The sequence below is a fragment of the Spinacia oleracea genome, chromosome 1 (genome assembly GCF_020520425.1).
Source record: "Spinacia oleracea cultivar Varoflay chromosome 1, BTI_SOV_V1, whole genome shotgun sequence".
NCBI lineage: Eukaryota > Viridiplantae > Streptophyta > Magnoliopsida > Caryophyllales > Amaranthaceae > Spinacia > Spinacia oleracea.
Window position 1 is genome coordinate 74,355,358 of NC_079487.1, and position 142,959 is coordinate 74,498,316.

General features: G+C 40.4%; 2 protein-coding genes and 1 non-coding gene across 10 annotated transcripts in view; 2 read left to right on the forward strand and 1 right to left on the reverse strand.

Moving 5' to 3' along the window:
* Positions 1 to 4,129, forward strand: part of LOC110778378 (putative clathrin assembly protein At4g25940) — an 8,694-nt gene extending 4,565 nt beyond the window's left edge. For 3 of the 6 annotated variants that reach the window (XR_008925675.1, XR_008925671.1, XR_008925674.1), the window contains 4 exons: positions 2,292 to 2,466; positions 2,584 to 2,742; positions 2,833 to 2,953; positions 3,639 to 4,129. Coding sequence is in view for 1 of the 6 variants with exons in the window: in XM_056834414.1 (XP_056690392.1) it covers positions 2,292 to 2,376 (85 nt within the window). In the remaining 5 variants the exon portion in view is untranslated. Of the gene's footprint in view, positions 1 to 2,291; positions 2,473 to 2,583; positions 2,743 to 2,832; positions 2,954 to 3,638 lie in introns of those variants that run through there. The other 3 variants (XR_008925672.1, XR_008925673.1, XM_056834414.1) reach the window with 3 other exon arrangements.
* Positions 4,130 to 25,905: 21,776 nt separating this feature from the next.
* Positions 25,906 to 63,984, reverse strand: LOC130465597 (zinc finger BED domain-containing protein RICESLEEPER 2-like). 3 transcript variants are annotated; one of them, XM_056834426.1, is made up of 7 exons: positions 63,503 to 63,984; positions 28,979 to 29,005; positions 28,412 to 28,557; positions 27,301 to 27,437; positions 26,424 to 27,184; positions 26,264 to 26,332; positions 25,906 to 26,172 (listed from the first exon to the last, which is right to left on the reverse strand). In XM_056834426.1, the coding sequence occupies exons 3-6, from the start codon at positions 28,528 to 28,530 to the stop codon at positions 26,294 to 26,296; spliced, it is 1,056 nt and encodes a 351-aa protein (XP_056690404.1). In that variant the 5' UTR covers positions 28,531 to 28,557; positions 28,979 to 29,005; positions 63,503 to 63,984; the 3' UTR covers positions 25,906 to 26,172; positions 26,264 to 26,293. The 3 variants fall into 3 exon arrangements, with proteins under 3 accessions (XP_056690404.1, XP_056690406.1, XP_056690401.1); XM_056834428.1 differs by lacking the exon at positions 63,503 to 63,984 and having other exon boundaries at positions 26,427 to 27,184; positions 28,979 to 29,270; XM_056834423.1 differs by lacking the exon at positions 63,503 to 63,984 and having other exon boundaries at positions 28,979 to 29,267.
* A 6,946-nt stretch (positions 63,985 to 70,930) lies between these two features.
* On the forward strand, positions 70,931 to 71,037 carry LOC130466598 (small nucleolar RNA R71). Its single transcript, XR_008926783.1, has one exon. It is a non-coding gene; the product is annotated as a small nucleolar RNA R71 (small nucleolar RNA).
* The last annotated feature ends 71,922 nt before the right edge of the window (positions 71,038 to 142,959 follow it).

Below are 142,959 nucleotides of genomic sequence, written 5' to 3' on the forward strand. Positions count from 1 at the left end.
ACTTGTCTTAATCTCCCACAAAGGACCTTTGTTATGCACTTATAAATGGTGTTACAACATGAAATTGGTCTGAATTCACTCACATCTTTTGGACATTTAGTCTTGGGGATGAGAGTGATGACAGTATGATTCACCTCCTTCAAGAGCTTCCCATTCTGTAACATATCCAAAATAGCTGCTATAACCTCATCTCCAACAATATGCCAAGCATCTTTGTAGAAATAAGACCCAAAACCATCTGGACCTGGAGCTTTGACTCCTGGAATAGAGAATAAAGCAGATTTAACCTCATCAGCAGTGTAAGGGGCATTGAGAATACTTTTGTGATGATCCTGACACACAGGACCCTGCTGAACTATTTGTTTAATAACATGAGTTCTGTGGTCATGAGTGGTGCCTAATAACATTCTGTAATAAGCTAAAAAGGCTTCAGAAACCTCATCAGCTGTGTCTTTCCAATTTCCAGTCATATCACAAATACTGTAAACTTGATTTTGAACTCTTCTAGCTTTGATGCTTTGATGAAATAGAGCAGTATTTTCATCTCCTTCTTTAAGCCAATTAACTTTAGCTTTTTGACTTAAGAATGCCAAGTATGCCTTATGCTTTTCTTTATAATCTTGTATAGCTTTCAGCTCAGCATCAGCTACACTTGCATCAATAGGATTGCTATTTAATGCACTTTGAGCATTCACCATTTCCTGGTAGGCCTTTAGATCTGCAGCTTGAACATCAGTAAAGCCAACTTTATTCAATTCTCTCAAGGCTTGCTTAACTTTCTTAAGTTTACAAACCAATCTGAACATTTTACTTCCATCTATGTGACTACTCCAAGCCTTCTTGACAGTTTCAGAAAACACAGGAGAACTCTTCCACATTGTAAAATACTTGAATGGCTTCCTCCCTCCATCACTCCTAGGACACATTGTCAAAAGACCAGGTGAGTGATCAAAATGACCTTCAGGCATGAAGCACACTTCAGCAGCTGGAAAGATACCTTGCCATGCTTGATTGGCCATGAATCTGTCTATTTTTGAGAAAACCCTATTAGTGCCTTGCTGCTTGTTATTCCATGTGAAGAAATTCCCCACACTTTTGATATCCTCCATTCCACAGTTGTGAAAGCAATTACTTATATCAACAATATCACTCTGTCTGATAGGGGCCCCAATTCTTTCATCAACTGCCATCACACTATTAAAATCACCACACAGAATCCATGGATCCTGAGTGTTAAGTAATCCTAAATCCCTCCACAACTCCTGTCTCAAATTAGGATTATTAAAAGCATAAACAAAAGTGCAATAAAAGCTATGCATGCCACTAACTGGAGTAACATGGCAGTGCACAAATTGACTAGAATCAGCCACTATATTCACATTAAAACATCCAGACTTCCATGCAATCACAATTCTTCCTCCATCATGATAGCTAGAGTTACTAGAAAAACACCAATTTGCAAAAACTCTTTGATAAAGCCTCCCAAGGTTTGAGAGCTTTACCTTATGTTCTAGGAGCCCAACTAAACCCACATCATACTTCTGAATGAAATGCTTGACCTCATCCTGTTTCTGTGTGGAGTTCAGACCCCTAACATTCCAAGCTAACACTCTATCCATAAGATTCAGAAGAGTCCCCTCTTCCAGTTGGATCACCCCCCTGTCATGTTGTATTTGAATGATCTTTGTTGTTCTGTTTTGTATTACTTGATTCTCTTACAATTATTAGGAAGTCTTAATAAAATGGCTTCATTGTATTGCGCGTGAGTGTTAATTATGCGATTCTTTTGTGTAGTTTTTGTTTTTTCTATTGCCTATCTTAATTTGTTAGGGTCATTGCTAAATATGTATACGGTACATCATCCCCCGTATGTTGCAGTTGTTGAAGGCCTAGTTTGTAGAAAGGTAAAGCCTATAAGCGGTAAATGTTGATAAATCAAAAGCCTGTCAACAGTAAATTTTGATTAATTGAAAGCCTATATTAGCAGCTTGTCAAAAATGAAAATACTTCTGGAGCTTGATTCAAGAGCTTGTTTTCTAAAATAGGACTTCATTGTTGTAAGTATTTTAGCCAAGAGAGGAGGGGTAATAGTGGTTCAGTTAATGAGTGTGTGGATGGTAGTTCACTCATTCTTTTGTTGTAAAAACTTCTCATGCTTTTCATTCTTCCTCTTGTTTTTCTAAAATCATAATATTCCTATATCCTACTGTAAGCGAGTATGTTGATACATACATTTGTAGTTCATTCCCTAATTTACTATGCATAATTTGTGGTATCCCTTTGAACTGCAGTGCATCAAGGAGGCGTGCAGAATGCAGGGCAGCAAGATTTTTGGGTTGCTGCAGGGTCTGCATCTACTGCTATGAATGGCCGTAGTAGTCTTGTGTGGGTGTGCGTGAGCTCATAATGACTTTCCAGAAGATCAATTATGCTCCTGAGGTTGATAAAGTCTGCAAAGCTCTTAAGGTTGGTTTATCCCTACTCATAAAGGCGAAATGCCTATTACCTTCAATCTCCTTTTTCTTGCTCCTTGCTCCATGTTTTGGTCTAGCAGTGTCGAATGTGATTTTGGTTTGAATACAGATCCTTGCTCCTATGCTCGTATGTTTGGGTTAACTGGCAGTTTTGCTATCTGTTTAAGGAGTAAGCACATGGGGGATGATGATTATGTTCTTGAGTTCTTCCTCCCTCTAAACTTAAGAGATAGTTTAGAATAGCTTAAATTGTTCCATTTATCTCCAGGTTAATGTCTATCTCCTTATATGTATCACAAAGTTTTGTTCTTCTTCCAGAATTATAGAACTACATAATTTACACTCTCTGTTTGTGCAGTTGGGTAACAAATTATCGACGACCTTGGTGCATCAAGAAGCCAAGAGTTGTTAGGTGTAACCATCCTGAGCGCGGAAACTGTATCAGAGGTTTACTAGATAACACAAGATTGATGTAATTGGTAAGCATGCTCATTTTACTGACAAGCAATGTGAATGGTTTCACTTTTTCAGAACAAACATTAATTATAGATTATACATTAACTACAAACACCAGACATAACAAACAAGAACAAACTAAAGGTATATTTCCTCTTTCATGTTCAGATTTGCTGCCCGGGGTGCTTGTCTAAACAATGTTTCTATAATCTATCACTTAATTATAGATTATAGAGTTAAATAATTATGATTTTTGTTTTACATGTGAATTCCTTCATGTTAAGTACACCATACTCAGTAAAACTAAGGACAGTGGCTACCGAAAAGCTTTTGATATAAGTTATTCACACGTCATTAATCAAACCTAAGAACAGTAACCCAGAAGAAGGGACACGAGTTTCACACTTTCACTAATTACTTTTATTAACCTTTTTTTAGAACAAATTTATTTACACTAGACTACGGAGAAATTAAGAGGTACAGAATGCCGATCAATCGAGCTCGAATGTAATCATGGAAAATTGCAAGATTTAGATTTTATTCTCTGGAGTTGTTAGTAGTTTAAACCTCAATTTTTCAACATTTATCTTTAAATTTATTTTCCTGAAAAGATGTTAAAGGTTCTGCCTTGCAATCTTTATATGGTTGCATATTTTCTTGTTGGAAGATGTTGGTAGTTAAGATGATTTATTTGATTTCGCTCTGCAGGATGGGTCAGAAGATGTTGAAGTTTCTGAAGGAACTGTTTCATCTGGTTTTGTAGATATCAGTACCAGATCACCATTTCTTTTCGTTGTGATTGCTTGGTGCTTTTCGGTTATGCTGTACAAACTTATGTCAGTCTAGTTTATCGATGTGCTGGTGGTTCTCTTTTGCATTGGTGGTGCGGAGGTGAGCTCAGTCCATAAGTAGAACAACTATAGCTAAATTCACTTTTAATCTCCCGAAATAATTCTCTATTATCCTATACTTTTGCAGTTGATCAGAGAGGCATCTCAACCATATGTAATAAATTATTGTCATGTTTAATTATAATAGCTTTTAGAGCCATGAGTTCATCAATTTTACTGGCTCCTAGTTTTTTTACTATTATTTTATGTTGAATGTTTGTGCAAAAAAGGTTATGGAGGCTAGTACCTAGTAACAATGTATTATTACTGTAGTGATTTTTTTTATAAATAAATATACTATTTACAGCACGCATTGTTAAGTGAATGATGTGAATAGTGTCAGAAATGTGGCTTTGAAATCTCTTTTTACAGCCTGCGTACTGCAAAAGGCTGCAAAAAATAGACTTTTTACAACTCGTGTGGGACACTGTGCGCTGCAAATAATGGCTTTTTGCAGCGTTTTTGTTCGCTGCAAATAAAAGTCCATTATTTGCAGCCATCACAATTGCATCGCTCAAAAACGATACAAAAAGCCCCTTTTAGCTCTTGATAGTAGTAGTAGTTGGAGCGCTGAAGTGGATGCGCTGGAGTTAGCTCTTGAAGGTGAGGAGCTTGAACCTGAAGAGAGCACCAAATTGAAGAGGTTAGTTTGACCCGTGTGTTCTGCAAAAGAGGTAAAGAAACACGAACTCAAACCGCCTCCCTGTAATCTGAAATATGCATATCTGGATGATGAGGAGCTTTACCCTATGATTGTTAGTACTGCACTTGATGATGGCCAAATATCTCAAATTCTATCTGTGTTGAAAAAGCACAATAAATCCATTGGGTACAATATTCATGATATAAAGGGTATTAGCCTGGAATTTTGCATGCATAGGATACATTTAGATGAAAAAAAAAACCATGCATTAAACCCCAACGTCGTCTGAACACCATTATGCAAGACGTTGTAAAAGCTGAAAATTGCTAGATGCAAGTATTGTGTATGCTGCGTCAGATTCTAAGTGGGTGATTCCTGTTCAGGTAGTCCCAAAGAAAAGGGGGACAACTATGGTGCAAAATGAAAAGAATGAGTTGATCCTAACTAGGGTAGTTACAGGATGACGTATGTGTATTGACTATAGGCGTCTGAATGTTGCTACTAAAAAGGACCACTTTCCCCTTCCCTTTATTGATCAGATGTTAGAGAGACTAGCCAGTCACAAGTGTTTTTGCTATCTGGATGGTTATTCTGGTTTTTTTCCAAATCCCTATACATCTAGATGAATCACTGTAATCAAAGCAGACTAAAAGCTAAAAGTATACCATGAGAAACTTTATTCCGATCCAAAATCATCTTGTAATGAATCATTAGGATGCTAATCGTAGTCTTAGTATATAAATTAAGAAAAAGAGATAAGAAAAACAATAAGAAAACCAACCAAATCTAAAAATTCATGTAATTTTTGTAGTGTTGCTGAAAAAGTAATGTGCAACAACATAGCCATATGGCCCATATTCGTATCAATAAAAAAGCTATAGTCTACTCGCTGTGATCTAAAAGCCAAAATAAATAATTAATTAATTTCTATAACATAATAAGTTTGCAGTTCCTAATACACAGTAAACCCATAATCATTATATGAAAACCTTGGAAATTTTCAAAGCAAAGTCCATAATTCCAATTGAAATTTCTACCAAATACGACAGAAAAAAAAAATTCTACAAATTAAACATCTAATAAAGAGTATATGTTAAAAAATAATAATATCTAAAGAAATTACAACTAGAACTAGCTAAACAAATTGTAGATTATCTTTAAATGAGTTAGTGTTGTCAATTTTGAGGATACTAATAATTAAACTAGGGGAACGTTTTCTTTAGATATTGATGTTGATTTCAGATGTTCATTTATAAATATAGAATGAGGGGAACGTTTTCTATTCATATGAATTTTAATTACAAAACTATAAAGGTTCAGTTATATTGGCTAATAATTAAGAACATCTAATCGCTACCAAAGAATGACACAAACCATACATGTCAACCATACCTTCGATTTCATCCGAATCCAAGCCTGGCAAACTCTTCAATAAATTGTTCTTTATCCAAATAGATTAATTCTCAAACCCCAAAATCTACCATGTTTTGAGGCGGGCATTTGATAAAAAATATAGCAGTGTAATATGCATGTATAATCCTCTATGATAAGCTCATTGTTTCTAGTCGGGTTACTGTTAAGCTACTGCATGCTTTCTTATCTTATCAACACTTTGCTTGTTTGTTAACTTTCTACATGAAATCAGCTGAAATGGTTAGTGTTGATACCCAATAGATTGGGTATGCTTACCCGATTTTTTTGAGTGTGCTCCAACTGAACAAGTTCTAATTGTCTTGCGTAAAAGTATTCATGAAATGGTCTTGTTTAACACCACACATACTCATATCTAACCTTTCTAGTCGAATCTGAGTAATCCTAGGTAAAGAACAAAGAAGACTTGCATAAGACTTAGTATCTCTGCTATCATGCAATTATTGCATGTAGAATAATTGCAAAAAGAAGTTTTAACTCATACCTGTAAATCACTGTACATTGTACAGGCTTCAGTACCAAGGCCATGAAACAGAACCGGTAGAGACTTGTTCCATGTGATTTGTAATTGAACAGAAATTCTCCGAGTTTGTTCTGTAACAATTATCAGTGTGAATGCGAGAGATTCTTGTCCTATTTTCAGACCAATTGATCTAATATCAGGTTTATGGATTGAAAAACTTCCCTACACCGTCTGTTCTTGCATTATATCTTTTAGGCATGTTGAACTATATTGTAATAGTAAGAGATCTTTTCCTAAGTTATTTGCAGTTGTGAGGGGGTCGAAAAACACGACGGGGCGCCTCTAGAAGAGTATACGTCAAGCACGACTTTTCCCCTCTGGATGTGGCAAGCATATTAAGTAAATAGGAACTAACTGTGGGCGTTAGCCTCTTTTTACTAGTCTATAGGAGTCGCCATTCAATTTAAGAAAACTGACAAAACTCGATTATCGTGATATGCCTGGAGTGAAAACATATTTGACTCACAACGGCCATAGGTTCCCTTGTGATCCCTGGTGTGGAGATCCTCGATGTACATCCAGCGGATCGACCAGAGATTGAGAGTTTGGGGGGACGTTTACTAATACGAGGAGTGCCCAGCATTAGCCCACGCGGCGCGGTCCATACTAGTTCAATTGTGCCAACGATGGGACATGCGTTATGCTACATTACTACTCTGGATTGATTTTAATGCACAAATATTACTAAAAAGATGTCAAAACGCTGATTTAGGTTGATTCAAGGTGCTTAGCAATAACCCGATTTGTCCAAGAGTTATCTGATTTATTCGTGAGTAATATAACGGATTAAAGTTAACAGATTTATATGGTGACGATAGCTGTGAAATATAGATTCAGGTTATAACAAAGCGTAGGCTTTACTGCGGTTCTCAAGAACACCTACCACTTGACTTTACTAGCTTTCCATTTGGCTTTAGAACTTTCTAATGACTGACTGACTGCGGGATGAGATTCTTCCAAAGTTTTTGTATGTTTTAGGCTTAAGAATCGGGTTGGGATTTTAGCAGCACTTCGGCAGTATTCAGACTAATTCAGGCGATCGTGCGGGCAGGGTCTGCTTAACAGAATGTTAAATGCGGCAGACACACGAATACGGGACAGAGAAAAGCTTCGGTCAATACTCAAGCTTAGGGTTTAGGGTTAGGAATGTGTGTTCTTTTCCGGAATTTAGAGCCCATATTTATAGTAAAATAGGCCAGAATAAGATAAATCTTTGAAATGTGAGTTTTTCGATTGATATCTGTGCAGCGCTAGAAATTTCCAGCGCTTGGATCAAGAGCGTTGTTTATTTCTAGCGCTTGACATCTCAGCTCCAGATATGTTCTGGTGACAGCTTGATTAACTCTATCTTTGCGTGACTGTGTGTGAAACAAACTGCAGCGTCGGAATATAATGAAGCTTTTGATTCGTGCGCTGGAAAATTGTGGCACTAAGATTGCTAGCGCTAGAATTTTCTAGCGCTGGTGTTTTACTTCACTTTTCCAGTCTTATCGGTTTTTACCCGAATCTCACTCACGGTTTCTATCCTTTGGAAAACGAGTTGGAATGCAACTCTTACCCTTTATCCAGCGATAAATCGTAATGTGACTTAAACACTCGGATATTTTATCTTATACAGTTGTCATTCTGGGCAACGTTTAGGCATAGAAGTTACTATAAATAGTAGTTTCTAAAAATGGAAATATGGTTTACGGGATCATCAGTCAGTCATGGATCGTTCGTGGCATATTCAGAAAAGCTTAGTCAAGCGGTGTTTGGTTTCATCATCAAACACACCGTGGCGGGCCTAAGGACAAATGTAGGCGTCTACAGTTTGTAGACACCTACTTTTGTCCCCATTCCCGAAAGGGAAGGTTCGATGATGAGAACATAAAATCTCCACCTGGCAACGCATCTCCTATAAAATAACGAATCTCAATCACCCTTTTCATTTCACCCGAAACCTGCTATTTATGGAAACCTGCTAAAAATAGTAACTGTCGTAAAGGGTAGTTGCTAAAAGTAGTAAGCATAAAAAGATAGAAACCTGTCAGAATTAGGTGTTGCACTCCAACATAAATCCTAAAAGAGATAGAAATTGTAAAAGGAATTCTATTTCTATCGCAGTTCGATAAAAGAGTTAACGTATTAATTAAACTCATAACGAACCTAGAGTTCGTTAAGGGCCCGGACGCATTCCGTCGTAAATTGATACGCACCAAATAACTCAGATTAAGTCTCTTAATGAACTCCGTAATCTAGAGTCCAATCTGACAAAGAATTCTGCCAGACCCTATTTTCAACGCCCAGCCCTGGGCGCCGAAATCTTTGACGCCCAGAGCTGGGCGCCGAAAATACCTGGGACGGATTCTTTTCCTAATCCGTTTCGTATTCAAATTCCTGAAAATCTATCTTTCTACACACTCCCTCCTATAAATAGACCCCTAAAGCCGACGTGAAGAGAAGAACACAACACAACACACAATTCATATTCTGAGTATTGACTCCAACCCCTAGCCTAAGCCTCACGCTGCGAAATTGTTCACGCGTTCTGTAGCAATCGATCCATAAATCGAACAGAACGTATCCTGTCCCATAATTTGAGATTTGTTAAATAAAAAGGAGAAATAGCAAAGTCAAAGTGGTTAGTTTTCTGAGAACCATGACGCACCTCTCAAGGGTGCGTCGTAATGTGTCCCTTTTCGATGATTTAATTGCTTTCCTCGCCCTTTTTATGAACTGTTAAACTAACTAAATCAGATTGTCCTACCACGCCTAACAAATATAATATTTTTGGGAAATTGGATTATCATGCTAGGTCCCTTAATGCTATTTAAATCAGATAATCGCGATCGATCTAGTATTATATGTTGCATATTGCTAAAATCAACTCAGATTAGTTTAATAGTTAACGCATGTCCCTTCAATTATTTATGCTGAGCTAGTAAGGATATCCTGCCTCTGGAGTTATCGACGAGCGAGTACTCCTCTCGGTAGTTACAGTCCCCCGAACCCTCAATCTCTACCTTGCGGGTGTATGTTGAGAGATCCCCACACCAGGGATCACAAGGGAACCTACGACCGTCGTGGTCAAACATAATTGCACTCCCTTTATGTCACGATAACCGGGTTTTGCCAGTTTTTCTCATTGTCGTTAAAAACTGAATGGCGACTCCTATATTACTAGTCAATTGGGTGTAAACTCACAGGAAATCCAATTACACTTGATTTGACAAAAAGAAGCGTCACACCCACGAGGGACGAGGTCACGCATTAGCCTCGTGCTTTTTCGACCCCCTCACAGTCGCGACTCCGCTGGGGAAGGTGAAGGAAATACTCGTGCTTGTAGGTAATCAAAATAGCCGAAGGGTGAAACGATCCTACCCCGCGTTTATTTCCCAATCAAGTTGGGACGACCTGAAAATCAGCGTATTAATGTGAACGGACAGAACCACATAACGAATCTTGGCTCCCTTGGTGTTTCATCTTGGGAGTTGGGACTAAGGATACCCATAGCCAACCGGGGGGTGCATACACTTCGAATGTTGTCCACTCGGCACTTTCGCTAGTAGTACGCCCGTCCCAAACCCAATCGCTCGCCCATTAGGTCCCTCTCGTCTGCATGCCCCCTTGGCTTGCACTTGCGGGTTTGCCTCTTGAGCGAAATTCGTCTGCTGAAGACACTACCTCGACCGGGGCATGTGTTAGATCTACGATAGAAGCGGTACCAAGCCAGGCGCAAATAACTACCCATAGAAGCCTATCATAAACTACGTGACATATTATTATTGCCTCATGATGAAATGTTAGTTATGTGTAGCGAAATATATGATTGTGTGTGACAAACCATCCTAGAAAAACCAACGACCTTAAAAATTTCCCAAACATTCATAAACCAATTTGCCAAAGAGTTATACCGAAACACGTGTTCCGCAAACCCGAACGATCGCCACAAAAATAAGCGACGCTCGGGATGGCCTGTAACGAATCCCACAAACGCTGCACAACGCGTAAAGGACGTTATTAGGCAAGCATGCAAAATCGAAGTCGCATAAAAAAGTAGACGCGAACAGAAAACGAGAACCAGCCAGGGACGCATTTTCAACGCCCCTGGCTGGGCGCCAGAATTTCTCACGCCCGACGTTGGGCGCCGAAGTTGCTGTTTGGCCTTCTGGTCAGGCGCAGCAGCCTCGGTGCCCGCGAAAAAGGAAACACGTAGCAAAAAAAACTGTTCGTAAAAAAATTGCTGCGAGGGCGTAAGAAAAGCACTCGATTCTAAAAGCGACTCATAAAAAAGAATAACTCTTTGCGTCGTTGTTAGGCCTCCTACGACGACAATGCTCAGCACCAAAACCGAACATGCTAATAATTATGAATGTCACACGGGCAAGTGTTTCGAAAATCCAAAAGAATGACCAAAAGAAAGAACTAAAAAGTGTACCAACAAAAGAAAGAGCGAAAAACCAATAGAGAGAGTCAAAGTCTAGACTAAGTAATGCTTGAAACTTTGGGGCCTAAACTTTAGCTTATCTTATGCATAGGACTGGTCCTACCACTTGGTGCCGATCGGGAAACCAAAGGTTAGTACGTCTCGAAGATATATTGCCAACACCAGGTTTAGTGACTCCAAGCTCCGTCCGTCATTCCCCATTTCAAGGATCTCCGCTCCCCCAAACTCGATTCGCACCCTCAAACATGTCTATAGAAGAGCTACAGAACCAAATAACCCAAATGACCCTGCTCGTGAACCAACTAAAAATGGAAAACGAATCCCTAGCGGCTACGCAAGCCAAACATTTTGCATTACTGGTCATTTGGCCGCCTGAAACCGAATTAGCCCAAAAATTCATTGACAATCTGGACCCAACTTACAAACAACATCTTAGATACTTGAGCCTTGATACCTTCAAGAGGATTTATAATATGGGAATAAAGATCGAGGATGACCCCACAAAAACAGTACAAAGCAAACCTGCATACAAGAGTAGCACCTACCGCAAGGTGCCCCATGCCCCAAGCCCAAAAGGTCCATGTTGTAACCCGAAGGAGCCCGGGAAGGTGGACCCGAAATCGAAAGTTTTCCCCACTCATGTCAACTTTGGTACAAGCCTTCGAAAGACTAACCAATCAAGGAAAGTTGTGTTAGGTTATGATACATATGACAATTCATAAATCATGCGGAAAAACCATAAAGCCAGGAAAGCATATTATTTACACATAATCATTTAGCATAGTATAGATGCATACATGTTGTAGCGTGCCTTCCCTAGCTGCGCCCGAACCGAACAAGAACAAGTCTTTAGGACTCCAAATGTCGTCCCTCCGTAGATAGTCCATAGTACGTTCGGATCCGCCTCAAGTTAGACCAACTAGAATCGCCCTTAAGGTTACTAGGAATTTCGGCTATGTGTTTGCAAGTGTATGGCTGATTTTTCTTTCAAAAACTTACCCTTTGAATACTTCAATCGTACCTGCAAATAATGACCCTAGGCCCTTATTTATAGAGGTATGGAAAAGGAACTGGAATCCTATTAGGATACTAATTAGTTAAACTAGAATCCTAGTAGGACTCTAACTAATTAATTTTATCCTTTTAGGATTAGGAATTTAATCATCAAACAAATCCTATACAATTTAGGTTTCGTATGTGAACACAAACTCTAGACGAGCATGACCCACGAGCGTGCAGGCCATGCCCGCGCACAGCCCACACGGCCGCTCGGCCCACGCGAGCTGCAAGCCCACGAGAGCAGCAGCACAGCTCGCAGGCCATTGCTGCGCGCGCTGCCATGGCCTGCTGGGCCTGGCCTTGCGCTGGGCCTGGCGTGGCCTTGGCTGTTCGTGTGGCGCGCTTGGCTTGCTGGGCGATGGCCTGGTTTCGTGCTGGGCCCTCGTCCGGCAGGCCTCGTCCGATGCTTATTCGTACGATACGCTTCCGATTAAATTCTCGGTTCCGGAATTCATTTCCGATACGAACAATATTTAATATTTCCGATTCCGGAATTAATTTCCGTTTCGAACAAATATTTAATATTTCCGTTTCCGGAATTATTTTCCGATTCCGATAATATTTCCGATTCTGTCAATATTTCCGTTTCCGGCAATATTTCCGATTCCGGCAATATTTCCATTTCCGATAATATTTTCTGATACGTACCATGTTTCCGTTTCCGGCAACATCTACGACTTGGATAATATTTATATTTCCGATACGATCCATATTTCCGTTTCCAGCAATATCATCGTTTCCGGAGTATTCATTTCTTGCTTGTGACGATCTCAGCTCCCACTGAAACCAAGATCCGTCGATTCCGAATATCCATAAATAGAGTATTTAATGCCATTAAATACTTGATCCGTTTACGTACTATTTGTGTGACCCTACGGGTTCAGTCAAGAGTAAGCTGTGGATTAATATCATTAATTCCACTTGAACTGAAGCGGCCTCTAGCTAGGCATTCAACTCACTTGATCTCACTGAATTATTAACTTGTTAATTAATACTGAACCGCATTTATTAGACTTAACATAGAATGCATACTTGGACCAAGGGCATTATGTCCTCCAGTCTCCCACTTGTCCTTAGGGACAAGTGTGCATTTCCTAATTCCTTTGTCGCTCGATGCTTGCTCTTGAACATAAGGTAAGAGTTGTCATCCTTATTATGTCTAGAGGTGTTCCTCGGTTTCAGAGTTCAACTGATCAAATAAACAGATAATCATAGCCTATGATTCATCCGAGCACGGCCATGCATTTCACAGTTTCTAGCTCTCCGAGTGGCCTTGTACAAATTTAAGCATCTCATCCCGATTTATGGGAGGACAATCCCAATCTTGCGATCTTGAGATTAGACTTCGTTTGATAGGTGATTACCTGAGCGTTGCCTTTATAGCCTCCTTTTACGGTGCGACGGTTGGTCAACGTCAAAGCAACCAGTTCTCAAACAAGTAATCTTAAATCACTCAGGTATTGAGGATTTAGTGTCTAATAATTTTAATGAAATTTACTTATGACAGATTTTCATCTCTTATAGTAAAGTTTCATATGTCTTGTCCGATACTAGTTTTCCCAAAGTAAGTATCTATGCAAATGATTATGACATTGCCATGTCCACATAGTTCAAGAAACAGAACTACTAGTCATCTTGCATTCTAGTCGTCTAACGTTTTCTATGCGTCCAATTTTATAGAAAACTCCGACCAGGGACCATTTTCAACCTTTGACATTCAAGTTCACTTGATAAACATTTCTTAGTCACAGGACTGGTCCTGACAGTCTATCTTGAATATATCGTCAAATTGAAGGGACTCATCATTTAATAAACCACAAATTAAATGGAAAAATGAATTCTCTTCATTTATTGTGAATGATTAACCAATAATGTTTTACAAAGATTTAAACTCTAAAACTTTAAAACATTAAACAAGGATATCAAAGCCATTCTCCAATATGCTTGATTCCCATAGCTGCAGTGTGCGAGTTGTGCTTCGCCTGCGGCAGAGGTTTAGTTAATGGATCTGATATGTTGTCATCAGTTCCAATCTTGCTTATCTCGACTTCTTTTCTTTCAACGAACTCTCGTAGAAGGTGAAATCTTCGAAGTATATGCTTGACTCTCTGGTGGTGTCTAGGCTCCTTTGCCTGTGCAATAGCTCCGTTATTATCACAATACAGGGCTATTGGTCCTTTAATGGAGGGGACTACACCAAGTTCACCTATGAACTTCCTTAGCCATATAGCTTCCTTTGCTGCTTCATGTGCAGCAATGTACTCCGCTTCAGTTGTAGAATCCGCAATGGTGCTTTGCTTAGCACTTTTCCAGCTTACTGCACCTCCGTTGAGGCAGAAGACAAACCCAGACTGTGATCTGAAATCATCTTTGTCGGTTTGGAAACTTGCGTCCGTATAGCCTTTAACAATTAATTCATCATCTCCACCATAGACCAGGAAGTCATCTTTGTGCCTTTTCAGGTACTTCAGAATATTCTTGGCAGCAGTCCAATGCGCCTCTCCTGGGTCTGACTGGTATCTGCTCGTAGCACTGAGTGCGTACGCGACATCCGGGCGTGTACATATCATAGAATACATTATTGAACCAATCAATGATGCATATGGAATCCCATTCATTCGTCTACGCTCATCAAGTGTTTTTGGGCACTGAGTCTTGCTTAGAGTTATTCCATGAGACATGGGTAGGTAGCCTCGCTTGGAGTCTGCCATCTTGAACCTATCAAGTACCTTATTGATATAAGTGCCTTGACTAAGTCCAATCATCCTTTTAGATCTATCTCTGTAAATCTTGATGCCCAATATGTACTGTGCTTCTCCTAGATCCTTCATTGAAAAACATTTCCCAAGCCAAATCTTGACAGAGTTCAACATAGGAATGTCATTTCCGATAAGTAATATGTCGTCGACATATAATACTAGGAAAGCAATTTTGCTCCCACTGACCTTCTTGTATACACAAGATTCGTCTGCGTTCTTGATGAAACCAAAATGACTGACTGCTTCATCAAAACGTATATTCCAGCTCCTGGATGCCTGCTTCAATCCATAGATTGATTTCTTTAGCTTGCATACCTTTTTAGCATTCTTTGGATCCTCAAAACCTTCAGGCTGTGTCATAAACACAGTTTCTGTTAAAACGCCGTTTAAGAAAGCAGTTTTGACATCCATCTGCCATATTTCGTAATCGTAATATGCAGCGATTACTAACATTATCCGAATAGACTTCAGCATTGCAACTGGTGAAAAGGTTTCATCGTAATCCACGCCGTGGACTTGCCTGTAACCTTTTGCAACCAATCTAGCTTTGAAAACTTCAAGTTTCCCATCCTTGTCCTTTTTCAGTTTGAAAACCCATTTGCTTCCAATGGCTTGGTAGCCATCTGGCAAATCGACCAAATCCCATACTTGGTTTTCAGACATGGAGTCTAATTCAGATTGCATGGCTTCTTGCCATTGCTTGGAGCTAGGGCTCGTCATAGCTTGTTTTTAAGTCGCAGGTTCATCACTTTCAAGTAATAGAACGTCATAGCTCTCGTTCGTCAAAATACCTAAGTACCTTTCCGGTTGAGATCTATATCTTTGCGATCTATGCGGGGTAACATTTCTAGATTGACCATGATTCTCACCAGATTCTTCTAAAGATCTCTGAGTTTCATCCTGAATGTCATCTTGAGCATTCTCTAGAGTTTGTTGTTCGACTCGAATTTCTTCGAGGTCTACTTTTCTCCCACTTGTCATTTTGGAAATGTGATCTTTCTCCAAAAACACACCATCTCGAGCAACAAACACCTTGTTCTCAGATGTATTGTAGAAGTAATACCCTTTTGTTTCCTTTGGATAGCCCACAAGGATACATTTGTCAGATTTTGGATGAAGTTTGTCTGAAATTAATCGTTTGACATATACTTCACATCCCCAAATCTTAAGAAAAGACACTTTTGGAGGCTTTCCAAACCATAACTCATATGGAGTCTTTTCGACAGCTTTAGACGGAGCTCTATTTATAGTGAGTGCAGTTGTATTTAGTGCATGTCCCCAAAATTCTAATGGAAGTTCGGCCTGACCCATCATTGACCTGACCATGTCTAGCAAGGTTCTGTTCCTCTGTTCCGACACACCGTTCCATTGTGGTGTTCCAGGAGGAGTCAATTCTGATAGAATTCCACATTCTTTCAGATGGTCATCAAATTCATAGTTCAGATATTCACCGCCTCTATCAGACCGCAGTGCCTTAATCTTCTTGCCTAATTGATTCTCTACTTCACTCTGAAATTCTTTGAATTTGTCAAAGGATTCAGGCTTATGCTTCATTAGGTAGACATAACCATATCTACTGAAGTCATCAGTGAAAGTGATAAAGTAGCTGAAACCACCTCTAGCATTTGTACTCATTGGTCCACATACATCTGTATGGATTAAACCCAATAGTTTCATTTGCTCTTTCTCCAACTTTAGAGAAAGGTTGCTTTGTCATTTTGCCAAGTAAACATGATTCGCATTTACCATAATCCTCTAAGTCAAATGGTTCTAGAATTCCTTCCTTTTGAAGTCTTTTTAAGCGTTTCAAGTTTATATGGCCCAATCGACAATGCCACAGATAGGTGAGATCTGAATCATCCTTTTTGGCCTTTTTGGTATTTATGTTATAAACTTGTTTGTCGTGATCTAATAAATAAAGTCCATTGACTAATCTAGCAGATCCATAAAACATCTCTTTAAAATAAAACGAACAACTATTGTCTTTTATTAAAAAGGAAAATCCCTTAGCATCTAAGCAAGAAACTGAAATGATGTTTTTAGTAAGACTTGGAACATGGAAACATTCTTCCAGTTCCAAAACTAGCCCGGAGGGCAACGACAAATAATAAGTTCCTACAGCTAATGCAGCAATCTGTGCTCCATTTCCCACTCGTAGGTCGACTTCACCCTTGCTTAACTTTCTACTTCTTCTTAGTCCCTGTGGATTGGAACATAAGTGTGAGCCACAACCTGTATCTAATACCCAAGAAGTTGAATTAGCAAGTATACAGTCTATAACGAAAATACCTGAAGATGGAACGACTGTTCCGTTCTTCTGATCTTCCTTTAGCTTCAAGCAATCTCTCTTCCAATGCCCCTTTTTCTTGCAGTAGAAGCATTCAGATTCAGAAGTGGGTTGACTGACCTTCCTCTTTTCAGATTTGGCGCCAGTTTGCTTAGTTGGGCTGGCCTTGTTGCCACCTTTCTTAGCATTCCTCTTCTTTCCAGATTTCTTGAACTTGCCCCCACGCACCATAAGCACATCTTGCTTATCACTTTTGAGCGTCTTTTCAGCGGTTTTCAGCATACCGTGAAGCTCAGTGAGCGTTTTGTCCAGACTATTCATACTGTAGTTCAGGTTAAACTGATCATACCCGTTATGAAGAGAATGGAGGATGATGTCTACAGCCATTTCTTGAGAGAAATGCTGATCCAGCCGACTCATATTCTCAATGAGTCCAATCATTTTGAGAACATGTGGACTTACGGGCTCGCCTTTCTTAAGCTTGGTCTCAAGAATTTTCCTATGAGTCTCGAATCTTTCGACTCGAGCCAGATCTTGGAACATGTTCTTCAACTCACTGATGATTGTGAAAGCATCTGAGTTGATGAACGTTTTCTGCAGATCTGCACTCATGGTGGCGAGCATTAGACATTTCACATCCTTGTTGGCATCAATCCAACGATTGAGGGCTGCCTGAGTGACCCCGTCGCCTGCGGCTTCGGGCATCGCCTCTTCCAGGACATACTCCTTTTCTTCCTGCATAAGAACTATTTGCAAGTTCCTTTGCCAGTCAAGGAAGTTTTGCCCGTTCAACTTCTCCTTTTAGAGAATTGACCGAATGTTAAATGAATTGTTGTTTGCCATAATTAAAACTACAATTGAAAAGAATAAACAAATAAATAATCATTCACAGTTTCTCTTAATAAACTTAAATTCTAGCATACATGCATAATTCAATGTTCATTAAGCATTTTATTCAAGTTATGTGTTCCGGCAGGTGTGAATAAAATGATTCCAAGATCCTAAAATCATTGAAGAACTAAGCACAGTTTGTCGACTTAATCCTAAAACATCTTAGGTAAGCAAAAGCCTTTTGCTAATAGTCTAGAAACTATTCTTGGTTGATAGGTACGTCTAAGAACTTATTAGGTAAACCTATCGATTTTGCCACGACATAAAAGGACTCCTTACTTATATCGTTGAGTTTCACCAAAACTAACATGTACTCACAATTATTTGTGTACCTTGCCCCTTTAGGACCAATAAGTAACACCTCGCTGAGCGAAAACTATTACTAGATTGATGTAAAGGATATCCAAGCAAGTGTATATTTTGGCATGGCACCTTTTAACTCAATTTTTAAGTTTGGAACTTAAGGCTCTTACTATGTTGGTTAGATTTTAAGTGAACTAAAATCCTTAATCATGCAACATAATCAAGCTTTGATCTCATGCATTTTAAGACATATTTAAAAGCAATAAATAACTTAAAACATGTATAAGATAAATGTGATCTAGTATGGCCCGACTTCATCTTGAAGCTTTAACTTCAAAGTCAGTCTTGAAAATCTCCGTGGGAGGCACCATTTTCTTCAAATAGAATAAGCTATAATTAAAACTAATTACAACTATTTGATGGTACGCAGACCATATTTGAATTGAAAAACTACTTTGGTACTTTAGACCAATTACATTCAAATTAATGGTACGCAGACCATATTTTCTATCCTATTTGGGCCATACTAGTCACTTCATAACCTGCAAAACAGTACATATACAATATATACCATTCACCCATTCATTATCATGAATGACCCACATAGCTGGTTAGTAAAACACATTATGCATCACATAAACATTTGCAGCAATTAATCAAGGGCACCAATAATCTACAAATTATTCAGTCCTTATTAATTCTAATCAAGTTGTTTTAACCTTAAGGATTTGTAGACCTAATCAAGAGTTTATGACTAAAAAGGACTCCCACTTACACCAATAAATGCATATGCTTTACTAATTTTAAACATAAAAATGTATTTCTAGTCTAACCGGAAACATAAAAATTTAATTAAAATTTAAAGCTCATATAAATTTATAATTGAATCCATAAATTTAATTTAATTTCAGTCTTATTTAAATTAATTCATGATTTTAATTTTAGTAAAATAATTAGAATAAATAAAATTTATTATAATTACAATATTCAAAATTAAAATCCAAGAAAATAATTTAAATCATTAATTTTAAAATTAATTAAAATTACGTAAACTGAAAATTTCAAATTAAAATTTCAAAACGATCTAATCGCAACGCAACAACCCCACGCAACGCACGCCCATGGGCCACACGCACACAGCCATCGCTGGCCATGTGCGCGCAACCCATGCGCTGCGTCGCATCGCTGCTGCTCCCCATCACAAGGCGCGCGCCAGCGCTCGTCGCAACAAGCATGCTGCTGACCATCGCTGGGGGCAGCGCTCGTCGCACGTCGCAACAAGCATGCTGCACGCCATCGCTGGGCGCAACGCTCGTCGCACGCACACTAGCGCTCGTTGCGCGCGAGGCTCCGCACGCTTGCGCGAGGCAGTGCGCGCTGTGGTGCAGCATGCTTGCTGCCCACACGCGACTGCTCGCTCCTTGCTCTCGCCCTTGCCCATGCGCCTATTGCTCACAGCCCACGACACAAGGCAGGGCTGCTGCCTTGTGCTCGTGCACCATGCCCTTGCTCGCTGCATTCGTACCGCATGGGCGACGAGCTCCCTTGCTCGTCGTCGCATGCCCGCACTATACAACACCCCTTAAGGGTAACACGTAGCGTCCATTGCTTTGTGCGTGCAAGTTATATGAGCGAATCGCATAAAAATTAAAAATTTATATTCAAAATTAATGACAAATTAATAAATAATATTAATTTCATAATTTTAGGGCGAAAAAATCGAAAATTTATTATTTAATTGATTTCCGATTAACATGGATTCAAGTCTAGGTCATAAAAATTTAAAATTTAACATAAATTTACAATTTTTATGGTGGTTTTTAATCATAGGTATCTAATTAAATTATAACTAATTATGAAAATCAAATTAATTCTAAATTATTCCAATTTTCAACAAATTAATCATAATTACAAATCAGATTGCATAATTAACAAGGCTAGGCATTCAAACTTGTTAAACATATACAGTAGGTCAATCAAAAATTCAAGATTTATCAACAAGAATCGCAAATATTTAATTTAACATCTTAAATTTACGAAATTTTGCATTCGAAAAACTAAAACCTCCGAAAAGTCATATTTAGGCTTCGAATTTGAGAATTCTGGGTTCGGCCGAAAAATACTGTTTTTGTCAAAATTTTAGAATGCCTTTTACATGCGGAATTGACACAAAAATCATTCGATTTGGATGATTAAGGAAGAAACTGCCGAAAAACTGCGTACGTATAATTAAATAAACGCAATTTGCAATTAATTAACAGGTACGAAAATTAATCACCCCTTTTAATTCTTGCAAATTTGTAATATTTAACCATGTTCATGCAATTTAGATTATGAAAATAATAAGAGGCTCGTGATACCACTGTTAGGTTATGATACATATGACAATTCATAAATCATGCGGAAAAACCATAAAGCCGGGAAAGCATATTATTTACACATAATCATTTAGCATAGTATAGATGCATACATGTTGTAGCGTGCCTTCCCTAGCTGCGCCCGAACCGAACAAGAACAAGTCTTTAGGACTCCAAATGTCGTCCCTCCGTAGATAGTCCACAGTACGTCCGGATCCGCCTCAAGTTAGACCAACTAGAATCGCCCTTAAGGTTACTAGGAATTTCGGCTATGTGTTTGCAAGTGTATGGCTGATTTTTCTTTCAAAAACTTACCCTTTGAATACTTCAATCGTACCTGCAAATAATGACCCTAGGCCCTTATTTATAGAGGTATGGAAAAGGAACTGGAATCCTATTAGGATACTAATTAGTTAAACTAGATTCCTAGTAGGACTCTAAGTAATTAATTTTATCCTTTTAGGATTAGGAATTTAATCATCAAACAAATCCTATACAATTTAGGTTTCGTATGTGAACACAAACTCTAGACGAGCATGACCCACGAGCGTGCAGGCCATGCCCGCGCACAGCCCACACGGCCGCTCGGCCCACGCGAGCTGCAAGCCCACGCGAGCAGCAGCACAGCTCGCAGCCCATTGCTGCGCGCGCTGCCATGGCCTGCTGGGCCTGGCCTTGCGCTGGGCCTGGCGTGGCCTTGGCTGTTCGTGTGGCGCGCTTGGCTTGCTGGGCGATGTCCTGGCTTCGTGCTGGGCCCTCGTCCGGCAGGCCTCGTCCGATGCTTATTCGTACGATACGCTTCCGATTAAATTCCCGGTTCCGGAATTCATTTCCGATACGAACAATATTTAATATTTCCGATTCCGGAATTAATTTCCGTTTCGAACAAATATTTAATATTTCCGTTTCCGGAATTATTTTCCGATTCCGATAATATTTCCGATTCTGACAATATTTCCGTTTCCGGCAATATTTCCGATTCCGCCAATATTTCCATTTCCGATAATATTTTCCGATACATACCATGTTTCCGTTTCCGGCAACATCTACGACTTGGATAATATTTATATTTCCGATACGATCCATATTTCCGTTTCCGGCAATATCATTGTTTCCGGAGTATTCATTTCTTGCTTGTGACGATCTCAGCTCCCACTGAAACCAAGATCCGTCGATTCCGAATATCCATAAATAGAGTATTTAGTGCCATTAAATACTTGATCCGTTTACGTACTATTTGTGTGACCCTACGGGTTCAGTCAAGAGTAAGCTGTGCATTAATATCATTAATTCCACTTGAACTGAAGCGGCCTCTAGCTAGGCATTCAGCTCACTTGATCTCACTGAATTATTAACTTGTTAATTAATACTGAACCGCATTTATTAGACTTAACATAGAATGCATACTTGGACCAAGGGCATTATTTCCTTCAATTTGAGACCTATAGGCCCCACCCGTGACCCTCCTGTCAAGAACAAATATTGGGTCGAAGGTACTTATTGCAAGTTCCATCAAGGAAATGGGCATGACACCGAAAACTGCTGGAACCTAAAAAACACAATCCAGGATATGATAGAGGAAATAAAACCTCTCCCCAACGTTGGCAAACCCAACAACAACAAGAGCCCACTCGACTCTTGTCACATCTCTCTCGACCTACCAGAAAATGAGAACTTTGACCCTACGGTGTACATTACACCTCAAGGTGCACCACTCGCTGTGGTCCCTATGGATCGAATCGAGAGAGAAGTATGCGGTGTGTGGGATGATGATGCTGAAGATATCTACCTGTCTCAAGAATCGGGCCAGGACCTCTTTACTGTAACTTGGCCCAGATTTGAAGTTTCCCATGACTGCCACACCTTGGAAGAGGCACCCCACCTCACCAAGACTAAAACAGCTGAAATATTGGACAACCAAGCTTTATGGACATTGTTTAACGAATCGAGGCCTATGGAGGACGAGACTGTGATGACTACCCTAGCTTTACAAGATGAAGGTTTCGATCCAACCCGGTTAATCGCTCCTGCATCAACACTAGAAGAGATCGAGAACGGATGGGTGAAGACATATCAGTGGGTCAATGCAAAGGGAATAAAATTCAAGATGAGTACCGGTGAAGGACCAAAGTTTTACAAGACTAAACCCAAGGCTTGAGCCACATAGAGCACCTTGATAAAAAGCGCCTAGTAGTTCTTTAGATTGGTAGAAAAATAATAAAGACTTTAGATGGTCCTAAGACCCCTTAGAATATAGGTCAAGTTTATTTCAGTGTGTTTTCCTTACTTTCCAAATTAATAAAGGCGTAATATTCCTCCTAAAAAAAAACTTTATTTCTAACACTAAAAGAGCACCAAACGTACTTGCAAAGAGGCGGCCCACTATAGGCCCAATAAAACAAGGCCCACTCGGTCTTGAATCGTGGCATCGAAATTCATCAAACCCCAAAAGAGAACCACATTATCATATTACCAAAACATGAGGGTCTAACCCACGCAACCCAAAGAAATCAAAAGGAAATCAAATTCAAACAATACAAAGGTTGCTCAAGAAAAAAATCATAAAAAATAGACACCGCCCCCCGCATCAACACGCACCTCAGCCCATCCAAAAGCCTATACAAGAATCTTCATATCTTCCACACACTGTAGACACCTACTTTTGTCCCCATTCCCGAAAGGGAAGGTTCGATGATGAAAACATAAATCTCCACTTGACAACGCATCTCCTATAAAATAACGAATCTCAATCACCCTTCTCGTTTCACCCGAAACCTGCTATTTATAGAAACCTGTTATTTATGGAAACCTGCTAAAAATAGTAACTGCCGTAAAGGGTAGCTTCTAAAAGTGGCAAGTCATAAAAGATAGAAACCTTTCAGAATTAGGTGTTGCACTCCAACATAAATCCTAAATGAGATAGAAAACTGCGAGAATCCTATTCCTAATATGGTTCGGAAATAAGAGTTACGTATTAATTAAAATCCTAACGAGCCTAGAGTTCGTAACGGGCCCAGACGCATTCCGTCATGAAATTGATAAACACTAAAAGACTCGATTAAGTCTCAAACACTACGGATTTCAGGAATCCGAATCTGACTAAGAAAACAGCCCAAACATCAATTTGAACGCCCAGCCCTGGGCGCTGAAATTGCATGGGTCCTATTTTCAACGCCCAGAGCTGGGCGCCGAAATCTTTGACGCCCAGAGCTGGGCGCTGGAATTACCTGGGTACGTGTTTTTTCCTAATTCTTTGTGGATTAGAGCTCTGCAATTCTATCTTTCCAAGAACTCTTTTCTATAAATATAGCCCATGTTCGATGTGAAAACGGCACACACAATTCATATTCTGAGTATTGACTCCAACCCCTAGCCTAAGCCTCACGCTGCGAAATTGTTCACGCGTTCTGTCGCAATCGATCCATAAATCGAACAGAACGTATCCTGTCCCATAATTGAGATTCGTTAAATAAAAAGGAGAAATAGCAAAGTCAAAGTGGTTAGTTTTCTGAGAACCGTGACGCACCTCTCAAGGGTGCGTCGTAATGTGTCCCTTTTCGATGATTTAATTGCTTTCCTCGCCCTTTTTATGAACTGTTAAACTAACTAAATCTGATTGTTCTATCACGCCTAACAAATATAATATTTTTGGGAAGTTGGATTATCATGCTAGGTCCCTTAATGCTATCTAAATCAGATAATCGCGATCGATCTAGTATTATATGTTGCATATTGCTAAAATCAACTCAGATTAGTTTAATAGTTAACGCATGTCCCTTCAATTATTTATGCTGAGCTAGTAAGGATATCCTGCCTCTGGAGTTATCGACGAGCGAAGTACTCCTCTCGGTAGTTACAGTCCCCCGAACCCTCAATCTCTACCTTGCGGGTGTATGTTGAGAGATCCCCACACCAGGGATCACAAGGGAACCTACGGCCGTCGTGGTCAAACATAATTGCACTCCCTTTATGTCACGATAACCGGGTTTTGTCAGTTTTTCTCATTGTTGTTAAAAACTGAATGGCGACTCCTATATTACTAGTCAATTGGGTGTAAACTCACAGGATATCCAATTACACTTGATTGAATAAAAAAGAATCGTCACACCCACGAGGGATGAGGTCACGCATTAGCCTCGTGCTTTTTCGACCCCCTCACAGTGGCGACTCCACTGGGGATAGTGAAGGAAATACTCGTGCTTGTAGGTAATCAAAATAGCCGAAGGGTGAAACGATCCTACCCCTCGTTTATTTCCCCATCAAGTTGGGACGACCTGAAAATCAGCATATTAATGTGAACGGGCAGAACAGCATAACGAATCTCGTCTCCCTCGGGAGTTGGGACTAAGGATACCTTTTTTTGCCAACAGGGGGTTGCATACGCCGCGCATGTTTCCCACTCGGTACTTGTGCAGGTAGTACACCTATCCCGAACCCAATCGCTCGCTCATTAGGTCCCTCTCGCCTGCATGCCCCCTTAGCTTACACTTGCGGGTTGGCCTCTTGAGCGAAATTCGTCTGTTGAAGACACTACCTCGACCGGAGCATGTGTTGGATCTACGATAGAAGCGGTACCAAGCCAGGCGCAAATAACTACCCATAGAAGCCTATCATAAACTACATGACATGTTATTATCGCCTCATGATGAATGTTAGTTATGTGTAGCGAAATATGGGATTGTGTGTGACAAAGTATCCTAGAAAACCAACGACCTTAAAAATTGCCCAAACATTCATAGACTAATTTGCCAAAGAGTTATACCGAAATACGTGTTCCGCAAACCCGAATGATCGCCACAAAAATAAGCGACGCTCGGGATGGCCTGTAACGAATCCCACAAACGCTGCACAACGCGTAAAGGACGTTATTAGGCAAGCACGAAATCGAAGTCGCATAAACAAAAGTAGACGCAAACAGAAAACGAGAACCAGCCAGGGACGCATTTTCAACGCCCCTGGCTGGGCGCCATTATTTCTCACGCCCTACCCTGGGCGCTGAAGTTGCTGCCTGGCCTTTTGGTCAGGCACAGCAGCCTCGCTGCCCACGCGTGAAGAAAATACGTAGCAAAAAAAAAACTTTTCGAAAAAATTGCTGCGAGGGCGTATGAAAAGACACTCGATTCTAAAAGCGACTAAAAAATAAAAATAAATAACTCTTTGTGTCGTTGTTAGGCCTCCTTAGGGATGTCAACGAGCCGAGCCGAGCCGAGTATTTGGCTGTTCGAGCTAGGCTTGATAAGAAATTTCCGAGCTTTCATTTTCCCTGTTCGAGCTTGGCTCAGTTAAGTTTTTCGCTGTTCGAGCTTGGCTCACGAGTAGCTTGTTTAAGTTCAAGCTCGAGCCGAGCCAAGCTATTAACAAACGAGCCTTAATAAACAAGCTTTTAACAAACGAGCCTTAACATTATGAAATATTATTTTTTAAGAAATTATAATTTATAAAACATAAAAACATAACCAAACCCAAATAAAAAGTTAACATCTTATACTTTTTAATACTATTTTATTAATTAGAATCTCAAATAAAAATACTCTAAAAATCAAAATCTAACAAACTAATTGCAATTAGTTCTAATCTTTTCACATCAACATTCTGATCTTTAATTCATCTCTTCTATCCTCCATCAGACTTGAGTTATATCTTCTAATCTTCTACCTTATTATGTCCTTCCTGCAAGAGGTTAAAAAATCAAAGATTAGTGTTAAAACAAACTCAACCAAAATAATTTTACTACACGTATGTAAACTAATTAACATTTTACCTGGTGGTGTCATTTATCAATCTTCAAAGTTCAAACAAGGTTTACTTCCGTCACTCCATCAATTTTTGCCTATATTATAAAGTTATTACAAAGTAATTAAAAGCATTGAAAGTGAATAAACCATTACTTACGTAGTACTAGTTTATGATATAGAACATACCTTCTTCTTCCTTTTAATCCCATAAAAGCTCCTTAACCAGTCTTCCCCACACAACAACATTTGAACGGTTTCAGCACCGATATTAGCTCTATGTGGCTCAATAACACGACCGCCGGCACTAAAAGTAGCTTCTGAAGCAACAGATGTGATTGGAATTGCAAGGATATCACAAGCCATCCTCGATAAAATTCGGTACTTCAAGTTGTTTGCTCTCCACCAATTTAAGGGGTCAAAATGCTCAGTCTCAGTCTCATTACAAATGTAGACGCCCTCTTCCAAATAAATATCAAGCTCAGTTTTTAGAGACTCAACAACATCAACATTTCTAATAAAATTATCAAATTTCTTTCTTCCTTTAGTAGTTCCTTTTGCACCCACATTGGAATTATAAGGGTCATCTGCATCTTTTTCACCATCAACTTGGTAGCCTCTTACAAAATTCTCATTAGAAAAGGCTTCCATATACTCTTTGTAAATATCATGTAAGGCTGTCTTCACAATATATATGTGTTCACTAGCTTCAAAATTATCATAAAGAGAACGAAAGAAAAATTCAACTAACTTCAATTTGTTCCTAGGATCCATAACAGCAGCTACAGAAATCAACAAATTAAGATCACCCCAATACTTGTCAAATTTTGTTTTCATTATGAGCGCCATTCTCCTCATATCAACATCATCAGATTTAGATTTTTCGTCTAAAGACTCCTTAATCATTGTAAGCTCCGGAAGAAACAAATTTGAAGTAGGATAGTCAGAGCCTATGTTCAAAACCTATTAATTAAACATTATTAGAACAAATAACACAGTATTAGAAAAAACCAAAAAATAAACTGTAAAAAGAAACAGCAAACAACAAACAGTCATATTAAAGTACCTGAAATTATATGAGTGACTTCGTAGAATATCTCAAGAAATGAGCAGACTTTTTGAACCATCTCCCAGTCATCGCTCGAAAGGATTATTTTTGTAAGATGAATCACTCTCTTGGTAGAGAGGGAAAGCATCTTTGACCTCCAAGGGACATTGCAACATCTCAAATGTCGAATTCCATCGAGTACAACAATCCAATATTAACTTTTTACATGGCAATTGCATTTGTTTCACGGTTTCACTAAACATTTGAATTCTTATGGGTGCAGCAGAAATATGTTTTACCGTCTCACGCACATTATGAATCACACCCTCAATTTCAGATAACCCATCTTAGACCAATATATTCAATATATGAGCGCAACAACGCACATGAAATAATTTCCCCTCAAAAGGCAACTTCCCAAGGTAAGAAAGGTTTTGATTCAACCTTTTCACAGCAACATTATTATAAGCAGCATTATCCATTGTAACACTTGCCAGGTTTCTCTCTAAACCCCATTCCTCTAAACATTTTTAAAGGGCATCAGAAACTGCAACTCCATTATGTGGCGGAGGTATTCTAACAAAGTTTAAGACTCTCTTATATAATGTCCAGTCATGCACAAAATGACACGTGACAACCATGTACTCAAGTTTTTGACCAGACCTCCAAATATCAGTAGTTATTGAAACTCTTTTGGGATACTTTAACAAGGCAGAAACTCTTTTTTTCTCAATATCATAACTAGATTCACAATCACCTTTTAAAGTATTACGTGTTATCTTTTGAAAACTAGGAGCAGCCTCTTTCATTAAGATATTGAACACCTCATATTCAGCAAATATAAAGGGAAATTCATGAACCATTATCATGTGAGACATTAGTTCTCTAATTCTAGCTTGATCATACTTCCAAGGCCGTAGGGTGCTTAAATTTCCAGACATAGGGTGACTACATGAATGCCTAATTGAGATTGTCCAGGGATTGACACACTACGTTTAGGACATTTTAATAGGTGTCTTTTGTATTGTGTAGTTGCTACTGCACCATTTAATTTAAAGAGGCTCTTACAATGTTTGCATTTCACCTTCTTTTCGGAACCAATTTGCACTATACTGAATTCATCCCATACCTTAGATATTTTCCTCCTTGATCTTTTTCCATAATGACCACCATCATTCTGATTCTGGTCCTCCTCCATATTTTCTGCATTTTCATTTGGACCCTCATCGCCTTTATTACCTGAATCATGGTCCTCTTCGGAAATGTCTATCGTCTCTGAAAAAATAAATCAAATTAATTAATTAAATCCCAAAATACAACTAGTATCCCAAAACCATATACTTATCCCAAAAACATCGAATACCATAAAACAGCTAATACCCCAAAAACAACTAATACCCTAAAAATAACTTTTACAAGGAAATTGACAATGAAAATAAACTGATAAATACAAAATCAATCGCCCAAAAAACTGAATATAAAAAACATCTTAAATTCACCATCAATCACCCAAAAAATGAATGTAAAAATATCTAAAATTTACAATCAATCACCAAAAATGATAAGAAGATGATAACAATCCTCAAAGCAGGCGAGTGAAAAATAGATGATTAGTCCTTACAAGATTTCTGAATTCAAATAGAAAGAAAACAGGTAAGTGTTCAAATCAAATTAAAAAGTTGATAGTAAATTATACCTCTTGCATGCGACATAGGAAGATTTGATTGCTCTCAATTCTCAAAGAGTCAAAGTCTCAAATTAATGAATTATTTTACAATTAGAAGTTAAGAAATTTGGACTTTGCAAAGAAGAAGTGAAAAACGTATACTTCTATGGTCTATGGATGATTGAGAGGCATAGAGTGACAGAAGTAGAGTGAGAGAGGTAGAGAGTCGTATTGGGTATTTCTAGTTTTTAGGGGTTTCGGCCTTTTGACGATTAAGTCTTAAGAATTTTGATATATCCTTTGATTGAAGATTTAAAGTATATGAGTATATCCTTGATTCCTTGATTGAAGAAATAAGATTATAAGAATAGTAAACACTTGATAATTTCGGTAGTATATTTATATATAATTGATTTCTTAGCCATAATTTTAGCATAATTATATGAATAATATCCTTTAATATATTATTTGTTAATATTTTATTATATTTACTATAAATATATTTTTAGACATTTAATATAAACGAGCTTGAACGAGCTTTTAAATGAGCTTATAAACGAACACGAGCGAGCTTGGAAACGAACATGAACGAGTTGTTCGCGAGCCTAAACGAGTCGAACAATAGGTTGTTCGAGCTAGTATCATTTATTAAACGAGCTTAAAATTTTTGTTCAAGCTCGTTTATTTATTTATTGAACGAGCTTTGACCGAGCTTGTTCACGAGCTGTTCACGAGTGTAGCAGCTCATTGACATCCCTAGGCCTCCTACGACGACAATGCTCGGCACCAAAAACCGAACATGCTAATTAAATAACCTTGAATGTCACATGGGCAAAGTATTCAAAAAATAATGTTCAAATAGAGTCTTCAAGGAAAAATAATGTTCGAATAAAAAAAATAAATCCGAGTCTAGACTAGGCTATGCCAAAGTACAATCCAAATCCTAAGTCTTAGTTTTCTTATCCATAGAATCGGTCCTAATGCTTGGTGTCGTTCTGCAAGTTAAAAGGTTAAACCATATTGAGTCTCCCTTCCTAACATTTAAATCAATAAGCACCCATATGTAATTGTCATCCCTTGCTAAGAATCCACGGCCTCAATACTCTCTCTCACCAATAAAAATAATATGTTATAGTATTTGCAAAATGGAAACAGTCACATTCTGGAAATCATTCCCCCATAGTCGCACAACCCCCAAAGTGAACCTAAGGTGTCAATACCATTAGCAAGAATTAATAGCCTCAAGGATTATGATCACATTGGGTCACGACTATCATAGTCCTCTTGAGTCACTCACACCTTGAAATACTACTAAGTACGGACTAAAAGATTTTCCATGAATGCAACATGACCAACCATGAAAATACCCAAATCGGCATACCATAAGGCTACCATTGGGGTAAAGCAATACACACTAAGAGAGAAGCCGCACTAATGATTCTAGTCTTGCAAAAATAAAAAATTCGATCTCCCCAATTAACTACCTTGCCAACATTAAGCAAAATGGCGCATGACAAATGAACACCCAAGGGTTAAAATCTAAAGTGTCAACCAACGAAAGTTATGGTCCAATTAACCTAAGTCTAAGAGTCGCTTGGTCAAGTATTATAGGCTTACGCCACGTCATCATTTTGAGTCTAGGCCACCTCCTTGTATTCATAAACGGGTTATAATCAGAAAGATTAATGAAAGTTCGAGTCTAAATCACAACTTCCAATTAAATCCCGTAAACCCGGAATCTGGAAAGAAACAAAAAATTATTCTCGATGTAATTCTTTCGTCAAATTTCAATAAGGTAAAAACAACATTTTGAATCTACACTATTTGCACATTTTAAGAAACGACTAAATACGCTTGCAAAGTAAGACAATTTAAAAGGTCCACCCTAGGCCCACTAAAGCTAAAGGTCCACCCTAGGCCTACTAAAGTTAAAGGTCCACTAGAGGCCTACCAAACGAGGCTCACTCAGTCTCGCCTCGTGACTCAAAGACCACAACCATCTGCCTTTTAGCCCAAACAAATAAATTGATTGAAGGATTTATGTTGGGGAGAAATCCCAAGCAAAAAGAAAAAAGAGAAAGAGAAAAGGGAGAGCGAAAAGAGCCATGAAATACTTAGCCCGTACCTCCCAAAGTGCAACATTTACCCAAGTACACGAAGGAAAAGAATTGAGTCAACCAATCCAAATCATAAAATTCTACGATGTCTACCCTTTCCAATCCTTATGCTCTTAGACGCCTTCGCTCTGGGGTCCCTGTTCAGCTCATTTAACCCATCCATGCTCTCATTGCCATAACCCAAGAAACCACTACCTCGACTCTTGTTCTTGAACTTGTTGTCAACTGCAAACCACGCACGACCATTGACACGTGCGTCATACCCATTATTTCCAAAACCTGCTCTTACGCCACCATTAGCGTAATAACCATATAACTTGTTTGGATACATCCTGTTGATATACCCTTGAGCCGTCCCCATGCTACTCATTGGCCTTGGTTGATGTAAACTTGTGACACTAGCTTGAGGCTGCAAATTGTGAGTCCTAGTAGATGTGATCCTCATGCTTGACCAATACCCATACAAATTATCCTATCTCATTCAACCCATTTTTTAAACCGTCTTGAGTCACGAGTAAAAAAAAGAAGACAAATGAAAAGTACAAAACAATAATGAATAATAAAAAAAGCAAACTTTGCAAAGCGCGTTTAAAAGTTCGTCTAAAAAGAAAAAGAAGCATTTAGCGCACCAAAAAAGATCCGCCCAGAAAACATTTTCAGCGCCCACCGCTGGGCGCCGAAATATTTATCTCCCTGCTTGCTAAATTTTGTCCAGAAGTGCTCGTCATTTTATCCGCACATGCACGGAAAAATAACGAACACTTGGAGGGGTACAGACGTATTCAGACATACGTACCACCAAAAAATACATGTACTAAAAAAAAAATATAAAACAAATTTTTGGCTTACGGTAAGGCAGCAGATTAAAATAATAATAAACTTCACTTATTCTACCGTTTCAAATAATATGTTTCCACCTCAGAACGTACTTGTTTAAAATCGGCATTCTAAGAAACTATTTTCTAGGCTAAGAACTACGCAAGACCTGATTCCAAATTAAATCTATTTAAGGCGGATACGTAGGCAATCCAAGATTCGGTCCAACCAATTTGCAAAAATGTTAGAGCCTATAGAATAACAAGAATAAGAAATAAAGTTCCTTATTGAAATTTAATTACTTGCAATCCAAGTCGAAAGAAAAATTTACGTCAAAGGAAGAATCCAAGTCATCCAGATACCAAAATTAACGAGCATACATCGAAAAATAATAAGGGCACGTACCCTTTCCAGAAGGAGCACTCACACTCCTAGGCACTTAGCCAAGACTCAAAAAGATCGCTTTGCCTCAATTGAATGGGGCCATGGGGGCTAGCGCAAGCGTCCATGTCCTCTAAAATACTCGACTTGACCCTCCCTAAAGCGAACTAACTCACTTAAAGACTTTCTTTCACCACTAGACATGGTCGTTCGCTTAAAGACCTTCTTTCACCACTAGACACAGTCATAATCGCCGACAAGTAGTAAAAGCAGTAAGCTTGCAATAAAGAGGATTGTTCTACGGCGTCGCCCCATCGTTCCTTCGAACTCAGGGCACCCGTTCATGGTAATTCAAATGTTTGCGAATCCCCTTTGGAAAAAAAAAATCAGACATTGTCAATAGGACTTGGCACTTAACCAAGGCTCACCCTACTCAGACATATGACACGGGCATCTAAAATCGAAATCTGAAAGCATCATTAATGGAAGACATAATAGCAGCTGGGGGCTAAAAATTGAAATGAAAGAGCTAGGGAAAGAACTAAGTATACCTTGACCTTTTGTGCAGACATACACCAAGTAAATCTAAGTCAATTTGAAAACGGTTTATATTCCCACAATTCTGGAAAAGATGGCCCTAAAAGCCTAAAGCATATGCCAAACGGGCACAAGTATATCTTGACGCCTGCACCCTGGCTCCCAGCAAATCCTTAGACAGCATTCCAAAAATCGTAACAGTATTTTGATTCACTCATGTAATCCTGTACGAACCCTTCTATAAGTTAACCTACTTAGGACACCTCGGATTGTACACAGTAGGACTCGGATTTTAAATAATTTTCAAATGATTTTTAAAAGACTTCTTTGAACATAATAAAGTGTCATTGATTTAAAGCTAAGTATGTGTTTATCTCGATATTGCAAGTGAGTCAAAAAGATTTCTAAATATGATTATGGGTAAAGAAAGGCACCTAGCTTTTGGTCAAGGCATACTTCAACATGTGACTACCTTGACCATGGCAATGTCGCATAATACGACATTTACAAGAGAAGTAGCAGATCACTACTCGAACGTACCTCGCATTAAACGAGTCTGGTTCAAACTATTCATGATCTGTGTCACCATGAATGCATAAAAACGTATGCAAAGCATTATAGCACCAAGCCAATCCCGTAGCTACAATTGGGGCTTGAGAAAAACACTCTAAAAATGCTCGAAATGACGATTTCATCGCAAATTCTCGACGCTAATGCTATACATATGTCATAGGGGCACAATCCTAAGCTTTAATCGCGTAAAACGAACCTTAGAGTGGCTACAACCCCTCCCAAATTCTAAGCGCTACTTAGAATATATAAAGTCACCCCACTAAAAAGGGTAACTGAAAATCGCGAGTCACCAAAACTCCGATCAAACTACTGCACATAACGCTCGCCCTACAAGCGCCCGTTACACAGTCTGCCTCGTTCCAAAGCAAAAGCGAAAGAAAAAAAAAATCAAGGATAAGAACTGTCAAAATATACTCAGAAATCGTTTTCAACGCCCAGAGCTAGGCGCCGATATCTTTAACGCCCCAGCCTGGGCGCTGAATCTTTCTGCTAGCCAAGTTTTGCCCAGATAAAAAAAGAGAGGAAGAAACACCTATGAATCCTCGCATCGAACGAAGTAATAAGCCGTGCACACCCACGCAGAAGGTGCTACACTTGTTCGAGGACCTGAACGAGGCGTGATGAAGTGCTCCAATGCAAAAAATAATAATGATATCCCAACGCCTAGAAGAATGTTCTAAAACACGCCGTTAGGCCACACAAGCCTACGTCACACCATAAGTTTAACCATCCCACAGTACAAGTCTTAAAAAAAGAGAATAGGGCATATTGCGCTAATGCGGGCACAACCAAGAACATGTTAAAAGAGGCAAAAACTACTTATCGCCCAATTTCAAAATGCAAGCCACACGACTTCTACATTAAGGATTAAAGGTAGCAAAACATTACCTACCACGAAAGGGATAGCTCGCACCTACACGAGCGGAACCCCAAGGCATCTTTCTCGAAAGAACCTACAAAAATCGTACGCCAAAAGGAAGCATCCCAACATGCATACTTGGGGGCTCCAAGCTACGAAACAACCATAGCAAAATAAAAATCTCGAAGCAAATGTTTGAACAATCAAAAGGGCATGATGTTTGAGCCCACCTCGTAAATGGGCCTGAACCCTATCAAGCTTCTAAGCAAACTATTCAAAATCAGTCATTGCTCAAAAAAAATGATTCAAGCAAACTGATGGACCGCACACAACGGCCATTCTATGAACGCTCGTTCAATTCGCACATACATATCATCTTTTCTAAGTACCGAACATTTACGAACGCAATCAAAAGAAAAATAGGGGAAAACGAACGAACAAGAGGACAACTGTGTCCTCAAGAAACCTCGCCAGAAATTATTTTCAGCGCCCAGCGCTGGGCGCCGAAATCTTTAACGCCCAGGCATGGGCGCCGAAAATGATCCCAGACCCAAAAAAATAGCTATGACCTCTATAGGGCCCTGCCATGTTCATTCGACTTGAAAATTGCCGATTTCTTTACTGCAAGTTGCACCTCACGGCTTTGTTAAGAGTAACACACCACTACGAAGATCGCTCGCACTTACGAGCACGATCCCAAACACAATCAAGGACATTACAAAATGCGTATCCCCAAAGAACCTCTTTGACAAGAACTGACCGCCAAGCACGAGTACTTGGTGGCTCGAAAGAAAAAATATATCTAAAAAAAAAGGGTATGCAAAGTTAAAACAATATTCCCAGACTACGCTGTACAAAGTCCCGTGTTTGGATAATCTCAAAAGAAAAAGAACCGGTTTACGACCTTAAGACAAAGGTCGCCGTTGATACTTATACATGGTCCCCCAATCAAGGACCCAGGTAGTGGCAAAATTGAGCCGTAAGGACTAGCTCAAAACCATGAAGGAAGATGACCACAAGACAATGGTCCGCCTAAGCACGTTGTCAACCCACATTCAGGTTGTAACTAAATCCGAGCATCCCTCGAAAGAAAGAAAAATTCTTTAAAACACAAAATCAGGCTCGCCCACCTTCAGCGGGCGGGGTCTGCGTCACTAGCCGCGCAGGTCCTCAGTTTTCGAAAAATAGAATCTTCAAAAAAACAAAATGAAACAGGTTCGCCATCTTTAGCCGGCGGGGTCTACGTCACAAGCCGCGTAGGTCCTTATTTTCAAATTTCAAAAACAAGATTCGTCCACCCTTAGCGGACAGGCTCGCCATCTTTAGCCGGCGGGGTCTACGTCACAAGCCGCGTAGGTCCTTATTTTCAAATTTCAAAAACAAGATTCGTCCACTTTTCCGGACGGGGAGTACACCCTTAGCGGACAGGCTCGCCATCTTTAGCCGGCGGGGTCTACGTCACAAGCCGCGTAGGTCCTTATTTTCAAATTTCAAAAACAAGATTCGTCCACTTTTTCGGACGGGGCGTCCACCCTTAGCGGACAGACTCGCCATCTTTAGCCGGCGGGGTCTGCGTCACTAACCGCGCAGGTCCTTAGTCGCTGCAGCGATAACTTTTTTGGTTTTCCGTTTTTCCCAAAAACGATGTGAGTAGCCTTTGGTTTTCCGGTTTTCCCAAAAACGATGTGAGTAGCCTTTGGTTTTCCGTTTTTCCCAAAAACGATGTAAGTAGCTTTTGGTTTTCCGTTTTTTCAAAAAAAAAAAGAGCGATGTGAGTAGCTTTCCTTTTTCCACAAAAAATTCAAAGATTGGTTTTCCGTTTTTTCCAAAAAAGAACGATGTGCTGGATTTTCCTTCGTTTTACGTCCCATAAAAACAAGGGGGTTTTCTCGTTTAGCTAACCCTAAAAATGAGAATCTTTAAAAACATTTTTTTAGCTCGTGATTGGGCTTGGCCAGGCCCAATTACACTTTACAGCTTTGATTTCGAAAACATCTGTAGCTACTCCCAATGACAAAGTGAGGGAGTTTCTACGCACCTTTAGATCCTTCCAATGACAAAGTGAGGAAGTTTCTATACTATCAGTTGACAAATCCCAATGACACGTGAGGGATATGTCGACACTTCAAAGTGATGACCCTTAAGTCCAATGTTATCACTCGGGGGCTCGTGAGACCCTCGCAAAAAAACAGGTCACCATGGCTTGCGTGACGCACTCCGTCTAATACTTTGACCATCGTCTTACTCCAAGACTCAGTCAAAGTGGGGGCTAACTATAGACACCTAATTTTGTCCCCATTCCCGAAAAGGAAGGTTCGATGATGAAAACATAAATCTCCACTTAACAACGCATCTCCTATAAAATAACGAATCTCAATCACCCTTCTCGTTTCACCCGAAACCTGCTATTTATAGAAACCTGCTATTTATGGAAACATGCTAAAAATAGTAACTGCCGTAAAGGGTAGCTTCTAAAAGTGGCAAGTCATAAAAGATAGAAACCTGTCAGAATTAGGTGTTGCACTCCAACATAAATCCTAAATGAGATAGAAAACTCCGAGAATCCTATTCCTAATATGATTCGGAAATAAGAGTTACGTATTAATTAAAATCCTAACGAGCCTAGAGTTCGTAACGGGCCCAGACGCATTCCGTCATGAAATTGATACGCACTAAAAGACTCGATTATGTCTCAAACACTACGGATTTCAGGAATCCAAATCTGACTAAGAAAACAGCCCAAACATCAATTTCAACGCCCAGCCTTGGGCGCTGAAATTGCATGGGTCCTATTTTCAACGCCCAGAGCTGGGCGCCGAAATCTTTGACGCCCAGAGCCGGGCGCTGGAATTACCTGGGTACGTGTTTTTTCCTAATTCTTTGTGGATTAGAGCTCTGCAATTCTATCTTTCCACGAACTCTTTTCTATAAATATAGCCCATGTTCGACGTGAAAACGACACACACAATTCATATTCTGAGTATTGACTCCAACCCCTAGCCTAAGCCTCACGCTGCGAAATTGTTCACGCGTTCTGTCGCAATCGATCCATAAATCGAACAGAACGTATCCTGTCCCATAATTGAGATTCGTTAAATAAAAAGGAGAAATAGCAAAGTCAAAGTGGTTAGTTTTCTGAGAACCGTGACGCACCTCTCAAGGGTGCGTCGTAATGTGCCCCTTTTCGATGATTTAATTGCTTTCCTCGCCCTTTTTATGAACTGTTAAACTAACTAAATCTGATTGTTCTATCACGCCTAACAAATATAATATTTTTGGGAAGTTGGATTATCATGCTAGGTCCCTTAATGCTATCTAAATCAGATAATCGCGATCGATCTAGTATTATATGTTGCATATTGCTAAAATCAACTCAGATTAGTTTAATAGTTAACGCATGTCCCTTCAATTATTTATGCTGAGCTAGTAAGGATATCCTGCCTCTGGAGTTATCGACGAGCGAAGTACTCCTCTCGGTAGTTACAGTCCCCCGAACCCTCAATCTCTACCTTGCGGGTGTATGTTGAGAGATCCCCACACCAGGGATCACAAGGGAACCTAGGGCCGTCGTGGTCAAACATAATTGCACTCCCTTTATGTCACGATAACCGGGTTTTGTCAGTTTTTCTCATTGTTGTTAAAAACTGAATGGCGACTCTTATATTACTAGTCAATTGGGTGTAAACTCACAGGAAATCCAATTACACTTGATTGAATAAAAAAGAATCGTCACACCCACGAGGGACGAGGTCACGCATTAGCCTCGTGCTTTTTCGACCCCCTCACACACACTAACCCCATTCTCAAAACTGTTTCGAGTCACGAATAGAAAAAATAATCCCGGACAAAAATGCATCTCACTCTAACAGTCAAAAAAGTCTGCGAAGTAGCCTCAAAATTGATTTTAAATACTAGCAAAAATCAAAGCACTAAAACAAAAAAAAGAGAGAAAAAAGAAATGCAAGAACACGTGAAGCAAAGCGTCAAAATTGACCGCCCAAATCATTTTCAGCGCCCAGGGCTGGGCTCCGAAATCTTTGACGCCCCAGCCTGGGCGTTGAAACTCTCTGCCTGCCTAATTTTTAGAAGTGCTCGTCATTTTATCCGCACACAACGGAAAAATAACGAACACTTGGGGGGTACAGCACGTATCCAAACAGGCTTACAAAAAAATATAGCCATACAAAAAAGTAGTCGAATTTCATGTTTTACGCGACTTACGGCAAACAAAAAAGGGCAATAATGATAATACTTCACTCATTTGACCGATTAAGTAATATGCTACCACCCCAGGGCATATCCATTAAAACCCGGCATCCTAGAACTTATTCTATCTAGAACTACGCGCGACCTAATTCTGACAAGATACGTAGGCAATCCTTACCAAGGATTCGGTCCAATAAAAAAAAATATATATAAAATGTGCAAAAAGTGTTAGACATATAAAAATATAAAAAAAAGGGGGAGAAACAAAAAATGAAAAATAAAATACGCCTTTATTGAAAAATAATAAGAAGGAAAACAAAGTGCTAAGAAATGAAAAAAACAAACACAACTGAAATAAATAAAGGGGCACCTACACCCTAGCAAGAACTACACTACTCTAGTTCTTCCGGATCATCAAATAAAGTCTTATAGAGGGCAATGTTCGCAGGATCCACCCCCACAGTCTTCTGCGCTGCCCCCATATCAGTCTCCATAAGAACCGGCTCCTGGACACTAACCTCCAAAGATGCCAAGGCTTCAGAAACATTCTCAGTTATAGCCCGCTCAGCCTCAAGGGCACACACAATCGTAGGGGAAAGGTTATTAATATCAACTGGATTAGTCACTATTTCTACAGGCGGTTGAGCCTTCCTGACCCATACATTGTTCCGGCGACGATCTCCGCGAGAGCCTGCACTTCTTTTAACAACAGCAGGCCCCTTCATGTTAGGCATCTTCTTAGGCCTAGAACTGGAACGGGGAGGAACTTCCTTTCGCTTTCGATCAGGGCGAGCTTTCACAGTCTTAAAACTACGGGTGCGAGGATTGGCAGAATCACGACCCTCATATCTAACCCGAATGCGAGGTATCAAAATCTCAGCCGGCTCCCCTTTTCGAGCCTCGGTCCTCACAGCCTTATCATCGAAACTCATCCACAACTTGTAGTTTTCAGAAAGACCCACAAAACCATTTGTAGCCACGGCCCAAAGCGGGAGACCATCATAATACTTAGCCCATGCTTGAACCGGTGCTTGTGAAAGGGCCACTACTGTAGGTGGTACCATATCAGAAAAGGGGATAGTCTGCCTTAAGCCATATTGACGCATGACTCGGTAAGGGAAAATGTAAATGGGCCGAGATAGCCCCAACAAGGAAACATAAACCGATACATCAGAACCCCCGTCATAGTAGTCAAACCCCACCATGGTACCACCCACTTAATGGAACAGATACCATGAGTAAAAAAGGAGGCCCATTCGGCCTCGTCCTGGCCTCGGTGCAAATATTTTCGGTTACCCAAGGCTATAGGGCGATAATGTTTAGGATCGGCAGGAGTTTCCAAGAGCCTAAGTCGTTCCATGAGCCAAATCTGCAAAAACGGGTACGATCAGGTAAAAAAAAAAGGGAAAAAAAGAAATAATAAGAAAACAGTTCCTGGGGTGCAGTTTCAACGCCCAGGACCAGGCGCCAAAAATTCTAGCGCCCAGCCCTGGGCGCTGAAACTCAGCTCCCAGGCAGGGCGAATAACAAATTATGCAAAAAAAACGTATATGTGCGCAAAGAAAAGATCGATTACCTGCAGCAATAGGGGGCTTCCCTTAAAAAATTTCAGATTTGGCATCCTTCTTCAGCTCATCCGCACTCAGCAAAGTCTCGGCAACAACCAACGGCAGAATGGAATAGCAACTTTCCATCTGGCTAATCAAGGGGATCAACCTTATGTCACCGAACTCACCATTGTTGTTCGACAGCAAATAATGATTCAACAAGCAAAATACAAGGGCTCGAATGTTCAATTTTTGTTCGGTCATATTCTTACTAGGCCTAAAGTGATATTTTACAAGTTTTGCCAAATTAACCTTATCACCTACAACAATTTCGGCAAGCATGTCAGCATCTAGTCCTAGGAAAGCCCCTATGGTTGTTTTACCCTCTTCAATAGTACCAGGAGTGGCAGGAGTAGCATTAGTAGGATAGCCAAGGATCGCGGCAAATTCATCTGGCAAAGGACATATTTCGTTGCCCCGAAAGAGAAAAACATGATGATCGAAATCCCAAAAGCTCAGGGCTGCATGTAGAAAGTTATAATCAATATTAATTTGTTGTAAGCCTAAAAGTGCCTCTAAATGGTATCCTTTCAATAAAGCCTTTTCTGTAGGAGTAAGGGCTCGTAGCCAACGCCTGACAGCTCGTTGGAGTGAGGAAGGAGGAATCGACATGATGAAAGCAAGGAGTATTTAAAAACGCAACAATTATTAGAGAAAAGGAAGTTGAGAGTGATAGGAAGTTGAGAGTGATGGAATAGGGACGTATCTAGCCCCTATATATAGCCGAGAACATCAAGTGACATCCTGATCCCATTCGGAAAAGCGTTAAGAAATCCGAAAATCAAAATTCGCCAGGAAAAGACTTTCAGCGCCCATAGCTGGGCGCCAAAATAATTCACGCCCAGTCTTGGGCGCCGGAAATGTAGCCCAAGGCCCAGATTTCACAAAACGCGGAACAGGAAAGGACTTAAAACCGTGTTACCAGACACGAGGCCCCATTGCAATTAAGATTAAGCCCAGAAGCACCTTTAACTCTTAAATAGCAAAAATGAATGTTAGAACTTGGTCGAAACTTAGACTTGTCTCAAGGAATATGTGTACAGTTTTCAAACCAAATATGAACAAAATAAATATCAAGGTCATTCTTTGAAACACCAAAAAAATATTGTTAAGTCGTTGGTTTCTCAAAAAGAAAAATGTTTGTCTGTCAAAAGATTAATCCGGGCCAAGCTAAACCGAATGTTATTTGAAAATAAAGTTTGTCGCCCGAAAACTGAAGTCGCACTCCACGACTTCGCCAAAATAGCACACCACTGTAAAGGCCGCTCGCACGTACGAGCGCGACCCCAAATATGATTAAAAAACGTTATAAACGTCCCCCTCTTGGCGAAAAGTAACCGACAAGCCCAAGTGCTTGGGGGCTCGCGGAAAAAATATATACTCCAACAAAGAGTGTGCGGAGTCAAAATCATATTTCCGGACTTGGGGGCTCGCGGAAAAAATATATACTCCAACAAAGAGTGTGAGGAGTCAAAATCATATTTCCGGACTACGTTATACGCAGTCCCATGTTTGGGTAAGCTCAAAAGAACGGGTTTCGACCTCAAGGAAAGGTCGCCGTTGACACTCTTACATAGTCTCCTAATCAAGGACCCAGGTAGTGGCAAAATCGAGCCATAAAGACTAGCTCAAAACCACGAAAGAAGATGACCACAATACAATGGCCCGTCTAAGCACGTTGTCGACCCACGTTCAGCTTACAACTAAATCCGAGCATCCCTCGAAAGAATTCGCTCCTGCGAGAATGAATAAGAAAAGAAATTCTCAAAAGAAATCACGATGAACAAAAGCAATAGGAACTTGCCCATCTTCAGCGGGCAAGACTGCGTCACTAACCGCGCAGGTCCTTAGTCGCTGCAGCGATAACTTTTTTTGGTTTTCCGTTTTTTCCAAAAACGATGTGAGTAGCCTTTGGTATTCCGTTTTTCCCAAAAACGATGTGAGTAGCCTTTGGTTTTCCGTTTTTCCCAAAAACGATGTGAGTAGCCTTTGGTTTTCCGTTTTTCCCAAAAACGATGTGAGTAGCCTTTGGTTTTCCGTTTATCCCAAAAACGATGTGAGTAGCTTTTGGTTTTCCGTTTTTCCCAAAAACGATGTGAGTAGCCTTTGGTTTTCCGTTTTCCCCAAAAATGATGTGAGTAGCTTTTGGTTTTCCGTTTTTTCCAAAAAAGAGCGATGTGAGTAGTTATTGGTTTTCCGTTTTTCCAAAAAAAGAGCGATGTGAGTAGTTTTTCCTTTTTTCCAAAAATTAAAGTGCTGGATTTTCCTTCGTTTTACAAGGGGGTTTTCTCGTTTAGCTAACCCTGAAAATGAGAATCTTTAAAAATATTTTTACCTCGTGATTGGGCTTGGCCAGGCCCAATTACACTTTATAGCTTTGATTTCAAAAACATCTGTAGCTACTCCCAATGACAAAGTGAGGGAGTTTCTACGCATCTTTAGATACTTCCAATGACAAAGTGAGGGAGTTTCTATACTATCAGTTGACAAATCCTAATGACACGTGAGGGATATGTCGACACTACAAGTGATGACCCTTAAGTCAAATGTTATCACTCAGGGGCTCGTGAGACCTTCGCAAAACACGTCACATACACCATGGCTTGTGTGACGCACTCCGTCCAGTACTTTGACCATCGTCTCATCCCGAGACTCAGTCAAAGTGGGGGCTAACTGTAGACACCTACTTTTGTCCCCATTCCCGAAAGGGAAGGTTCGATGATGAGAACATAAAATCTCCACTTGGCAACGCATCTCCTATAAAATAACGAATCTCAATCACCCTTTTCATTTCACCCGAAACCTGCTATTTATGGAAACCTGCTACAAATAGTAACTGTCGTAAAGGGTACTTGCTAAAAGTAGTAAGAATAAAAAGATAGAAACCTGTCAGAATTAGGTGTTGCACTCCAACATAAATCCTAAAAGAGATAGAAATTGTAAAAGGAATTCTATTCCTATCGCAGTTCGATAAAAGAGTTAACGTATTAATTAAACTCATAACGAACCTAAAGTTCGTAAAAGGCCCAGACGCATTCCGTCGTAAATTGATACGCACCAAATAACTCGGATTAAGTCTCTTAATGAACTCCGTACTCTAGAGTCCAATCTGACAAAGAATTCTGCCAAACCCTATTTTCAACGCCCAGCCGTGGGAGCCGAAATCTTTGACGCCCAGAGCTGGGCGCCGAAAACACCTGGGACGGATTCTTTTCCTAATCCGTTTCGTATTCAAATTCCTGTAAATCTATCTTTCTACGCCACTCTCTCCTATAAATAGACCCCTAAAGCCGACGTGAAGAGAAGAACACAACACAACACACAATTCATATTCTGAGTATTGACTCCAACCCCTAGCCTAAGCCTCACGCTGCGAAATTGTTCACGCGTTATGTCGCAATCGATCCATAAATCAAACAGAACGTATTCTGTCCCATAATTGAGATTCGTTAAATAAAAAGGAGAAATAGCAAAGTCAAAGTGGTTAGTTTTCTGAGAACCGTGACGCACCTCTCAAGGGTGCGTCGTAATGTGTCCCTTTTCGATGATTTAATTGCTTTCCTCGCCCTTTTTATGAACTGTTAAACTAACTAAATCAGATTGTCCTACCATGCCTAACAAATATAATATTTTTGGGAAATTGGATTATCATGCTAGGTCCCTTAATGCTATTTAAATCAGATAATCGCGATCGATCTAGTATTATATGTTGCATATTGCTAAAATCAACTCAGATTAGTTTAATATTTAACGCATGTCCCTTCAATTATTTATGCTGAGCTAGTAAGGATATCCTGCCTCTGGAGTTATCGACGAGCGAGTACTCCTCTCGGTAGTTACAGTCCCCCGAACCCTCAATCTCTACCTTGCGGGTGTATGTTGAGAGATCCCCACACCAGGGATCACAAGGGAACCTACGGCCGTCGTGGTCAAACATAATTGCACTCCCTTTATGTCACGATAACCGGGTTTTGTCAGTTTTTCTCATTGTCGTTAAAAACTGAATGGCGACTCCTATATTACTAGTCAATCGGGTGTAAACTCACAGGAAGTCCAATTACACATGATTGAATAAAAAGAATCGTCACACCCACGAGGGACGAGGTCACGCATTAGCCTCGTGCTTTTTTGACCCCCTCACACAGTTAGCCCCCACTTTGATTGATTCTGAGCAAGACAATAATCAAAGTATTGGTAGAAGGAATGCGTCTGGGACCTAGCCTGGTTAACCAAGTCCGAACGAGGGTCTCACGAGCCTGCGAGTGATAACATTTGACTTAAGGGTCATCACTAGAAATGCCAATAGTTCTCTCACGAGTCATCGGGAATCTACTGACTTGAACAGACTTCTCACAGAGTCATTGAAGACGTTCAACTGGTGGAGCAGAGTTTTTCGAAAACAACTACGTAACTTGATTTTTTTGAGAACGGAATACAGGAAATGGAATGATAACAAGATACAGGACGATGACAGGACACGGATACGGAATGACAACGGAACACTGACCATAGAATACAGAATATGGGATACAAAGTACAGAATATAGAATACTGAATACAAAATATGGAATATGGAATACGGAATATGGAATACAGAAATACGGAATACGGAATACAGAATAATGACATTTTTATTAGCGATGAATGAATAAACCTCGAAACGGAATACGTAATACGGAATACAAAATAATGACATTTTTATTAGCGAGGAATGAATAAACCTCGAAACGGAATACGGAATAATGAAATTTTTATTAACAAGGAATGAATAAACCTCGAAACGAAATACGGAATACGGAATAATGACATTTTTATTAACGAGGAATGAATAAACCTCGAAACAGATTACGGAATATGAAATACGGAATAATGAAATTTTTTTTTAACGAAGAATGAATAAACCTCGAAACGGAATACAGAATACGGAATAATTACATTTTTATTAACGAGGAATGAATAAACCTCGAAACGGAATACGGAATACAGAATAATGACATTTTTATTAACGAGGAGTGAATAAACCTCGAAAGGGAATACAGAATTTTTCAGAATACAGATTTTTTGGAAATGAGTATCGAAGTTTTTTTCAAAATAAAAAAAACCGTCACCTAAATGGGTTACGGTGATTCCGAAACGCATTTTCCTGTTAGTGGGCCGCCAGAATAAATTTTTAAAATACCATTGCTTTTTCGTGGGAAGAAATGGAATAAAGCTAAGAGGTTATTTGGCAAGAAATGGGGTGATGTGGCTCGACATTTGGTCTTAAATGGAACAATTGTGCGCTGGAAAATTCCAGCGCGTGCTTTTTAGCGCTGGAAAATTCCAGCGCACATCTTCTTTAAATACGAATAGCGTAGTGGCATTTCGCCATTTTTGTTGCTGATTTGTTCAATTTTTGCGTTTTCTCTAAATCATTTTTCATCAATTCTGCTCGGTTTTGCACGATTTCTTCACCAAAATTGCTCCCAAGTCGATCTAAATCATATATATGTAAGTAATTTCGAGTTTAACTTGAGTTCTGGCTTAGTTTTGAGTAGAAATTCGTATGACATTTCATGCCCAAATTGGATTGGAGTTTTTTATTCTTGCCCCAATTTCTTGCAATTGTTTGCTTGTATGTATGTTAATTTTGGAAAATTTTAAATTTGTTCAAAATTAGCCCCCAAGTGTGCCTACGAATGTGTATTGGGGACATCATGTAGGTGTTCTTGGTGCATTGCTTGCTGTTTACATGGTCTATGGATGATAGAAAATGCATGATGTTGATGTTTGGAATAGTTTTTGGTCGATTTCGCATGTATGAACCTTATTACTAATTGTGAACTTAGCAACATGCTCTTACTTAGGGACCGAAATTGTTTAATGCCACTAGCTTGTTGTGTTTGGAATTTTAGAAAATAATTGCTTGCATTACTAGGCTCAAGGTGTGATGCCTTATACTTTTTCTTAATTTTGAAAAATGTAGTATGTCAGGTGGCAGTTCATCCTCCACTGAGGGGGAGGCTTCGGATTACGTTATGCAGCTACGGGTGATCCCTTCTCGTCCGATGAGGCGAGAGGGCACTTACCTACCCATTCGGGGCTCTCGGAGGGCGAGGAATGACTCTTTGTCTCCTCCATTAGAGTTTGGAGGGGATCCTAACCCCGGGGATGAGCCCTCTTTTTTGGGCCCGATGGAGTATGACGAGGTCGACCTTCACCATGACTTAGAGCATCATGTAGTGTCCCGGTTTTGTGCCGATGGGGCCGAGTTGGACACGGCTTGTCGACCTTACGGTGGTCGGTCTTTGTGGAGCGTTTGGGGAAACTGGATGAGCGGAATCGTGCAGTGGTGGAGGCATTCCCCTTGCATCCGACGGTGTGCGTTTTTAGGGAGGTCGTGGGCCCTAATGCGTCTAGGCCGTTCTTGCGCTTGCTTCTGGAGTGGTGGTGGGATACCACCAACACTTTTCACTTCTCGTGGGGGGATATGACCATTACTCCTGAGGACTACACTACCCTTACGGGTCTGTCCTTTACGGGCACCTCGATTTACAGCGTCAGAGACGGAGCTATGCCATCACAAAGAATGGCTAGAGAGTGCATGTATCGAGGAGGAGTTGGCCGTAGAGGTGGCCAAGTATAAAGGGAAGGGGATGCCTTACTCCTTGCTGGTGGATGTTTTGGCAGAGGGTCGCCCTTCTGGTGCTTCGGCGAGGATGTATGCTCGCATCTTTTACTTACTGTTTTTGAGTTCGACGATCTTGTCGAACCGTTCTGAAAGAGTGGATCCTTGGCTGATTCTGTTGGTGCGGGGGTTATCTGAGTTAGGTTCGTTCTATTGGGGCGAGGCAACCTATGTGAACATGATTAGCCATATGAGCGTGGTTGCGCGGGTTCTTAATGGCCCGGATTGGCCCATGAGGCCTATTTCTTTGTGCGTCGTACCGCGACTCATTGAGATACGTGTTCGGCATTATCATTTAGGACTGCTAAATGAGCTGTGCACTTACTTATCCTGTTGTTACTGTTTTTTTCTGCAGTTATGGGTTTTTGAGCGCTTACCGTTCTTTACCCCTCGGTCTGGTAGGGTGGCCGGGGGTTACCCTGTGGCCTACTGCTGGGGTAGCGCCATGAAATTTGAAGAGACGCCCTCCCATGAAGAAGTTCAGGGACATGATTGCAGCTGGGCGCCCTAACTTAGTAAGCATTATTAGTTTCTTTTTCTTATTTTATCTCGTTTTATGCGAGTTACTTGACCCGTTGGTTTTGCAAACAGGTGAGTTGGTCCTGCTGGGCCGGACTAGAGGATATAGAGGTGTTGGCGGAGGCTCGGCGCCAGTCTCGGTGTCGTATTCTGTACCAGAGTCCTATGGCCCTGTCTGGTTCTTGGTGGAGCGGGTACTCCGGCAGACCACTGAGCTCACACTGGTTCCCTAGTCGCCGCCTTCTAGTATGTTGCGCCCCACGGACATCCGTGCTAGCCGTAGGGCGGTGCTGCAATGGGGTATGCCTGCGGGTGAGCTGGTGATGTTTGACCACATCTATCCTGAATTTGTGCGGCTCCGGATCCTGCTCCCTCCGGTCGTTGAGGTACGTGTAATCTTTAGGACTTTATTAAAATGCACGTGTATTTTTTACTCTTTTTGTTGCGTTCTGACTTGTTGTTTGTCTGTGTTGCAGCCTGAGCCTACTGATCTCGGCGGTTGGGTGCCGCCTGATTAATCCCAATTCTACCTATTGAAACAAGCCTAAACATCAAATTTCATCTCTCGAATCTTAACTTGATATTGCTAGACTAATACAATTAGACCTGCGCAAATCTAATCGCAAAGTAAATGGAAGCAATCAATAGGAATTAACAGATAATACCAACAATCAACAATAATTAATCATCCCTTCATATTGCTTCATGGATTCCCAAAACCCTTGAATGGAACTACTCACACATATTTGAAATAACTAATCCAAACAAATAAATTGGAAACATGATTAAACCAAAATAATAAGCAAAGTAAGAAATAATACCTAAGGGAATGAAGAACGAATAATGAAAGCTTGAATTTTTGATTGAAAATAAAACTAAGTGTTTTGCAACAATTGAAAATAAAACTAAGTAATGAAATAAACTAAGTGTTTAAAACTAGGAAAATAAGATGATTCAAACAAATAGCTTAGGGCTATATTTATAGTCTTGCCCATAAAGCCAAACAAAACCGGAAATAAACTAAGCGAAAACGCGCCAAGGGTTGTCGTCGCCCGGCCGGGAAGAGGCTCGCCCAACCGGGCATCCAGCTCGTAAACGGCCCGACCGAGCCAGAATCCGCCCGCCCGGGCGGATGGAAATCTCCTGATACTGCTGTTGAGTATTTGCCCGATGGGCACCGGGCGCGTGCTGAAGGAATTATGTTGCTTTTTCCTTGCTCGGCTAATCTCCATTCGCCCTCCAAGTCTCCATTCGCCCTCCCATCGCAGGGCGATTAGAAAACTCACCGTTCTTTTCTTGTAGCATCGAGTCTAATCTTTAAGGCTCAATCAAAGACATCCTAGGCTCCCAAGGGTCGACCATGATAGTCCCGAACATACTCGGGAATCGTGTAGTGGCCCATATCATCATGAAACGAGCCTAAAAAGGCCAATTTCTCATTAAACGAACCTGAAACTCAAGGCACACTCATAACAAAAAATAGTACTAAAATGGCTCCTAAGAGCTCATTTAACGCAGAAAAGTACTGAGGGACGGGGGTAAAAACTCTATATAAAATGCACATATCAAACTCCCCCAAGCTAAACCTTTCCTTGTTCCTAAGCAAAGAGCTTCAATGAGACATAGACAATTAACTCACCCCAAAATCAATGTAAAAAGATGGACGATAAAACAAGGATCAAATCAAGGCAAGAAAATATCATGATCGAAATCTCTAGTCTCCACAGTCACGTACAAAGTTCAAGCAAGGATCACAGGGCATACGTATAAAATCAAGATTGGGCCTCACCAAATGAATCACTCCTCTCGTTATGTGGCGGGCTAAGAGAACCAAATGTGGCCCGTTCACTCCCTTCCCATTATGAACATGCATACTATCAAATGAGTAGTAGCCCCTCCCAACTCACAATACTAGTGTGTTTGAAGGTTCTCCTAAACACTCAACCTACATCGGAGTCGTCTCGAAATGCGCATATACTCTTTGGCCCTTGATAAACGACTATTTTCAACCTATTGTTATACACACATTGCACGATGATAAAAAAAAGGTCTCTATGTAGGCAGCTATTGTTGGCCGGATAAAAACAAGGGGTAAGGAAAATTTCTGGATATGTGAGGGTATAAAGTCTAACTCGGGGAGCAAAACAACCAATGATACCAATGAAACCATCTCCAAAGACTAAACTCATCAATAGCCGAAATATGACCGTAAGGGAAGAAGTAATCAACAATGTGAAATATGAACCAACTTCTACCCTTTTCCTTGCTTTTCTTAAACTATGAAGATAAATGACATTTTTTTTTTCTTTTGATTTTTTTCGTTTTTTTTAATAGTAACGACGAAAAAGAAGAACTAGATATGTACAAACTATAAAACCCGTAACCACAAACTTTAGGTGCCAACTAATGATTACACCCTTCCTTGCTAACTTCCCATATAACACAGATGCACAACCTTGAGTAACATAATCCTTTAAAGCCAACCATCTTAACAAAAAGAACCGATACCAACAAATGATAGCTCCCCCAAGCTAGACTTGGGACAAGTAACCTACGGGGCTAATAAGGGCTATTTTGTGGAGTTTAAACAAAATAATGGTCAAGGCTAAGCATGGGAAAGAAAAAGCAGGAACAAATGTATCTAAGATCGTCTAAAAGCTTCCTAAAGAATGGCCTTTCATCATGCGCAAAGTATAAGTGTGTTAAGCATTCTAGTAGTAAAATCAAATACTCAGATCAATGCAACACCAGGAATTAAGCACTCAGAAGAATTAAGGCTCAAAACCTCACAGCTAACCACAATCCAACAATATACATATGACAAGTGGGACAAAGTTGACCTTTAACAAGACTCAATGCAACTGTAGTTCATATAAAAAACAATCAATCCATGCTGCTCACCTGTCTTATCACCTTGAATCATCAAAAGAATTTTTAACCAAAGGGGCACAGGGAATTAATTGTCTCAATCTCATTGATCAACACGTATTTTTGTAGATTTTTTTTCAAAGCGGTAAATATAACCTATAAAAAACAGTAAACACAGCAAAGCAATAAACACACAAAAGTGGTAAATAGAAAATAGAAAGGAAGAAAAGAAAGCATATCTAATATATATAGGGAAATGAAACACCCCTCAAGCTAAATAAGACAATGTCCTCATCATCATCATCATCATCATCATCACGTCCACCGTGACTGCTAGGGCCCTCTCCATACGCACCATAGTAGTGAGTGGGTGTGAAGGTACCCGTGGCACCAGGGACACCATATCCCTCTGGAGGATAGCCAAACCACGACGGATGCTGAGCCATTTGAGGCACGACGTCGACACCCTGCCTAGCAAAGTGATCGTAAATGGGGAACATGGCTCGCTGGTAATCACTCTCAAAATGATCAAATTTGATCTCGAGCCTACTCAAACGCTCCTTAATAGAGCGTTGCTCCCCTTGGGATCTGGGTCATCCTGCTGCCCACCCTCTCTCTCACGACGCCCTCTACGAAAGTAGACTTGAGGCTCAGGCTCGGGCTGCTGAGGCTCTTGTAGCTGGGCCAATGGGTCAATTTTCTCACCCACATAAAGGTAATGCTCTTAGCCTGGTCGGAAGCGGGTGCGGCCCTTGGGGTCAGGCAAAATAAAAAGCATGTCCCTCCCGAACATCCAATGTATGGAACCAGGACGAAGTGACTGATGTTCCCTTGTAGTCGGCACAAAGCTAAACTAAAGTATGCCAAATCTAGTAAGTTACTTCCCCTAAACGACACATGATCCGCCTCAACAAAATTCACTATGGCCATAGAAATCTAGGTGATTAACCCACCAAAAACAATGCGCGTTTTGTAACTTTGAATGGCCACTGCCTTGAAATGCTTAGCCATATGGTGGGCTAAATTCATCCTATAGAGCTCCTCACCCTCAAGCACATAGCCACCCAGAATTTCCAACTCTGTACTTCGAATATTACTGGATTAATCCCTCCCAAAGATGGTGAATCCTAGGAACCGGAAAAAGGCAATAGGAACTGGGTGTTGAACATTTGAAGCATGTAAATACTGCAAACTAGCAGGTGCGGTTAACCTAGTCAATTTCCCCTATATTGTAGCATTATTATGGGCTTGCCCGGGGAATCTCCTATACATCAGTTGACAACCCAAAAATTCTACCAAAATCTCTAATGGTTAAATGGACATCTTGATTCATTAACCGAAAATACACATGAGTTATGTCCTTATTACCATTGGATTCTACTTCAAACGAACTCAAAAAATCCAATGTTAACCTCTTAAAGGTCAATCTTAACATGTTATACATAGATTTCATGCCAACACCATAAAATAAAATTTTCACATAATTTTCAATTCCCATGTCATTTAAGGATTTTTGACAAATAAATCTAGTGGGAATTACCTCCCTCAATTTGAGGTGGGCGAGTCGATCACGCTGAGCCTCGCTCGTGAGGACGATCTCCGGAAAATCTGGGTCGGATGCGATTTGTGGTGGTGGTGGTGGATGATGAATCATATTTATATAGGGTATTTTAGGCTCATTTAGGTTGCATTTCTAGGCATTTATCTCATATTAGTTGCATTTAAAGTCATAATTGCATAAGTCGTCGTTATCGTACTCTATTACGCTCCGTTTGTGTTTTCTTTGATATTTCAGGTGATTTTACAATAATTTGGATGTTTCCGGAGATTTGGAGGTGGGTCGAATGACTATCCGATGGTTCGTATTGAAAACGTCGTGTTTGATCGGAAAATGGAGTTTTCGGAAATGATTTGCGGAAGTTCCTGTTCACTTAGCTTGATTTATTCGGCCATCTAGGCAATTCATTATTTTGGATGACACGGGGCTAGTTTCCGATGCTCGTCATAAAATCTTGGTAGTGTGGGAAGCATCGTCACAACAACGTACCTGAATCGTGCAATGTGCCCACAGCGAAGCGCTTTATGCCCACATCTAGCGCGCTGTGGCCTCACCCAGCCCGCAGCACCCCGTCGCTTCACTAAGCAACGTCTGCCATGCTCACAACGATGTGCTGCGACCACATCGCACACTTTCTTCTTCGATGCGCCCACAGCCCGTGCACTACGCCCACAGCAAGTTCGCTGCACCCACATCGCACTCACGCCTTGCATAATCAACTGCTGGCCTGCTCACAGCGCAAGGCTGCGCCCATAGCGCGCCCAAGCCGACGAAGTACCATATTGCATACGTCTCTCTCGCCGTCGGTTTTTCATCGCCACGTCATCACGCCATCGACCAATCATTGACGACTTCTATTTTTATTTTCTCATTTATTTATTTATTTATTATTATTTCAGAAAATAGGAAGCCTATAAATATTGAAGGGAATTATTTTCCTAGGGCTCTCCTTTATGTTATTTTTCTTCCTTAGAATTCTTTTTCACGTATTTTTCTATTCTTTCTTTTCCATTGTTGAACGCTATTTTTCTGATTTCTTTCATTCATCAATCTAAGGTAATTTCATAATTTCTCTTGCTTTAATTCAAATTTATTATTTTCGTTCCTTAGATGTTTCATGATTGTTAAATTAATTATGAGCGAGTAGTCATTTTCTAGGGCTAAGTAAGGGAAGCCATGTTTATACCATAATCGTTATGCATCAAAGTTTGTTAATTTATAGATTATGATTGAGTAATTCCAATTGATTTGTTCTTAATCGTTGATTCATGTTATCGGCCAATTTCATGGATTGATTATCTAGCTAATAGGAATTAGAATCGAAAGATCGAATTTTTAGAGGTTTGGTACAATTGGCGATTCTGATTATGTTAGCGATCGTACTGCATATGTTGAATTGAAAGTGTTAAGACCCGACCGTAGGATTAGCATGTACTTTAATTACTCAACTTAGTTTATTCATTTCCGAATTGATTTGTGTTCTTGGATTGGTATAAGCATGGTGAACCGAACAGACGCCCTAGACCTTTAATTCATCGATAAATTCTCATTTACATTATTGTTTTAGTTTCTTTAGTTTATCAACTTTCGTTTATTGAAATAGTTCGTATAATTGGACAAAAACTAATAGAACTTGTCTCCCTGTGGGATCGACCCGTATTTGCTAAGTATCTGCTAACAACAGACACCGTGCACTTGCGGTATCACTTTTTAATCTATCAGTGGAGGTGTTGGAGCTCGAGCATGAATTGTGGTTGCCGCATGTTGGTTCCTTGGAACCTTGGTAAAAGTTCTCTTTGGTCTATTAGCCATTGAAGAGGAGAAATCTGAGTTTTTAGGTTTTGGGGTTTTTGCGGAGAGTGGAAAATGGTGGAATGAATTGGGTGGAGGTTGTACCGGAAATGTCGTGGGAGCAAGTCCCGCAAAGAACCGTAATAACGAACGAACTCACCAATAAGAATAGCCGGACATGGAAAAGATGGATGCAAATATTCCCACATCAAGAAAGCTTGAGGCACAAAAAACTTCAAAAATCAAGAAAATTTAGTATACATGGGCCAAATGGCCAACACCCACGGGTTGCCTCCCGAGAAGCGCTCTTTTTACGTCATTAGCTTGACGCCTTTTACCTCTAGTAAGTACCCCGACAACGATCGCAATAGTTTGTCATATGCAATGGCAAACATATCCAAGAGTAACAAGTAGGCAAGAGTCAAAAGAGAAGCAAGCACAAAGTAGAATGCAACTCTATGCCTACGGGGTGTGGGGAACCAAAAATAAGAAAAATCAAAATGAAAAACAAAAGAAATACTCCCTTCTTTTTGCACCTTTGAGGAAGGAGAATCATTAGGATCAATAGAGGAAAAAGAATCCTCAAGCGGTGGGAGTTGGGATAAAAAGGGAAAACATATGGGAAATGAAGGATAAATGTTGAGTTTCTTCTTTTGGAATGGGGAATGAGGGAAGGGGGTGGGAACAAAAGATTCACAAACAACTTCACTCACATCACAAAGAGCACAAGAAACCTAAACATAAGATCCTTCATTCACTTTTAAATTTTTTTGGTTGGCACATTCACTCTTTTCCTCAATTTGAATCGACTTGAGCACTTCAAGGCAAAAAGGAGCAAATAGATTTTCATCACCATCATCAAGGCATTCACTCAAAGAGGAACGAGTAGGAACAAACACTCCAATACTCAACTCCTCAATGTCATGCATCGTCGGTGGCAATGTAGCCTCAAACTCATCTCTTCTCCACGAAACATCCTTAATAGATTCTTGCATTAGGTTAGAGATTCCCAAAAAGCCTTTTACAACTCGTTGGGACATGACCTCAAATGAATTCAAACTAGAATCTATTCTTTGCTCTTCTTGAATTTCAAGATACTTCATGAAAAGGAGCCTCTCAAACAATGATTTTGTAGATTCAAATTTCAAAGAGCTTAGGAAATTATCATGGAGAAAGAGAAGATCATCAAGTGTAATCGATTCATCATTTTGAGAAACAAATGAATTTTCCATTTTTTTGGGTTTCAAAGAAAAAGAAAATGAAAAATGAACTAGACTAGAGAACTATAATGAAAAATCAAACAATGATGCCATTCCCCAGCAACGGCGCCATTTTGGTAAGGTGTTTTTCCGTCGTTGAAAAGAAAACCACCCGACCAAACAAAATTTATAAAACTCCTAACTAATAGGCTATATTGCTATAGCGGCAAGTATAGGGATCGTCCCATAGAAACGGTGTGCATTGAGTCAAGGCGTTAAGCTAGTTTAGACAAGAGTTGGTTTGAATTAATTTCTAAGAAAACTAAGCTAATCAATCAAGGAATTAAACAATATAGGGAAATTCTAGGGAGTCGGCGATAGCCTAGGGAATTGGGGGAAACGATCTAAACAATCAAGCAATCATGACGATGCAACGACTTAGTGTACAGGGGAATGGAATCGAATGACGTGCTCACCACCTCTCGGATGGAGCACGCGAAGCATCTAATCTATGGAAGAGGTTTCACCTAATTCTAAACTAGATAAAATTGCATATAGGAACCACCATTCACTTGCACAAAATAGGCTCACAATGTCTTGCCAAACCTAAGCTATGCAATCCAATCAATTCCAATCAACTAGTATTTGCAACTACTACTCAATTAGTCATGGATATCCTATCACTAAATCAAATTTAATTACATCAATCAATCAACATTCAACCATCAATTTCCCCTAATTAAGCCCCTAGATTCTCCCCTTTCCCTAACCTAAATCTACTCACTACACATACTTGAAACTAGGAAATTCATGAATTCTAGGCAAGCAATCATGTAATTGAAGGAGTAGAAGGAAAGAATCAAGAAGTTGAGCATTCAATTGCAAAATCAATTAAAGAATTGAGAATCAATGAAACTAAAATCAAAGCAAAGAGGAATTCAAGAAGTTGAAGAACAATCAAAGAACAATAACAAAATAGCATGAACAAAGAACTAAGAACTTGAATTAAAATTGCAAGGAATTGAGAAGAGTTGAAGAAATTACAACTTGAAGCTTCAAAGCAATGGAGTTTCTCTCTCTAGAAAACTAAGCTTGAAGAGCAAACTTTCTAAAACTTTCTAAAACTTCCTAAAATTCTAATTCTGAAATTAATTGTTAATAATAAAAGTGAAAAATCTATTTATACAACCCCCTAAAAAATAGAAATTTAAACTCGAAAAACCAGCCCGCGCAGCGATGCAATCGCGGAGACCCAGGTGCGAACGTGCTCCAGATCCGTACGATCTTTCTCAGCGACGATTCTCTTCTTCGCAAGGTGCGAACGGGCTCCAAATTCGTGCGATCGCACAGTCTTGAGTTAGCCAAAATATTCAAAATTCTTCATGTGCTCGCACGGAAATTCTGTGCGAGCACACAAAAAATCAGTGCGAGCGGGATAAATCCTGGTGCGAGCGCACGAAATTCTGAAAAGTTCCTGCATCGTTCTTGCGATTTCGTGCGACCACACACTTCTGGAACTCGATCGCACGGCTAGATTGACTTTAAGGCCAAGTCTGCAGACCCGTGTGAACACACAGAATTCCTGTGCGATCGCACGGGCCTGATTCGAGCATATTTCCACTCATTTCCCATCATTCTCCAATATTTACCTGAAAAGTGCAAAGATGGTATAAGGGCATAAAAATGTAACAAAAGCTATACAAAACTACCAAAAAGCATAATAAAATTCTATAAAATCCTAAGTTTAGAGCGACATAAATGCCGCTCATCAGAAGAATCCCGTGTTTAATTGCTGATTCTGCACTTAGCCCGGTCGGGCAACTTAAAAGATTTTCCTTGCTTTCCACACGCGCCCGGTCGGGCGATCTGATAATTCTGCAAATCCTCCGTCCTCTCTCGCCCGGTCGGGAAGTTTGACAACCGGTCAGGTATTAGGCTCGCAACCATCTCGACCAGGCGGGATTTCGCCCGGCCGGGCGAAATTCTGCAACAAGTTTTCTTTCCACACGCGTCCGATCGGGCCACTTTCGCCCGGTCGGGCGAATAGATAAATGTTCCGGTTTGCAAATTTTTTGCATCTTTCGAACTTTGAGCCTTAAACCTGCACACCACTAAACGTCCAAGGAGTAAAATGCCCTCCTCTCACCTCTCTAATGGTAAAGGCTAAACTAAAAACACACAAAAAGCAATAAAAAACAATAAAAAAAACTACACTACTAAAAGCTATAAAATACGGGTTGCCTCCCGCAAAGCGCTGGTTTATTTTCAGGTCCCGCTCGACCTCTTTACCTCAAATATGAATATCAAGGGGCGGAAGGGTGGAGGTGTTGGACCTCAACCACTCCTGCAGTAGCCCCTTCGTGGTACAACTTTAGACGTTGCCCATTGACCTTGAATCTCTCACCCATGTTGTTCTCTACTTCAACAGATCCAAACTTGCTAACCATGGTGAACGGCCCAGACCACCTAGACTTTAGTTTTCCGAGGAATAACGTAAGCCTAGAATTGAACAATAGGACCTTGTCGCCCACTGTAAACTCTCTCTGAAGAATGTGACTGTCGTGCCATCACTTATTCTTTTCCTTGTAGATACGGGCACTGTCATAGGCTTGCAATCTAAACTCATCTAGCTCATTCAACTGCAGTAGCCGCTTTTCATAGGCTAACTTAAAATCCATGTTGAGTTGTATGATCGCCCAATAAGCCTTATACTCCATTTCTATCGGCAAATGACATGCCTTACCATACACCAACCGATACGGGGAAGTACTAGTAGGTGTCTTGAAAGCGGTTCTATACACCCATAGAGTATCATTAAGCTTGTCGCTCCAATCCTTCCTAGATTTCGCCACCACCTTCTCAAGTATAGATTTGATCTCCCGATTAGAGACCTCAATTTGCCAATTCATCTGAGGGTGGTAGGCTAGTCCGGTGCGGTGGTAGACCTCATATTTGTGCAGGAGCGCATCTAGATGCTTCTCATGGAAGTGTGACCCTCCATCACTGATCAATGCCTTCGATACTCCAAATCTGGGGAAGATGATGTTTTTTAACATGAAGATGATGGTCTTAGCATCATTAGTAGGTGAAGCAATGGCTTCCACCCACTTAGACACATAATCTACAACAACAAGGATATATAGATTACCCTTTGACGATGGGAATAATCCCATGTAGTCTATCCCCCACACATCAAAAACCTCAACCTCAAGTATTCCGTTCTATGGCATCTCATGCCTCCTCGAGATAGTGTCGGCCCTCTAGCACGCATCACAAGACATAATAAAAGCTTGTGCATCCTTGAACATCGTAGGCATGTAAAACCCGCATTGTGACAGTTTAGCATGAGTTATCAAGGGTCCATGGTGCCCTCCATATGGCGAAGAATTAATTCTGTTAATTATACCATGTGCCTCCCATTCCGGAACACGCCGCTTATACAAACCATCTGCAGTCTCACGGAACAGATGGGGATCATCCCAAAAGTAGAACCGAACATCGTGCAGGAACTTCTTGATTTGTTGATATGTAAGATCGGTGGAAGAGTACCCCCCAAAATGTAGTTCGCATAGTCTGCGAACCATGGTGACTGGCTGGCAAGTGCAAGTAGGTGATCATCTGGAAATTAATCATCGATCGGTGTAGACACTTTACCATCATCATATCTCAGTCTAGACAGGTGGTCTGCAACCACATTCTTAGCCCCCTTCTTGTCGCGGATCTCCAGATCAAACTCCTATAGCAGTATTATCCCTTGAATAAGTCTAGGCTTGATTTCTTTCTTAGAGAGAAAATACTTAAAGGTCGCGTGGTCAGTGTAGACTATCACCTTGGACCCAATCAGATAAGTGCGGAACTTGTCCAAGGCATAGACTATGGCTAGAAGCTCCTTCTCAGTAGTAGCATAATTAACCGGAGCTTCATTTAAGGTCTTACTAGCATAGTAGATAGCATGCAAGACCTTTTCCTTTCTCTAACCCAAAACTGCCCCAACTGCGTAGTCACTTGCATCACACATTATCTCGAACGGGAGATCCCACTCAGGAGAACGGATGATAGGAGCCGAAATCAGTGCTTGTTTAATCCTGTCAAAAGCCTCAAGACAAGCATCAATAAACATAAATGGGCAGTCCTTGAGGAGGAGTTGGGTTAGTGGTTTAACAATTTTAGAAAAATCCTTGATAAAGCGGCGATAAAACCCGCATGACCAAGAAAACTTCTAACACCCTTCACATTAGCTGGAGGGGGAAATTGTTCAATCACTTGGACCTTATCTCGATCCACCTGGATGCCCTTATCAGATATCAAATGTTCCAAGATCACCCTTCAGTAACCATGAAATGACACTTTTCCCAATTTAAGACCAAGTTACATTCTTCACACCTTTTCAACACTTTAGTTAAATTAACCAAACAAGAACCAAAAGAAGTACCATAGATACTAAAATCATCCATAAACACTTCCATGATAGGCTCAATAAACTCAGAAAAGATGCTCATCATACAACATTGAAATGTAGCAGGGGCATTATACAGACCAAAGGGCATCCTACGATATGCAAAAGTACCATTGGGACAGGTAAATGTGGTCTTTTCCTGGCCGTCTGGATATATGGGGATTTGGAAAAAAACCAGAATAACCATCCAGAAAACAGAAAAACTTGTGACAGGCTAGCCTTTCCAACATTTGATCGATAAAGGGGAGGGGAAAGTGGTCTTTTTTAGTAGCAACATTCAGACGCCTATAGTCAATACACATGCGCCACCCTGTAACTACTCTAGTTGGGATCAACTCATTTTTTTCATTTCTAACCACAGTCGTCCCCCCCTTTCTTTGGGACTACCTGAACAGGACTCACCCACTTAGAGTTAGACATAGCATAAACGATACGCGCATTAAGCAATTTAACAACTTCAGCTTTCACAACATCTTGCATAATGGGGTTCAAACGATGTTGGGGTTGAATGCATGGCTTTTGATTATCATCTAGATGTATCCGATTCATGCAAAAATCTGGGCTAATACCCTTTAAATCTCAATACTTACCCAATGGCCTTGTTGTGCTTTTTCAACACATTAAGAAGTTGGGATAACTGGTCTGCATCAAGTGCAGTACTGACGATCACAGGGCAAAGTTGTTCATCATCCAAAAATGCATATTTCAGGTTGGCAGGAAGAGGTTTAAGTTCGGGTTTCTTTACCTATTTTACATAACAGACAGGCCAAACTAACCTCCTCACCTTGGTTCTCTCCTTGGGTTCAAGCTCTCCACCATCAAGAGCCAACTCTAGAGTATCCACTTCAGCACTCCAAGAACTGCTATCACCTGCAGAAGATTCACAATAAAGCACTGCCTCCAAGGGAACCCTTTCGAGGACTTGGGAGATGTTATCTCGCATAATAAAATCAACTACATCAATACGATAGCAATGCTCTTCCTCTAGCATGGGACTCTTTAAGGCACTATTCAGAATAAAAGTAACCTTGTCATCCCCAACAGAAAAAAACAATTTCCCACTTTTAACATTAATAACCACCCCCGCCGTGTGAAGGAAGGGTCTACCTAAAATAATGGAAATTTGAGAATCCTCTTGCATGTCTAGCACCACAAAATCCACAGGAATATAAAATTTACCTACTTTAACGGGAACGTCCTCTAAAACACCTAAGGGGTATTTAACAGAATGGTCATCCATTTGTAGTGTAATATTAGTGACCTTAAGCTCACCCATGTTTAATTTAGTGCAGATAGACAAGGGCATAACAGACACACTAGCACCTAGATCACATAAAGCCTTACCAATAAAAATGGTGCCAATGTTACTCTTTAAGTTTGAGTGGATACTTGTTTTGCAATAAAGCACTACACTCCTCGGTAAAAGCTACAGTCTCTACCTCACAAAAAGCATGTTTCCTGGTCAAAATATATTTCATAAACTTAGCATATGCAGGAACCTGTAAAATTAATTCAGTAAAAGGAACCGTTACCTGCAAGTTTTTGGCCACATCCAAGAATTTATCAAACTGTTTGTAATACCCCGAAATTTTTAAACGTGATTTATTAAAATTAAAAAGATTTATTAGCTTGATTTTGTTTTAAATAATTAAGAATAATCGATTTCGTTATTTTAAATATTTTTACGATTTATTTTAAACGATAAATTTATAAACGAAAATTTATTTATTTTTCGTTAACGATATTTTAAATAGAGAATTATTTTAAACATTTCTATTTTTAGTAGTTTCCAAAAATAGCAACGAATTTCAGAAATTTTAGCCTAATCTTGTGAAATTACGAAAAAGCCCTTAGAAGAGCCAAAATTCCAATCTCTCTTTCTCTCCTTGCTCTCCACGTACAAATGGAGTGAAGGATTTCTCTTCCTTCTCCTTTTCCCTAAAACCCAGTCCACATTCATTGAAAAATTCAAGTTGGATTCTTTCTCTTCTTCCTTTTACAAACTCAACATTCATAGATCATTTTCAGATATCAAAAATCAAAACAAATTTCAATTCTTCTCCCTTTGTTTCTCTGATTCGGACCATCACCCACCACCACCACCACAACAACCACCATTCAGCTCCACCTCAAGCAGCCCAACACCACTCGGCCATCACTCGACCACCTCCACAACCCCTGCCTCTCCTGCTCCCACGCAACCCTGGTCTCTCCCCTGCTACCTCTTTCCCTTCCTCTGTCTTCTCTCCTTTCTTGCTCGCTGCGCCACCAGCACCACGTCGCCACCACACCGCAACCACCTCACCACCTCAGGAGTAAATCCCGCCTCCACCTTCGCCTTGAACCACCCTGCCTCCGCCCAAAATCACCCCCGTTTACTCCTCCCTTGTTCGTAATTCCCCCTCCCTTTTTTCCACTTTTCGCCCCGCCTCAGCCACCATCTCCGTCGCGGCCCTGCTGTGCGGAACCACCGGCGCAACCCTGCCGCACCGCCCAGCCAGCCGCCACCTCCCTTCCTCCCTCCTCCCTTTCCCATGCTCCTCTCCGTCACTCCCTTCCCTGTTCCAGACAAACCCAAAGCAAAGTTTTATTTTAAAACATTGATTCCCTTCCAACCCATATTAAAAATTGGGCCATATTTCTTTTGGGCTTTTGGGTGAGTTACAAACTTAATTGTATTTTCAGATTTCTAATTATTAATTTGCATGCTTTAATAAATTTTGATAATGTAGTTATTTACTATTAAAAATTGTTTAATATTTTTCAGGTTTAATTATCGATTTTACGAAAATAAATTACTAGCTTTATTTAACAAAAACGGAATTTATAAATATTTTCATGAAAATCGGTTTATGAATATAAATATATATTTCGATTGAAATTCGATTAATAATATTTTCAGTAAATTTCGAAATTATATTTTATTAAATTCGTTATTTATAAATTCATCACTTATAAAATTTATTATTTATAAAATATAGATTTTAGATTATTTATCGTTTTAATACTAATTCAATAATTTATTATTTTGAAAGAAATTGGACTCGGAGCTCAGGACGAACGAACCAAGGAAAATCCTTAGCAAAATCGTGGAAGTGAGGTAACGGCTATTGCTAGTACCCGCAATTCCCTTATAAATGCGATTATGAAATTACAACGTTATGATTGATTTATTAAATGAATGTTTTGACATGTTTTATGAATTGCGGGAAATGAAATATGATTTTATTGAATTATTTATTATAATATGATTTGATGGAATTATTCCTTATATTATGATTGATTGAATGTTCTTATAAAATAATGTTGATAAGAAACCATGACAGGAATGATGATTTATTTTGGTCACATGATCTAAAGGAAATATGTTACTTCAATCGAAGTAAAAAGGCTAAAATGTAAAATTAAACGAAACATGATAAATGAAAGTGAAAGACCTAGTCCGTTTGGCAGTATATGTTCACAGGTTACTATTCTCGGTCATGCATGTACCCATGGGGCATCCGCCCATTAAGCCAAGGCTCTCATGTTTTTCGGGCCAAGGCCCCATGTTTTATGGACAGCGGTCCATCGTGGAAGACGTTCCACCATGTCATTCTTGCCACGGCTAGCATGTGCACCCTAAAGTTATGAATGAATTAAATAAAGGACTTTATAAAATGTTTTACATTATTCTATTCTCCCTGTGTTATTAAATAAAATGAATTGAAATGAATTTACGCTGCTAGAATAGTTCGTTATTGAGTCTTCGGCTCACCGTTTTTGTTTTCTGTTTTAGGTACTGCGGGGAACGATGGAAACGAGTAGTGGCGAGGAATTTCACTTTAATATTATTCACCTAGTTTATGTTTAAAGTTTTAATAGTTTAATTAAAGACTTTTAGTAAGTGAAGTACCTAAATTTTGGGAATATAAAGGATTATTATGTTAATTTGGAGATTTAATGGCTTAGAATATGATGGTTGCCTTGTAATTCCCAAGAGGGAGTTACGGCAGGTAATGTCCCGACCAAATTAGGTTAATTCCGCTGCTAAGTATGCTTTAATAGTTGAATTAGAGGTCGGGGTGTTACAGTCTGGTATCAGATCCAAGGTTTTGGGCCATAAGCGCTAAAACTCGTGGATTTTGCACATAATAGAATTCATTAGGCTTTAAGCAAAGAGTTTTAAAGAATAAGTTGAAAATGGAATACTCTTAAAATTTTGTTAGGTTAAAATGAATATGAGTGTGAGTGAAGGAACGGGATGAACGAGTTTATTTTCTATGATTTATTTGTGTCCATTTGTTGAGACATGTTATGTTGAATGTTGTCTATCGAGGCTATGAATGATGTCACCAAGGGCTCGTAACGAGCAACCTGTTAACAATGATAACCACATTACCCACGAGTATTATGCCCATATTGATGCGTTTATGAATGTTTTCTTTCCTAATAGAGAAATTGTGACATAGAAATTGTCCTACGATGTTAGAGAAATTTGAGTTTTATTATCCTTTGACCTATCTAGATTTGATGTAATTTTGGGAATAAATTGGTTGGCTGAATATACAGCTAACATCAATTGTTTGGGGAATAGTGTAACCAAAGTAGCAAATGAGGGTAGGATTTCGTCCCAAAAGTTAGTGAAGAAAACTAATGATTCAAAATGTCTTTGCTTTGAAAACCCCTATTGACCGATGGTGAGTTTTCTGGTTATCCTTGGACTGTTGTCGATCACCCATCACCGATACATCTATCGTTTGAGAATAGGCAAATGTTTTCCAGAAAAGAAACCTAGTATGCCCCCACCAGAGAATTAAACTTTAGCATAAAAGTCCACTTCTATTCCTAAAGCACCTATAGAATGATACCAACTGAGTTGCAAAGAATTGAAGAAACAATTAGATGATTTACTTGGATAAGGGTATATTCAACTAAGTGCTTCACTTTTGGGAGCCATGTCATATCTGTGAGGAAAAATTATGAAACTTTGAGGTTATGCATAGAATATAGAGAGTTGGACAAGAATAAATATCCTTTATCCCGCATTGATGATTTGTTTGACTAACTTCGAGGTGCAAAAGTGTTTCCAAAGATAGATTTGAGGTACGTATACCATCAACTTTACAATAAACTTGAGGATATTCCAAGTACGACCTTTAGAACCAACGATAGTTACCATGAGTTTGTTGTAATGTCTTTTTGGGTTAACTAATACACCAGCTGTATTTATGGACTTAACGAACCGCATTTTTAAACCACACCTTGATAAGTTTGTAGTTGTTTTCATTGATGATATTTTGGTATATTCTAAGAATAATGAGGAACATGAGGAGCATTTGAGAAAAGTGTTAGATACATTAATTGAAAACCAGTTGTATGCCAAGTTGTCAAAATGTGAATCTTGATTTAAGTAAATGTCATTTTAGGTCAGAGTATGTCAGATAAAGGTGTACCTATTGATCTTGTGGAATGACCTAGACCAACCAATGTCCCTAAAGCATGAAGTTTTATTGGGTTTAGATGGATATTATTAAAGGTCAAGACTTTTCTAAGATTGCCTTACCTATGACCCGACTAGTTAGAAAGAATATCAAATTTATGGGGAATGATGATTGTGAATCTGAAATTCGAGAACTTAAGAGTCGTATCACAATTTCCTATATCCTTGCCTTCCATCCGGAACTGAGAGATTTGTTATTTATAGTAGTGCTTCTAAGCATGGAATATGATGTGACAAAATGGAAAAAGAAGGTCATAGATGATGCTTCTCGCCAACTCCAAGTCCCTGAAAAGAACTACCTTACTTATGATCTTGATATACAATACCCTACTAGAAAAGCTAATGTTATTGTAGATGCTTTGAGTCAAAGTCTTACCTAAATTCGATCCTACCTTTCCACGAGCCAACCAAGAGGATATGTAAAACATAGAAGTCAAGTTCCTTAAGGATAAAGGGAATGTTTGCCTAAAAGTGAGGCCAACTTTGAATTATAGGATTAGGAAAGTACGAATTAAGGATTTGCGCTACGAACAAATGATCGTTGTGGAAGTCATGACCATTAGGTTCGGGATTATTCCGAGTTATCACCGTCAGTCATATGTACTAAAAGATTGTCTATTGACAACGACCATAGAACCAATGACATTGTTAGCATGCCTCAGAAACCCATGATTGGAGTAGATTCTATGACAAAACCACATGAAAAGGAAGAAATGTTATCAATGGTCCTTGTAATTCTCTTTTCTAATTATTATGTATGATACTCGTTGATATTCCTTCATTTATTATTTCTCATACATGATTAAAGTTTATACCAAATAGGTTGACATGTGTATGATAGTGAGTACTGGGTAACCTGAGAGTTCAGGCATATTGAGATGATGTAATGAAAGGATGATAGGTTGGAGATTATGACGAATATTGACATTTATGCGTATGAGAGAATAAGAGTAAATTACTCCAATGACTAAGAGACAAAAGGGTCGAAATGAAAGGTTATCAGACAACTAGGGAAGAGAGAAACTTTTAGTTGCCTATAATAAGTGCCCGAATAAATTTCGAGAAGGAACCATGATAGACCTTTAATAAGAGAACAAGATTTTAGTTTTCAATGAGATGAGAAGAGTTGATTTGCGGAAATCATTTTAAGAATGATAACATGAAAATGTTACCTTGGGAACCCCAATCTTACGTGCAAAGAAACGATAATGTATGAGTATAATTGAGGATTAAGGTAAGTTATCATTATGCGTCATATATCCGGAATCAATGGAATTGGTGCAAAAGTATTTTTGAAGGTTCGTTGAGCTATTAAGAATATACTAGAGGTTGTAAACGAAATACCATCAATTTAGCGGAAATTATTTTGGGATTATCAATTATATGGGAAATCTTGACGAATCACAATTAATTAAGACCTGTGCTTTGATACATTTAGTAAACCTGCCTATGGATAATTTAAGAATTATGGAGGACCATAAGAAACAAATTTAAGGAAAATACAGGAGTTCATGAAGTTTTGAAATATGTCAAGTTGGCAAGAAAGTAGTTTCGAAGGCTATGAAATAGCAATCTAGAGTGAACAACCTAGACTAATCTATGCTAAAGTATCTACCGTATATTTTGAGTATATGTAGAAATCTCAACCAGGCTATGTTAAAGGATCGAGTCACGTAATTTGAACTGAGCCTTCCATTGTTTTTTTTTACTTAGGAGAGAAAATGTTGAATACCATTATTTTGAAGTGAAATCAAGGAAACACATGTTGAAGGACTAAAGGATGATTGAAATGCCTCTATTAAGGAAGCCAAGAAGTTATCAAGAATTTGTCTATCAATAAGGTTGAATGATAAAGTACCGAAAGGACACGATTTTGTATTTTATAAGTGGCGAATCACAAATTAAATCAAGGTTATTCAAGGTTTCAAAGCGTTCAAGTTATGGTTTACTTTCGAGTTACCTTCCCGCACCATTCATAATGATTGTTTTTTTTGGTTGTAAGTACCTAAGTGTATATTCAGATATATTAGGGAACCTAAGTTAGAAATTTTAAAGGTATGCAAGAATATTATGCGGAACCCAACATGATTTATGGTGAAAAGATGGAGTTGAGTTTACACATGAGGCTTTGAGGATCTTACCAAAATAAGTTATCGAGAATTAGTATGTCTATCAGGTTGATGATATCAGTGAATGTTATGAAGTTCGAAAAGAATTATGAATGATTGAGGAATGCAATGGAATTAAGAATGGAATATCGACAAAATGACCTGTCAGTCAAACCAGGTAGTCTGAACTAAGTTTTCTGCGAGCTAGATTGTTTATGGTAAAGGCACGCTTGATGGCTTGGCATTATCCGCAAAATCCGAGGTTTGTCGACTTAGAATATAAAGGATAAGTAACAAAGTCGTATGTCTAACGACGTATTCCTAGTCGCATGATTGGACTCGAACCCCTGCAACGAACGTAGTCAACAAAGTTATTTAGCGTAGAAGAAAAGATCGAAGTTCGAAATCAAAACGAATCAAGTAATGAAGGTTAACGACAAGATTCCTGCAGCAAAGGGACCCAATAGCAAATGAAAGCGAAGTATCTTCAAATAGTTGCCTAAGAACTATATGATGTACGAATCTCCATGTTTTCTGTGAATGTATGTATCAACAATGCTTATGCGTGAGATCAAATGATTGGTTATGACATGTATGTTTTCAATGAATGACGAATAGAACGATTAAGTATGAATTGTATGATTTATAAGAGTGGCAAGTTCGACTGAGCTCCAGTTTCGAGGACGAAACTTTTTTCTAAGGGGGTAAGGATGTAATACCCCGAAATTTTTAAACGTGATTTATTAAAATTAAAAATATTTATTAGCTTGATTTTGTTTTAAATAATTACGAATAATCGATTTCGTTATTTTAAATGTTTTTACGATTTATTTTAAACGATAAATTTATAAACGAAAATTTATTTATTTTTCGTTAACGATATTTTAAATAAAGAATTATTTTAAACATTTCTATTTTTAGTAGTTTCCAAAAATAGCAACGAATTTCAGAAATTTTAGCCTAATCTTGTGAAATTACGAAAAAGCCCTTAGAAGAGCCAAAATTCCAATCTCTCTTTCTCTCCTTGCTCTCCACGTACAAATGGAGTGAAGGATTTCTCTTCCTTCTCCTTTTCCCTAAAAACCAGTCCACATTCATTGAAAAATTCAAGTTGGATTCTTTCTCTTCTTCCTTTTACAAACTCAACATTCATAGATCATTTTCAGATATCAAAAATCAAAACAAATTTCAATTCTTCTCCCTTTGTTTCTCTGATTCGGACCATCACCCACCACCACCACCACAACAACCACCATTCAGCTCCACCTCAAGCAGCCCAACACCACTCGGCCATCACTCGACCACCTCCGCAACCCCTGCCTATCCTCCTCCCACGCAACCCCTGTCTCTCCCCTGCTCCCTCTTTCCCTTCCTCTGTCTTCTCTTCTTTCTTGCTCGCTGCGCCACCAGCACCACGTCGCCACCACACTGCAACCACCTCAACACCTCAGGAGTAAATCCCGCCTCCACCTTCGCCTTGAACCACCCTGCCTCCGCCCAAAATCACCCCCGTTTACTCCTCCCCTGTTCGTAATTCCCCCTCCCTTTTTTCCACTTTTCGCCCCGCCTCAGCCACCATCTCCGTCGCGGCCGTGCTGTGCGGAACCACCGGCGCAACCCTGCCGCACCGCCCAGCCAGCCGCCACCTCCCTTCCTCCCTCCTCCCTTTCCCATGCTCCTCTCCGTCACTCCCTTCCCTGTTCCAGACAAACCCAAAATCAAAGTTTTATTTTAAAACTTTGATTCCCTTCCAACCCATATTAAAAATTGGGCCATATTTCTTTTGGGCTTTTGGGTGAGTTACAAACTTAATTGTATTTTCAGATTTCTAATTATTAATTTGCATGCTTTAATAAATTTTGATAATGTAGTTATTTACTAATAAAAATTGTTTAATATTTTTCAGGTTTAATTATCGATTTTACGAAAATAAATTACTAGCTTTATTTAACAAAAACGGAATTTATAAATATTTTCATGAAAATCGGTTTATGAATATAAATATATATTTTGATTGAAATTCGATTAAAAATATTTTCAGTAAATTTCGAAATTATATTTTATTAAAATTCGTTATTTATAAATTCATCACTTATAAAATTTATTATTTATAAAATATAGATTTTAGATTATTTATCGTTTTAATACTAATTCAATAATTTATTATTTTGAAAGAAATTGGACTCGGAGCTCAGGACGAACGAACCAAGGAAAATCCTTAGCAAAATCGTGGAAGTGAGGTAACGGCTATTGCTAGTACCCGCAATTCCCTTATAAATGCGATTATGAAATTACAACGTTATGATTGATTTATTAAATGAATGTTTTGACATGTTTTATGATTTGCGGGAAATGAAATATGATTTTATTGAATTATTTATTATAATATGATTTGATGGAATTATTCCTTATATTATGATTGATTGAATGTTCTTATAAAATAATGTTTATAAGAAACCATGACAGGAATGATGATTTATTTTAATGTAAAATTAAACGAAACATGATAAATGAAAGTGAAAGACCTAGTCCGTTTGGCAGTATATGTTCACAGGTTATTATTCTCGGTCATGCATGTACCCATGGGGCATCCGCCCATTGAGCCAAGGCTCTCATGTTTTTCGGGCCAAGGCCCCATGTTTTATGGACAGCGGTCCATCGTGGAAGACGTTCCAGCATGTCATACTTGCCACGGCTAGCATGTGCACCCTAAAGTTATGAATGAATTAAATAAAGGACTTTATAAAATGTTTTACATTATTCTATTCTCCCTGTGTTATTAAATAAAATGAATTGAAATGAATTTACGCTGCTAGAATAGTTCGTTATTGAGTCTTCGGCTCACCGTTTTTGTTTTCTGTTTTAGGTACCGCGGGGAACGATGGAAACGAGTAGTGGCGAGGAATTTCACTTTAATATTATTCACCTAGTTTGTGTTTAAAGTTTTAATAGTTTAATTAAAGACTTTTAGTAAGTGATGTACCTATATTTTGGGAATATAAAGGATTATTATGTTAATTTGGAGATTTAATGGCTTAGAATATGATGGTTGCCTTGTAATTCCCAAGAGGGAGTTACGGCAGGTAATGTCCCGACCAAATTAGGTTAATTCCGCTGCTAAGTATGCTTTAATAGTTTAATTAGAGGTCGGGGTGTTACACTGTTTGTCTAGCTTATTCTTGAGTTGCCGGTTTGGGAAGGGGAGTGCAATAGGTGGTACTTTAATATCTGTCCCCTTCTTAACCTCATTGTAACCTCTTTCTCACAAACTACTTTTTCAGCTTGAATCTCCTCCATAACTACCTTTTCAACTCCCTTATCAACCAGACCACTAGTAGACACCCTAGAATCAACCTCAATAGGCATAGAAGGGCCATCATACCCTTTTTCACTCCGCAAGGTAATAGCATTAGCAGTCTCTCTATTCTTAGGCTGTGAAGGAATTTGTCCCTGGGGTCTCCCCGCAAGACTAGTAGCCATCTGTGTCAACTGTGTATCAATAATCTTGTTGTGAGCGGCAAGAGCATCAATTTTAACATCCTTTTCATTTAGAGACTTATGCATCTGGAGCATCATGTTACGCATCTCTACTAGCATAAGATCAGACAGTGGTATGAGGCTGTGTTTGTGGAGGTTGCATGTATTGTCTAGAGAACCCAGGTGGTCCACTAGACTGTTGGTTATAGTTACTCCGTGGTTGGTATTGTTGCTGTGGTAGTGGGGGATGTTGAACCTTGTGTGGGTTCTAAATATTAGTACTCCTATAGGACAGTAGGGGATTATTTTTATACCCCTCATTGTAGGAATTAGAGTACGGATTATTCTGCTTGTAGGCCTGAAATGCATTACATTGTTCAATGGAGCTCCTACACTCCTGTGCATAATGACCAGATATCCCACAACTATCACAGACATTAACAGATTGAAATTTTATTGCAGCTACACTAAGAGCTTGAGCAGATTGAGAAGTTGATGCTTGCATACTATCGAACTTATAATGTAAAGCAGTCAATTGGGCAGTCAGTTGTTCTATGGAATTTAGCTTGTTCTTGCCACCCTTGTTAGTTAGACCCCTAGGATTCCCATACTGGCCATTGTGAATGGCCATCTCCTCGATCACCTCCATAGCTCTAGTCACCTCAAGTTGCATGGATCTCCCACTAGCAGCAGAATCCAAAATAAGCCTAGAATCATTACCCAAACCATTATAGAATTGTTGAATCAAGAACCACGGTTGCAGACCATGGTGTGGGTACTCTCTCTACAAATCCTTGAACCTTTCCCAGACCTCGAACAAACTCTCATTTGCCTGTTGAGTAATAGAAATGATCTAGCTCCTCAGACGAGTTGTTTTCTCAGGTGGGAAGTATTTCACATAGAATGCAAGGGCTAAAGACTCCCAGTTAGTAATTTTTATTGTCGCTCGATTCAACCCATTGATCCACAACTTTGCTTTTCCACTCAGAGAAAATGGGTAAAGCATCTGCATAGTTTGTTTCGGAGTCACATTCTTCTGCTTGATGGTAGAGCAATATTGGATGAAGGAATAAATGTGAAGATTAGGGTCTTCACCTTTTTCCCCACCAAAATGGTGCCTCTCGATCATATTTATCAATGCATGCTCAATCTTGAAACTCTCAGCTGCAATAGAAGGCATGATTACCTTAGGTAGCACAGACAGACTTGGCTTAGAATAGTCTGTAAGCCTCGATTCAACTATTTCGTCACCCATCTCTATCTCTAAAATTGTATATGTATTTGAAGGAAAAAGACCGCCAATAATATGATCAGAATCAGAGTTAGAGTAATTCCACACTCTACGATAAAATTTCTTCGTCTGCGAAAGTTTCTTTCAGGCTCAGGATCGAACGAAGTAAGATTACTAGTAACTACGGTCCTGGGCATAGACAAAGAAACTACAAACGTTTGTGAAGTCCGGTCTCAAGGAAAGGGAGTTCCTTGAGAAGTAACAAACAATAATCTAGAACAAACAATTAATAACATAATATAAACTGTTTCCCCGGCAACGGCGCCAAAATTTGACAGGCCAAAGTCGTATCACCTAATCAAATATAAACCTAAATCTACTAACAAGATAGTAAGGGAAGTAGGGATCATATCCACAGGGAAACAAGCGTTATTTCTATTACTAAAACTAAGGTCTAGACTATTGGGAAACAAGAAAGTTAGTTGATTTGTAAATTAAAACTACGACGATAATTAAACAAAGAGGAAGTCAGATATTAAAAGGTTTAGGGCATAGGTTCACTAATAAACAACAATCCAGGATGATAAACAATCAATAATAATCAATAAAGTAGTTAATTAGACTAGCGTGCTCTCTTGAATCGATACTAATCTTATACTTAGAATTAATGGGCTCTTGCTACGTATTAATCCCAATTCTACGTATTGAAACAAGCCTAAACATCAAATTGCATCTCTCGAATCTTGACTTGGTATTGCTACACTAATACAATTGGACCTGCGCAAATCTAATCGCAAAGTAAATGGAAGCAATCAATAGGTCTTTGAGATCAGTTGCTTTTGGTTTAATATGGTATCGAGGTCTCATTAGCCAAAGAAGACCCTGGCCAATCCACAGATAATACCAACAATCAACAATAATTAATCATCCCTTCATATTGGTTCATGGATTCCCAAAACCCTAGAATGGAACTACTCACACATATTTGAAATAACTAATCCAAACAAATAAATTGGAAACATGATTAAACCAAAATAATAAAGCAAAGTAAGAAATAATACCTAAGGGAATGAAGAACGAATAACGAAACCTTGAATTTTTGATTGAAAAAACCTAAGTGTTTTGCAACAATTGAGAGAATAAAACTAAGTACTGAAATAAACTAAGTGTTTAAAACTAGGAAAATAAGGTGATTCAAACAAATAGCTAAGGGCTATATTTATAGTCTTGCCCATAAAGCCAAACAAAACTGGAAATAAACTAAGCGAAAACGCGCCAGGGGTTGTCGTCGCCCGACCGGGCAGAGGCTCGCCCAATCGGGCATCCAACTCGTAAACGACCTGACCGGGCCAGAATCCGCCCGGTCAGGCGGATGGAAATCTCCTGATACTGCTGCTGGCTATTCGCCCGATTAGAACCGGGCGGTTGGCGCCCGGCCGGGCGCGTGCTGAAGGAATTATATTCCTTTTTGCTTGCACGCGCGACTAATCTCCATTCGCCCTCCAAGTCTCCATTCGCCCTCCCATCGCAGAGCGATTAGCAGAACGCACCGTTCTTCTCTTGTAGCATCGAGTCTAACTTTTGGGGCTCAACAAAGACATCCTAGGCTCCCAAGGGTCGACCATGATCGTCTCGAACATACTCGGGAATCGTGTAATGGCCCATATCATCATGAAACGTGCCTAAAAACAAAAATTTCTCATTAAACGAACCTGAAACTCAAGGCACACTTATAACACCAATTAGTACTAAAAATGGATCCTAAGAGCTCATTTAACGCAGAAAAGTACTAAGGGACGGGGGTAAATACTCTATATAAAATGCACATATCATCTTGGTGGGGATAGAACATGAGGGCTAATCAGATATTCCTTGATTTTATCGAAAGCCTTTTGACACTGTTCATCCCATTCATCTTTGTCCTCTTTCTTGAGTTTTCTTAAGATGGGTTCGCATGTCATTGTAAGTTTGGAAATGAACCTACTAATATATTGTAGTTTGCCCAAAAAGGCCCGAATTTGTTTTTCAGACTTCGCCGGCGGCATTTCAGTTATGGATTTGATCTTGGATGGATGGATGCCCCGTGTGCTAACTACGTATCCGAGCAACTTTCCTGAAGTCACTCCGAACGTGCATTTTTGCGGGTATAGTCGCATATTGTATTTCAAAATTCTGGTAAAGAATTTCCTTAGGGCCAGTAGGTGAACTTGCCGGTCCTTGTATTTAACTATCATGCCGTCTACGTAGACTTCTATTTCTTTATGCATCATGTCGTGCAGTAACATGGTGGTCGTTCGTTGATAGATGGCCCTCGCGTTTTTCAGTCCGAATGGCATAACGGTGTAACAGTATGTCCCCCAGGGGGTGATGAAGGTAGTTTTCTCCATGTCCTCTTCGGCTATGAGAATTTGGTTATAGCCAGCGTACCCGTCCATAAAGGAGAGAAGCGCATGCTCCGCAGTATTGTCTACCAGAATAGTGATGTGTGGTAGTGGGAAGTCATCTTTAGGACTAGCTTTGCTGAGACCGCGGAAAATCTACACACATTCGCACAGGTCCGTCTTTTTTGGACACTTGGACTACATTAGCCACCCAATCTGGATAATTTGATACTTTAATGAATCCTGCGTCTAGCTGCTTTGTGACTTCTTCTTTGACTTTTAGAGCTATTTCAGGTTTGAGTTTTTGTAGCTCTTGTTTTACCAGTGTCATTTTAGGATCCAGCGGTATTTTGTGTTCAGCAATTTCTCGATCTATTCCAGGCATGTCTTTTAAGATCATGCAAAGATGCCTATGAATTCTTTAGGGTGGAGATCAGACCGACCTTTTCAGTAGAAGTTAAAGTTAAGCCAATTTTTATTAGTTTAGGATCTTCCTCAGTTCCAATGTTTACTGATTCAGTGTCCTCGATTATGGGAGTTTCATATTCTTTCTCATTCGTGTCAGTGATTGATTCATCGTATTCATTTTCAGTTTCGTTATTGGCAAGGAATTCGTTTGACGGTTCAGACTTTCAAAGGGCGTGTACTCATGAATCGTAATCATTTTATTTAAGTCATTAATCATTACATTAAAGGGTCGAAGTTTTAGGGTCTATGCTAGATTTGGGGCTATTTATAGATTCATCATTGTCGGACTCGGATTCGGATTCAGACTCGTCGAACATTTGGCCTTTTCCGACGGACACTTTAAACTTTATTCCTTTGGCGTTGATCCATTTGAAGGTCTTGCGCCTGCCGCGGCTAAGTTGCGATGTCGAGTTTGGAGAGGGTGTAATCAGCTTGGTGGGATCAAATTCCTCGTCTTGCAGTGCCAGGGTCGTTATCTCGGCTTTTCCCTTAGTGGGGCATTTTTCGAATCCAAATAGTAACCCGAGGCATGCTGATTTGGGCATCCGTCGTCTCGAGTGTCATGGCCAGGCAGAATTCCTTTCCCAAGTCTGGGTGCACTTTTGGAGGCAATTAGCCTTGGGAAGTCGTGGCTTGAGGCCATTATTAGAAATCGATCCTCCGTCGAGGGTTGCTTCCAGTTAATGGTCATCGGATTGGCGGAATATTTCAGCAATTAATGTATCGATTTAGCGCCAAGTAATACAGACGACTCGATGTTTGTAGGTCATCCCTTTAGGATGGTGGATTGTTCTATTACTGAACATGAATTTGACGCTGACTCGGAATGGCTCAATTTCTTAGGTAAAGGTAGTTTCCTAAAGACTTAACTCAGGTGAATGTCCGAATATTTTTTTTAGCTTGAATGGTGTCATGCCATTTGTGAGGGGGGTCGAAAAAGCACGAGGCTAATGCGTGACCTCGTCCCTCGTGGGCGTGACGTTTCTTTTTGTCAAATCAAGTGTAATTGGATTTCCTGTGAGTTTACACCCAATTGACTAGTAATATAGGAGTCGTCATTCAGTTTTTAACGACAATGAGAAAAACTGACAAAACCCGGTTATCGTGACATAAAGGGAGTGCAATTATGTTTGACCACGACGGCCATAGGTTCCCTTGTGATCCCTGGTGTGGGGATCGCTCAACGTACACCCGCAGGGCAGAGATTGAGGGTTCGGGGGACTGTAACTACCGAGAGGAGTACTTTCTCTTCGATAACTCCATAGGCAGGATATCCTTACTAGCTCAGCATAAATAATTGAAGGGACATGCGTTAATTATTAAACTAATCTGAATTGATTTTAGCAATATGCAACACATAATACTAGATCGATCGTGATTATCTTGTTTAGATTGATTTAAGGGACCTAGCATGATAGTTCAATTGTCCAAGATATTATCTTTGTTATGCGTGATAGAACAATCAGATTAATAGTTTAACAGTTTTATAAAAGGGCGAGGAAAGCGATTAAATCATGCGAGGGGACACATTACGACGCACCCTTGAGAGGTGCGTCACGGTTCTCAGAAAACTAACCACTTTGGCTTTGCTATTTCTCCTTTTATTTAACGAATCTCAAGTTTCCAGGCTTAATTCTTCAGCTACAAGGGACAGGATACGTTCTGTTCGATTTTTGGATCGATTGCGACAGAACGCGGGATCAATTTCGCAGCGTGAGGCTTAGGCTTAGGAGTTGGAGTCAATACTCAGAATATGAATTGTGTGTTCGTTTCACGTCGAATTTGGGGCTGTATTTATAGAAAAGAGTTCGTGGAAAGATAGAATTTTAGAACACAAATCCAAGAAGAATTAGGGGAGAACACGTACCCAGGTAATTTCAGCGCCCAGGGCTGGGCGCCGAAGATTTAGGCGCCTAGAGCCGGGCGTTGAAAATAGGGTCTGGGCCGTATTTCCTTGTCAGATTTGGACTCGTGGAATACGGAGTCTTTGAGACTTATCCGAGTCTTTTAGTGCGTATTAACGTTATGACGGAATGCGTCTGGGCCCGTTACGAACTCTAGGTTTGTTAGGATTTTAATTAATACGTAACTCTTATTTTCGAATTATACTAGGAATAGGATTCCTCTTGCGAATTCTATCTCTTTTAGGATTTATGTTGGAGTGCAACACCTAATTCTGACAGGTTTCTATCTTTTATGACTTGCCACTTTTAGCAACTACTCGTTACGGCAGTTACTATTTTTAGCAGGTTTCTATAAATAGAAGTTTTGGTTGAAATGAAAAGGGTGATCGAGATTCGTTATTTTATAGGAGATGCGTTGCCAAGTGGAGATTTATGTTCTCATCATCGAACCTTCCCTTTCGGGAATGGGGACAAAAGTAGGTGTCTACAGTTAGCCCCCACTTTGACTGAGTCTCGGGATGAGACGATGGTCAAAGTACTAGACGGAGTGCGTCACACAAGCCATAGTGTATGTGACTTGTTTTGCGAGGGTCTCACGAGCCCCCGAGTGATAACATTTGACTTAAGGGTCATCACATGAAGTGTCGACATATCCCTCACGTGTCATTGGGAATTGTCAACGGATATTATAGAAACTCCCTCACTTTGTCATTGGAAGTATCCAAAGATGCGTAGAAACTCCCTCACTTTGTCATTGGAAGTAGCTACAGAAGTTTTCGAAATCAAAGCTATAAAGTGTAATTGGGCCTGGCCAAGCCCAATCACGAGGTAAAAATGTTTTTAAAGATTCTCACTTTCGGGGTTAGCTAAACGAGAAAACCCCCTTGTTTTTATGGGACGTAAAACGAAGGAAAATCCGGCACATCGTTATTTTTTGGAAAAACGGAAAACCAATCCTTTAATTTTTGGAAAAAGGGAAAACCGATCCTTTAATTTTTGGAAAAAGGGAAAACCGAAAAAAGTTATCGCTAAGGCGACTAAGGACTTGTGCGGTTAGTGGCGCAGACCCTGCCGGCTAAAGATGGCGAGCCTGTCCGCTGAGGGTGGACACCCCGTCCGATAGAAGTGGACGAATCTATTTTGAAATTTGTTTGTAATTTTTTTTAAAAAAAATAAGGACCTACGTGGTTTGTGACGTAGACCCCGCCGGCTGAAGATGGTGAGCCTGTCCGCTGAGGGTGGACACCCCGTCCGACCGAAGTGGACGAATCTATTTTGAAATTTGTTTTGAAGATTTTTTTTCGAAAATTAGGACCTACGTGGTTCGTGGCGTAGACCCCGCCTGCTAAAGTTGGGCGAGCCTGTCGGCTAAGGGTGGATGCCCCGTCCGATAGAAGTAGACGAATTTCTTTTGATGTTTTTGAAAATAAGGACCTACGCGGTTTGTGACGTAGACCCCGCCGGCTGAAGATGGGGAGCCTGTTTTTGTGTTTTGAAGAATTTTGTTTTCTTTCGAGGGATACTCGGATTTAGTTACAACCTGAATGTGGGTTGACAACGTGCTTAGAAGGACCATTGTCTTGTGGTCATCATCTTTCATGGTTTTGAGCTAGTCATTACGGCTCAATTTTGCCACTACCAGGGTCCTTGATTAGGGGACTATGTGTAAGTATCAACGGCGACCTTTGTCTTTGAGGTCGTAATCCGGTTTTATTTTTTTGAGTTTATCCAAACACGGGACTTCATACAGCGTAGTCTGGGAATATTGTTTTAACTTTGCATACCCTTTTTCTTTCGAGCCCCCAAGCATTCGTGCTTGACGGTCATTTCTTGTCAAAGAGGTTCCTTGGGGATACGCATTTTGTAATGTCCTTGATCGTGTTTGGGATCGTGCTCGTAAGTGCGAGCGATCTTTGTAGTGGTGTACTACTCTTGACAAAGTCGTGAGGTGCGACTTCCAGTAAAGAAATCGGCAATTTTCGAGTCGAATGGATACGGCAAGGCCCTATAGCAGTCAGGGCTTCTTTTGGGCCTGGGCTTATTTTCGGCGCTCATGCATGGGCGTTAAAGATTTCAGCGCCCAGCTCTGGGCGCTGAGAATGATTTCTGGCGAGGTTTCTTAATGACACAGTTGGCCTCTTGTTCGTTCGTTCGTTTACTTCACTTGGAAATTCTACGTATTCTCTTCTTTTTTGTTTTTTTTTTTTATTTTTTGGAACGTAGAATTTTATTAGAGATCACAATGAGTTGAGTGATCGTGATGATTTCTCGAAAAGCCGTAGCCGATTGGTGGACGACGGTGTTTGTCGCTCTTTAAGGTGTACAGTTATTGCAATAGTTGGGCGAGTCTATATGGCCCGAGGAACATACCTTGAGGCGTAAGACTTTGATCGCTCTTGTATATATTTTTCCTTTTGAACGCGTTCGTGAGTGATGATATGTATGTGCGAACGAGCATTCATAGAATGGCCGTTGTGTGCGGTCCATTAATCAGTTCGCTTGAATCATTTTTTTTTGAGCAATGACTGATTTTGAATAGTTTGCTTAGAAGCTTGATAGGGGTCAGGCCCATTCATGAAGTGGGCTCAAGCATCGTGCCTTTTTTGATCATTTAAACATTTGCTTCGAGATTTTTATTTTGCTATGGTCGTTTCGTAGCTTGGAGCCCCCAAGTATGCATGTTGGGATGCTTCTTTTTGGCGTACGATTTTTGTAGGTTCTTTCGAGAAAGATGCCTAGGGGTTCCGCTCGTGTAGGTGCGAGCTATCCCTGCCGTGGCAGGTAATATTTTGCTACCTTTAATCCTTAATGTAGAAGTCGTGTGGCTTGCATTTGGGGGATAAGTAGTCTTTTCCTCTTACTCTTGGTCGTGCCCGCACTAGTGCCATATGCCTTACTCTTTTTTTTTAGACTTGTACCGTGGGATGGTTGAACTTATGGTGCGACTTAGGCTTGTGTGGTCTAACAGCGTGTCTTAGAATATTCCTCCAGGTGTTGGGATATCATTATTATTTTTTTCATTGGAGTACTTCATCACGCCTCGTTCAGGTGCTCGAACAAGTGTAGCACCTTCTGCGTGGGTGTGCACGGCTTATTACTTCGTTCGATGCGAGGATTCATAGATGTTTCTTTCTTGTTTTTATGCCTGGGAAAAATTTGGCAAGCAGAGAGATTCAGCGCCCAGGCTGGGGCGTTAAAGATATCGGCGCCCAGCTCTGGGCGTTGAAAATGATTTCTGGGTATAATTTGACAGTTTTTATCCTTGATTTTTCTTTCTCTTTTGCTTTGGAACGACGTAAACTGTGTAACAGGCGTTAATAGGGCGAGCGTTATGTGCAGTAGCTTGATCGGAGTTTTGGTGACTCGCGATTTTCAGTTACCCTTGATAGTGGGGTGACTTTATATATTCTAAGTAGTGCTTAAAATTTGGGAGGGGTTGTAGCCATTCTAAGGTTCGTTTCACACGATTGGCCTCAGGATTGTGCCTCTATGACGCGTGTATAGCATTAGCGTCGAGAATTTGCGATAAAATCGTCATTTCGAGCATCTTTAGAGTGTTTTTCTCATGCCCCCAATTGTAGCTACGGGATTGGCTTGGTGCTATAATGCTTGGCATACGTTTTTATGGATTCATGGTGACATGGATCATGAATAGTTTGAACCAGACTCGTTTAGTGCGAGGTACGTTCAAGTAGCGATTTGCTACTTCTCTTGTAAATGTCGTATTGTGCGACATTGCCATGGTCAAGGTAGTCACATGTTGAAGTATGCCTTGACCGAAAGCTAGGTGCCTTTCTTTACCCATAATCATATTTAGAAATCTTTTTGACTCACTTGCAACACCGAGATAAACATATACTTAGCTTAAACCAATGACACTTTATTATGTTCGAAGAAGTCTTTGAAAATTATTTGAAATCCGAGTCCTACTGTGTACAATCCGAGGTGTCCTAAGTAAGTTGACTTATGGAAGGGTTCGTACAGGATTACATGAGTGAATCAAAATACTGTTATGATTTTTGGAATGCTGTCTAAGGATTTGCTGGAATTGCGGGAATATAAACCGTTTTCAAATTGACTTAGATTTACTTGGTGTATGTCTGCACAAAAGGTCAAGGTATACTTAGTTCTTTCCCTAGCTCTTTCATTTCAAAATTTTTTTTTAGCCCCCAGTTGCTATTATTTCTTCCCATTAATGATGCTTTCAGATTTCGATTTTAGATGCCCGTGTCATATGTCTGAGTGGGGTGAGCCTTGGTTAAGTGCCAAGTCCTATTGACAATGTCTGATTTTTTTCAAAGGGGATTCGCAAGCATTTGAATTATCATGAACGGGTGCCCTGAGTTCGAAGGAACGATGGGGCGATGTCGTAGAACAATCCTCTTTATTGCAAGCTTACTGCCTTTACTACTTGTTGGCAATTATGACTGTGTCTAGTGGTGAAAGAAGGTCTTTAAGTGAGTTACTTTGATTTAGGGAGGGTCAAGTCGAGTACTTTAGAGGTCATGGACGCTCGCGCTAGCCCCCATTCAATTGAGGCAAAGCGATCTTTTGAGTATTGGCTAAGTGCCTAGGAGTGTGAGTGCTCCTTCTGGCAAGGGTACGTGCCCTTATTATTCTTCGATGTGTGCTCATTAATTTTGGCATCTTGATGACTTGGATTCTTCCTTTGACTTAAATTTTTCTTTCGACTTGGATTGCAAGTAATTAAATTTCAATGAGGGACTCATTTTTTTATTCTTGTTATTCTATAGGTTTAAACATTTTTGTAAATTGGTTGGACCGAATCATGGATTGCCTACGTATCCGCCTTAAATAGATTTAATTTGGAATCAGGTCTTGCGTAGTTCTTAGCCAGAAAATGGTTTCTTAGAATGCCGATTTTAAACAAGTACGTTCGAGTGGAACCGCAATGTTTGAAATAAGTGTACGAAAATTTTGGAGCGCGCGGATTTTGCGTATTTTATACGATCTTCTACCCCCCAAGTGTTCGTTATTCTTCCGCATGTATATAGGAAAATATACGGACACTTTTAGGAATTGGGAGTTGGAAGCAAGAACGGCGCCCAGGGCTGGGCGCTATTATTTTCGGCGCCCAGGTCTGGGCGTTGAAGCGTGTTCTGGGCTGCCTTTGTGCGCTGCTCCTTTTCGTTTCGTGCCAAATATTTGCGAATCTTTTTTGTGCGCTAAATGCTTCTTTTCCTTTTTTTAAATGCTTCTTTTCTCTATTTTTTTGTGCGCTTTGCAAAGTATTTTTTTTTATTATGTTTTTTTTTTACGTTAAGTGTAGAATGTACTTTTCATTTGTCTTTTTTTTTTTATTCGTGACTCAAGACGGCTTGAAAGATGGGTTGAATGAGTTGTATAGGTATTAGTCAAGCACGAGGATTACATCAACCAGGGCCAATGAATAGCATGGGGACGGCTCAAGGGTATATCAACATGATGTATTCAAACAAGTTATATGGTCATTATGCTAATGGTGATGTAAGAGCAGGTTTTGGAAATAATGGGTATGACGCACGTGTCAATGGCCGTACGTGGTTTGCAGTTGATAACAAGTTCAAGAACAAGGGTCGAGGTAATGGTTTCTTGGGTTATGGCAATGAGAACATGGATGGGTTAAATGAGCTGAACAGGGGCCCAGAGCGGAGGCGTCTAAGAACATAAGGACTGGAAAGGGTAGACATCGTAGAACTTTATGTAGTTTTTGTGGCATGATTTGGATTGGTTGACTCAATTCTTTTCCTTCGTCTGCTTGGGTAAATTCCGCACTTTGGGAGGTACGGGCTAACTCAATTCTTTCCCTTCGTTTACTTGGGTAAATTTCGCACTTTGGGAGGTACGGGCTAAGTACTTCATGGCTCGCTCTTTTTGCTCTCCCTTTTCTCTTTCTCTTTTTTTCTTTTTGCTTGGGATTTCTCCCCAACATAAATCCTTCAATTTTTTTTATTTGGGCTAAAAGGTAGATGGTTGTGGTCTTTAAGTCACGAGGCGAGACTGAGTGAGCCTCGTTTGGTAGGCCTATAGTGGACCTTTAACTTTAGTAGGCCTAGGGTGGACCTTTAGCTTTAGTAGGCCTGGGGTGGACCTTTTAAATTGTCTTACTTTGCAAGCGTATTTAGTCGTTTCTCAAAATGTGCAAATAGCGTAGATTCAAAATGTTGTTTTTACTTTATTGAAATTTAACGAAAGAATTACATCGAAAATAATTTTTTTGTTTCTTTTCAGACTCCAGTTTCTGGGATTTAATTGGAAATTGTGATTTAGACTCGAACTTTCATTAATCTTTCTGATTATAACCCGTGTATGAATACAAGGAGGTGGCCTAGACTCAAAATAATGACGTGGCGTAAGCCTATAATACTTGACCAAGCAACTCTCAGACTTAGGCTAATTGGACCATAACTTTCGTTGGTTGACACTTTAGATTTTAACCCTTGGGTGTTCATTTGTCATGCACCATTTTGCTTAATGTTGGCAAGGTAGTTAGTTGGGGAGATAGAATTTTCATTTTTGCAAGACTAGAATCATTAGTGCGGCTTCCCTCTTAGTGTGTATTTCTTTACCCCAATGGTAGCCTCGTGGTATGCCTATTTGGGTATTTTCATGGTTCGTCATGTTGCATTCATGGAAAATCTTTTAGTCGGGGAGCGAGTGGCTCGAGAGGACTATGATAGTCGTGACCCAGTGTGATCATAAGCCTTGAGGCCGTTAATTTTTTCTTGCCAATGGTATTGACATCTTAGGCTCACTTTGGGGGTTGTGCGACTATTGAGGAATGATTTTCAGAATGTGACTGTTTCCATTTGGCAAATACTTGAATTACGTAATATATTCTTTTTATTGGTGAGAGAGAGTGTAGGCCGTAGATTCTTAGCAAGGGATGACAATTACATATGGGTGCTTATTGATTTCTTTTAAATGTTAGGAAGGGAGACTCAATATGGTTTAACCTTTTAACTTGCAGAACGGCACCAAGCATTAGGACCGATTCTATGGATAAGACAACTAAGACTTAGGATTTAGATTGTACTTTGGCATAGCCTAGTCTAGACTCGGATTTTTTATTTTTTATTCGAACATTATTTTTCCTTGAAAACTCTATTTGAACATTATTTTTTGAATACTTTGCCCATGTGACATTCAAGGTCATTTAATTAGCGTGCTCGGTTTTGGTGCCGAACATTGTCGTCATAGGAGGCCTAATGACGACACAAAGAGCTGTTTATTTTATAAGTCGTTCTTAGAATCGAGTGCCTTTTCATACGTCCTCGTAGCAATTTGTTACAAATTTTTTATTGCTACGTAAATTTTGTGCGCGGGCACCGAGGCTGCGGTGCCTGTCCAAAAGGCCAGGCAGAAACTTCAGCGCCCAGAAAGGGGCGTTGGAAATTATTGGCGCCCAGCCAGGGGCGCTGAAAATGCGTCCCTGACTGGTACTCGTATTCTGTTCGCGTATATTTTTTGTTTATGCGACTTAATTTTGCGTGCTTGCCTAATAACGTCCTTTACGCGTTGTGCAGCGTTGTGGGATCCGTTACAGGCCGTCCTGGGCGTCGCTTATTTTTGTGGCGATCATCCGGGGTTGCGGAACACGTATTTTGGTATAACTCTTTGGCCAATTGGTGTTTATGAATGTTTGGGCAATTTTTAAGGTCGTTGGTTTTCTAGCATTATTTGTCACACACAATCATATAATTCGATACACATAACTAACATTACAACATGAGGCAAAATAATAATATGTCATGTAGTTTATGATAGGCCTATATGGGTAGTATTCGCGCCGGCTTGGTACCGCTTCTATCGCAGATCCAACACATGCCCCGGTCGAGGTAGTGCCTTCAACAGACGAACTTCGCCCAAGAGGCCAATCACGATGTAAGCCAAGGGGGCACGCACCAATGAGAGGGACCTAATGGGCGAGCGATTGGGATTGGGACGGGTGTACTACTAGCGAAAAGTGCCGAGTGGACAACATTCGAAGCGTATGCACCCCCCCGGTTGGCGATGGGTATCCTTAGTCCCAACTCCCGAGATGAGACATCCAAGGGAGCCAAGATTCGTTATGCGGTTCTGCCCGTTCACATTAATATGCTGATTTTCAGGTCGTCCCAACTTGATGGGGAAATAAACGCGGGGTAGGATCTTTTCACCCTTCTGCTATTTTGATTACCTACGAGCACGAGTATTTCCTTCACTATCCCCAGTGGAGTCGCCACTGTGAGGGGGGTCGAAAAAGCACGAGGCTAATGCGTGACCCCGTCCCTCGTGGGCGTGACGTTTCTTTTTGTCAAATCAAGTGTAATTGGATTTCCTGTGAGTTTACACCCAATTGACTAGTAATATAGGAGTCGCCATTCAGTTTTTAATGACAATGAGAAAAACTGACAAAACCCGGTTATCGTGACATAAAGGGAGTGCAATTATGTTTGACCACGACGGCCATAGGTTCCCTTTTGATCCCTGGTGTGGGGATCGCTCAACGTACACCCGCAGGGCAGAGATTGAGGGTTCGGGGGACTGTAACTACCGAGAGGAGTACTCGCTCTTCGATAACTCCAGAGGCAGGATATCCTTACTAGCTCAGCATAAATAATTGAAGGGACATGCGTTAATTATTAAACTAATCTGAATTGATTTTAGCAATATGCAACACATAATACTAGATTGATCGTGATTATCTTGTTTAGATTGATTTAAGGGACCTAGCATGATAGTTCAATTGTCCAAGATACTATCTTTGTTAGGCGTGATAGAACAATCAGATTAATAGTTTAACAGTTTTATAAAAGGGCGAGGAAAGCGATTAAATCATGCTAGGGGGCACATTACGACGCACCATTGAGAGGTGCGTCACGGTTCTCAAAAGACTAACCACTTTGGCTTTGCTATTTCTCCTTTTATTTAACGAATCTCAAGTTTCCGGGCTTAATTCTTCAGCTACAAGGGACAAGATACGTTATGTTCGATTTTTGGATCGATTGCGACAGAACGCGGGATCAATTTCGCAGCGTGAGGCTTAGGCTTAGGGGTTGGAGTCAATACTCAGAATATGAATTGTGTGTTCGTTTCACGTCGAATTTAAGGCTGTATTTATAGAAAAGAGTTCGTGGAAAGATAGAATTTTAGAGCACAAATCCAAGAAGAATTAGGAGAGAACACGTACCCAGGTAATTTCAGCGCCCAGGGCTGGGCGCCGAAGATTTCGGCGCCCAGAGCCAGGCGTTAAAAATAGGGTCTGGGTCGTATTTCCTTGTCAGATTTGGACTCGTGGAATACGGAGTCTTTGAGCCTTATCCGAGTCTTTTAGTGCGTATTAATTTTATGACGGAATGCGTCTGGGCCCGTTACGAACTCTAGGTTCGTTAGGATTTTAATTAATGCGTAACTCTTATTTTCGAATTATACTAGGAATAGGATTCCTCTTGCGAATTCTATCTCTTTTAGGATTTATGTTGGAGTGCAACACCTAATTCTGACAGGATTCTATCTTTTATGACTTGCCACTTTTAGCAACTACTCGTTAAGGCAGTTACTATTTTTAGCAGGTTTCTATAAATAGAAGTTTTGGTTGAAATGAAAAAGGTGATCGAGATTCGTTATTTTATAGGAGATGCGTTGCCAAGTGGAGATTTTTGTTCTCATCATCGAACCTTCCCTTTCGGGAATGGGGACAAAAGTAGGTGTCTACACCATTCATAAGCATCATTAGTGAGCCAACAATTACTTTGCGAATCGTTTTTGTTTAAGCCAAGGGTACACAAAAATTGTCGAGAGTGAAGCCAGTGGCGCCAGAAAATTCCAACGCTTAAAAGCGCAGCGTTGGAATTTTCCAATGCTCGCCTATTGTGCGCTGGAAATTTCCAGTGCCTGCAGGCCTTTGTGCGGTTTTACCTCCTTTAGTCAACCCTATTCCATGGCTTGAATTCTACCAAACTATGCCCTTCGTTTGAGCGTTCTTGCGCTCAAACGTTCAGCATTCCGACACAAATGACAAGTAGTTTGTACGTACTGGCCTTTGGGTTTTCTTGGTAGAAGCTAATGCGGATTTTTGTTAATTTTGACTTAATGAGGCTTCAATTCCTTGAGAATACCTTTGGCGCAATTTTGAATATGCGTTCCGGAATGGGTATTTTCAGCCAGACCTACGTAACGCTTAGGGCAGATGCGTATTTTGGTCTTTCAAATTTGTTGCACGATGGACTGGATTCTAGATTTTCAAGTCCTAATTTGTGGGCTTAAATGCGAGGAAAAGTAGGCGTGCGCTGAAAAATAACAACGCAAAAGATGGCAGCGCTGGAATTTTCTAGCGTTGGCCTGGTCAGCGTGACAATTTTAGGCGCTGGCCATTGTGACTTTTTCTTTTCCTCCTCGCAAGCGTTAATTTTCTGGCGCATAAAGTCTGCACGCTGGAATTTCTAACGCAGGCCGGAGCAGCGCTGTTTTATTCTAGCATTGGGCTCCTGGTTGCGAGATTTTACTGATTCATAACTTTAATATTATTCCGACGTTTTAGAGCGTATTTTTGGAATTTTGAAAGCATTGTTGACCTTAAACTAAGCCTCTGGTTGATTAGTTTCATATAGCGAAAAAAATCTACATCAAACTAACAACAAAGCATGATTTCAAGTATGTTGGGCATTTAGTTTATGCTAGTCTCTAAAGTTCAATACGCTTGGGTGTCAAAGGGTACCAGACCTATCGCCAATTCCCCAAAAGGCCCTTGTACGTCAGAGTAGCAAGGTTCATGGCGAATTTTATCAAGGCCTATCTGGTACGTGCTGGAGTGGCATATACCGTGAATGGATCTAGGACATAAGCGGTTCGCTTTTGGTGGATGTGCTACATTTTGAATGCATCGAGTGGATAACATCTGAAGTGCGTGCACCCTTGGGTTGATAGGTGTCCTTAGTCTGGACTTTCGAGATGAAACATGGCAAGGAAGCCGAGATTCGGTTATGCGGTTCTGTCACGATCATTTGTCACATTGAATATTCAGGTCGTCCCAACTTAATAAGGAAATAATTGTGGTGTAGCGTTCAATTTCTGCTATACGGCTTCCTCACCGACGCACTACTTACACAGATTATTTCATTATTGTCCCTAGTGGAGTCGCCATTGTGAGGGGGTCGATAAACACGACGGGGCGCCTCTAGAAGAGTATATGGCCCGCATGACTTTTCCCCTCTGGATGTGGCAAGCATATTAAGTAAATAAGAACTAACTGTGGGTGTTAGCCTCTTTTTACTAGTCTATAGGAGTCGCCATTCAGTTTAAGAAAACTGACAAAACCCAGTTATCGTGATATGCCTGGAGTGCAAACATATTTGACTCACAACGGCCATAGGTTCCCTTGTGATCCTTGGTGTGGAGGTCCCTCAACTACATCCAGCGGAGCTGAGGTTGAGAGTTCGGGGGACGTTTACTAATTTGGGGAGTGCCCAGCATTTTCCCACGCGACGCGGTCCTTACTATATCAATTGTGACGACGATGGGACATGCGATATGCTACATTACTACTTTGGATTGATTTTAATGCACAAATATTACTAAACAGGTGTCAAAACGCTGATTTAGGTTGATTCAAGGTGCTTAGCAAAAAAATCGGTTTGTCCAAGAGTTATCTGATTTAGGCGTGAGTAATATAACGGATTAAAGTAAACAGATTTATATGGTGAAGAAAGCTGTAAAATTTAGATTCAGGTTATAGCAAAGCATAGGCTTTACTGCGGTTCTCAGCAACACCTACCACTTGACTTTACTAGATTTCCGTTTGGCTTTAGAACTTTTTGATGACTGACTGCGGGACAGGATTCTTCCAGAGTTTTTGTATGTTTTAGGCTTAGGAATTGGGTTGGGATTTCAGCAGCACTTCGGCAGTGCTCAGACTAATTTAGGCGATCATGCGGGCAGGGTCTGCTTAACAGAGTGTTAAATGCGGCAGACACACGAATACGGGACATAGAAAAGCTTCGGTCAATACTCAAGCTTAGGGTTTATGGTTAGGAATGTGTGTTCTTTTCCGGAATTTTGAGCCCATATTTATAGTAAAATAGGCCAGAATAAGATAAATCTTTGAAATGTGAATTTTTTGATTGATATCTGTGCAGCGCTAGAAATTTCCAGCGCTTGGATCAAGAGCGTTGTTTATTTCTAGCCCTTGACATCTCAGCTCCAGATATGTTCTGGTGACAGCTTGATTAACTCTATCTTTGTGTGACTGTGTGAGAAAAAAACTGCAGCGTCGGAATATAATGAAGCTTTTGATTCGTGCGCTGGAAAATTGTGGCACTAAGATTGCTAGCGCTAGAATTTTCTAGCGCTGGTGTTTTACTTCACTTTTCCAGTCTTATCGGTTTTTACCCGAATCTCACTCACGGTTTCTATCCTTTGGAATACGAGTTGGAATGCAACTCTTACCCTTTATCCAGCGATAAATCATAATGCGACTTAAACACTCAGACATTTTATCTTATACAGTTGCCATTTTGGACAACGTTTAGGCATAGCAATTACTATAAATAGTAGTTTCTAAAAATGGAAATATGGTTTACGGGGATCATTAGTCAGTCATGGATCGTTCGTTGAAAATTCAGGAAAGCTTAGTCAAGCGGTGTTTGGTTTCATCATCGAACACACCGTGGCGGGCCTAGGGACAAACGTAGGCGTCTACAACAATGAACATTTCTGCAGTATTTTGTTGGAATTTTCTGTGGTAATTGATTGGAATTTTCTGTAGAATATAATCAACCTAGACAACATGGAGGAATATTTGTAATACCCCGAAATTTTTAAACTCGATTTATTAAAATTAATAATATTTTATTAACGTAATTTCGTTTTAATTATTAGAAATAATTTAAAAATTTCGTTATTTTAAACGTTTTTACGATTTATTTTAAACGATAAATTTATAAACGAAAATTTATTTATTTTTCGTTAACGATATTTTTATAAAGAATTATTTTAGCTTAACATTTCTATTTTTAGTAGTTTCCAAAAATGGCAACCCAATTTCTGAATTTATTCCAACTGTGTAAAATTACAAAAATGCCCTTAGAAAATCAAAAATTCCATTTTTCCTCTTCTCTTTGCTTTCCACGTACATTGCAAGAATGAAGAAAATTCTTCATTCCTCTCCTTCCCTCAATTCAGTCTTGATTCATGCCTTGCTCCTCAAGGATTTCAGCTTCTCTTTCACTCTTCTTGACTATACAAATCAGTCTTAATTCCAATTGGAATTCAACATCAGAAAATCAAAACCAAGAACCAGTAAACAAAATTGGAAATCACCACCCATAACCAACACCATTGTCGCCTTATTTCTCTTCTTTGTTGCACCCCCTCGCTGCACCACCTTCAGACCACCACCACTGCATCCACCCAGAACCACCGCACCCCACCGTATCTCCCCTCCCTGCTCTTCCCCCCTCACGCACACCTCTGCCTCCCTCTTTCTTCGCCTCTTCCGCACCACCCAGCCATGAAACCACCACACCCCGGCCACCGCACCACCTTCTATACTCACCTTCGCCTCACAAAACTCGGCGAGCTGCTGCTGCGCCGCCCAGGCTTGACCAGAAATGCCCCTCCCCTGTTTTTCCCCTGTTTTGTCGACCACCCCTTCCTTTCCTTGCTGTTCCGCCACCACTCAAACACCACCACAGTCGCATCTACGGCTCGTTTCCGTGCAGCGGCGCCGTCCAAACCTTCAGCCACCACCACCACCCCCCCCCCCCCCCCTCTGTCCTCTTCGTTCTCCCCTGTCCCTCGTTGATCCCCTGCGCGCTGCGCTTTCAATTCCAGGAACCAAGTTTCAATTGAAACTTTGGTTTCCAAATTCATTTAAGCTGGCCCAATTTTTATTTGGGCTTTGGGGTAAGTGGCATATGATTTTTATGTTCATATATTTTCACATAATTAATCATACTCATGTTTTTAAATAAATAAAGTTTGATAAATTTAATTATGTACTAATAAATTATTTTATTATTTTTTTTAAGAAGAAAAATTGCATTTAAGTTATTAGCCTTGCCTAATAATAAAAAGAAAAATAGAATTTAAAATAACATTTCATGGATTTTTGAAATAGAAATATATACACAAATATATTATTTCGAAAGTATCGATTTTTAAATTGTTTATCATTTAATATTAATTCGACTATATAATCCTTTGAAAGAATTTGGACTCGGAGCTCAGGAAGAACGGCCCATCGAACAAGAAGTATAAACTACGGTTGAGGTAACATCTATTGCTAACACCCACAATCCCCTTATGAAATGTGTTTTATGAGATTATGAAATGTGTTTATAATGATATGTTTTTATTGGATTGTGGGATATGAAATGTATTTATAAAGTTTGTTTTATGCATGATGATATTTAAATATGTTTATGAATGATTTTATAAGAATGATGTTTATGAGTTACGAATAAGATACGAAACATGATAAATAAAAGTGTAACCGGTTCTGGCAGTTAGTGGGGTTACTATTTCTAGGTCGTGCACGTACCGCCGTACCGCGGGACACCCAACAAGGGAGAGTGCTCCTTGAGGGTTACCGCAAGCTAAAAGAGAAACTATTTAGGTACGGGCGTATGTCCAACAAGGGAGAGTGCTCCTTGAGGTCTATCGCAAGGTGGGAGACGTCCCGCAAGGCTAACTTGTCAGTTACCAAGTAAAAAGAAGGTTTTAAGAAAGATAATGGGAACTATCAAAGTTTCAAGTTATAAATGATGTTTTATTGCATTTATGAAAATGTTTTACTATGTTCTATTCTCCCTGATTGCAAAGTAAATAAAATGAATTGAAATGAGTTTACGCTGTTAGGGTAGTATGTTACTGGGCCTCGGCTCACGATGTTGCTTTTGTTTTAGGTACGAAGAAGATCATGGGATGCCTTAGAGTGAGGATGCAACCATCAAATTCACGATCGATGTTTAGTAGAGACAATTATGTCATTAGTAATAAAGGGATGTATTAATTAAACTCTAAGTTTGATCTCATGATTTGAGTTAGATTTTAATACTAATATTAACCAAATGCTAGAAGTATTTATTATTAAAGTTTATTTAGTAATTTAAAAAGGTTATGTCGCCTTGTATTTTCCACGAGGGAAATACGGCAAGTGACGCTCCGACTAAATTAGGGTTTCCGCTGCTAATTAAAGATAATTAACCTAATTAATGGTGTTTAGAAGTTGGGGCGTTACAGTTTGGTATTCAGAGCCAAGGTTCTGGATCATAAGTGCTAAACCTTACTGATTTTGCACGTAATAGAATTCAATAGGCTTTAAGCAAAGAGTTTTAAGGAATAAGTTAAAAAGAATATGTTAAATTCAAGTCAAGCTAAAATGGAATGAGTGTGAGTGTAGGAACGGGATTAAAGGGATTTATTCTTCTGTTATTTATGTTTTCTTGATTGAATATGTTATGCGAAATATCGACTATCGAGGTTACTAACGATGCCATGAACGAAGCTCACAACAAGCGCAACATTCACGATGGCGCCAAGATTGGTATTATTTTATTTTATCTCTCTCGCTTTGGATCCGAACTTCCCATGTTTTCATGTTTATCATGTTATGAGTTTCCTACCCTAGACAGACTAGGCAAAGTTTAAGCATTACTGTTTTCTTGAAAGAAGTTAAGTTAAAGCACGGTGCGAACACAAAGATTTTGTGGATATGAATTGTTTTGAGGAATTTTTATGGTTATGGAATCTTTAAGGATAGTATAAATGTTTAAGTATCAAACGAGCATAAGGTTGTATTTCACGAGTGGTGGATCACTAATTAAGTTAAGGTTATTATAGGTTTATAGTGTTTAAATTATGAATGAAATTGATTCTAGGGTTACCTTCCCGTGTTATCCATGATAAATATTTTGGTGTATAAGTACAAAAGTCTAGTATCTAAAAGATGATTGATATGCCTCTATTAAGGTAGCTAAGAAGTTATACATAAACGTTATGAACCACATGAGTTAGGGTAGAAGACCCGTTTTAGTTGACATATGAATAAGATTTTGAGGATGTTATGAAAAGGAGTTATCAGGAATTAGTATATCAAAAGATTGAATGATAGAGTATCGAAAGAACATGAGTTTGTATTTCGTAAGTGGCGAATCAACAATTAAATCGAGGTTAAAGCATTGAAGTTATGATTGAAATCGATTCTTAGATTACCATTCCGCATAATTTATAAGGATTGTTTTTATGTATTTATCTGAAAGGATGCTTGATAATCTCCATAAAGAAAGCTAAGTGAGATAATTTAAGGTTTGCAAAATGTTATGGGAAAACATGTTTTGTGGTGATCGAAAAGACGAAATTGAGTTTGCATATAAAGTTTTGAGGATTCTACCAAAATGAGTTATCAAGAATTAGTATGTGTATCAGGTTGATGATATCAATGAATGTTATGAAATTCGAAATGAGTTATGAATGATTGAGGAATGCAATGAAATTGAGAATAGGAAATCGACAAAACGACATGTCTATAAAACCAGGTAGTCCGAACTAAGTTTTCTGGAAGATAGATTGTTTCTGATAAAGGCACATTTGATGACTTAGCATTATCCACGAAATACGAGGGTTGTCTACCTGAAATACTAAGAATAAGTAACGATCGAAGTCGTATGTCCAACGATGTATTTTCTATCACGTGATTGACTCGAACCCCTGCAACGAACGTAGTCAACGAAGTTATTCAACGTAGAAGAAAAGATAGGAGATCGAAATCAAAACGAATCGAATAAAGAAAGTCAACGAAAAGATTCCTGCAGCAAAGAAGCTCAAGAACAAACGAAAACGCAATATCTCCAAATAGTCGCCTAAGAATGATATAATGTACGAATCGCGATGTTTTATGTAAACGTGTTATGAATCAACCATGCTTGTGTGTCAGATCAAATGATTATAATATGAATGTTATGCTTATAGTGAAATTTCAATTTTTGAATTATGATATACTTTATGGATTATGTTTATGATGTCATGATTGCATTGGTAATAACTAATCTTTTTACATGGAAGCCGCCTTCGATGGAAGTTCTCCTGAGCTCAGAGTACGAGATTGTTATAATAAATTTTGGCTATTAAAATTGTTAGATAAATATTTATTTTCATTATATATCTTCAAAATTATAATTTTGCATTAAAAATTACTATTTTTAGTGGAAGATATTTTCAAACGGGATCTCACAAAGAAAAATGGGAGCCTAGTCTATGCTAACAATTTTGCCTCTTTTTATGTTCTTTGCTCCTTGATCCTATTTTATGAAGTAAAGTAGAGATACAAAAGACGACGGCGGAATATAATTGACCTTAATGACGATTAAGATCAACATATAATTTTGCCCCTTTTGTATTCTTTACTCTTCGATTCTAGGTCTCGAGTTGAAGCGGAGTCATTAAAGAAGATGGCGGAATAAAGGCTAGACATTGTCGGAATTGGAATGAAATTGTGAGATCTTGGTTTTTAAATAAAATATCGTACTTTTATTCAAATATTTTCGACTTTCAACAATCAATTCAAGTTTCGAGGACGAAACTTTTTCTAAGGGGGTAAGAATGTAATACCCCGAAATTTTTAAACTCGATTTATTAAAATTAATAATATTTTATTAACGTAATTTCGTTTTAATTATTAGAAATAATTTAAAAATTTCGTTATTTTAAACGTTTTTACGATTTATTTTAAACGATAAATTTATAAACGAAAATTTATTTATTTTTCGTTAACGATATTTTTATAAAGAATTATTTTAGCTTAACATTTCTATTTTTAGTAGTTTCCAAAAATGGCAACCCAATTTCTGAATTTATTCCAACTGTGTAAAATTACAAAAATGCCCTTAGAAAATCAAAAATTCCATTTTTCCTCTTCTCTTTGCTTTCCACGTACATTGCAAGAATGAAGAAAATTCTTCATTCCTCTCCTTCCCTCAATTCAGTCTTGATTCATGCCTTGCTCCTCAAGGATTTCAGCTTCTCTTTCACTCTTCTTGACTATACAAATCAGTCTTAATTCCAATTGGAATTCAACATCAGAAAATCAAAACCAAGAACCAGTAAACAAAATTGGAAATCACCACCCATAACCAACACCATTGTCGCCTTATTTCTCTTCTTTGTTGCACCCCCTCGCTGCACCACCTTCAGACCACCACCACTGCATCCACCCAGAACCACCGCACCCCACCGTATCTCCCCTCCCTGCTCTTCCCCCCTCACGCACACCTCTGCCTCCCTCTTTCTTCGCCTCTGCCGCACCACCCAGCCATGAAACCACCACACCCCGGCCACCGCACCACCTTCTATACTCACCTTCGCCTCACAAAACTCGGCGAGCTGCTGCTGCGCCGCCCAGGCTTGACCAGAAACGCCCCTCCCCTGTTTTTCCCCTGTTTTGTCGACCACCCCTTCCTTTCCTTGCTGTTCCGCCACCACTCAAACACCACCACAGTCGCATCTACGGCTCGTTTCCGTGCAGCGGCGCCGTCCAAACCTTCAGCCACCACCACCCCCCCCCCCCTCTGTCCTCTTCGTTCTCCCCTGTCCCTCGTTGATCCCCTGCGCGCTGCGCTTTCAATTCCAAGAACCAAGTTTCAATTGAAACTTTGGTTTCCAAATTCATTTAAGCTGGCCCAATTTTTATTTGGGCTTCGGGGTAAGTGGCATATGATTTTTATGTTCATATATTTTCACATAATTAATCATACTCATGTTTTTAAATAAATAAAGTTTGATAAATTTAATTATGTACTAATAAATTATTTTATTATTTTTTTTAAGAAGAAAAATTGCATTTAAGTTATTAGCCTTGCCTAATAATAAAAAGAAAAATAGAATTTAAAATAACATTTCATGGATTTTTGAAATAGAAATATATATACAAATATATTATTTCGAAAGTATCGATTTTTAAATTGTTTATCATTTAATATTAATTCGACTATATAATCCTTTGAAAGAATTTGGACTCGGAGCTCAGGAAGAACGGCCCATCGAACAAGAAGTATAAACTACGGTTGAGGTAACATCTATTGCTAACACCCACAATCCCCTTATGAAATGTGTTTTATGAGATTATGAAATGTGTTTATAATGATATGTTTTTATTGGATTGTGGGATATGAAATGTATTTATAAAGTTTGTTTTATGCATGATGATATTTAAATATGTTTATGAATGATTTTATAAGAATGATGTTTATGAGTTACGAATAAGATACGAAACATGATAAATAAAAGTGTAACCGGTTCTGGCAGTTAGTGGGGTTACTATTTCTAGGTCGTGCACGTACCGCCGTACCGCGGGACACCCAACAAGGGAGAGTGCTCCTTGAGGGTTACCGCAAGCTAAAAGAGAAACTATTTAGGTACGGGCGTATGTCCAACAAGGGAGAGTGCTCCTTGAGGTCTATCGCAAGGTGGGAGACGTCCCGCAAGGCTAACTTGTCAGTTACCAAGTAAAAAGAAGGTTTTAAGAAAGATAATGGGAACTATCAAAGTTTCAAGTTATAAATGATGTTTTATTGCATTTATGAAAATGTTTTACTATGTTCTATTCTCCCTGATTGCAAAGTAAATAAAATGAATTGAAATGAGTTTACGCTGTTAGGGTAGTATGTTACTGGGCCTCGGCTCACGATGTTGCTTTTGTTTTAGGTACGAAGAAGATCATGGGATGCCTTAGAGTGAGGATGCAACCATCAAATTCACGATCGATGTTTAGTAGAGACAATTATGTCATTAGTAATAAAGGGATGTATTAATTAAACTCTAAGTTTGATCTCATGATTTGAGTTAGATTTTAATACTAATATTAACCAAATGCTAGAAGTATTTATTATTAAAGTTTATTTAGTAATTTAAAAAGGTTATGTCGCCTTGTATTTTCCACGAGGGAAATACGGCAAGTGACGCTCCGACTAAATTAGGGTTTCCGCTGCTAATTAAAGATAATTAACCTAATTAATGGTGTTTAGAAGTTGGGGCGTTACAATATTGGTAACCTTATTCGATAATACCAGCAGGCCACTATCAGAGGGGCTAACAAAATAAAAACCTAGCTCAACTTTAAGCCGCTAATCAATAATTTTTTGGAAGAGACTGTGACAAGTTGATGAACAGAGTATACTCTAGCACATCTTGTTACAACCCAAATCTATGGGTTCTTATTTGATGAAAAGAGAATACTCTAGCACAACATACGAAAGAAGTCATGTTCATTTTAATTCAAAAGTTCCAGTCATTAGTGTGTTTTATTTTTTACCATAGACTTCTCTTAGTTTATTTTTACACTGTGGGAGAAAGTATTAATATACTTACCGTTTTTTATATTTTTTTAAGGTCAAGGATGCATTTGAGGATGATGGTTGTGGAAGAAAAGAATCAAAGGATGACGCATAACTCCTTAAACTATGAAGCTCATATTCTTGAAGTCATAGGCTTTAATTTGAGTGGCCTTTGTTTTGTAGATGACATTTTAGAATAATATGTTGGAATTTTAATAGTAAACGTGATGTTTTGGAGATACTAGCTAATTAAGTAGTTCGGATTTTTCATGAAATACCCCTCAATTTTCACGAAATTCACCAAATGCCCCTCAACTTTCAGAAATTCACCAAATACCCCTCACCTTTAATATAATACCCAAACTACCCTTACTAATGACACGCCGTTAGTCCGCCGTTAGCCTACTTTTCTAATTCACCAAATGCCCCTACAATGTAACTTATTTCACCAAATACCCCTATTTTAAAATATAATTCACCAAATTCCCAAATGTAAAAATTACCTTTTTAAAGCCCAACGGCTAGTTTTTTGGGATTGAAAAATAGCCGTAGCTTATTGTTTTAGTATAAATAACCCTGTTCTGAGTGTTTATTTAGTCACCAAATTGTTTTGTTGTAGTTTCATCTCAGTTTGTGTCATGAGTTATCATTCAAAATCATCATCCACACATAATGAGTCTATTACCTCTTGTTTTGCATGAATATAAGTTAAAATCACTACTCAAGGAAAGGAAAGGAAAGGAAAGGAAAGGAAAGGAAAAAAGGGCCTCCATATTGCAGATAACCAATTGATATTACACTCTATTACCTCTAGTAATGGAGTATCATATTCCTGTTATCCAAGCACATAAGTGGGAAGAAAGTCATGTTCTTAATTTCGTTTCGTGGCCTCAAATAACCGTGAACCAAACACGCATCAAACTCATTAAGTGGTGTTAGTCTTTTGAGTAGATTTTCATTTGGTTGGTCTTTTATTTTGGAGACATTCTCTTAATTGTATCGCTCTTTTTATATGCCACTCTATAAGAAATGTAAATAAGTAAATTGAGGCATTATATATTTGTATCAAGTGTATTGCTTGCATATACAAAGTACCAAGTAGTACTTGGCCTAACCTAGTTGTTGAGATTGTATCTTACAACCTCAAAGTTGTATTTTGGGGGTGAGGATTCCCTTCCCTTGAGTATCCTCTTATACTCAAGGGGCTTACTTATTAACTCGGGCCGAATAGTTCTAAACTGTAACATACCATTGCCACAGTATCTATCATCACACTGCCTTATATCTTCCATAGTCTCAACTCTCAAATGACTGGAAAGTTTTGGTGACTAAAACAATAAGCTACGGCTATTTTTCAATCCCAAAAAACTAGCCATTGGGCTTTAAAAAGGTAATTTTTACATTTGGGCATTTGGTGAATTATATTTTAAAATAGGGGTATTTGGTGAAATAAGTTACATTGTAGGGGCATTTGGTGAATTAGAAAAGTAGGCTAACGGCGGACTAACGGCGGACTAACGGCGCGTCATTAGTAAGGGTAGTTTGGGTATTATATTAAAGGTGAGGGGCATTTGGTGAATTTCTTAAAGTTGAGGGGCAATTGGTGAATTTCGTGAAAATTGAGGGGTATTTCATGAAAAATCCGTAAGTAGTTTGGATAATGTTTTGACTTAATTCGATATGTTTTGGAGCGAGTACGTACTATATGAATGAATATAATTAGTATCGTTAATTGGTTATCATCTATCATTGTGTCATTTCAAGTTCAAGTTGTTCGTGCTATAGTTGTATTTGATTTTAGCCTATTAGGTTTCATGCAGGTTGATTTTTCTTCGTGCAATAAAAAACAAAAAAAAGCACAAATATAAATTCTCGACGCTTTTGAGTGCAAAAGCTATTTCCCGCAATATGTAATTGATCACTCGCAAAAATAATCCTTACGCAAAACGGAGTCGAGAATAAATATCACTACTACAAACAATGTCGACATTCTCGACGCTGAAACGCGACAAAAACGTTATCTAGACACGAAACACCGTCGAGAAAGTTGACGCAAAACATCGTCGAGGATTTCTCTACAACCAAATTCTCGATGGTGGGCCAGAGCGTGGAGAAAAAAATTCTCGGCACTTTTAAGCTTTGAAAAATAGCCAAAATAACGTCGACAAAGAATGTGTTTTTTAGTAGTGGAATTGATGAACGACGAATTGAATGAAAGCTTGAAACTTGGATTGAATGATTAAAAGTTGTTTAACAAAAGTTTTGAGGGAATAAAACTAAGAACTAAACTCTAAAGTTCTAGCTAGGAAATAAGATGTTTACAAATAAGTTAGGCTTGGGTGTTTATACTCTTCCCCAAAAAACTAAATAAAAACGGATCATTAAACCTGAAAAGCGTGTCCAGGTTGTCGTCGCCCGATCTGGTGAACAGGTTGCCAGAGAATGCAGCATCAGCATGTAGTAACGCATGCGCCCGATGGGAACCGGGTGATGGGAGCCCGATCGGGAACGTGCGAGGAGCATAATTCTCGCACGGGGCATCCAGCTACCTTGAAAGAACATGACAAGCCTAGCGCCCGATGGGCACCGGGGAAATGGCGCCCGATTGGTCTCCCTCTGTCGGTAGATCGCCAAGCGACCTTCAATATAGACCTTGGGACACCTTTCTTCCTTCCACCGAGTCTAACTCTAAGGGCTCAAAAATAGGCATCATAGGCTCCTAAGAGTTGACAAATGACCATCCTTGAACATGCTCGAGATCGTGTAGTGGCCAGTAATATTATGAAACGAGCCTAAAAAGGCCGATTTCTCTTCAAATAACCTGAAAACTCAAAGCACACTACACAACGCATATTAGTACTAAAAACGACTCCTAAGAGCTCATTTAAGATGGAAAAGTACTAAGGAACGAGGGTAAAAACACTATAGAATATGCATATATCAATCAACTATGGAGAAATTAGTTAAAAAAATCATATATTTAGTTAACCGAACAATGTAATTTGTTAACACGTGAGAGTATTTAGTTACAAATTTTTTAAAATTGTTTAATCAGTTAAACAACTTATTTAGGAGAAATTAGTTACAAAATTCAAAAATTTAGTTAAAGAAAAATGGAATTAGTTAACACATGAAAGTATGTAGTTTAATATTTCCATTGATTAGTTAATTACTAGAGGTGTTAGCTGATGTAGTTCCAGACGTTGTGTCTGATGTCGTTTCTGATGTTCTTCCAGAAGTTGTGTCTGATGTTGTTTCTATTGTTGCAGAATTTTGTGCTTGATTTTCATGTAACATAACCAATGGTTCAGGAGCAGCAAATAAAGCAGGAACCTTAAATCGAGGAGGAGTATCACATCTAAGAGGAGCATCAAATCGAGCAGGAGCATCAAATCGAGCAGGAGGAAGAAATCGATTATCAGTAGCAAATCGAGGTGGAGGAAGAAATCTTGGAGAATGGAATTCTTGATCTGTAGAAAATCGAGGAAGTGGAGCGAATTTAGGATAAAATTCAAAAGGAGGACGGTATCCATGGAGGTTGTTTCCGCCGTAGATTAAGGTTGACGAACTTGCTAAATTCGTGGATGGTACGACGGAGATGTCAAAGTTTTCATGCGTGAACGCCGATGAGGAATCCATGGAAATCGTTTTGCCAGAAATCGCGGGCGAAAAAACTAGGTTGTGCAGCCGAGGAGAAGAAGGTATTCGCGTTGCAGGAGGTTAGTGTTTTGTGTTGTAGAGAGAAATATGAGAGGAGAGAAGAGGAAGAAACGCGTTTGTAGAAAATGAGAGGAGAGAGAAAATTTTCTATTTACACCACGCGTGAGGCCACATGCGCATGGTTATCTCACCCGATCTTTCCTACACGTGGTAAGATGGTCCTACTGAAAGTTGCTGAACACATTTTTTTTAAAATTTTTTTTGGTGTAAATGAGCCACAATGGCGGGGATGAGAATCGATCCCAAGATTACTTGGAACAGAGAGGAAATCTCTACACATATAGTGAGAGGTCTTCTAAATCACTAATGGGTATACCATAAAAATGGTATACTAGGGAGTGGTTGGTAAAATCAAGTGGGGTAAAAGTGGCTGGCCCACCATCATTTACTCCCTCTATAATTTCCAACTTCTCTCTCTAAAAATCTGGTCCAAATTTTGAAATTCTTTTTTTGTTTTGATTTTACTGTTTTACAATTTAATTAAATGTAAAAAATTTGATAGTTCTCATTTTCACATTCTCTCTCCAAAAATTTACTTAGCTCTTTCGTCTTCTTCACTTCGTCCTCTCCCGCTCATTTGCTCTCCCTCCAAAATCTCCGGCAACAACCGCCCTAATTCCCACTCTCTCCGTCGACGCTTAACCACTGCCTTACCGTTTTCCTCCGTCACCGTTCATAAAAAGTGTTTCGGCCGGGAATTCTAATAGGGGGTTCTTGTTAACTAAGGAACTGCGCGACTGAACAATCAATTTCCAGGTAAAGATCATTTCTTTTGTAATTAATTGAAGTTTAGGTCTAGTTTAGGTAATTTTTTATGTTTCGCAATTATATCATGAGCATTGAATTTTAGGGTTTGTTTCGTTGTTCGCGAATTGATTTTTAAAATAGTTCAGTTATTTTGTAATGAATTGAAGTGTAGGTCTTGTTTTGATAATTTTTTATTTTTTACATTTATATCATGAGCAATGAAATTTAGGGTTTGTTTTGTTGTTCACGAATTGAATTTTGTATTAGTTAGGTATCTTGCTGTTGCATGTCATTGTTGAATATTATTCTGGAAAATTACGTAAACGAAGATTTATTGAGTTGGAATCCAAGTTTATGTGGATTGTTTTATGTTCTTGATAATTTTTCGGTTTCGTTAGGTAGTGAACTTTTTTGTTGGTTTCGATAAGTAATTCAATATCTGTTGTTGATAAAATTGGTTCTACTTGGTAATGAATTTGATATTATGAACTTCAAACTGATATGAAAGGTGCCAGGGCTCTTTAAATTGTTTCAGATGGTACTTGATTTAATAAGCTAGTGTAATATGGTTTTTCATTTGGTATTTGATTTGGTAACTTAATGAAAAGTTATTTTATTTGGTACTTTTATCTCAAAGGTATGGTATGTTGATGGGAAAAGTTGTTTTTGTAGGATGGTTTTCAAAAAGGGCCAAACTGGAAGCAGCAAACCTTGGGTGAGTGTTTGTTCATTCTATATAGTAGGAGTTTATTGTTGTCTTAAATGTGTTTCAATATGCATTTTATGTTTATTAACATGATTTCTCTTTCAATGATGTTGTTAAGGAAAAACGTGGCGAAGTAGCCGGGACTAGTAAGCTGTAGAAGGTCAAAGAACCTGTAGTCGATGAAGAAGTAGAAGAAGATGATGAAGAGCGATCGGTGTCTAGGGATAACAGTGAAGAATCTGTATTTGAAGGGGGTGAATATAAAGATGATGAAGATGATGAATTTGACGATGAGGTTGATGAAGGCGATGAATTCGAGGATGAATTCGACCAGAGAAAGGTGAAACATGCGCCAAAGAGAAATCCTGATGTTAAAAGCAGCAGGCGTATTGCTTATGAAGAAGTAGAGGAGGAAAAAGATCAAGGAGAAGAAGACGGGGAATATATGGAGGAGGAGGTAGTTCGTGTTCAGAAAAGAATGATGAATTCGAAGCATACAGGCTTGAAAATTCCGTGAGGGTATGTAGAAGAAGAATTGAAAGCTTTGAAGAAGAAGAGACATTTGCAGATGATGAGGAAGAGGCGTAGAGAGGAGTGTGATGATGAAGAGGAGGGGAGGAGACCTTTGAAGAAGAAGGAAGTGCCTGTGATGAAGCAGAAGGGCCGGAAGATTGATGAAAAAGGGGTGGCAAAAGGAAATACCCCTACTAAATAGAAGGGAATCAGAGGAAAGAAAAGGAGGATGTTTGTGCGGGTAGGATATATTTGATTCAAAAGTATTTTTGTTTGTTATGTTATAATAATGTCTTTTGGACTTTGATAAAGTTTTTATCATACTCAGGTACCAATTCCACAACATCCTATGTCTAGGGGTGAGTATGCGAAGTATCACGGCGTGGTAGTGGTTACTCAGCGGACAAATTGTGAAGGTAGTTTTCAACTTTTCAAAGTTTATGTGCTTCTATTTGGAACATATTATTTTTACCCAAATTATTATGTGTAGCAACCAAGCGTTATTTGCCGTACTGATGCTCTTTCGAAGATAATAGCTGGTTTTGATGAGTCAAGGAGAAATTGTGTAAAGAAAATGGGGTTTGGGGGGATGTTGGATCTGAAAATATCCAAGCTTCCTCGGCAACTTTGCTACTGGTTGATGTCCCCGTTGGATGCGGCTAACAGTTACCTTGTTGATGGTGACGGCCATGTGTTGCCGATAACTGCTTCCCATTGGTAATATGTATTTGGATTCAAGAACAGCGGCCTTCCAGTGCCTGTTAAGGAATCTGATCTTCCTGCAGGCACCGTTTTAGCGATGGCCCTCGAGTATGGTGAAAAAAATACTTCAACTGCAAAGAGTACTGTAATCATAGCAAAATCTGTAAAGGGTTTGCAAGGGTCGGTTGACAGTTAAGGCAAGTTAAAGCCCCTGGAAAATCAGGGTGATAGGGTCGCGTTCATGGAGAACTTCATGATTGTGTTAATGGGTCAGGTATTATGTCCTTCTACCGATGGGGGCAACATGTTGACAAAATTGCTTGGTGTTGTTTGTGTGGCGAAGAATGCATCACTGTACAACTGGTGTGAGTTTTGTCACACATGGCTGTTAGACTACGCCAACGTCTGCCAGCGGAAGATAGACGTGCAGGGGTATGCAGCTGGGACTGGTGGTTGCGTGTTTTTTTTGCTGGTGCGTCTATATTACTCAATATTTTAGTGTCTTATTTTATATTAAAGCTTATTATTAATAATGTTGTGGTTTAGTTTCGTGTCTTATATTATAGTGAAGCCTTATATTAATGTGGTTTTGTTGTACATATATTCTACCTAGACCATTTATGTAGGCTTCCAGTTCAATGGAATGAGTTCCCCAAGATTAAAGTCTGGGCCCAGAAGGAAGTGGATGAGGTCAAAAATCGTGATAGGAAAGTCACTGAAGATTATGGAAGGCTTACGGTGGGTAACTCTATGATTGTGGATGTGTTGTTGACATATTCATTTGTGTGTATTATCTAATGTGATTGAAATTAATTTCTTTATGATCTTACCAGACTTTTGATGTTGTTTATGGGGATCCTCATCCCCTTTATGGTAGGGAGTGGAGACGGTCCCTAGCAGAAGAGATTGCTGAGATGGTAATTACCCGTTATAACATAAATGAGATCATCAGATGGGAGACGCACCCTAGCTGAAGAGGTTACTGAAATGGTATGGGAATTTAAACCTTCTGCAGTAGTTTATGTTGATGTTTGTCATAAATAGTCATAAGTTTTTATATATAGTCATAAATAGTTATCACCAAGATCACCTGTACCATCTGAATGGGGTTGTTGTTGTTTGGTACTCTTAGTATTGGATTGAGTATCATTTTATGGTAGTATGTTTACATGTGTAATTTTTAAACTATTTATCGAAAGTTATGTGTGTTTGTATTCAGATGATGGATCAACTTGCCCCATTATTGCAAGATCTCCGGGGCGTTTTCCGTGGGGGAGGGGTGATTGAAAAAGGTATAAGGTCGTCCCGTGCTAGCGAACATTTGACGATAGATGTTGATGGTCAGCCTACGCCGGTGGACAAGTCTGTGAATAAGGTCCTAAGTGACTTGTTGCACGTCGATGTCGATTCCGATGTAGAGGGGGAGCTGTCTTCTAGTGGTCGAGAGTTTTAACGAGATCAACGATTTCGTTCACAGAATAATACCGGTTTTACTGCTACTATGCCCCCTGTTGGTGAACAACCAGACTTGGTGAACCATGATGATGTTGCTTTGTTCTACACTGATCCTTTGCCACCTCAGGCTGGTGAAGTACCTCCACATGTAGAGCCGTTGAGCCAGCCACAGACACAGGCGCATCCACAATCACATGATGCACAACCTTTAGAGTAGTCGGGCGACCAGACATAGCAGGGACAAATACAAGATGGGCCAGTTAAGGAGGGCTTGGGAAGAGGTCATAACGATCTTACCGAAGACAACGAGGATGATGAAGACAATGGTGAAGACCGGGAAGATGAAGCTGAAGATGGTGCAAGTAAGAATGTTGGTGGTGCGAGTAAGGAGGGTGATGATGACGATGGACCGGCTACTGGTTCCGGTGGTGTGCAGGAATGGATGCGGCACCAGTTATGGAGAACACCACTCAAGGGAACCCCACTGAAGGAAACCTCAATAAAGGGAACCCCACTGAAGGGAACCCCACTTGAGGAAACACAAGTGAAGGGAACCCCACTGACGGAAATCCTCAAGAGGATCTAGAACCTGATGAAGAACGAAAAGGGACACGGGAGAAATTTATCGTAAGGACACCTTGATCAAATCCCAAAGCCCGCAGTGGGCAGAAGCGAGTGAGAATGAAAAAACATGATAGTGTCATAGTTACATATGTGGAGGGCTACAATCCTAAAGGGACAGAGGAGTACGTTTTACAATAGTTAAATTTGTAATACTAACAGTACGTGATTGTGTTTTGAATAGTTAATCATCTTTCTGTATTTGTGATTTGCTGTGATTTGCTGGGGAGCGATGCTGATCGAGTGTGATGGTAATGACGCAAATCAGAAGATGTGTTACTCAGTTGTGCGTCCCAGGGAGTACGTGCATTCCAAGTACGTTCGGACCATTGCAAACATAAACAACAGGGAATGGGCTCTTAAGTACCCAAAGGATTGTCGCAAAATCATGCTTGACTCGTCATTTGCAGTATGTTTTCCTAATTTGCAGCAGCAATGAACCCAAAGAATTACATTTTCCTTAATAGTATGTTTACGATATGTCTATTGTGCTTTACAGTTTCATAAATTAAAGACAAGGGAAACATATGCGGGTCTGCTGAAGAAGTGGTCATCTCCTCTCCAAAAGGTTGTATCAGCTGATATTTCTGTGGTAAGTTAACAAGTTTGTGTAATCCCTTATACTGAATCCTCATATATTGCAACATCATTTATGTGAAAAACGTGGACTCATCTTGACTTTGTGATGATGATGAAGTCAATGATGATGTGTGTTTAAGTGACTCAAACGATTTGGATAGACCGGGATGTGTCATTTGTGTACGACTTCATTGTACATATGTGTTTTACAGCTTTTGGTGTATTAAATGTCCGCGACACACATGTATGAGATTTGTAAGAATTTCTAATTCATGTCCAGGTCTATGTTCCAGTTGTGGACAACGGACATTGGTGGTGTGTTGCTTTTGCACTGAAACACCAGAAGATATGGTTCATTGACAGCATGTATACTAATCCTGCTTCCGAGCATTCTGGGGATGTAAAGAAATTGGTATCTGATCATGTGATACGTAGTTTTTAATTAGCTTGGTTTGGTGGCCGTTTATGCATTACATAATAATCAATTTGTTGTCCTAACATAACACGATCCTCTACTGAATCCAGATACAAGCAATGGATTACTTTCTAAGTGGCAGGGACAATCAATACAACGCATCTGCTATTTGGAAGCAGAAGCAAATGCATACTTGGCCCCTGGATTCCATTTTCTTCCCTGATTACAACGACGGGTATTGTGTTTGTTCCCTCTGAATCTTTGCCTAACCCATTGATGCCTCTTTAACCCCATATGTGTTACTAACGTATCTTGTTCGGCTTTGTAGTCATGCTTCCGGAGTAGTGATGCTTATGGCTACCCGGTAAAGTGCTAGAGCATTTACAACGACAATGCAAGTGGTGAGACCTCTATCTAAATAGAAAGTTCTATGATATACCCTTATTACCAAAATTAAAATAGTCTTCTAATATGTGTTTGTGTACGGCAGGGGGATATAAATGTAGCTCGGAAGGCACTATTTTTGTCTCACTTGAATTCGGATTTCAACTCCTGCCGCCCGTTGCTTCCTCAGAGAGTTGCTACCCATTGTCCTGTTCGTTGATGTTGCTCGTGTTAAATCTGTTTAAGAAGACTTAACTATTTACGTAGGTCGATGGTGCTATGACTATAACTTCATGGTAATGTTTGCCATTTTTCGAAACGCGTGGTATGGGCACGCTGACTAACTGTATTAAGTAGGGTGGTAATTTTTCTAAAAAGACATGATAGTGTTTTGGTCCATCTTTGCTACAAAGATGGTATTCCATTACTAAGTTTTAGTACTCAGATTGGTACAAGATGTGATACTATGCTTGCAGCTATATTATTGAATAGTAGTAGAAATATTTGTAGTTTGGTACATATTTTGCTATGAATATGTTTGTTGTTATGTGATCGACAATGTTAGTTTGGTACAGGAGTGGTACTACGCACGATGTTTGGTACAGTGAGGGTTAATAAATATTGCAACATTAAAAATTGTGTAGTTTGGTGTACTTTGTTGTACGATAAATGACCACCCTTTTTAATGAATACCAAACTGTGAAGTTTGGTACCGTACTACTATGTTTTTTTTATGCAATTTTGGTTACATATTGATTGGATAAGGAACTTCAAACGGTTTATTGTAACTGTAATCTTTGTTAGATGATTAATAATCATCAATTATTTTTAGCTAAAAATAAAATAGTAAATCAACATAATCCTTTGAAAATTTAGAAAGCTTAAAATATTCAAAGGAAGATATCAATTTGCTAAATTTAGATAACCACTTTTAGCATGTCTGAAAACTATATATATGAAGTTTGAAATCATATATTACATCATCCCAAAAAGAAAATAAAACATAAGCTTAGAGGGAGAGAAAAGCTTTGAAAGAATTTAGAGAAAATTCTTTTGTGTAATTGGGGTTTGTAGTGTTGTAAACACTTGTTGTTTTTATCATATTCGGTATAAATTTTGCAGCATAGTTAGAGATACAACTATTTGTCAATTTATTTGTGTTATTTCTACTAAAGTTTTATTCCCAATAATCTAATTCTAAAGGAAATTTGCATATTATTTCCTAACAACTGGTATCAGAGCCGAGTTGGTAAATTCTGTTCGTATCCATAGACAAATTGTCAAATACGATCCAAAGAAGTTAAATTTAAGTGGGAGCAATGGCTGCAGATGAAGGAAAGTTAAAACTCGAGAAATTCGATGGTGCAGATTTCGAATTTTGGAAGATGCAGATCGAAGATTACCTGTACCAGAAAAAGCTTTATGAACCTCTCTCGGAAACTAAGCCAGAGGGAATGAAAGATGAAGATTGGAATCTTCTCGATAGACAAGCCCTCGGAGTTATCCGATTAACGTTATCACGCAATGTTGCTTTTAATATAGCAAAGGAAAAGACCACGGCGGGTCTTATGAAAGCTCTCTCGAATATGTATGAGAAGCCATCGGCCTCAAATAATGTTCATTTAATGAGGCGGTTATTCAATTTGCGGATGACGGAAGGTGCATCGGTAGCTCAACATCTCAACGAACTTAATTTAGTCACAACTCAATTAAGTTCAGTCGAAATAGATTTTGAAGATGAAGTTCGAGCATTGATACTTTTGTCTTCATTACCAGATAGCTGGAGTGCTACAGTCACGTCTGTGAGTAGCTCGTCAGGAAGCAATAAGTTGAAATTTGACGACGTTCGTGATCTGGTTCTCAGTGAAGAGATCCGACGGAGAGAGTCGGGTGAATCATCAACCTCTTCAGTATTGCATACAAAGTCAAGAGGAAGAAATTCAACCAGAAGGAATGAACGTGGAAAATCAAGCTATCAAGGTAAATCTAGAAATTGGAGATCGAAATCAAGGACTCCCAATAATTCAACAAGCTCGAAAACTATCGAGTGTTGGAATTGTGGGAAGATTGGGCACTACAAAAATCAGTGCAAGAGTGCATCGAAAAATTAAGAACCGAAGGCAGAAGCAAATATCATTTCTACCTTGGAATGAGATGATGCGTTGATATGCTCTCTGGAGAGCAAGGAAGAGTCTTGGGTGTTAGACTCTAGAGCATCATTCCACGCTACTTCGAAGAAAGATTTTTTCGAGAGGTATGTCCCTGGAAACCTTGGGAAAGTATACCTTGGTGATGACCAACCTTGTAATATTGTTGGTAAAGGTGTAGTGAAGATTAAGTTAAATGGGTCAGTTTGGGAGCTGAAAGATGTCAGGCATATTCCCGACCTAAGAAAAAAATTGATCTCAGTCGGGCAGTTGGCTAGAGAAGGCTACACTACAAACTTCCAAGGTGATAATTGGAAGATTTCAAAAGGTGCAATGACAATTGCGCATGGTAAAAAGAGTGGTACTCTTTACATGACAGCAGGGGCGTGTTGTTCAATTGCAGTTGCATCAGAAAATGAAAATTCTAAATTGTGGCACCAAAGACTTGGCCACATGAGTGAGAAAGGGATGAAGCTTATGCATTCAAAAGGAAAAATTCCAGAGTTACAGTCTGTTGAAGTAGACATTTATGAGGAGTGCATACTTGGAAAGTAGAAGAGAGTAAGCTTTCAGACTAGTGGTAGAACCCCAAAGAAGGAAAAGTTGGAGCTTGTTCACTCCGATGTTTAGGGACCAACAACTACTTCATCCATCGGAGGAAAGCACTACTTTGTCACTTTTATTGATGATCATTCTCGGAAGGTATGGGTTTACTTTCTAAAACATAAATCTGAAGTGTTTGAAGCTTTCAAGAGATGGAAAGCTATGGTTGAAAATGAGACAGGTTTGAAAATAAAAAAATTCAGAACTGACAATGGTGGTGAATATGAAGACACCATATTTAAGAAGTTTTGCTATGATCATGGAATAAGAATGGAGAGAACCGTACCTGGTACACCTCAGCACAATGGTGTAGCTGAGCGTATGAACCGAACGTTGACAGAAAGAGCCAGAAGCATTCGTATACAGTCTGGTTTACCGAAGCAGTTCTAGGCAGAAGCAGTCAACACAGCATCTTACTTGATCAACCGAGGACCATCAACTCCGTTAGAATACAAAATACCAGAAGAGGTATGGAGTGGAAAAGAGATAAGTTTATCTCACTTAAAGGTATTCGGTTGTGTAGCATATGTGCATATTAGTGATCAAGGCAGGAATAAGCTTGATCCTAAATCTAAGAAAAGTACTTTCATTGGATATGGTGGGGATGAGTTTGGATACCGCATCTGGGATGATGAAAACAAAAAGGTGATCCGTACTAGAGATGTGATTTTCAATGAAAGAGTTATGTACAAGGATAGACACAAAACTGACGCTAGCGACTTAGTACAGAGTGGGCCGATGTTTGTTGATGAAGATTATGTCCCGGATAGTACAATGACAAAGTCAATTGTAAGGGAACCTCAACAAGATGAATCCGTTGGACAAATCACTATGCCACAGTCCAACATGCCACAATCTTCTAGTCCAGTACCAATATTGAGGAGGACTACTCGTCCACATGTGCCAAACAAAAAAATATATAAATTATCTGTTATTGACTAATGAGGGAGAGCCTGAATGCTATAATATAATGAAGCATGTCAGACCAGTGATGCTAACAAGTGGGAGCTTGCAATGAAAGATGAGATGCAATCTTTGATCTCAAATCAGACATGGGAACTAATTGAGTTACCCATAGGTAAGAAAGCTCTTCACAATAAATGGGTATATCAAGTAAAAAAGGAGCATGATGGTTCCAAGAGATACAAAGCTCAATTAGTAGTCAAAGGATTCCAACAGAAAGAAGGAATTAACTACAATGAGATTTTTGCACCTGTTGTGAAACTCTATACCATCAGAACAGTGTTGAGTATTGTTGCCATTGAAGATCTTCATCTTGAGTAATTAGATGTGAAGACTGCATTTCTTCATGGGGATCTGGATGAAGAGATATATATGCATCAACCAGAAGGCTTCTTAGAAAGTAAGAAAGAAAATATGGTGTGCAAACTTAAGAAAAGTTTGTATGGCCTAAAACAAGCCCCGAGACAGTGGTACAAAAGGTTTGATAACTTTATGCACAAGGAAGATTTTCAGAAGTGCAACGCTGATCACTGTTGCTACATCAAGAGATATCAATCCAGTTATATCATCTTACTATTTTATGTCGATGATATGCTCGTAGCAGGTTCAAATATGGATGATATAAGAAGGTTGAAGCAACAATTGTCAAAGGAGTTTGACATGAAGGACTTAGGTCCAGCAAAGAAGATTCTTGGAATGCAAATTACAAGAGATAAGCATAAAGGTACTTTGCAATTATCTCAATCAGAGTACATCAAACGTGTTTTGCGGAGATTCAATATGAGTGACTCCAAGCCAGTTAGCACACCCTAGGCAAGTCACTTTCGGTTATCCAAGGATCAGTGCCCTCAGACGGAGGAAGATAAAGATTATATGGCTAAGGTTCCTTATGCCTCAGCCATTGGGAGTTTGATGTACGCAATGGTTTGTACAAGGCCAGATATTGGACATGCAGTGGGAGTTGTTAGCAGGTTTATGTCAAATCCAGGAAAAGTTCATTGGGAAGCAGTGAAATGGATTTTGAGGTATCTACGAGGTACCACAGATAAGTGTTTGTACTTTGGTAAAGGTGAATTAAAAGTACAAGGTTATGTAGATTGCGACTTTGGAGGTGAAGTCGACAATAGAAATAGCACCACCGGCTATATATTCACAGTTGGAAATACAACGGCTAGTTGGATCGCAGTTACAGAAGATTGTTGCTTTATCCACTACAGAGGCTGAATATGTAGCAGTAACTGAAGCCAGTAAAGAGATGATATAGCTTCAAGTTTTGTTAACTGAGTTGGGATTCAAGAAGGAGAATAATGTTTTATATAGTGATAGTCAGAGTGCGATACACTTGGCAAAGAATTCAGCATTCCATTCTCGAACAAAGCATATTGGTCTTCGATATCATTTTATTCGATCTTTACTAGAGGATGAAGTGTTAAAATTGGAGAAAATTCAAGGAATTAAGAATCCGGCAGATATGTTAACAAAGACGGTGACTATTGACAAACTGAAGTTGTGTTCAACTTTAGTTGGCCTACATGAGTGACATATGAGAAAGTTGTGTTGCATGAGTAAGGTGTGAAGACAGATTAAAATCAGTCTTCAAGTGGGAGATTGTTAGATGATTAATAATCATCAATTATATTTAGCTAAAAATAAATTAGTAAATCAACATAATCCTTTGAAAATTTAGAAAGCTTAAAATATTCAAAGGAAGATATCAATTTGCTAAATTTAGATAACCACTTTTAGCAAGTCTGAAAACTTTATATATGAAGTTTGAAATCATATATTACATCATCCCAAAAAGAAAATAAAACATAAGCTTAGAGGGAGAGAAAAGCTTTGAAAGAATTTAGAGAAAATTCTTTTGTGTAATTGGGGTTTGTAGTGTTGTAAACACTTGTTGTTTTTATCATATTCGGTATAAATTTTGCAGCATAGTTAGAGATAAAACTATTTGTCAATTTATTTGTGTTATTTCTACTAAAGTTTTATTCCCAATAATCTAATTCTAAAGGAAATTTGCATATTATTTCCTAACAATCTTATCTGACGGTTTTTTGTAACTGTAAAAACTAATCTAACGGTTATTCTTTCCTCTCTCTATAAATATACAAGCCCTTTGAAGGCCATGTTTCAAATCATATCTTCATTTTCATTTCTTCATTTTCTATGCACTTAACCATGTATCCGACGCCTGCATACCCAAAAACATGTCCCAATCACCACTACCGTTTTGATTTCACTGCCCAACACAAAGCTGCACGCAAACCCCAACTTGTACAAAATTTGAGTTGGATCTGCATGAGAAATATGGCAACGCAAGAGTGGAACCTGACCAAATTGGACCGGCAGCCCTTGCCGGCGTCGATAGCTTAGCGGGAGATGCTGATCTGATGGGTATCATATGGTCTAAGATGGATAAACCTACGAGGGCTAATTCGGTGCTCGCATGTAAGAAGTGGGAGATGGAACTAATCAACGAGTACTACCTCCCGAACTTTGATTGGAAATTTGCGGAGAGAGTCCGTACGGTTAACTTCACGTACTACGAGATACTTGAGTACAAGGAAACTAATGGAACTTACACCCGCATCAAGTACATGTGCGTGTGTGATCTATTTGCAGAAGTCCACAACGCGTTCCATCTAAGGCAAGAGCGTGAAGCATTGCTTAATGCACCAAGTGACATTGACTTCAACAACTTTGACGCATCCACGGACAACCGGAACTACAATTGGAGGATTCAGTGCGGTGGAATGTAATGTGCGGGAGAAGGTATTGTTCTAGTATGTACTTTAAGTTGTGTTGATTGACTTTAGGATGTTATATGTAGTAGCAATCAAATGTGTTATTTATGTTGTCTTAAGTGTGTGGATTGTATTATTTTCTAGTGTGTCTTAGTTGTAGTTAGTGTGTTGGCGTTGTGATCTTGGGTCCTCTTAGATTTATGTTATGTGCTCTATTCGATTGTGTTATGTGCGCTTGATTGTAATGCATTTTATAAATAGTATTTGATTTGCCTTCTTAGTCGTCCTCTTGATTTTCCATACCATTAATGATATTCTTCGACAAAATACCGCACAACTGTATTAAAGGGGAAACGTTAACTAAAACGGAAATTTAGATATATCTTAATAACATAGCCTTCAATTTTTATCGACCAAAGTTGTTAGTACAACATTACCATATCCTACGTTTGGTGTAACCAACTTCAAAATATAAGCAGAAGCCTAGTTTTGGAACAACCAAACGACGTAATAAATAGAACAAAATTACAAATACTAGGTGTTTGGTACCAAAATTAAAAATACTAGGTGTTTGGTACTCTTGTAAGTGCAAGAACGGACGACATTAAGAACCAAATACTATCAAATTTCTTCAATGGCATCGCTGTTTGAACTATCAAACTCATCCGCTGAATCAGGGTGATAGTAGACCATGTCTTCATCGTAATAGTATTGCTTAGAACCTCTCCAGGCGAAAGCCAGATCCATCTTCTTATCGTAATCTTCAGGGTAGTTATGCGTGAGTAAAATGGATTTTTTAGCAGTAAATCCAATTCATTAATCGTCTCCATCCCTTTTGGATCTATCATTTCATTCTTGAACTTCAAGTACTTGCTTTCATCGTAAGATAAGTAGTAAAACAGGTCAACGTTACCGAAATTAATCCAGTCGAAGGTGGTTTCCCTTTCTTTGAAACCCATGTATTTCAGGCCAAGCAATAGTAGGCCGAATGGACCAGATTCTGCCTCGTGGACCTGTAACCTATCATTTACCTCATCTAACCACCCTTTTAAGGGCTTGAACATCTCAAATAATTTAACAAGGTACCGGTAGAATAGTTCGTTTTCCATGCACTTGCGGAGGATTTAATTTTTTTCAGTTTGTTCAAATTAAAACTAAAAGCCATCTTACAAGACTCCAGTAAATAATATAAAAAGCAGTAAGCCTCCTTCCTGAAGCGACGTGCACTAACTATCTTTAGAGGTGTGAGGTACGACCATTTAGGGTTGATGAAGTATATTCCACCTATGGCCTCGTCACCGTTCCTACACACAACAGACAAAAGGTGGGGGAAGACAAGGCTTTCAGCCCTTTTACGTACCGTGTGGATGCCAACAACATCCTTTATGTCGTATTGTCCGGACTCACCCATTGTCTCTAACACTTCGTCACTATTTATGGCCTTAGCCTTTCCCTTAATTCTCCCTAGCAGTGTACCTCCTTGTCCTTGGTGTATCTCCCTCTTCCAGCTGCTTCCCCTTTCCCTTGGTGTCGTTTTGTTTAGTACTACAAGACAGGTCGACAGTGACACAGACAGTGAGAAAGATATCTTAAATAGTACTCGATCTACAATAGAAAGGTACGGCTGGTAACAAGAAACTGTACTAAACACATTACATTTTACCCCCAATAGTGTAATGTAAACAATTATCCACTAACCCGTAGTCCGTATTTGGCATGCCACAATATAAAGAACCCTAGTGAAAAATAATAATTTCTTAAACAATCAGAACTTACCTGTTGTTTGGCTTACGAGTAGGACCACCGCTCATGACTACTAATTGTTTGGAGGCAAGTTTGAGAGGAAGGAAGCAAAGAATTAAAACCTACGAAATGCTCATTATATTTATAAAAGTACAGAATAAGGATTGCCTGAATGAATGCTAACCTATTCTGGTGGTTGGGGTTAATGTGCAAGTATAACATTAAAAAATGGTAGTTGGCGTAAGTGAACATTATTAACTCCACATAACTTTTACACTAATATCTTTAGCCTAGTATACAAATATCTGTAGAAAGAACATGAAGTTTTTGGGAAAAAATAATATATTTGTTTTATGGACAAATGCATCAACTCTATACCGTCCACACCAACGTCTAAAATTTAAGTTGCCCTATTTTTATTGCGCCATCATAGAAGATTACCTTCACCTCCATCCCCACCGTAAACCCCAACACATCCCACTACAGTTTATCCAATCACAATGCCAAAATCTCCTACCCAAAACGTTTTAAAACAGTGTGTTAGCAATGAAACCTCACCAACCAGGAACCTTCTATACCATCCCCGGGAGGCGATGTACTTTTCACCGGCTACGGGTACGCGATTTGAGTTGGATATAAATCGGATTTTTTATTTTCAGACCTATGACGAGATCATAGGGGAAGAGGAGTGGGACCCCATTGACAGAGACACCATCGTACAGGCAATTTTTTCTAAATCATCGGACAGAGATGGGTTCCCAGGTACGTTCATGCTCACGGTTAACAATCGTGTATTACCATTCCACCTCCCAACTCCCGAAGACTCAGCTGGACGTATTCCAGATGTCTTGGTAGCATACATAGAGTGGGAAGCTAGGAGTTGGGCCGAGTTCGAGTCCTTTGATATAATCCCTTATAATTACCTACCTTTTATTGACCCCATCCCAGTACTACATATTGACCAAACACCGGTGTATACTGTACCAATCAAAAAGACCACTATATTCCTTGGTGCATACACGGATGGATTTCATGTAATGAAAAATTCTAACTACATTCATTCCATTGACTTTGATGTTTTCTACCGCGAAGGCAACCCATGTAAAAAGGGTTACCACCACATTCAGTTGGGATCTACTGATCAATACGTAGGCCAAACAACACCGACAATGCTGTCAAAGGGATTGTTAGTCGTCATTTGGAATGCTAGGGGTGTAATAAGGCCTTCGTTTAAGGAACACTTCTGCCGCATTTTTTCCAAACTAGCCTCAGCCATTCATCATAACAGAGTCCAGAATAAATGAACCTCAACTTCTGCTTATCGCACAAACACTACCTGGAATGTACCAACATGACTTGTTCGAACCCGAAGGTCGAGCCGGGGTGTGGTTATGTTTTGATGTGTTACTCACGTCCAGCCTTCGATCACTTATCGGCATCATCCCTTTTCCACACAGGAAGCACCACCCAACCAGCTTGCATCGTTACATTTTCATGTAAGTGTCATTTTTGTTTCATCACCAGTACTGTAGGGGGTTTTTTTGTGCAAAACTTGTTTCCCGTTCTACAAGAGGGGCGGTTCTTTAGAAAATCGTAGAATTTTTGTACCTCGAAGGAGTCGCCACCAAACATTGTTTAAAGTCTCGTTTGGAAAGACCGCAAATGACTTTATTTTGGATAAGGCCTTGAATCCTTGAAACGGATGGGTGAGATCCGGGCACGGGACAAAAATGCTAATTCCGCGAGCTTTAGAAATATTCAAGTACGTTGGCAAAACATTTTTTCGAAAATATACCCTAGATTAGACTATGTGGGTTTGAATTTAGAGAAAATAGAATCTCTAATTGTATGGTGGTCACTTTGCTTTAAAGATTGATTTAAGGAACCTAAGGCCGGTTTGTCCAAAAATATCTTCGTTAAGCATGATGTAACCTTTGTATTTTGTTGTATTTAGCATGTGCGGTGATGAAAGCAATAAAGAAAATAAAGCAACATCACAATACTAAATAAAGTGCGGAATTAGTAAATACAAGACCCCCTAGAAAAGGACTAGGGAGTAGGTCCACATTGCCTAGAAATGGACTAGGCAAGTAAAGATGCGGAATTGAAAGTGCGGAATGGAAATTGCGGTATTGAAAGTGCGGAATGGAAATTGCGGTATTGAAATTGCGGTATTGAAATTGCGGTATTGAAAGTGCAATATTGAAATTGCGGTATTGAAAGGTGCGATATTGAAATTTGTACTTGAGCACTTGAGATTCGAACGCCAAGTGGCTCCTTAAAAATAAGTGCGCCCGACACGAATTCAAAGCCAAAAATCTCAACTTGGGAGAGGTTGCTCAACCCAAATATCCTAGATTTTGCATGTTAAACTTGAACTTGAAAGCTTGAATATTGAAGTTTTGAACTTGAAATAACTTGAAATTTGAACTTGAAAGGATCCTAGTTTAGGGAAATAACCATGAACAACCCTAAACATGGTGGGATCTTGAAAATGGAAAACTTGTACTTATATATTGAAAAATGGAGTTTTGAATCTCAAAAGACTAAACCTTTAAATGTTTAAAGGTGTCATCTTTGATTACCCCATGTTTGAAGGTGATTCTAGTCCAAGAGGTGATTGTAAACAACTTGGATATCCTTGAATCTTGAAAATTTGTATTTTGTATTTCGAAAAAGTTTGTATTTTTGGAAAACATGTATGATTGTTGCAAGTGGTGTTTTTTAATGATTAAAAACACCAACTTGCTAATCATTTAGAAATCAAAGCAACATAGTTGATTAGAATGGGATTCGGATTTACCTAGTTAGGTTTAGTCAAGAGCTCCCAATTGCTTTTGAATTTAGGAATTTTGTGTGTGTTTTTGAGGATTTTTTGAGTTGTATTTTGAGGCGTAATGTCAAAATTACGACCTTGTATTGTTGTTCTCCTCCTCATTATGCTGAAAATGGGGGGTATTTATAGGGGGAATGGGTGCAAGGCGCCAGCACACGCCAGAGCAAGGCGTTGGACCAGCGCTGGGCGCTGGTGACGTGGCTTGAATGCCGCCAAAGCAAGGACGGGGAATCCGTCCTTGTTTCGTCTTGTAGTGTTGTACCTGTTGTACGAATCTTACTAGGTTTGGCGTTTTATATTTTCTTGGAGGTTAGGGCATCATTTAGCGTCTAAAAACAAGCCTTTCTCGGGTTTTGAATTCCGGTTTTACGGGAAGGGGCCCGGCATGCTCGGTTTTGTGGGTCGGCGCCCGAATTTGACTTGCCTTAAATGATTTTGAGTGGAAAAGGCCTAGTAAAACCAATGGGATGGTCTACTAGATGAGTTTGTACTTGGATTTTGAAATTGGATTTGGAAAGTTGTATTTTGTACTGAGAACCGAAAGGGGAACGGTCTCGGGGGTTAGATTTTGGATCTTGAATTTTGGAAGCATTCTTAGCAATTGGGATTTCCTCCTGGAGTTATTCCAATCACCTATTAAGGATAATGGTATCGTCATCATCCCAAAGGGGAGACACAAATTAGGTGTCTACAGAAGCCCCCACTTTGACTGAGCGTTCGGTTAGGAAAGCGCAAGTCAAAGTATTTCGAAAGGGACGGAGAATGATCAAGATGTTCTACAATCGAGACCACTCTTTGTACGCCAGTACCTGCATAAAACAGGCGTTAGAAAAAAGGATAGAGTCTACCTCGGTGCGGTTGGCGATGACTCCGGTTTGTACTTGTATTTTTCCGCCTTCAGTTCAGGACGGAGCTTGGCATCGAAAATTTTGAATCTTGAATTTTTTGAATCTTGAATTTTTGAATACCCGGAGTTAATCCATTGGGGATGTGCTTTGCTGGGGATAAGAGCTTTTTGCTGGCCCTTAAAATTTGGAATTTCGACTGACTTTTCCGAAGCTTGGTTCCGTTGGGAGTTGAATGCCTGAGTCGTTGTATTTTTTGGACTTTGTATTCTTGAAATATGCATCTGTTTGTACTTGGAGATACAGGTGTATACCCATATTTTTGATGGATGGCCTGATGCGATGTTTGATGCTTGGTGCGGATGACCGTAGCAGCAAAGGACGTGCAATCAGCACGGGAGACCGTGCGTTGAAGATTCGCACATGCAAGGGGGGCAGCGCTGGGCGCTGGGGCTGCGTGTGGCGCGGGGCTGCACTATATAAGTGCCCCTTGCCGTGCCATTTTGAGGAGCAACATCTTGCTTTCTTGCTCTCTTTCTCTCTCAAAGGTCGAATTCTCTTCCCTTGGTCTTGTTCTTGCCTTATCCATGTAAGTATTTCATGTTTTTGCTTATCAAATAACTCTAGGATTGCATGTAGTTTTGATTTTCTCGTACTTTGAAATGATGCTTGTATGCTTAAGCTTTTTGAATCTTGTAGAAGACTGTTTGATAGCCACTTGAACTTGAACTGTTGGAACTTGTAGTTTTGAATTTTTGAAAGTTTTCTTGAATGTATATTTTTTGTATCGGCTTTCGGCATGGATAGCCTAGGCGTTGTTGTGGAATTTGTATACCTGCTTTGGCATGGATAGCCTAGGCGTTGGTGTTTGAACTTGTATACCTACTTTGGGGTGGGTAGCCTAGACGTTGGTGTTGAACTTGTATACCTGCTTTGGCATGGGTAGCCTAGGCGCTGGTGTTGAACTTGTACCTTGAACTAGAGGTCCACTAGGGATTCGTCTTGAATTTTTTGACTTTGTTTAGGCTAGTATAGGATAGCCCCCAATTTAGAATTTTGATACCTTGTACTCCACTTGATTTAGTATGCCTCATCACACTCAGAGAAAGCTCGCCGAATCGTCGATAGTTCGAGCTGCTGAGGAGGACGCTTCGGATGATGAAGCGGCTGCAATAAACGCGCCCAACGGGGGTATGGTTCCCCGGGATGCGCCTACTTTTAGTGGTACTGGTTGGAGCCCTTCCGACCTGGTGTTTCGGCCGGAGTGGCACTTGTCTCAGCGGCCTCGCGCTGGCATGGTGAGTCTTGTATTGTGCTTTGTATTTGTATCTTGTATTTGTATAGGTTTGGAATTAACTCGTTCACCTGTAGGCCGATGGAAAGCCGTTTCGTACTTTCTGGTCCTTGGTGGAGGTTCAGAGGGCTTTTAAAGCTCTTCGTGCTGATGAGGAGGCCATGGAGATTTGGTCGCAGACGGGCCTGGCCGACTTTTGGCGTACCATTGGAGGCTCTTCAAGGAGAATGGGGATCAAGCCCCGACTGTGGGCTTTGTTGGAGCGGTGGTGGGATACCACCAACACTTTCCACATGGCGTGGGGGGAGATCACCATTACCCCCTTTGAGTTTGCTATGATCACGGGTCTTCCTTTTTCTCAGAGGAATGTGACCTTTGATCAGGAGCTGACGTGGCCCTCTGCCGCTGCCAGGGACTTGCTTGGCCCTGTTGTTGACTTGTCAGATGACGATGCCCATGCTTCTGTGACTGTGATCGTGAAGGCTATCTGCGGTGTGGGTGTATCCGCGAAGCAGAGGGTTAGGCTCTTTCTCCTAGCCTTGGTGAGCAGAGTGATGGTCCCGAGTAGGAACAGTCGAGTGCACATCCGGTTCCTGTCCGTTCTGAGGGACTTGAGAGTTGTTTCGAGCTATAACTGGGGTGGCTTGGCATATAGCCACCTTTTGTATGAGATGAAGCAGGCTTCCCGGACTGCGGTGGGGAGTGACCCGAGCATGGCTGCTTTGTGGAGTGTGCTGGAGGTACTTAAGACTGTACTTTGTACTTGTATGCTTGTATTTGAACTTGACTGATGTTTTGCTTGCTTCTTGAAAGATTTGGATACATGAGCACTTTCCGACTTTGGCGCCGGATCATACTAAAGATGCGGCTTACCCGTATGCTGCCTCTTGGATAGGAGCGGTGCGCTGCAGTGTGCCTCTGGCGGCCTCTCGCAAAGCTTGGAGAGTCCTACCTGCTGACGAGGTAATATTCTTGTACTGTTGTGCCCTCCTTGTATTTGTATTTGTGTTGCTGCCTAAGTTGTCTGTTTTGCAGGTGGTATGACGTCCTTTTGCCAACGCGCTTATACCTGCCTTGGCTGCACGTGCCCATTTCCTGTCTGGGCGGCGGGTTTTGCTTCCAGGGGTGTACCGCCATATGTGGTACCTAGGGGAGAGAGTGTCCCCTAAGCACAATTCGGGGGAGAGACTTATCCCCAAGGACCCACCAAGGTCCATGCTGGCGTTGGATGAAGAGTTGGCCCGGCTCTATGTGGAGGCTAGGGGCGATGCTGTTTGCCGCTCTTGGAGGGATTTTGTACACAGGAAGGGGAGCTATGGCGACTTCCTGAGGAGGCTGGCTCCACCAGTACGCTTCGTACTGCCGGTGAGCTTTGAACCTTGTATTCTTGTATTCTTATATTTATTGGATGATTGTATGATTGTATATAGGAGGAGGAGGTTGATCATGAGGACATTCCCCATGCTGATAGGATCCTCCGCTATGAGAACTCGGACGGGGAAGAGGTGGTGGAGACCATCCCTTTTGCTTCTCCTCCGCACCGAAAATCATATGATGATGTACCTGAGCATTATGCCGCTGTAAGTAATGTTTCATTTTTTGAAACTGTTCGTAATCTTGTACTGGGGAATTGATCTTGGATTTTGTATGCAGGCGCCTCGGGCGAGAGTGCATCACTGGATGCTCTTGCTTGATTCTTGGAAGAGGCATTGTGCCAAGCTAACCCGGAAGCTTTCAGGCCGGGACAGAGAGGTGTCTTTCTTGATCTTGAAATTTATATTCTGGAAATTTGAACTTGGATGTTAATTCTTGAAATTGAATTTTGTATAGGAGCGCCGTCGAGACTGTAGAGGATCCGTTGACAGAGAACCCCAGGCGGAGACGTCCTTGAGGCAGGAGGGGCCGAGCTTGGATCTGGGACAGGGGTCCGGTGCTGGTGCTCATCAGAGGCATTCTGATGCTGAGCAGGGAGCTTCCCCTTTTGTACATGTTGATCCCACCAGGCATTCATTTGGAGGTGCAGGCGGTTCACGGCCCTTTGTTTCTTCCCCTGGTTACTATTTTGGAGGAAGTGGTTCTCAGCCTTGGGGTGCAGATTCCTGGGCTTACTATATGCAGAGATGGAGAGGATGCGCCAGGCTCAGATGTTTGGGTCGTACCAGTATATGCCAATGCCGTCGCCGTATCAGTATTCCTCTCCTCAGCAGGGAGTTCATCCTACCACTGGCACACTTCGTATCCCGGAGAAGGATCCTAGTACCCCTGGGACGGAGCTTGATCAGGAGCTGGAGCGCCTCAGGAGGCGAAACAGGGACAAGGCACCTGTGGTTGACATCACTGCTGGTGACGACTCGGACTGACCCTGCATGGTAACGAGTTCCAGCTTGCCTGGGTTGATTTTGTATAGGTTGTATTGTATTGTATTTGTATGGATTGAAACTTGGATTTTTGTATGGTTTGTATAGCTTTGAAATTTGAATTGGTTTGCAAAATTTGAAGATTGGTTTTTTGTATGCTTGAATGTTCGGAACTGTATGCGTTGTGTGTGCTTTGAAATTTGTGGCTAGATGCATGCATGAGAAATTTGCCAAAAAAATTTGAAAAAATTTGCCTCATTTTTTCGGGTGTATATACCCACTATAAGCCCCCACTTTGACTGAGGTTTTTTGGTTAGGAAAAGTGCAAGTCAAAGTATATTCAACTCTTGCTATGCATATGCAGACTCGACTTAGGACGCCGATCTAGGACTAGGATGCTTGAATTTTGAAATGACCCGAAATCTGCCCGAAGCGTTGATCCGGACTGCTTGAAGTTGCGCGGTTTGCGGCTTTGGAATCTTGAATAATGGAGGTTGTACTCTTCTATCCGAAACACTAAAGAGTGTGTACTCGGAGTCATAAGAGAGGACGGTGGCCTCGTCCATAGATGCATGCCCCTGCGCCTGGCGCAGGCTTGGCGTCTGACGCTCGTGGGCTGTCGTGCAAGCCGACTCTTGTATAAATAGGGAGCTTGTTGGATCATTTCTTGCATCAATCCTTCCCTGCTATCATTGCATACTGCTTCCTCTCGAAACGAAAAGAATATATGGTTGTGTCCTTTGAGAGTGCCTTGAACTCGTGGCTTGGTTCACTAGGCAAATTGGAGAAAAGGGAGCTTGATGGCATGCATCTTGGGGTGCTCGTCTCTTTCCGGTTTGTAAAATTGGATTTGCACTTCATTCTTGCTGCTCTGGAGGCTTGGGACCCGAATCATCATGTCTTCCGTTTTGGAAATAATGAGGTATGTCCCCTCCCTGAGGAATTTAGTGCTATATTGGGGTGGCCCATCATGCTGGAGCCATGCATGCCCAGTGTTGAAGAACACTTTTTCTTGAGTTTTGAAAGGTATTTGGGCTTGAAGCCCCCACTTTTGAGTGCTGTTGTATATGGAAGAGGGGTGGATTTGTCCCTCTTTGTCACCTACTTTGCTGGGCTTGATGTTCCCAAAGTATTCCGCCTAAGACCCTTGAGTTTTTGTATATTCGCTCGCTTTCTCTTTTCGAAACAGGGGTTTGGCAATGATGATGCCTCCCTAATAGAAATTGTAGAGCAGTTTGCTAATGGTCGGGACCCAATGCCGCTTGTGATTGGCAAAACATTGACGGGCCTTGATATGCTGAAGTCGGACCCCTCTTCCTTGCCATCGGGAAGTCTGGTGTTACTCCAAGTAAGGATCTGGAGCTCTCTTGTATGTTGAATTTGTACTTGTATTTGAATTTTGAATGTCGAATTTTGAAATGCACTTCTTGTATACTCCCCAAGGTTTGGCTTATGGAGATGCTTATGTCAGTGGCACCACCGGAGAACATGGCGAGCTATAATAGAAAAGGATTCACTGTGCGGCCCATGCTGCATGGCCGGCTTTCATTGGATGAGTGGCGGTGCGCACTCTCTGGGATTGAATCTTGCATAAGGTGGGTAGTTCCTTGGTAGGGAATTGCTGCTATGAGACATGCCCCTGGTTCTACTGCTTTGAGGGTGCCAAGCCTCACAATGCTGGTCTTCTACTCGCCTGCTCGAGTGATGAGACAATATGGCTTGAAACAGGAGATCCCGGACTGTACTGAAGAGAACCCGAAACCTGTTGTGCTGAATGTGAGTCGGTTTGAAGTTTGGAGGCGGTATTGGGTTGCCAAACCATTCTTGAGTATCCATTTCCCACCTAAGTCAGTTACTCTGTCTACGGGGTATATTGTATGGATGAGAGGCCTAAGCCAGAGGGACATTTCTTTCTCCGGACCAGCTAGAGTCCGAGGTTCTAGAGCTAGACGTCCTGCATCAACTGACTATGAGGAAGGTGACGGGAGTGTGGCCCATCTGGTGCTTGACCGTTCGGAATCCATGGGAGGTTCGTCGTCCTCCCGTCTTGGAAGGCTTGCAAGTTCCTTCTCCCGCCGCTTGGGCAAAGGGAAGATTGATGATTGATTGCGGGAGGAGTTAGGGGATAGTACTCAAGGTGCCAAGACTCTAGAGCATAGTCGCCCGACCCTAGATCTTTGTACGCTAAATGTGTTTGGAATGAATTGTGTTTGGAATGTGTTTAGAAGATGTGCTTAGGAAGTGAAAAGGCTTTTGAACTTTGCTTCACTTGATCCTGACTTTGTATTTGAATTAGCTTTGAAGGCCTTAGGGCCAAATAAAGAGTTATTGTGTTAAATTCCGCTTGAACATGCTTTGCTTTGAATTGGCACATTTGGAACAAAAACAACAATTTTGAATTTTGAATTTTGACTTGATTTGATTTTTAGGATCCCCTTAATTGAGGAAATTTTGAATTTTTTTGTATTAAAGTGTTCGGGCCTCGAAATGAGGTTGCCTACGTGTCCCGTTAGGGAATCAGGCCGGGCGTAGTTCTGACTACCTTACAGGACTTGAATTTGAACATGGAACTTAGACATAGAACTTCTTGAGTTGATCGGTTAGAGATCTGAATTCTGTTCCGTCGATGTCTGTTAGTTCGACTGCTCCCCCGGAGAGGACTTTCTTGACAATGTACGGGCCTGCCCAGTTGGGTTTGAATTTTCCCCTTGGGTCCATGGTGCTTTTGCGAAGGGCTTTCAGGACAAGCTCGCCTTCCTTGATGTTTCGGGTTCTGACCCTTTTGTTGAAATGTCTGGCCACTCGGCGCTGATAGACTTGTACATGATGAGCAGCTTGAAGTCGTCGCTCATCGAGCATGACTAGTTCGTCATATCTGGCTTGTACCCATGCAGCTTCTGGGATTTTGCTTTCGAGGACTATCCTTAGAGAAGGTATCTCTAGCTCGATAGGTTGTACTGCTTCCATTCCATAGACCAATGAGAACGGAGTTGCACCAGTTGAAGTGCGAATTGAAGTTCGATATCCCCACAATGAGAAATGCAGCTTTTGGGGCCAGTCCTTGTAATTGGTAGTCATTTTCATGATGATGGTCTTGACATTCTTGTTGGCTGCTTCGACTGCCCCATTGGTTTGTGGGCGATAAGGTGAAGAGCGATGATGTTGAATCTTGTACTCGGTGAATAGATCTTCACACTCTCCTTGGAAATAGGTTCCCTGGTCACTGATGAACTCGTGAGGAATGTCGTATCTGCATATGATGTTTTCTTATATGAACTGGGCCACTTGCTTGGAACCCAATACTTTGAATGACCTGGCCTCGACCCATTTTGTGAAATAGTCTATGGCGACCAATATAAACTCATGACCCCCGGTGCCTGTTGGAGTGACTTTGCCGATGACGTCGATACCCCAGACTGAGAACGGCCACGGTGATGATTGAGAGTATAGCAGTGATGGAGGAATGTGCTTCAGATTCGCACACTTTTGACATGTAGGACATTTCTTGACAAAGAAGTAGCAGTCCCGTTCGAGGGTAGTCCAATAGTATCGAGCCCTGATGATCTTGAGGGCTAGCATTTTCCCATTCATGTGGGTTACACAGACTCCAGCATGTATGTCGTCCATGACTCTTTGAGCTTCGTGCTTGTCAACACATCGGAGGTTAGGACCGCCAAGGGACCTTTTGTATAGAATGCCGCCTTCCATGACGAAGTTGGCTGATTGTAGTCGTAGAGCCCTTTAATTTTTGCTTGAAAAGTGCGCGGGGTACTCTAAATTTTGTAGATACCTTTGAATGTATGTAAACCAAGGCTCATCTTTGTCTTGCTCGACGTTGTCAATAGCATGGACATATGCTGCTTCTTGACGTGTTTCAATTGTAAGTGGCATTTCAGCCATGTCGCTTGGAATGTTGATCATTGAAGCCAGTTTTGCCAGTGCATCGGCGAATTGATTCTCCTCTCTCGGGAGGTATGTATAGCGAAGCTCTTCTATTTGTTCAGACAGCTGTTCGATATAGGACTGGTATGGAGCTAAGCCCTCGCTTCTTACTTTCCATTTGCCGGAAATTTAATTGATGATTAGGGAGGAATCCCCGTACACTCGAAGTTTCTGGACGCCCAGTGCTAAGACGGCTTCCAGGCCCATGATGCATGCTTCATATTCTGCCGCATTGTTTGTGACGTTGAATTGTAGTTTTGCTGATATCGGGATGTGTGTGCCGTCTGGAGCTACTAGGATTACTCCAACACCACATCCGTTCTGGTTGGAAGCACCATCAAAATTCATTGACCAACTGTCATCACTGGTCATTAAGATTTGCTCGTCGGGTAAGTCGTAATCTTCCTCTTCTGCCTCGACAGGACAGTCGGCTAGGAAATCTGAGACTGTTGAACCCTTGATAGACTTCTATGGAATGTTTTTGAGGTTGAATTCTGCTAGCATGACCAACCATCTGGACAACCGCCCGTTGAGTGCTGGTTTTTCGAATAGATACTTGAGAGGATCCGCTTTGCTGATCACATGTATTGTATGGGAGAGCATGTAGTGCCGTAGTTTCTTTGTGGCCCAAACCAAGGCGATGCTAAGTTTCTCGAGCTGAGTGTATTTGGTCTCGTACTCGATCAGCTTTTTGCTTATGTAGTATACGGCGTTCTCCTTGCCTTCAATTTCCTGGGCAAGCATAGCCCCCACTGCTGAATCGGTCGTTGTGAGGTAGAGCCTGAGGGGAATCCCTGGCATGGCTGGCTTTAGTACTGGTGGGTTGGAAAGGTAGCTCTTGATTATTTTGAATGCATGCTGACAGTCGTCATCCCACACCTTGGGCTCGCTTTTTCGGAGCTTTCGTAATACTGGTTCACAGATCATTGTGAGTCTTGAAATGAACCTGCTGATATATTGTAGTCTGCCGAGAAAACCGCGAATTTTCATTTCATTCGTTGGTGGTTGCATCTCGAGAATTGCTTTGATTTTTGAAGGGTCAGCCTCTATGCCTCGAAAGCTGATAACATATCCGAGTAACTTGCCTGACGTTACCCCGAATGCGCACTTTTGAGGATTGAGCCTCATGTTGTATTGTCTGAGCCTGTTGAAAAACTTTCGAAGTACCGAGGTATGCTCGTGTCGTTATTTGGATTTGACAATCATGTCGTCGACATATACCTCGATCTCCCTGTGAATCATGTCGCTCATGATGGTTGTGGTTGTTCTTTGATAAGTTGCTCCTGCGTTCTTTAGTCCGAACGGCATAACTGTATAGCAATATGTACCCCACTGAGTGATGAAGGTTGTCTTCTCCATGTCTTCCTCTGCCATGGGAATCTGATTGTAGCCTGCATACCCGTCCATAAAAGAGAGTAAGACGTGATTTGCGGTGTTGTCGACCATGATGTCGATGTGAGGCAATGGAAAACCGTCTTTAGGGTTGGCCTGTTAAGATCCTTGTAGTCCACACACATTCGTACTTTGCCATCTTTCTTTGGAACTGGGACGACATTTGCGATCCATTCTGGATATTTTGCTTCTCGAATAAACCCGGCCTCTAGCTGCTCGGAGACCTCTTCTTGAATTTTGAGGGAAACATCCGGTTTCATGCGACGGAGTTTCTGCTTGATGGGTTTTGAACCTGGAATAAGGGGAATTGTATGCTGACCGATGCTTGGATCAACCCCTGGCATATCATGATAGGACCATGCGAAGACGTCTACATACTCTGAAAGTAGCTTGATAAGATCGTCCCGCTCTGCTTGAGAAAGAGTTAAACCAATCTGAACTAGTTTTGAGTCACCGTTGTTAGAAAGGTTGATTTTTTCTGTTTCCTCAATTATGGGCGTCCTGTTTTCATGATTTTTGATAGCTTTTAGAAATTCAAAGTCAGTTTCTTGTAAAGCAAAGTTGTTTGGATTAGGATTGTGTTTTGAATTAGGACTCGAAGAGTAAGTAGAAATTGAAGTGTTATTGAAATCGGCAATCATTCCATCGACTGTTTTGACTTGAAGCTCGGCCTTTAGAGGCTCTTGATTGATGCAAGACTCTAGTTCTAGACATTTAGAATCATTGCTAGACTCGGAAATTGAATGACAGACTCTGGACCTGGACAAAGACACTAATCGTAAAGATAGTTCTCAAGGTATTCCCAGACATTTGTGTCATAATCGTCATAATCATCAAAGACGGGGCTGCATGCACAGACTTTCAGGGCTTGGTCCCAGACTTGATTCCATGTGCTGTAAGGAAATGCGGCGAAGCTGCCCTTACATGAAGTGTTGAGCCCTATGAGGAACATTCTCACCATTTTTTCCCTCTGGCAGCTCGGGCTGAATTGTACGAGCGGAGATTGCCCATCTATGGTAGTATTCTTGAATGCACTCATCCTTTTCTTGGCGTACAGCCGGCTTTTGCTTGATGAGAGCGTCTCGGAAGCTTGAACCTTTGAGGGTGAGGCAGGAAGGGCCATCTAGTATTTCCTCGAACCAAGGCTCTCCGAAAAGTAGGTCGAAGTTAGTAGGCACATCGATTACTAGGAACTCAGCATTGTCGTAATAGGTGTCAAAGGAGAAAATCTAGCTCAAGGACTCCCAAGACTTTGTATGTGACACCCTGGAGTTTGACAGTTTGTTAGGCACTCAGCATGAGATTGTACTCGGAGAACCCTAAAGCCTTCAAGGTGGCGAGTGGACAAATGTTCTCTTGGATGTCAGTGGTTACCCTAGGTTCGGGGATCACCCAGTTTTGAGCACTCGGAAGTAGATGGCAACAGCTTGGAACCATCAGCTCGTAACCTGGCTTGTATATCGTGGAGATCAGATTGCATGGAAACTCCTCTTCTTCATCTTCGGAGTCATAGGAGATGGCGTGTACAGAGGGGGTTTGCTTAGCCCCGGGTGGTAAGGGTAAAGTCTTGTTGTCGACCATGTTCAGGATCAAGTGCTTGAGCTTGTAGCAGTCCTCGATTTCATGACCCTTCCCTTGATGGTATTTGCAATGAGCTGCCGGATCCCAACTCTTACATCTTTTGTCGACTGGAGGATCGCGTGTTGGACCGATTGGTGCTATGAATTGTTTTTCGACCAGCCGATCGAATGCCTCACTGTAAGACATCCCGAGGTTTGTGAAGACTCTTTGTGGTCTGCATTTATAGTTGCGCTGATTAGCATTGCTTTTGAAGTTGTTTGACTTTGGACCTTGAGGAGCCTCTAGGGCGTTAACCTCATGAACTTTGTGTGTTGTCTCAGGTCTCTTTCCCTTCCACTTGTCAGTTTGTGGAGCTGGGGCTGCGGGTGCTTTCATCAGGTCATCCTCTATGTCGACCCCGATGTCGTAGGTTCTCTTGAAGCTTTCCAGGCTTAGGTACTTCATGTGAGCATTGTACTTTGGAAGAAGACCGGCAATGAAAATCTTGACTAATTCTCTCTCGAAGGGCCGGGTCACCATTTGGGATGCCATTTCTCTCCACCGGTTGAGGTAAGTAGTGAAGCCTTCCTGAGGCCCTTGCCTGAGAACTTCCAGTTCTCTTATAGTGGTTTGAAGTTGAATGTTGGGTTGATATTGCTCCATGAATGCTCGAGCAACTGCCTCCCATGTATTTTTTTGATGTTCCTTGAGTGAATAGTACCACTTCTGGCATACAGGTTCCAGAGACATAGGAAATACCACTGGGTATAGCTCGAGTTCGACCCCCTTGATGGCCATTGTAGCTCTGAAATTCTTGAGATGGTACTTGGGATTGTCAATTGATTTGAACTTTGGAATGTCATTGGCGGAGAATTTGTCTGGCAGATTCGCCCTCCCCTTGAGGTTGTCCTCCATTGAGGTATCAAAGTAGTTCTCTTTAGGGGTGTTCATTAGCGGGTACCCGGCTTATCAGGTACCCGAACTAGCGGGTACCCGCATTTGCGGGTACTGAAAAAATCGGCCCATGACCCGACCCGGAAAAACCGGGTACCCGATTAGCGGGTACCCGGTTATTCCGGGTCGGGTCACAGGGTACCCGGTTAATTAAAGTTGTTATATTTTTTTAGTGTTCATGTAGTTATACAGTGTGAACATGGATTAAAGATATCATATAATCTACTAATCTAACAAAAGAAAGGAAAAAAGGCCAAAAAAACACCCCTGATTATTTCAATTGAAAAGGATATGATTATATCAAAACCAAAAAATCTACACTCCTCTACATTTCACTCCATGCTACAAATTAGATTAAACAAATCACATTCACTCCAAGCTACATAAGAACATCTTCTAGATTATAAAAAGTAGAAAAAAAATTAAAAATCAAATCTCATTACTAATTGTAGCCTTTGTGGAATATTAATCGTAATCCTTGCACAAGATCAACAACCTCGTACAGACTGCAACGACGGTGTAGCTAGTGTGGTAAGAGGAGATGTGGTGGCACGAAATGAAGCTTGTGCGGTGGAGCAACAAAGCCTTTGGAGCGATGGATCTGGTTTGAATGTCGCCTTAGAGATTGGTGATGAGTAACAGTGAGTTTCATGGACAAATATTAGTGAGTTTCATGGACAAATATTTGTGTGAGTTGGAATGGAATGAAAGAAGAAGAACGATGTGCGGCTGGAAGAAAGGAAAATGAGTTGAGTAAAGTAGTAAACCCTATACTGACTTTAACTCCTCTTTTTTTAATAACGGGTATTCGGGTACCCGATTTCCAAATAAAACGGCCCATGCCCCGACCCGAATACCCGGCTATTTTTTCGGGTCGGGTACCCGGCCCATTTACTTTTAAAAAAACTGAAAACTACCCGGTTTATTTGTGTCGGGTCACCGGGTTGGCGGGTCGGGTAATGCGGGTCGGGTATTTTTGAACACCCCTAGTTCTCTTGATTGGTAACCTTACTGACAAGACTCTCGATCTTCTTGGTTAAGTCATCAGTGGGCGCAACCTATTCCACGACACCCAATCGGTTGCTTATGCTCTCCACATTGGCACTTAGGCTGGCGAAAGCGGTTAGGAGTTGATCAGAGGCAGACATTTGGATTGTTTCTTGAATGGGACTGGGAGTTTGATTTGTAGGAGATGAACTGGCTGCTCGTTCGATGCCGGCTATGAGGGAAGCTAGGGCTGATGGATTTCTTTTCAACCTCTCTCCTCTTCGACGAACCCACAGGATCTTTGGACTCCTAGTTAGAACATACCAGACGATTTTAGAACTTGGACTTCCCGACACATGATATGATATGCATGCAATGAATGAGACCTAGACTTGACCCTAAGTGCCACTCCGAAGATTCGGGATTTTGGATTTTGTACTTGTATTCGGGATTTGCAACCCGTTGGAAATGTTTGAGAGGAGCGTTCATTCTTTTGTGAAGGTTGACTCTTTGTACTAGAACTTGGAATGTCGAAAAAAAAATATTTCGACCTATTGGAAATTGGACTTATTTGAAGGGAATTTCAACCCGTTCAAGAATTTGGAAATTGGACTTGTACTAGGAAATTGAATTTTGTATTATTTCAAGGGAATTTCAACCCGTCAATATTTTAGGGGAATTTCAACCCATTGGACTTGGAGTATTTGAAGGGAATTTCAACCCAATTGAAAAGGGAATTGACTTTGTATTATTTCAAGGGAATTTCAACCCGTCAATATTTTTGGGGAGTTTCAACCCATTGGATCTGGAATATTTGAAGGGAATTTCAACCCACGGGAGAATTGGAATTTGTATTATTTTAGGGGAGTTTCAACCCGTTGGAAGATTGGACTTGTATTATTTCAGGGGAGTTTCAACCCGTGGATAGAATTTGAACTTGTATTATTTCAGGGGATTTTCAACCCGTTGAATGGAATCTCGAACTTGTATTATTTCTGGGGAGTTTCAACCCGTTGGAAATGTTTTGAATTTTGAATTGGGGAGCAACGGAAAGCAAGATTTCTTTGTAGCTTGAAGATGAATTTGGAATTTGAATTTGGCTTGAAGTTTGAACTTTGAAATGGAAAGGACGCACTTTTGTATATGGAACATGAGGCTTTGTATTTGGAAAATCCGGCATTATGCCGCCGTGGATTTGAAACATTAAATTTAGGAACTTGAAAGTCCGACATTATGCCGCCGTGGACTTGGAACCTTGAAGTATAGGACTTTGAGGTTTGAAATATAGAATAGAAAAGTCGGCATTACGACGGCATGAATTTGGAATTTGAAGCTTGAAATTTGGAAGGTCGAGTTGGAAAGTTGGCATTATGCCGGTATGGGCTCGGATATTTGAACTTGAGACTTTGAGATTGGAATTGGTAACTTTGAGTTTGAGGTTTGAAGACTTGAATGTTTGAAATAGGAAATCCGGCATGACGCCGTTGGATTTGAACTTGAAACTTGAAACTCGAAATTTGAACTAGAAAATCCGGCATTATGGCGCCGTTGGATTTGGATTTGAAAATTGAGGTTCTAGAAAATTCGGATTTGAACTTGAAACTCGAAATTTGGACTAGAAAATCCGGCATTATGGCGCCGTTGGATTTGAATTTTGAAAATTGAGGTTTGGATTTGAAAATTTGGATTGAATTTGAAACTCGAAATTTGGACTAGAAAATCCGGCATTATAACGCCGTTGGATTTGAACTTTGACTTGGAAACTTGAGGTTTGGACTTGAAAATCCGGCATTATGACGCCGTTGGATTGAATTTTGAACTTGGAACTTGGAATTTGGACTTGAAAAATCCGGCATTATGATGCCGTTGGATTGAATTTTGAATTTGGAACTTGGAATTTGGACTTGAAAATCCGACATTATGACGCCGTTGGATTGAATTTTGAACTTGGAACTTGGAATTTGGACTTGAAAAATCCGGCATTATGACGCCGTTGGATTGAATTTTGAATTTGGCATTTGTGCATGAGGCGAGTTTAAGGGTTTTGAATCAAATGGAGTGACACTCCTAAAGACCCTAAAATCGGCGATTTAGATGCATGAGGTTTGAATGATGCTCCTAGGGGTTTGATTTCCTAGTTGGAGGCTAATTGGTTTTGGCAAGCTAGAACTCGAGGTTAGCCATTCACGCGTGCAAAGACGCCCACACAATGCACAAGTAGCACGTTGTCACACTAGTCATGAATATGAATGCGACATGCAAAGTTCTCAACCTAAGGTCGGTCTAAGTTTTGTATGATGCAAGTGGTCGGCTTTGGGTGTCAAAAGGTACTCGGCTAAGAGACGGATCCGGCGACAAGCTTTCACATCCGCCTAAGGGAAGTGTGTGTCGGCAGACCGCCTCCATACTTGACATAGGGAATGTCAAGTAAATGCCAAGTTTCGGTAGGCGTGGAAATGGTTACACACTTTGGTCGGGAACCGTATGGAGAGTCACCATTTTGTTGCCCCCGGGGCTAGCCCGAATGTAGAACACATCCGTTTGGGCAAAGGTAGAAATTCATTTTACACAATATGGTTTTCGAAAAATGCATGAAATGCCTAGAAATTGAAATTGAAATCGTACTTGAATTTGTATTTGTAAAGCTCGTTTTTCGGCACTTGTTCACGAGGTTTGGGAGCGTCCTTCCAGATTCAAAAATAGACTAACTCCCAACACGAAAAGTTGAGCAAAGGTGGGAAACATGCCACTGTGAGCCACTGTCCTGGATGCAGGCAGTGGCGTTGGGCGCAGGGGCTGCGCCTGGCGCCAGTGCTGGCATCCAGTACTTAAGCAGATCAGTGGCATGTTGCTCGAAATCTGCCCGCATTTTCGAATTGAAATTAGTAAAGTCCCCAGCAGAGTCGCCAGAATTGTAGGGGGTTTTTTTGTCCAAAACTTGTTTCCTGTTCTACAAGAGGGGCGGTTCTTTAGAAAACCGTTGAATTTTTGTACCTCGAAGGAGTCGCCACCAAACATTGTTTAAAGTCTCGTTTGGAAAGACCGCAAATGACTCTATTTCGGATAAGGCCTTGAATCCTTGAAACGGATGGGTGAGATCCGGGCACGGGAACAAAAATGCTTATTCCGCGAGCTTTAGAAATATTCAAGTACGTTGGCACAACATTTTTTCGAAAATATACCCTAGATTAGACTATGTGGGTTTGAATTTAGAGCAAATAGAATCTCTAATTGTATGGTGGTCACTTTGCTTTAAAGATTGATTTAAGGAACCTAAGGCCGGTTTGTCCAAAAATATCTTCGTTAAGCGTGATGTAACCTTTGTATTTTGTTGTATTTAGCATGTGCGGTGATGAAAGCAATAAAGTAAATAAAGCAACATCACAATACTAAATAAAGTGTGTGAGGGGGTCGAAAAAGCACGAGGCTAATGCGTGACCTCGTCCCTCGTGGGTGTGACGCTTCTTTTTGTCAAATCAAGTGTAATTGGATTTCCTGTGAGTTTACACCCAATTGACTAGTAATATAGGAGTCGCCATTCAGTTTTTAACGACAATGAGAAAAACTGACAAAACCCGATTATCGTGACATAAAGGGAGTGCAATTATGTTTGACCACGACGGCCGTAGGTTCCCTTATGATCCCTGGTGGTGGGGATCGCTCAACGTACACCCGCAGGGTAGAGATTGAGGGTTCGGGGGACTGTAACTACCGAGAGGAGTACTCGCTCTTCGATAACTCCAGAGGCAGGATATCCTTACTAGCTCAGCATAAATAATTGAAGGGACATGCGTTAACTATTAAACTAATCTGAGTTGATTTTAATAATATGCAACATATAGTACTAGATCGAGCGCGATTATCTGATTTAGATTGTTTTAAGGGACCTAGCATGATAATCCAATTTCCCAAAATGCCATATTTATTAAGCGTGATCGAACAATCAGATTTTAGTTAGTTTAACAGTTCATAAAAGGGCGAGGAAAGCAATTAAACCATGGAAAAGGGACACATTACGACGCACCCTTGAGAGGTGCGTCACGGTTCTCAGAAAACTAACCACTTTGACTTTGCTATTTCTCCTTTTATTTAACGAATCTCAAATTATGGGACGGGATACGTTCTGTTCGATTTATGGATCGATTGCGACAGAACGCGTGATCAGTTTTGCAGCGTGAGGCTTAGGCTTAGGGGTTTAGAGTCAATACTCAGAATATAATTGTGTGTTGTTGTGTTCTTTTCACGTCGAACTTAAGGGTCTATTTATAGGAAAGAGTTCGTGGAAAGATAAAATTGCAGAACTCTAATCCACGAGGAATTAGGAAAAAACATGTACCAGGTATTTTCAGCGCCCAGGCCTGGGCGCCGATGATTTCGGCGCCCAGAGCCAGGCGTTGAAAATAGGGTTTGGGCTGTTTTTCTTAGTCAGATTTGGATTCCTAGAATCCGGAGTATTTGAGATTTAATTGAGTCCTTTAGTGCGTATTAACCTTGTGACGGGAACTCTAGGCTCGTTAGGATTTTAATTAATACGTGACTCTTACTTTCGAATCATATTAGGAATAGGATTCTCTCGCAATTTCTATCTCATTTAGGATTTATGTTGGAGTGCAACACCTAATTCTGACAGGTTTCTATCTCTTATGACTTTCCACTTTTAACAACTACCTATTACGGTAGTTACTATTTTTAGCAGGTTTCCATAAATAGCAGGTTTCTATAAATAGCAGGTTTCGGGTGAAATGAAAAGGGGATTTGAGATTAATTATTTTATAGGAGATGCGTTGTCAAGTGGAGATTTACGTTTTCATCATCGAACCTTTCCCTTTCGGGAATGGGGACAAAAGTAGGTGTCTACAGTTAGCCCCCACTTTGACTGAGTCTCGGGATGAGACGATGGTCAAAGAACTGGACGGAGTGCGCCACACAAGCCATGGTGTATGTGACCTATTTTGCGAGGGTCTCACGAGCCCCCGGGTGATAACATTTGACTTAAGGGTCATCACTTGAAATGTCGACATATCCTTCACGTGTCATTGGGATTTGTCAACGGATAGTATAGAATACTCCCTCACTTTGTCATTGGAAGTATCTAAAGAGGCGTAGAAACTCCCTCACTTTGTCATTGGGAGTAGCTACAGATGTTTTCGAAATCAAAGCTATAAAGTGTAATTGGGCCTGGCCAAGCCCAACCACGAGGTAAAAATATTTTTTAAAGATTCTCATTTTCAAGGCTAGTTAAACGAGAAAACCCCCTTGTTTTTATGGGACGTAAAACGAAGGAAAATCCAGCACATCGTTCTTTTTTGGAAAAACGGAAAACCAATCCTTTAATTTTTGGAAAAAAGGGAAAACCAATTTCATCGTTCTTTTTTGGAAAAACGGAAAACCAATCCTATAATTTTTGGAAAAAGGGAAAACCGATCCTTTAATTTTTGGAAAAAGGGAAAACCGATCCTTTAATTTTTGGAAAAAGGGAAAACCGATCCTTTAATTTTTGGAAAAAGGGAAAACCGATAAGGGTTATCGCTGCAGCGACTAAGGACCTGCGCGGTTAATGACGCAGACCCCGCCGGCTAAAGATGGCGAGCCTGTCCGCTAAGGGTGGACACCCCGTCCGATAGAAGTGGACGAATCTGTTTTTGAAATTTGAAGATAAGGACCTACGCGGTTTGTGACGCAGACCCCGCCGGCTAAAGATGGCGAGCCTATTTTGAATTTTGAAGACTTTGTTTTTCGAAAACTGAGGACCTGCGCGGCTAGTGACGCAGACCCCGCCCGTTGAAGGTGGGCGAGCCCATTTTCAATTTCTTTCTTTCTTTTCATTTTGCCTATGTAGAAGTGCTTTTGTGATTACAACCTGTTGGTGGGTCGCAATATTTCCTGATTAGGTGTGTCCTATAAGTGGGCCCACACTGAGTATATTTCTGTTAGCGATATTTTTAAAATACCGTTTTTTTTCTTTTCTTTTTTTGAGATTATCCACACACGGGACTTGCGTATAGCGCAGCCCGCGAATGTGATTTTGATCGCGCGCTCTCTGTTGGAGTATACTTTTCGCGAGCCCCCAAGCACTCGGGCTTTTGTGGTCATTTTTCGCATACTTCACAACGTTTTTTAATCATGTTTGGGGTTGAGCTCGTATGTGCGAGAGACCTTTCATAGTGATGTGCTACTTTGGCGAAGTCATGGGGTGCGACTTCAATCTTCGGGCGACGAAGTTTAATATTATTCGGTTCAGCATGGCCCGATTTAACCCTTTGACAGACAGACATTTTTTATTTGAGAAACCAACGACTTAATAACATTTTTTGGTGTTTCGAAGAATGACCTTGATATTTTTTGTTTTGAAAAGTGTACATATATGTTTCTTGAGACAAGTCTAAGTTTCGACCAAGTTTTACCATTCATTTTTGCTATTTGGGAACTTAAAGGTGCTTTTGGGCTTGATCTTAATTGTACATAGGGCCTCGTGTCTAGCAACACGGTTTTAAGTCTGTTCCTGTTCCGCGTTTTGTGAAATCTGGGCCTTGGGCTGCATTTTCGGCGCCCAAGGCTGGGCGTTAAATATTTCGGCGCCCAGCTTCGGGCGCTGAAAGTCTTTTCCTGGCGAATTTTGACTTTCGGATTTCTTAACGCGTTTCCGAATGGGATCAGGATGTCACTTGATGCGTTCAGCTATATATAGGGGCTAGATACGTCCCTTATTTTCCATCACTCTCAATTTCCTTCTCTCTTTGCTGTGTTTTAATTACTCCCTGCTTTTGTCATGTCAATTCCCACTTTCTCACTCCAACGGGATGTTAGGCGTTGGCTACGGGCCCTTAATCCTACAGAAAAGGCTTTATTGAAAGAATACCACTTAGAGGCACTTTTAGGCTTACAACAAATTAACATTGACTATAATTTTCTGCACGCAGCCCTAAGCTTTTGGGATTCTGATCATCATGTTTTTGTCTTTCGGGGCAACGAAATATGTCCTTTGCCAGATGAATTTGCTGCGATCCTTGGTTATCCTACTAATGTTACCCCTGCCACTCCTGGCACTATTGAAGAGAGTAAAACAACCATAGGGGCTTTCCTAGGACTAGATGCTAACATGCTTGCTGAAGTTGTTGTAGGCGATGAAGTTAATTTGGCAAAACTTGTAAAACACCACTTTAGGCCTAGTAATAATATGACCGAACAGAAATCGAATATTCGAGCCCTTGTATTTTGCTTGTTGAATCATTATTTGCTGTCGAATAACAATGGCGAGTTCGGTGACATAAGGTTGATCCCCTTGATTAGCCAGATGGAAAGTTGCTATTCTATTATGTCGTTGGTTGTTGCCGAGACTTTGCTGAGTGCGGATGAGCTGAAGAAGGATGCCAAATCTGAACATTTTAAGGGAAGCCCCCTATTACTGCAGGTAATCGATTTTTTTCTTGCGCACGTATACACGTTTTTTTTTGCGTACACATTTTTTATTCGTCCTGCCTTGGGGCTGAGTTTCAGCGCCCAGGGTTGGGCGCTGGAATTTTCGGCGCCTGGTCCTGGGCGTTGAAACTGCGCCCCAGGAACCGTTTTCTTTTATTATTATGTTTTGATCGTGCCCGTTTTTTGCAGATTTGGCTCGTGGAACGGCTTAGACTTTTGGAAGCTCCTGCCGATCCTAAACATTATCGCCCTATAGCCTTGGGTAACTGAAAATACTTGCACCAAGGCCAGGACGAGGCCGAATGGACCTCCTTTTTTACTTATGGCATTTGTTCTATTAAGTGGGTGGTACCATGGTGGGGTTTGACTACTATGACGGGGGGTTCTGATGTATCGGTTTATGTTTCTTTGTTGGGGCTATCTCGTCCCATTTATATTTTCCCTTACCGAGTCATGCGTCAATATGGTTTAAGGCAGACTATCCCCTTTTCTGATACGGTACCACCTAAGGTAGCGGCCTTTTCACAAGCACGGGTTCTAGCGTGGGCTAAGTATTATGATGGTCTCCCGCGTTGGGCCGTAGCTACAAATGGCTTTGTGGGTCTTTCTGAAAACTACAAGTTGTGGATGAGCTCCGATGATAAAGCTGTGAGGACCGAGGCTCGAAATGGGGAGCCGGCTGAGCTTTTGATACCTCGTATTCGTGTTAAGTATGAGGGTCCTGATTCTGCCAAACCTCGTACCTATAGTATTAAGACTGTGAAAGCTCGTCCTGATCGAAAGCGAAAGGAAGTTCCTCCCCGTTCCAGTTTCAGGCCTAAAAAGATGCCTAACATGAAGGGGCCTGCTGTTGTTAAAAGAAATGCAAGCTCTCGCGGAGATCGTCGCCGGAACAATGTATGGGTTAGGAAGGCTCAGCCGCCTGTAGAAACAGTGGCTAGTCTAGTTGATGATAATAATCCTTCTCCCACCATTGTCTGTGCCCTTGAGGCTGAGCGGGCTATAATTGAGAATGTTTCTGAAGCCTTGGCATCTTTGGAAGTTAGTGTCCAGGAGCCAGTTCTTATGGAGATTGATATTGGGGCAGCGCAGAAGACTGTGGGGGTGGATCCTGCGAACATTTCCCTCTACAAGACTTTATTTGATGATCCGGAAGAACTAGAGTAGTGTAGTTCTTGCTAGGGTGTAGGTGCCCTTTATTTATTTCAGTTGTGTTTGTTTTTCATTCCTTAGCACTTTGTTTTCCTTCTTATTATTTTTCAATAAAGGTGTATTTTATTTTTTCATTTTCATTTTTTGGTTCTCCTTCTTTTTATATTTTTACATGTCTAACACTTTTTGCACAATTTATGTATGTTTGTTTTTTGATTGGACCGAATCCTTGGTAAGGATTGCCTACGTATCTTGTCAGAATCAGGTCGCGCGTAGTTCTGGCTATAATAAGTTCTAGGATGCCAGATTTTAATAGATATGCCCTGAGGTGGTAGCATATTACTTAATCGGTCAAACGAGTGAAGTATTATCATTATTTTCGTCTGCCGTTTTTTTTGTCGTAAGTCGCGTAAAAAATGAAATTCGACTACTTTTTGTATGGCTATATTTTTTTGGTGAGCCTATTTGGATACGTGTTGTACCCCCCAAGTGTTCATTATTTTTCCGTTATGTGCGGATAAAATGACGAGCACTTCTAAAAAAATTTAGGCAGGCAGAGAGTTTCAACGCCCAGGCTGGGGCGTCAAAGATTTCGGCGCCCAGCCATGGGCGCTGAAAATGACTTGGGAGGTCAATTTTGACGCTTTGCTTCACGTGTTCTTGCATTTATTTCTTTTTTTCTTTTTTAGTTCTTTGATTTTGCTCGTATTTAAAATCAATTTTGAGGCTAATTCGGGGGCTTTTTTTACTGTTAGCGTGAGATGCATTTTTGTCCGGATTAATTTTTTCTATCCGTGACTCGAGAGGGCTTTGAAAATGGAGTTAAGGTGTGGAAGATATGAAAATTTTTGTGTAGGCTTTTTGGGTGGATTGAGGTGCGCGTTGTTAGTGAAGGGTATGATGGAATTATGTTTTATGAATCTGTTTTTTTTTTGGTAATATTTGCATTGTTTTGGATTTTGATTTCCTTTGTTTTTTTTTTTGGGTTGCATGGATTGACTCTTGTGATAACACTGGTCGACTTTTTAGGTTTTTGGGGATATGAATGGGATGGTGCGGTTTATTTTGTGGGTTTCGGGAACTGGTTCCCATAGCACTATTTCAAGACCGAATGGGCCTCGTTTGTTGGGCCTTAGAGTGGGCCGCCTCTTTCTTTTTGTGTTTTGCAAGTACATTTGGTGTTTACTTTGTGTTAGAATAAAATTTTAGGATAAATATTACGCCTTTATTAATTTGGAAAGTAAGGAAAACACACTGAAACAAACTTGACCTATATTCTAAGGGGTCTTAGGACCATCTAAAGTCTTTATTATTTTTCTACCAATCTAAAGAACTACTAGGCGCTTTTTACTATGGTGCTCTATGTGGCTCAAGCCTTGGGTTTAGTCTCGTAAAACTTTGGTCCTTCACCGGTACTCATCTTGAATTCTATTCCTTTTGCATTGACCCACTGATATGTCATCACCCATCCGTTTTCGATCTCTTCTAGTGTTGATGCAGGAGCGATTAACCGGGTTGGATCGAAACCTTCATCTTGTAAAGCTAGGGTAGTCGTCACAGTCTCGTCCTCCATAGGCCTCGATTCGTTAAACAATGTCCATAGAGCCTGGTCGTCCAATATTTCAGTTGTTTTAGTCTTGGTGAGGTGGGGTGCCTCATCCAAGGTGTGGCAGTCATGGAAGATTTCAAATCCTGGTTTTAGCAAGCCATCCTGAACGAAGGGTTCAGGGAAATCACAGCATGGGTGTCCTTCTCCTTCCCGAACGAACATCCCGTTAAGGGTCCTTTGATATGGGGAAAGGAGGGTGGTTTGTTTGGCCTTGTGAAGGCGTAGCCTAGACATGCGGTCAGCAATATCTTCCTCCGTTGGTTCATAGCCTAAGCCAAAGGGAGTAGATTTGTTGGGTAAAGGATGGAATGTGCATTCCTTCTTTCTTATGCCCAATGGGGTTCCAGGGAAATAACCTTGAGCTAACAGCATTCTAGGGATGACTCGGGATGCATGCGGGTCTAGGAATGCTGGATCATAATCTTCGATGAACTGGATTGTTTCTTCCATTTGAAACCCATAAAGGTTGTCTGCAGTTTCGGCCGTTCCAACCATAGTACAACTGACGTCGAGAGGAGGGGCGCGGATTTCTAGTATTACCCCGTTATGGTTAAGTTTAACCATTTGGTGCAAGGTAGAAGCCACACCTCCTAAGTCATGGAGCCAAGGTCGCCCCAAGAGGAGGTTGAAAGTGGGCTTGATGTCAATTATTTGAAACTCCGTGGTGCGTGCCACAGGCCCGGTTTGTATGGTGAGGTTGATTTTTCCCAACACAGGCCTTCGGGAGTTATCATAAGCTAGTACCCCTTGCGTGGAGGTTTGGAAGTCATCTTTTCCTAGTCCCAAGCAATGGGCGGTTCGCAACGGGCAAGCATTGACCGCCGAACCGTTATCTACGAGCGCTAGGGGGATGTTTTGTCCTTTGCATCCAATCACTAGATAAAGGGCTTTGTTGTGAGCACCCCCCTCTTTGGGCAAGTCTTTGTCAGTGAAAACTATGGCCTTTTCTCCGGCATCTCTCGTGACATGGCTAACCAGTGTGTCAGGTGTGATATCTGTAGGTACCGAGATGAGGTCGAGTGAGCGAATAAGCTTTTCGCGATGTTCCTTTGAAGTACACATGAGATCCCAGATGGTAATTTCGGCTTTGGTTCTTTTTAGTTGTTTCAAGAGAGGATTTTCAATGACTTCCGCGACGGTGGTGTCCGTCCATTCTCAGGAGTTTGCCTGACTGGGATATCGCCCATAGGAGGTGGGTGAATATCCGGTTGGTATATCCTTCCGGACCGGGTGAGGTTGTCGACCTCAGGCTCCTGAGGGGTGGTGTCAATGAGGGAATACCCGGGCCAAGTTTCAGTAAAGAGGTCCTGGCCTGACACTTGAGATAGGTAAATATCTTCAGCATCATCATTCCACACACCACATACTTCTCTCTCGATTCTATCCATAGGGACCACAGCGGGTGGTGCACCTTGGGGTGTAATGTACACCGTAGGGTCGAAGTTCTCATTTTCTGGTTGGTCGAGAGAGATCTGACTAGACCCGAGTGGGCTCTTGTTGTTGTTGGGTTTGCCAACGTTAGGGAGAGGTATCACTTCATCCTCTATCATGTCCTGGATCGTATATTTTAGATTCCAGCAGTTTTCGGTGTCATGCCCATTTCCTTGATGGAATTTGCAGTAAGTACCTTCGACCCAATATTTGTTCTTGACAGGAGGGTCACGGGTGGGGCCTATAGGTCTCAACTTTCCTTGATTGGTTAGCCTTTCAAAGGCTTGTACCAAAGTCGACCCGAGTGGGGCAAACTTTCGGTCTCGGACCCATCTTCCAGGGCTTCTTCGGGCGGGAGTCTCCTCTACGGCATGGACTTCTTGGGCTTGGGATGTGTTGCCCCTGTTGTAGGTATTGCTTTTATATGCGGGTTTACTTTGTATTGTTTTTGCGAGATCATCCTCGATCTTTATTCCCACATCATAAACTCTTTTGAAAGTGTCAAGTCCCAGGTACCTAAGGTGCTGTCTGTAGGCCGGGTCCAGGTTGTCAATGAATTTTTGGACCAATTCTGTTTCGGGAGGCCTATTTATTAGCTGGGCCGCCTGATCCCTCCATCTAGCAAAGTAGGTTGTGAAACCCTCATTTTTCTTTTGGAAGAGAACTTCCAGCTC

Excerpts from the sequence above, each read along its gene's own strand:
- LOC130465597 (XM_056834426.1), bottom strand. The coding sequence starts at position 28,530 with ATGATTCAGGTAATAAAGGCGATGAGGGTCCAAATGAAAATGCAGAAA. Across the intron at positions 27,438-28,411 it reads CAAGGAGGAAAATATCTAAG|GTCAAAGATGCTTTCCCTCT; the intron begins GTATGGGATGAA and ends TGTCCCTTGGAG. Across the intron at positions 26,333-26,423 it reads GGATTAAAAGGAAGAAGAAG|GCAAAAATTGATGGAGTGAC; the intron begins GTATGTTCTATA and ends TTTATAATATAG.